The sequence below is a fragment of the Lampetra planeri genome, chromosome 50 (assembly GCF_965212315.1).
Source record: "Lampetra planeri chromosome 50, kcLamPlan1.2.h2, whole genome shotgun sequence".
Lineage (NCBI taxonomy): Eukaryota > Metazoa > Chordata > Hyperoartia > Petromyzontiformes > Petromyzontidae > Lampetra > Lampetra planeri.
In genome coordinates this window covers 707,952-848,046 of record NC_136156.1, presented here as the reverse complement: position 1 = coordinate 848,046, position 140,095 = coordinate 707,952, and the positions used below count along the sequence as shown (strand labels likewise).

General features: G+C 46.1%; 6 protein-coding genes and 1 long non-coding RNA gene across 11 annotated transcripts; 4 read left to right on the top strand and 3 right to left on the bottom strand.

Moving 5' to 3' along the window:
• Positions 1-20,117: 20,117 nt before the first annotated feature.
• CDC5L (cell division cycle 5 like) lies at positions 20,118-39,596 on the bottom strand. Its single transcript, XM_078616428.1, has 16 exons — positions 39,426-39,596; positions 38,117-38,220; positions 37,418-37,579; positions 36,714-36,841; positions 35,480-35,579; positions 34,134-34,352; positions 33,591-33,735; positions 32,957-33,145; positions 32,113-32,261; positions 31,049-31,247; positions 29,883-30,047; positions 28,829-28,909; positions 27,796-28,032; positions 26,833-27,030; positions 23,869-24,081; positions 20,118-21,197 (listed from the first exon to the last, which is right to left on the bottom strand). The coding sequence occupies exons 1-16, from the start codon at positions 39,468-39,470 to the stop codon at positions 21,072-21,074; spliced, it is 2,460 nt and encodes an 819-aa protein (XP_078472554.1). The 5' UTR covers positions 39,471-39,596; the 3' UTR covers positions 20,118-21,071.
• A 192-nt stretch (positions 39,597-39,788) lies between these two features.
• On the top strand, positions 39,789-50,063 carry DONSON (DNA replication fork stabilization factor DONSON). The gene is made up of 10 exons (XM_078616333.1): positions 39,789-40,930; positions 41,209-41,277; positions 41,676-41,861; positions 43,202-43,380; positions 43,917-44,095; positions 45,311-45,383; positions 45,784-45,891; positions 46,716-46,914; positions 47,359-47,580; positions 48,449-50,063. Exons 1-10 carry the CDS (start codon positions 40,472-40,474, stop codon positions 48,584-48,586), a joined length of 1,812 nt encoding a protein of 603 aa, XP_078472459.1. The 5' UTR covers positions 39,789-40,471; the 3' UTR covers positions 48,587-50,063.
• Positions 50,064-51,406: 1,343 nt separating this feature from the next.
• LOC144734216 (uncharacterized) lies at positions 51,407-74,837 on the bottom strand. Of its 3 annotated transcripts, XM_078616330.1 has the most exons (12): positions 74,686-74,837; positions 74,122-74,231; positions 69,298-73,011; positions 67,835-68,172; positions 66,723-66,887; positions 64,493-64,684; positions 63,749-63,862; positions 63,428-63,544; positions 56,548-56,695; positions 55,943-56,011; positions 55,459-55,574; positions 51,407-54,149 (listed from the first exon to the last, which is right to left on the bottom strand). In XM_078616330.1, exons 1-12 carry the CDS (start codon positions 74,757-74,759, stop codon positions 54,021-54,023), a joined length of 5,286 nt encoding a protein of 1,761 aa, XP_078472456.1. In that variant the 5' UTR covers positions 74,760-74,837; the 3' UTR covers positions 51,407-54,020. The 3 variants fall into 3 exon arrangements, with proteins under 3 accessions (XP_078472456.1, XP_078472458.1, XP_078472457.1); XM_078616332.1 differs by lacking the exons at positions 51,407-54,149; positions 55,459-55,574; positions 55,943-56,011 and adding an exon at positions 58,271-58,440 and having other exon boundaries at positions 56,572-56,695; XM_078616331.1 differs by lacking the exons at positions 51,407-54,149; positions 55,459-55,574; positions 55,943-56,011 and having other exon boundaries at positions 56,644-58,440.
• Positions 74,838-80,906: 6,069 nt separating this feature from the next.
• Positions 80,907-83,248, top strand: LOC144734101 (uncharacterized). The gene is made up of 2 exons (XR_013588476.1): positions 80,907-81,254; positions 83,133-83,248. It is a non-coding gene; the product is annotated as an uncharacterized LOC144734101 (long non-coding RNA).
• A 4,379-nt stretch (positions 83,249-87,627) lies between these two features.
• LOC144734173 (uncharacterized) lies at positions 87,628-100,863 on the top strand. 2 transcript variants are annotated; one of them, XM_078616248.1, is made up of 3 exons: positions 87,628-87,764; positions 91,655-93,904; positions 94,994-100,863. In XM_078616248.1, the coding sequence occupies exons 2-3, from the start codon at positions 93,457-93,459 to the stop codon at positions 95,584-95,586; spliced, it is 1,041 nt and encodes a 346-aa protein (XP_078472374.1). In that variant the 5' UTR covers positions 87,628-87,764; positions 91,655-93,456; the 3' UTR covers positions 95,587-100,863. The 2 variants fall into 2 exon arrangements, with proteins under 2 accessions (XP_078472374.1, XP_078472375.1); XM_078616249.1 differs by lacking the exon at positions 87,628-87,764 and adding an exon at positions 91,308-91,501.
• Positions 100,864-105,578: 4,715 nt separating this feature from the next.
• On the bottom strand, positions 105,579-111,923 carry GET1 (guided entry of tail-anchored proteins factor 1). The gene is made up of 5 exons (XM_078616448.1): positions 111,597-111,923; positions 109,063-109,228; positions 106,997-107,064; positions 106,655-106,769; positions 105,579-106,008 (listed from the first exon to the last, which is right to left on the bottom strand). Exons 1-5 carry the CDS (start codon positions 111,879-111,881, stop codon positions 105,935-105,937), a joined length of 708 nt encoding a protein of 235 aa, XP_078472574.1. The 5' UTR covers positions 111,882-111,923; the 3' UTR covers positions 105,579-105,934.
• A 314-nt stretch (positions 111,924-112,237) lies between these two features.
• On the top strand, positions 112,238-116,954 carry LOC144734215 (non-histone chromosomal protein HMG-17-like). Of its 2 annotated transcripts, none has more exons than XM_078616329.1 (6): positions 112,238-112,529; positions 114,639-114,683; positions 114,796-114,825; positions 115,056-115,109; positions 115,281-115,371; positions 116,018-116,954. In XM_078616329.1, exons 1-6 carry the CDS (start codon positions 112,512-112,514, stop codon positions 116,029-116,031), a joined length of 252 nt encoding a protein of 83 aa, XP_078472455.1. In that variant the 5' UTR covers positions 112,238-112,511; the 3' UTR covers positions 116,032-116,954. The 2 variants fall into 2 exon arrangements, with proteins under 2 accessions (XP_078472455.1, XP_078472454.1); XM_078616328.1 differs by having other exon boundaries at positions 115,281-115,418.
• The last annotated feature ends 23,141 nt before the right edge of the window (positions 116,955-140,095 follow it).

Below are 140,095 nucleotides of genomic sequence, written 5' to 3'. Positions count from 1 at the left end.
GTGCCCCCCCCCCCCCCCTCTGAAGAGAAGTGAAGACCACTGCTCTGTATCGTTGTAAATCACAGATCACCGCTCTATACTGTGCCACTTGGCACTCTGCGCCACCCTTGCAAATGGGAAGCTCCATCCCAAAGGGAATGGATTATGCAGGTAAATTATAACTTTGTAGAGAAGAAAATGCCCCGGGGAAATGACGGGATTGTAAGGAGAATGAAAGCTTTGAGTGTGCGAACTGGGCGAGTGGCGAGCGCTCTGCCCAGACACCAGAACGAATGCGGCGGCGATGTCTGCTTCACAAGCGGGATTCCATTCCTCAGCTGGGTTGTGCGAGTGATTGAGAGACGCCGATTGTATCCGCCTACCCCGCGACGTAGCTCACACACTGCGCCCTGGGCCCGAGCTGAACGGGAAAGGGCTGGCACAGCAGCGGAAGTAAAAATAGAACGTTATAATTTTCATTCGAACTGTACAAATATTTGCGTCTCTCCCCCCCCCCCCCCCAATGTTACCCTCATTGTGCTATCAGAGTCGTGTTAACCGAGCAGTGTTGTAGGATGGTCCATTGAAGTGGATACCCCAGAAGTACCTCTGAGATCTCTTCAAGTGACTTTTTGTCGAAACTGGGGGCAGGAGGGGACGCTGGTTGCTATGTACAATCATAGTTGAGTCACCATTGGAACCTCATTTGCCAGTAAAAAATATGATAATTGTTTTTTTACCCTTTTATCTGGCAACAAAACTGACACATTTTTTACAAGGAGTCATGTTTGCATAGACAACAATACCTGCAGTCATAATGCAAACAAAAAACATAACTCTGATAATGTATGCACTGTCCTTGAAGTTGATTGGTCCACACCCGAGACAGCTTTCCTTAGAGCCTAGTCTCACATGGTGTTGGACCAGATGACGCCAAAAGGCGCAGTTGTCAGTTGTGTTGCCAGATAAAAGGGCAAAAAACCAATTATCACAATTGAGTCATTTGTGGGAAAGTTTCTAACGTGGCAAATATAGACCTTGGCATTGGCACACAATGGCCAGCTCTTGCAAATGACATATTTAGCAACCACTGTGAAAGCAGACTTACGGTTCTTCATACACAAACCGCGGCAATAAACTAAAACTAAACTTGTTTTAATGTTGCCAGGTAAGGTACACTGAGCTATGTAGCTCTTTTTAAGAAGCGGCCTTGCAAAAAATGATAGCTCAACGAAGTGGCTTACCATCATGTGGACATCGATAGCAGGCAAATACTCCAAACCGGAGGATCTGGAGAAACATCCACGCGACCACGGGGAGAACACGCAAACTCCAAATAAACAGGCGTCAGGATCGGGCGCGAACACCACGACCTCCTGTATACCAGGCGAGGTAGTTAACATCTCCTAGCCACCACAGTCAGATCAGAAATCGGATTCTAACCGTCAACCTCTGCAACACATCTCGAGCGCGTCCTGGCTGGGTCACGTGGCCGCTCACGAGTGGCGTGGGGCCACCTTTGTCTCTCCAGCGCTGAAGTGTCATTCAAGGCCGAGTCAACCTAGGGGAAGCCCAGAACAAGTTTCAAAACCCCTTGCCACCGATGTCAGCTGTGGGGTTAATGCCCCACACATCCACTTGCACACACGCTCACTGGCACAGTAAGTGCACTTAGTCGTGTAATGTTTAAATTAAATGCCTCCTTTCTGTAATGTTTTAGTATTAAGCATGAAATATGACATGGCCAATGAAACTGGAGCACAAGCTCAATGCGAGGTAAGAAGACATTTGGACAAATTAGTCTCGTTTTCTAAACTAACCCATCTGTCACTTTTAATAACCAGGCGTAAAAGTCTATAAAGAACACATTTTTTAAAAATAATTTCCAAAAAAATTCCTGTACAGTACTCTCCTGAAAATATACTGATACACGGTGAGACTTTCCTGGATAAATAACATGTTTTAATATTATATACTGTATAGTATTATTTACGTACAAATATAATATAGCCTCAACATGCCACGCATAATTGAAAGGTTGCAACTTTAATCCCTATTTAGAGGATGACAAGCCATCATAACTCATGTGGGATTATGGATAGACTTGTCCCCGCCATAGGAACGTGGAATTTCCACCACCGGCTCAGTGCTGTCAGTGCAGGGGGCTGCCTCCACCCCACTTCGCATCGGCGGCACTTCGAACTGACGAATAGATTTCATCGTTCAATCGAGAGACACTCTGGGATTATTTCTATTCCAAATGAAGAGGGTGGCGGGGCGGGGGATGACAAACTCCCACTTGGAATGCCCCTCGCAGGGCGCCACACACCTGCACGCCCTGCAGCAAAGCGGGGGGGGGGGGGTGCCGCACGTGGCCACGATTAGCAACGGATCGTCCCGTTTCTAGTAGAGGAGCTTCCGCTTCTCAGTCACCCCAAGTATGGATTAGTTCAGTCAAGTCTTATAATACCCACCTTTGTCACGGAATGGGTTTTTTTTTTATCACAGTTGCTGGGAACAGGGCCAACAATGCCCCCGCCCGCCCGCCCGCCCGCCCCCGCCCCCCCAGAAAAAAAAACAGAAGCGGTCAGAAACAAACAGCACTCTGAAATGTACTTTTTTGAATCAAAGAAAAGCCACGCGAAGTCGAAATACTATTTTTAAAGAGGGTCCTGCATTGGATCTTTTTTTTCTTCACAAAATCAATGATGAGTGTGTATACACAATCAATAATGAGTGTGTGTACACAATCAATGATGAGTGTGTGTACACGTGGGGGGAAACTGGAGCGCCAGAAGAACCTCACGTGCTGGCGTGTAGTAGATACGAGTTAAAACGCGAGTTAGACGCGAGCCAGAAGCGAGTTAGATGTGAGTTAGACGCGAGTTAGACACGAGTTTATTGCATTGAGCAAGGTCGTAAGAACTTGGGGAAATAAACGATGGGAGGGAGTTCCAAAGTGGAGCAAGCGGGAGGGAAGAAGTCGGGGATAGGTGTTGACCTGCGTACAGCGTGGTGAGTGGGTGGGTGGATGAGTGGGTGGGTGAGTGAGTGAGTGGGTGAGTGGATGGGTGAGTGGGTGGGTGAGTGGGTGGGTGATTGAGTGGGTGAGTGGGTGAGTGGGTGGGTGAGTGGGTGGGTGAGTGGATGGGTGAGTGGGTGGGTGGGTGAGTGGGTGTGTGAGTGGGTGTGTGAGTGGGTGGGTGGGTGAGTGAGTGGGTGAGTGGGTGGGTGAGTGTGTTGTTGTGACTTGCAGTGTAGTGAGTGAGTGGGTGAGGAAGTGGGTGAGTGGGTGAGTGGGTGGGTGGGTCAGTGGGTTGGTGAGTGTGTGATTATGGGCTGCAGTGTGGTGGTGGCGGTGGTTGAAGGCAGTGTGCATGAGAAGAAACCGTCAGTGTCTGGTAGAACAAGTCCTCAATAACTGGGGAGGAATCAATGAGCGAGGTTCATGGGATAAGTAGCCATCAATTTATATAAATTATATTTGTCAATTGCTATGGCGTGACATGTGTGTGCTGTGTAGATCTACAGCAGATTCACCTGCACATGAATAATAAAACATGAACAAAATTGTGTCAATTCCAGAGTAATCAGAATAAACATCAGCGTGTGTTTATAAAGTACACATGACTACGGGATGACACAGAGCGCATTCACCGATGAACCGATTCATCATGAGAGCGTGTAAGCTAAGCAGGTGTTGAGCCTGGATAGCGATTGGATGAGCGACCCCCGTACACACGACAAGGGCGGCAGCGCTGGGTTATCAGCAGAGGGCGGCGCAGCTATAAATATATTGTTGTACGGTACTCTGCTCCAGCGTATGTTCTTCCTGCTTTCACTAACCTGTACTGACGAGCAAGGTGAAGTATGGTCGTTTTAATAACCCTCTCTAGCCCGCAGGGTGCGTCGGGCGGTGGAGCGGGGCAAGGCCCTCATCCAGCAGTGGATTGATAAGGGGCAGGGCAGGTGCTGTGTGCGCGTGCGCGCGCCGTGTGCGACATCTCAAATGGAGCCTAACACATCACGCTGCTTTCACGAGGACGGCCAGATCAGTTCTAACCCTTGACTCGCGACTCGACTTTTTAAAAGCATTTTGGCGGGGGTCATTCGGGGTTTGTTTAACAATCACACAGAGCACTCGTGCATCAGCCCCCCCCCCCCCCCCCCCCGTGACATCTTTCACAAAATCACAATGCGCGTGTGAGACAGCCACACAACGATAACCTATTTTTGTTTGACCAGGTAAGGCCCACCGAGCGAGACGGCCGTTTTTCACAAGTGACCTGGCCGCAAATGATAGCTCAACGAAGTGGCTTATCATGTAGAAATGCATATCAGCCAAATACTATGAACGCGTGATGTTGATTCTAAATGTGGAGGGGAAAATCGGAGGAATCGGAGAAACATCCACGCGACCACGGGGAGAGAGAGACGCAAACTCCAAATATACAGCAGCAGGCGTCGGGATCGAACCCACGGCCTCCTGTAGACCAGGCGAGGTAGTAAACATCTCGTAGCCACCGTGGCGCCCCAGTCATGCCCTCCACCACCACGAGGGTGTCAGCCTGAAGCGAACCCAATGGGCGAGCGAGCCTACTACTACTGTTGAAAAGTATTTCATATTGTAATCACCCCCGCCATAGGAACGTGGAATTTCCGCAACTGGCTCAGAACCACCAATTAACGTGACCATTGCGTCACCAGGCTGGTCTGAGTGTTTAGATGTTAAGAGTATGCAATGTCAGTATGTGGGTATCTATACAGACAAAAATACAAAGATCCCTCATAAAGCCTTGAACATGCAGACTAAGGGCAAGTGCTGTTAGCGAGTAGCACCGATGAAGGGCGGCACGGCGTACGAGAGGGTGGACAGCACCACTCCGCCTTTGTCTCCCCAGTGGTAACGTTTACACACCACACTAGGTACGCATTTGAGGCCGAGTCGACCTAGGGGGGCAGGACCGGTTCAGATAATAGTCACTGGTGTTGGTGTCCGTGAGTGGGTCTCGAACTCGAGTCGCCGAGTTTGTCGCCCATCGTGCTAACAGCGATACGATACAGAATACTCGCTACTTCACGTACGTGCCCTCCCACCGTCTCTCTGCTGTGCCTTGTGCCTTAAGAGAGCGCGGTACAGCCCGGGCACACATCAGAGAACTATGGACCAGTAACACAGAATCGTTTCCAGTTCGCGCTGGCGATCAGGGCCAATGCAAAATGCACAGTTTTCGTGAGATGTTTTTTTTCTATTGTTTTTGTATCGGGAATCAGTGTGATTCATTGGAAATACGGCAGAATTTCATTTAATAATTTATCTCAGAGGATGAGTTTGAAGTTTCAGCGAACTGCCCTTTTTTAAGCGGCACACAAGCCGCATCAGGAATAAAATATACACGTGTAAATCATTTGATGTCTTCTAAAATACTGACAAATGTTTCCATTAGCAAATTACATTCACTGACAGAAAATCATACAAGTCGACGTTCTTACATTGCGACACATTCGACTGTCAAAAAAATGCTCCCCACTCAAACGAGCTTAGCACAACACTGTGCCGGTGGCCCTAAGCTCGTGGTGGCAATTCCACGGTCTCATGGCAGGGCCCAGTTTGTACTATAAACACACTGAAACTTCCCAGCGAGGCTTTGTTTTGTTTCCATTCACTTCTCCTTTCGCGACCAACCTCCCATTGTCGGTGCCACAGCAGAATCTCAGAAGTGTTTTGCAGTTGCAAAAAGCGCTCTTATCAGGAGGCTCAGATTGCTGGGCAGGTGAGTGACAGGTGGACACAAGTGGACGACAGTTGATTAACATACTCTTAGGTTGTTTCGGTAAAGTCACGTAGGTAAAATAAATAATACAATTTTTGCCTCACTTGATACAGGAAATTTAGCTGTGACGGTCCCACCTGATGACGGAGACTTGTGTTGCCTCTGAAACGTCGTGATTTATTATTTTATTTCTATTATTTCTATTATGTTTATTATTCATTTTTTCCTGCGTGACTTTACCGAAAAAACCTAAGAGTATGAATCATTACAGTCACGAAAGCTTCAAATCTAGTTGAGTGACAGGTGGAAAGTCGCGCAGGTAGACTGGTGAGTTCATGGGCAATCAAGACTATTATTTTACTATTTTTTTTTCAGGTAAGGCCCATTGAGCTATGTAGCTCTTTTTCAGAAGCGTCCTGGTCCCAAATGATTGCTCAAAGTAGTGGCTTATCACGTCAAAGTGCACAGCAGCCAAATACTCTGCACGCTTCCTTCTAAATGTGGAAGGTAAAACCGGAGGACCCGGAGAAAAATCCACACGACCACGAGGAGAGCAACATGCAAACTCCCAATATACAGGCGCCCAGGTCAGGACCTCCTGCATACCAGGCGAGGTAGTTAACATTTACGACGCCGCCTCCAGCCGGGCAGTCAAGCAAGCGGGCAGGCGAACACACGGGGGAGGGGGGGGGCAAGGAGGCGGACTGGGCAAGATGCCCCGGGGCCTGGAGCCATCCGTTTCATTAGCGTGGCGGGCTAATATCATCTTTCGCCGGATCAATATTTGGTTGCGAGGGTTGCGAGAGCAAAGGGGAGCCAAGCGACTTGCCTATTAGGCCGGGCTGCCCGGGTCACCGGGGCTAATTGAATTAAGCCCCCCGCGGATCGATGGCGTTCCACCGAAGGCTCTCTCCGATTTACATACTCGGCGACAGATGCCCCCCCCACGCAGCCCCCCCCCCCCCCGACTTCCCTCCGTGGCGAACGCCCCCGCCATTACAGATGAGCGCGGTAATGTTTTACGCGGACCAACATGCGCAGCCCGTATCGGGCGATTTGTGCTGATTCAGCGCCGGCGGAGGATGAGGCTTTGTCAACTTGGTAAATGTCCCATTCAGCAATTTGAAGGGGGGGGGGGGCATCTCTCTTACACACAGACACACACAGACACACACACAGACACACACAGACACACAGACACACACAGACACACACACGTGCGTGGTCTGTGTGTGTGTGTACGGGGACACACACGCAGCTGTGCACACAAACACAATGTTGTTTTTAAATTGGCGTCCTAAGATCTCACCGAGTTCTACAATCCGTGCCCACTACCCGCTACGGTTGGTGCCGGAACTCTGACGAGAGAGAGAGAAGAGAGATAGATACAGAACCAAAAGTGAAAAGTGTGCAAAGAAGCGTGGAGATATGCACGCTTGGAATGCCACTGCGAGACAGGCAGAGGAGGAACACGCGGACGAGAAGGGCTGTGCTCCCAACCTCTCTGGACCCGGGCACCACTCAACAACTGCCCGCCGGCCACCACGCCACTGATAAAAACATGTTTGTTTGTTCAAAATTATAACGACTCTACATCACAGCAGAATCTACAATAGTTCCGCGGACCATTTCCCGGTATGCGGACCACAGGTTGGGAAGCACATGAGTGAGCGAACACACGGAGAGGTTCATTCGAGATGTGAATGAAAAGAAGCGGGCTGGAGCAGAATCAGAACACTTCGCTAGACGGGATGACGACCGATTGGGCAAACAAAACGAGACTAATGTGGCCGCAAAGGAATGGAGCATCCTCGAGAACGATGGCGATGCACACGGAGCAATGAGAGCGCTTCATGTCGCAGGCGCTGCGTGGACTGTGACATCGCAGGATTGTGAGGGTTCGGCGATTCGTAGAGGCCTTCATCCAGCAGTGGATTGAACACGGTCGATGATAAAAAGGCTTTTGTGGAATGAATGAAAGCATTTTCAGTCGTCAGCGTCCACTTATTGTATTACGTTCCGGAGGTAGGGCTATGACTTGAAGCAAGTTGACATTTTTTGGTTCTTTCGGTAAAGTCACGTAGAATGGAAATAATAAAATAATAAAAATAAAACATAATAAAATAATTCTCACGACGTTTCGGCCACAACGCAAGCAACCGTCCTCAGGTGGAGAACAGGTGTGTCGAGAAAGAACCAAGAAGATGAATCCCAAGAAGATGAATCCCTGCAGTCACGAAAGCTTTAAATCGAAATCAAGTTGACATTGTTGCTATTAATTCTCAAATCACGAAACACATTACTCGCGTAGTATTGCAAATACCGCAATACAATTGGCGCAGTAAATTAGACCGGCAACGTAGCACATTAATGGCAACTCTTTGGTGAACTACACTGGTGTAAAACACGTGGTCACGTGACACTCGGACACGATAGCACGCGAACAGTCCAAGGTGCACGTGGTGGTGGTGGGGGGGGGGATACCCAAACACGTCGTGGAGAGTGATTCATCATGAACGCACGATTAAATAAACAGTACGACGCGGACAGTGATGCGGCAGAGCGAACATTACAAATGCATTTGTATCAACAGTTTATGGGTTTCACAATTAATGACTCATTGGGCTGTTAAACAGTTCCCGGTAAACCGGTGACCATTTTCAGAATTAATTCCCAGGTTCCGAAAGTCAGGAACCTTTCAACGATTCCCGTGGATTCCAGTGATGAATGTACCGAATGAAATGCGCAGCCCGTTGCTCAAGACCGCGCTGGGAGATGGAATCGAACCAGCGACCTCTCGGTGGCAAGTCGAGTGGCAAGTTCAGTGAAAAGTCGAGTGGCAAGTCGAGTGGCAAGTCGAGTGGCAAGTCGAGTGGCAAGTCGAGTGGCAAGTCCAGTGGCAAGTTCATTGGCAAGTCGAGTGGCAAATCCAGTGGCAAGTCGAGTGGCAAGTTAAGTGGCAAGTTCAGTGCGTTAACCATCACTCCACGGGGGCAGCTTCCTTACAGGTTTCATTTTAAAGGAGTCCACATGATTATGCTGGATGGAGATCTCCGGACGAAATGTCGTGAACCATTTAAATGTTGTCAGGTGACTCTCCAACACACTTGCGTAGCTGAAGAAGAAATACATTTGGCACGTTTGACTCGCGTGATACTTTCATTCATTTCCTGTGTTGGGTGGAGGAGGGCTTACGACGTCTTTTTTGTATTGCACGACCCAAAAACACAATTATGAATGTAAAATGTTTGCTTGCCTTTCAGCATTCCAGGTTTAGGCTAATAAACCAAACACATTTACACTTTTGCCCGCGTGTCAACTTCATTTGATTGGCTTAGTCGGGTGGTGGAGGGTTACACAATTTGAATTATAGCTACAGGACGATCCAACCCAAAATAAACCAGCTATAAATCGTTATGTCGGTCACGCGAGCCTGTGTACACAATGAATGAGTGTGCATGCAACATCCATATAGAAGGAATTCCATAATCGTCATGTGTCCATCCCTTTTCATGATGTCCACAATGTTCAATGTAAAGGTGCACGCATTCCTCGTACGCGTGGAACTGCCTTCGTTTTGCCGACGACTTTCTGCGCTGGGATTCAAATCACATTAACAACGGACACGGTGACTGACTATATGTGCACGCGAACACGCAAAATATAATTTGCTAAAATAAAATATGTGTCTTTGAAAAAGTTAAAAAGTACGGCCCTTTGCTGATCCACTGCGAGATGAAGGCCTCCCCACGTGGTGCCAGTCATGGGGGTTTTCTTGACCATACTTCTCCACGCTGGTCAGTAAAGGTTGTCGAGGCGAGGGGTCCCAGCGTCCGTGAAGATATCACTCACCGCTTGTGTTGTTGCCGTGGCCTGGAGTTGAACTCGGGTCGCCGGCTTCGTAGCGCAGGGCGTGAACCAGTGCGCCACCGCTCCACGCAACATTTGTAAGGACGTCAGCCCGAGCTTTTACGTTGGTGTTATGCCCTGACCCATTGGTGAATGCATGGGGGCAATTCTCCCACCTTTGCACTCCAGGTTGCGACTGCCCCACTGAAGAAGTCCTCGTGAACGGGTTTCCTGCAGAGTCAGTTGCTCCAGTTCGTACATTCCTATCGTGGTGGGGGCGAGTCTCCTCTCCATAGGACCACCAGGGTTGACTTCCGCACAAAGTGGTACCAATTTTATCGACCCCTGATTGATGATGCCTTCCCGCCCACGCAGGATCTGAACTCGCAACCTTCCGATTGCGAGCCGCTCCCTCGACCACCGAGCCACCGCGTGACAAGCAGAGCGTGCAAGTTCGGGGTTGCCCCACGGCAGAGCGGCATGCCGACTGGGAGGGGAGCTGCCTCATTAGCAGGGCCGAGACCGCGGGGGGCTGCACTGAGCCAAGGCGCTTCCACGCGCGAATCGGCAGAGCCGCTTCCCCACCAGGGCCGATTTAGCGCGTGCGGGCCCTGCAGCGTATGTTATAAAGGGGCCCTAGATTTAAAAAAAAAGACAAATATTAAAACACATTTTTTCTTTTTTACTTGCGTAGTAAAGTAATTGTATTTTTTTATTTGCTATACGGCCAGATAATACGAAAAATCGATAACCTTAAACACCCAGTCGTTGGTAAAAGTTGAAGGCAGTATAGTACTATAGTAATAGAGCAAGTGCAGAATCACTGAATCGGAATTGATAGCTTGAAAGCATTTAGCGCGGGGCCCTTTAAAGTGCGGGGCACGTAACCAATTTAGTGACTACACATGTAGCGACTACACATGTAGCTGCTACATATGTACATATGTAGCAGCTACAAATGTAGCTTGTGCTACTCGGAGAATCCTGCACGCTGTTTGTGTTGCTGTGTTTGACACCTTCAATGTTTGCTTGCTTGCCACCAATATATTACCGTAGCCATTTAACGCGCACGTTTACATTGTTGCCAACGTATTGCATAACGGTTACGTAATTAACATGTGTGTATAATTATTGTCAATGCTGTATATGAAAGAATAATCATTATCTAGAACATATTACGTAAGGACGCATTATATAGGTTTCATTATCGACATATTGCTTCCACATGTTTGATTTTTGACAAAAACAGGCCTAGAGGGATAACACAAAGATCATGCCACAGCCTCTCCCAAGGTCATCCCCTTCGCTTTGCGTTCCGTGTTTATTTTGATCAACCTCTTGAGCAGAGCCTCGTCTGCTTGGTGTGCCCGTGCCATGATGCCCGAGTGTAATGGAGAGTTTTTATAAAACAGACACGAGGCATGAAATCGAAGTGGACATCGGCCGATTCGACTGCGAGATGCGACAGCAGGGCACCGCTGTCTGCTGTCTTCATGTCTCGCCCACGGGGCAAGCTGAAGAGTCTTTTTAAAAACCAGAGTCGCGCACTTTCGCTCAAGTCGCAGCTATGCCAATTTTACGGGTAAGAATCGTACGCGTGCGTGTCCATCACTGCGATTCTGCAGAAGAGGAGGGGGGGGGGAAGACCGAGAAACATCAAATCGATGCCGCACACCGTGTATGTTTATGTTAAACTCCGCGCAGTTCTCATTAATGTTGCACGCGTAGTATTACTTATTGCCGCTCACTTCCTTTGTTAGAAATTTGCAATTTTTTCGGAGCATTCATCTCCGAACCTAAGAATACGTATTCATTGCCAAGAGCGAATTCTCCGTAATGTCGCTTGTCACAGAAGCGACGTGTCTTTTTGCGGCAAATCAGTGTCATCTTTGATTAGGTTTTATCCTACGTCCGGGGGGGGGGGTAAAAAAAAATATTTTTAATCATAATAATTACTAAATTTCAAGTCACCGTAATGCAGCCGAGATTGAGTTGGGGCTGCCCCTCTCGGTTTTGGGACAGCGGATCGGGTGAGCCACCGAGCCTTGATGTACCCGATCGATGCTGCTGCCAGGCTTTATAAATCTGCGGGGTCCTGCTGCCCCCCCCCCCCAACCTTCCTCGTGCCTCGGGGCTGGCTGCAGCGTGGGCTGGAAAGCCATCAGTGGGGGGCGTGCATCCAAAGGGCTGACGGCTTGCCTAACGCACCCCATCCATCATGCGCGCCCGCTCGTAATAGGCGCTGTCTCCACGTGTCCGGTCCACCCGTCACTGGGCAATCCATCTTGCTCGCTCGGCTACGGCGGCGGCGGCAGCGGCGGAGCAACGGCAGGCTGGCGGGGCTGGCGGGGCTGGCGGGGCTGGCTGGTGCGGGTGGCATGGCGGGGTGGCTGTGGTTGACAAGGAAGGGATGAAGGCCGGCGATCTGACACGACCGTGGTGGGCGAGTTCCTTCGCGCTACTCCTTCACGCCGGCGTCAAGTCCGAGTCGTTGCTTGCAGAGACGTCCCGAGGGTGGCGGCTAATCGGGGCGACGGCCCCGGGCCCCGCGCTTTGGGGGGCAGCGCGCTTCGACCTCACGGTGGTGTCAGCTGTTTGAGTTTTAAGGCGGCAGGGGGGGGGGGGCACGCGGTGTGAGGTGCTCCGGGCCCTGAACCCCCCCCCCCTCCCCTCCTATGGATGGACTTGGTCGCTCTACATCGACATCAGGCACACCAAGAAGAGGAGGACAGGAGATCGTCAGGAGGAGATATTAACGTGCCGTGGTCCACGAGAATGAACACTCGAGGGTTTTTTTTGCTTGGTTGCCTCTCCCCAAAAGTTTAATTTCGTCATCATCATTATGATGATCATCATCGCCCATGATCAACCCACGACTGCCTGAAGCGCTTCCTGAAGCCATCACCAGATCTCACGCTCATGCGATGTAACAATCAACCCAGCGCCTGCACTGAGCGGATATTCTAGAAATTGTGACACTCGCAAAAGATCTCCCGTAAAAACAACGCGTCGATACTATCATTCATCGTCATGTCCTTGAGTAATCCTAATTTTACCTGATAAAATATTTGTAAATATAAATCAGGTGGCATTAAGCTGCTCCGTGCAATCTGAAATGTGCCACTCAATTCACTTTGACAAATACAATTTTAAAAAACTTGACTTGCCCATTACAATCTTACCTTTGCAATCCCACCATTACAGATATCTCATATGCGGTGCAGTCCTTACACTTCATTGGGTATGCAAAACACTCTTCTTAATAGGCAGAGGTGCAGCCCTGCAAATGCTTGCTCATGCCTCTGTTGGTAGAAGGACCTCCACTCGAGACAGCTCTAGATGGTATTTGCTTCTCTATTTCACAATTGCCAAATGTCTTGCAAGAGGTTGTGAATACCGACACACGACACCTCGCCACACGCGACCTGTCGATACAGACTCGCTGATGGTGCAGCCATTTCTACAGAGGTATGAAGCTCTTTGTCAAGTATGGGCGGGTCAGCAATTTACTGACTTGACTGCTGGATTGACAGAGCCTGCAGGAGGATTTAAGAAGCCTGCACCGTTGTTTCAGCTGCTGCGGCAAAGAGATGGAACCAGCGATCTCTGGATTGCAAATCCGGTGTGCTAACCGTTCCACCACGGCTTTCTTCGTGATCAACCCCACAACTTAATCTATGTTATAAACTCACCAAAAGCAAGTCACAATAATTGACAATGCCTAAGAATAACAATTACATCGAGAAATTCAGCCAACTGAAATATCAGTTTTACGTATAAATCAATCAGCAATTGGAAACTCTGTAGAAGTAGGATCGCTATTGCGTAGAATGTTTAAACGTTTCAAGGGCCCATTGTGTTTGCCAAAGCAAGTTCTGCCCACATGACACGGGTCACTTGGTCAGTGCAAGGTCGCGCGCTTTCCGACGCAACGCAGGTCCAAGTTCAATCCATTTGCTATTTCAACAAAATATATAACGGACAAGACGAAGCGGAAATGCTAACGCAGCTGTAGGGGGTTTTGCACTGGCGGTGGGCATTAGTGGTCATGGGCAGAGGGCTATGGTTTGGGATAGTGGTTTGGCTTCCGTGGTGGTCATGGCTCAGTGGCTTGGTGGTTTATAGAAGTCATGGCTTGGGGTCTGTGTGTCGCACACAATCTCTTGCACAGCGTGGTAATAATGAAATATATATATACGTCTGAATACCCCAGTGAGGTTAGCCTGGCCACACGCGAATCTCAAGGGGTGACAGACGACACGCTGATTGATGGCGTGCGGTGGATAATCAGCATGTCGGTGGCCGTGCGGGCTACCAGTGTGCGGCCTAATGACTCAATCAAGAACAATGGGCCAGGGTCACTCTGGTTTAGACTTTAATCAGAGAGCACTACTGCAGAGTGGAGGCCCCGCTGATAGATATATATAGATGTTTATAAACAAGCGCAAGGCGGAAAAAAATATGGCTTTTAACGATCACTCATTTAAAACGGATTCGCCCGGTTTTCAGCGAATAGATTATTCATTATGTTTTACGCAAATATATGAGTACTCGTCAATGTCATCATTATAAGTCGTGTGCAATCCACTGCTGGATGAAGGCCTCCCCAAGCCATTACCATCTTCTTCATGGTTCTTTCGGTAAAGTCACGTAGAAGGGAAGTAATAAAATAATAAAAATAAAACATAATAAAATAATTCTCACGACGTTTCGGCCACAACGCAAGCAGCCGTCCTCAGGTGAAGACCAGGTCTGTCGGGGAGACGCTGTGGCCGAAACGTCGTGAGAATTATTTTATTATGTTTTATTTTTATTATTTTATTACTTCCCTTCTACGTGACTTACCGAAAGAACCAAGAAGATGAATCCCTGCAGTCACGAAAGCTTTAAATAGAAACCATTACCATCTCTCACGGTTCTGCAAAGTATTTACAGCATCACCATCATACAAAAATAGATTAAATTCACTTATCCGTTTCTGACACCATTAGCCATTTTCTCCCCTCGACCCTCGACCACGCTCTGTCTGCTGCTGGATGAAGGCCTCCACGTGTCTTTGTTCGCCATCCTTCACGGCGTCGCTCGCTCGCGATTCCACGATCCATCTCGCGCCTGCACGCGAGCCGATGTCATCGCTCCATCTCTGTGCGGCACGACGTCCTCTCGCTAATCGGCCCTCTCATTTGGCTACCTCCGATTAGCACGGTTGGCTACGTACGGCGCGGAAGAAATTCAACATACATTGTGGTCCAGATGTCTTGTGACCCCATTTACTTATCTAAAACGTAACATTATTTTCAGACGCTGTCTCCCCGACAGACCTGGTCTTCACCTGAGGACGGCTGCTTGCGTTGTGGCCGAAACGTCGTGAGAATTATTTTATTATGTTTTATTTTATTATTTTATTATTTCCATTCTACGTGACTTTACCGAAAGAACCAAGAAGATTATTTTTAAAGCAAGGTTTATTTAAAACAGAAATGAATATGTAAATAGCAAGTTTTTTGGGTAAATTAATTGAGAGGGTCACAAAACATCTGGGCCACCCTGCACGTACCTACATCGCGTCACGGTGTCCAGCAACGGGCCCGATCCGTGCGTGTGCCGTGGCAGGTAGCCACGCACCCACTGAGAAGGGTAACCTTTAGGAAAGTTGTGAAATTGTTGTTTTTAATTATCAAGTTCAGCGTTTCAACATCGCCAGGGCCTGCTCGCCGCTGTCCTCGATTTTCCTTCAGCGTAATTTAATAATTTCAGCTGAAGCCAAGTCACTTAAGTAAACATTGTGACTGTGTTTATTGGACACCAATGAACTTTTTTCGTGTGTGTCGGGGACCTATTGTCAACGTGAATCGGTTCATACGGAACGCGTCAACACAATTACAGCAACGTCACGCGGGACGCTTCTTTGACACCTGCAAGGTCGCCACAGCCTGAAAGGTCGCCTCAATTAAAATAATTCATGTTTTGTTGAACTTCAGAATGTAATCGTCGTGTTCTATGTACGAGCGTGAAAGCTTCAAAACGGCTAATTCCAGCACTTAGTTTAGAAGCTGAATCAGTGCCGGACTAAGCTAGTGCGGGGCCTGTAGTATATGTTATAAAGGGCCCTCAAATAAAAAAAACACATAAATATTAAATCAAATTTTTTACTTACACAGTAAAGTAATTTTATTTTTTCATTTGCTATACAGCTAGATAATGCGACAAATCGCTAACCTTAAACACCCAGTCGTTCATAAAAGTTAAAGGCAGTGTAGTACTATAGTAATAGAGCAAGTGCAGAATCACTGAACCGGAATTGATAGCTTGAAAGCATTTAGCGCGGGGCCCTTGAAAGTGCGCGCCCGTAGCTACTACACGTGTAGTAGCTACTGCACGTGTAGCAGCTGCGGCACGTGTACCACCTACTGCACGTGTAGCAGCTACTCCACATGTAGTAGCTACTGCACATGTAGCTACTTGTGCTACTAGGATAATCCGGCACTGAGCTGAATGCTCAAATGCATAAATGCCGCCCTCTATGCATTAAATCATAACCAACCTGACACCATTTTTGGCATCGTTATCCTTGCAAGGCGCGACCGATTGTCCACATTCGAGCCCACTGCCCATTCATGGTCTCATCGCCTCTCGCGTCGCGAGGCTTCGAGTGTTGATTGTCATTGGCACTTGGACCCGTGATCAATTACAGCGTCTCATATCGCGACCCTCACGCGCCACGCTCCAGGCACGGGCGCATTAATTAATACTCCAATGACAATCAATTAATTCGATTGTTAATGTAATTAAGTTGATTGTCTCGATATCTATAGGCTATTACGACTAAACAATAAAATACAATGCAGGGTGGTCAAGATCTCTTGTGACCCGCAATCATATGAACCCTAAAACACATTTGCACTTACATATTAATTTCTGTTTTAAATAAACCTTACTTGAAAAATATTAAGTTTTAGAGAAGTTGGAGTCACAATACATCTGGACCACTCTGTACAGTACACCCTAAGCCACTGCTGGATGAAGGAGCATACTGGGTCATGGGTTATTGTTGTTGTTGTTGTTTACCATACTTCACCACGCTGGTCAATACGGGTTGGTGAAGGGGGGCGAGGGACGACGACCGATTCAGATTTCTTTCGCCGCTGATGTTAGCCGCTCTCGGGAATGGGATGTGAGTGCAGTGCCGCTAACCACTGCGCCACCACTCGACGACACCACAGAACAGTCCGTGGGTAGGCAGCCTTCTTCCTCCAACAGTGGATGAGCAAATTACTCTAAAAGTTAAATTGATATATCTCACACACGAGCGTGGTGAAGTATGGTCAAACGACCATACCCCCCCCCCACTCCACGGGCGACAAGGTGCAATGGGCGCAGACCTTCATCCAGCAGTGGTTTGACAAAGGGGGGCTGCGAATTACCAAACGCTATTTATACCCAGTGCCGTTCATCAATATTTGTCACAAGCTGCCGGCTAATGGGTGGCCCTAATGGAAAGCCGTGACACTTCGGGCAGGCTGACGTGACCGCGCCGTCATGCAATGCACGCAGACGCAATGGAGACCTGTCTGAGCTGGGCGAATTTTTGGGTTTGGTTTTTTTTACCCAAAGACCACAAAAGCCCAATCCGGCCACGGGGCCCCCACAATTAATAATCGATGATCGATTACGTGTTGTGTGGGAGTAGGGGAGGGTAGACAGGGCAAGGCTGAGCGGGGAACAGCACTCCTCCCGCCCAGACAGACAGTCGGAGACAGACAGGCAGGCATGCAGGCGAGCTCATCCCTAACTTAATACCCCAGCGAACGCGAAATATGAACCCCCTTCGCTTTAATTTAGACGAATGCGGGGTAATTGCCGAGCTGCTCCAAGCACAGGGCACGACTTGTCCATTGTGTTTTCGTATCCATCTGGCGCCAAACGAAAGCGTACCTAAGACGTGATACAGACTGCACGCTTACACGCCACAATTACAGGCAGGATATTGCTGTGCTGTGTTGCTGAGCTGGGAGGAATGCTGCTGACTACAGGCAGACCGGTCCTGATTGATGATGATGCTTATGATGATGAATCTGACGATGAGCGACTCATAAAGACACTGTGCTTTTCAATGATCGATCGTTAATACATGCACTACGTTCATGCTTTTCAATGATCGATCGTTAATAGGATACATGCAATACCTAATTTTATAACTTCATCATTTTAGTTGACAGCGCATTCAGGATGAACTGACCAAGAGCACCGATATGGTTTAATAATCCTATTCACGTGCACATGTACCGCATGAACATCAATCCACTGCTGGATGAGGGCTCCCCCACGCCTCGATGGTCAATCTCGTGCGGGTTGGAAAGCATTTATGTTGGAGCGTTGTACGGGAAACCAATGGATTTGTCTGCACCGCCCTTTGCTGATATAACGTAGCCCTGCACACGCATCTCACACCTGTTGTATTGTAGGGTGGTCGCCCATCCAAGCCCATCTCCATGGTCACGTCAGTAGCCCACGGGGTGCCTCCGCACGCCACGCGCGTGTGATGCGAGTTAGTCGACTATACTTCACCACGCCGGTCAGTGCGGGTTGAAGGCGGAGGGCATTGACGATGACGCAGGGGGCCGTGCAGCAATGGATTTTGCTGCAGTTGCCTCTGCCCACAAGGGAGCATCGCAGCAGCCGACGACACCTGTTATTCTTATACATGTACTACGGCGGATTTGTTTTATGGAATATTGGAAAGACGTGGCATTATTTGGCAAATAATTGCAGTGTACTTATTATGTGCACTTAAGTACACGCAGTACACATTAAACATCATCCTTTAAAAAATACATAGATAAGGTATAGATGCAGAACACCACCCAATTTGTTAACTCATTACCAATTAAATGTTGTCTTAATACAGAAAACCATCCATTTAATGATGTAACAACGCACTTTCGCGCTTTAAAATGGATTATTCGAATTAAATATTGATACGCGTTGCACGAACATGCATCGACACGCGCGTGCGGGCTCGTAATTCCCAACACTGGAGAGCGCACGTTACGGCAAATAACGTCCTTCCAACTTCATTGGACTTGAAGTACTGCGAAGAACATTACACTACGTACAAGTGTCCACAAATGCGCCAAGCTGGATTTTAATAGCAATTTAATAACGGCACCGGCAAACACGAATCACACGTCAGTGAAAGCAGCGCCAAAACAAATTGCCAAGCGCCACAAGGGCAAAGTCATATGCTGTACTTTATCCCGACTTCATATTAAAAGTTACACATTGTGATGCACGGTGAACAGCAATGCGTACGATTCAGCGGCGAGACCATGTCACGTGCCACGTTTGTACAAAGCGTCGCGGGTAACGGGATGCGTGAAAATGCATATTATCTAGCAGTGTGTTAATGTCCGTATGGGAGACGGAGTGCGCGTCTTTAATTCCCAGGGTGAACATGATTGCATGAACAGCTTGGGAATTTCTGCTTTTATAAATACCGCAGAATATTCGTGGACAATTTGCAGAATTTGCATGAGGATACATGCTTTCCTTTCGCACAGAAGCACAATCAGTGAGATGCATGCACATTACCAGCCGACGCAATGCAAACGCTGCCGTAAGCAGCGTGGTTAAGGTGGGAGCACGATTATTCAAATCAAATCAACAAATGCAATTATTTCATGAATGAAAAGCATTACATCCCCACGAACTCCATTGTAAAAAAAAAAATACTAACTGGCCCAAATATCACCTCTGTATGTACAGCCTGATTGCCAATCCAGTGCAGGGTGAGAGCTCCCCACGCGGCACAGGCGCTGTTTGACCATCCTCTACGACCCTGGTCGAGGTGAGCATAGACGTTGGAGTGCAGTACAACAGAGATGTTCCTGCACTGCCCTCTGCTGGCCACCGTTTAGCCCCGTAACAGCCCAGGCGTGTGACGCACGGCCATCCGTCCAAGCTCAAGACGAGCTCTTCGCTCTCGAGATCTGACGAGGGTGGGTGCATTCCCGATTTGGCCATATTTGACGCTCGTATTAAAACATCTCCGGTTTCTGGATACAAAATACAACTTAGCAGTTTTAAGAAAATGCTTCCACAAGCAAATGTAATGTGTGCTGGTCTCATAACGTTTGACAGATAGCCATTGCTACTTCTATAAATCCTGATGAAATGTTGCGAGTGGATCAGGGATATGTTGCTTGGGTGATACGGTCGTATGCACTGTGCCGCCTTCTCTGATCCATCCCATCACTGGCACACTCCCTAAACGCTCAGGTGGGATAGATGCACACTGGTAGGGCATGCTGTTCTATTTAAATAAAGCAATACAACTGTCAAAATGTACATTTCTGAAGCTACGTCAACGAAGTTGGTTATAATGAAAAACATAAGTTCACCATAATTGAAAATATACTGTACCATGACATTAAAAACAACCTTAGCCACTCCCAAAGTTAAAGGTTATCTTTGCTGAAATCATATTTCAGTATTTATTCTGAATACACATTGAAGTGAAGTCTTAAACATCGTTTTTAATGGATTTTCCAAAACTTACAAAAATATAAGCCTACTGCTGCCATTTTATTTAAAAACCACATCACACAAGTGACCACTGTTGGGACCGATGTTAGACGGGCCACAATTAAGATACAATTTTGGGAGAATTGTGCTTTTGCTATAAACTAACCCCCTCCAAAGCCACGTGAAATCTCCAACACTGGATAACACCCGATAAAGATACTTTTCAAATACTTTTTTACCCAAGGACACACACACACACTTAGTATGGGACGGTGTACTTTGACAAATGTGGACCTAACATCTGTGACTGCAATCGCTTCTTGCACTACCGTTGCAATGATTACTGTGTTCACCTTCATAGAAATTATTATATGACCACAACCCAAATAAAAACTGCCTACAATGCATGTATAAATTGGACCAGTGGAAATGTGTGAATATATCCATATTGGCACAAGCGAGGCTATTTTATTGTACAGTAATATGAAAGCCATGCCACTTCATTGCTAAATGTGAATTAGCTACTTTACAGTAAAAAAAAAGCCAAAATAAACAATAAAAACTTTTATTTCCCCCAACAATTTATATTGGCTCTGCTCATAATCACATAACTATGGAGTCTACATCAAAACTTTTACATATAAGCTACATGAAGAAGGGAAAAAACTGTTCTGCAAAGATTAAGTAAAAACGAAAAAGATGCACAGCCTATACAGGACTTGTTTACACAACATGCGAAGCTTCACAGGGAAACTTAATTCAATATTTGAACATGTTTAGATTGTATGAATATAATTACGGAAGCGTTAATGTTGTTTTAATGTTACCAGAGGGTTTTTGTGGTTGCGTTTTAAAGGCAGGAAATAGCCGAGCTGTTGTTAAACACGGATGCACGGGGAGTGGGAAAGTATTAGTGTGCGGGGTTGGGGTTAGAGGGTTGTGAGATTAATTATCATTTTCGTTTGTAGTCTCTTTGGACACCAGCGTCTCCTTCTCGAGCATGAGCTCTGCAAAACGGTTCTGCAGCTCCTTCTCACGCTCCACCTGTCTGCCGACATCCTCACGCAGCGCCTGCACCACCACCACACAACCACCCCAAACATCAACCGAGTTTATACAAGCAAACAACCTGCTTTGTGTAAACAGTTTGTTCAAGTTAACATGCCTCCTGGTACGAAACTATGCTAATCTGTGCACAAATGACCAGTTTAAGTAAAAAAAATAAACCGAATCAATCTGCTTACCAACTCTCAAAATAAGATGGTGCTTAGAACTGCTTTGTAGATTTGAGCCAGTTGGTGGTAATTCCACATCCCTATAGCCAACGGAATAACAATCTGTAGGGCCACTGCTGATTTCTCAGAGTGATGCCAGTTTGATCATCAACCCTGAGAGGTTGCAAGGCTGAGTCTTCTCTCGACCAGGAGTTCAACTCGCAACCTTCCAATCATGTATCGCCGACTCTAACCCCAGCGCCACCTAGCCAGCTACAAATACGCAGTGAATGAAAATACTTAAAACATATGCAAACTACTGCGGCCAACACACAATCATGCGACATGTTCCGTTACATCACGCTAAATATGCGCATGTGCCCACTAACAAATATAGTCCTAATTACGTAATAAGCGGACATTCCCAGCAACCACAATATGGCATTCAGTCCAACAAATGTCATTTGCCTTTGTAATGCTTTTGCAGTAAGACTACAGTATTTACATAATACCATTTATTTCAAGGTTTGTTGCTTCAGTTAACTTCAAAGCAATGTAGAGTTAATGAGAGCCAAGTCGCGTGTTTCTCTTCGTCCGTAAGTGAAGTGTGAATTGCTGCCCCTGTGTTGCTGGAACAATACCACATCAAGTGACCCCAAGTGCTGCACTAATGCGGGTTGAACATGTTTTCTTAACGGACCTGTCAATAAACGTGATGTCACGTAACCTTCCACATAAATCAATGACTGACATCACTGCTGTGGAAAACAGTCAAGTCAGTCACTACACTAACCAGGAGACTTGGTGAAAGAAGTGTGGCACGTGCTTGACTTTACGTAACAAAACACACGCAAGTGTTTTAGGCACATGTCAGACTGGTGTGCTTTACCAGCTGAATATATAAAGAAACATAATTCTTTCAAGCTTGCGTTGTACAGCAATACATTTCACTGGATTAAGTGTAAGGTTGCATGTTCTTGTCTAAAAATAAACAAAACAGAAGGTTCAGCCACCTGATCGAAGCAACCTTGGGCTAACCAAAATCCTGCCTTTCCAGTTTACAGACACTCTGTCCGCAGGTAAGAGCTTGCAATCTGAGACACGACTCAATAGCTCTGTCAAACTGCAAAAGTAAATATCTGGAATAAAATGGGGCTGCTACTTCATTAATCATCTCTACCATCTTGATCAAATTTCATATCGCAGATTGAGTCATTTATTGGCAGTGATTCAGAAACTAATAGTGCAGGCAACTATATCAGTTAGTGAACATATTTTAACCCCTTTCACCCCCGTGTGTGACCAAATGATCACATGTTTAGCACTTCTTTTTTTTTAAAGAAAACCCACGTGGTAATATTGAATCACAAATATGAATTTGCAATTTCCACAGTACCTAAACTAGTGTCAAATATGGTTCCACAAAGATGACAATACAATAATGGTATCAATTCATTTGGACTATGTAATAATCTGATTGTCATCATCAACCTTCCCATTGCTGGGTAAAAGTCTCCTCGCCACCTTGTTGCCATCCCCGTACTCTCCTGCGCTGCTACAATGAATGTTGCTCCTGCACAGGGGCTGGGTTCATTGCTCCATCTCTGTGGTGGTCGTCCTCTGGGACAACTTCCCTCCCCTTTGTCTACAATTCTATCACTTAGTCTTGTCAATCTATTACTCACGTGAACCCTCTTGGAGTATATCCTGCCCAATCCCACTTCTCATAATTGTCAACATTGTGTCTCTAATAATTTAGGCTTCTTCTCGGATCCATGTTTTCCTCTTTCTGTCCCTGAGTGTAACACCGAACATGCATCGCTCCATGAAAATTTGCCTACTTTCAGCATGTTCCATATTTATTGTCTGTGTCCATTATCCCGATCCATATTTGATAGCAGGCAATATGCCGATTAAAAACAAATTTCCCTTCGGGCACACTCATTTGTTGATTTGCATTAGATATATAAATTACACGTATTTACATTGATCCCAGAGATCAGAGAACCAACTATTTTACACGATAGAGACCAACCAACCACGTGAGATATCTGGATTTATAAAGTAGCATTGTTCTAACATCGACTACATACGTAACATCACTACAACAATAAGAATGCAGGAATTTAAAAAAACACAAATCAAAACAAGATTCAGGCAAGGAGATACATCCTCAGTAAGGGGCTATTCACATCAACAAGGGAAGTTACTTGCCAAACTATGGTTTAGAAAACACGAATGGAAAACAACTTAACAAAGAAGGCTGCAAATATGGGAAAAAGATAAAGATAAGAAAAACAATACCAGAAGAGGGGGCCACTCGAGGGTAAATGTATTTGTCGTTGTGTATTTGTCTGACAAAAATTACAGATTCCCAGTACAGCTACCTCAAAAGGAGGACAATCCTGAGAAACCGAGATGGGCGGAAAGCCCATATCCGTTTCCCCAGGTGGCATGCGCAAGCGACAGTATCTGTACGTGAATGAGGCAGCGCCGTTCGCTTGCTCGGTCTAGCCTGCGATCATCACCTCGAGGCGCCGGGGAATGGCAATGTCCTCGTGCTTCTTCAGCTCCTGGAAGGTGTGCAGCTCCAGGTGTGCCTGCTCCACCTGGTCCCACAGCTCTCCCAGCTGCTTGGTGAGCGCCATCGTGCGTGACTGGTAGCCACCCGTCAGGATCTTCAGCTTCTTTTCCAACTTTGCAGCTTTCTTCGCCTCTGCCGTCATCTGTGCGCGGTTTATCTACAGTGTAAAGGCAATAGAGAGAAAACAAACACGCCTTACTATCTCTGCAAAATAAACACTTCAAGTGCAGCCTTACTTGCTGCTCACATTCATTTAATGGCAGCACTAATCCTCCATTGATGATCTTAAGCTAAGCAAATAAGACACAAGCCAGTCCATCTAGCATGTTGCTGTTGACATCCGCCTCTCGTACCACAGGTATGAAAAGCTGTGTTGACTGCCAACCGAGATTTGAACTCTAAACCTTTCCAATTTTTTAGTCAACCGATATAACAAGTGTGCCAGCTGGCACACTACAATGCTATAGTCGGTGCTTTACAACATCTGATCAAGTCAGCAATTGTGAAACGCAGCATGTTTGAGATGCAGACTAAGCCACTGTCAGATGGTGCTGAAGCGAGTGAGGCTACGGATGCTGGGGTTGTGCTATGCGTAACCACATGTCACACTTGTCACAATTACAATCATAAGCATGTCCTACGACCCACAATCATTCATTTGTTTATGCGTGATCGCCAACTCCGGCATATGGCACTGTTGCCATTAAACACAACAACACTGAAAAGATGCACCGCCCTTAGATGAATATGCACACACATTAGGGTCCGCACAACACACAAGCTGATATTGACACATCACAAGAGGTACTCGTTTGAGGTCAAGTAAAATGAAGAAAAAGAGCGTTATAGTTCATCGAATTCCTCCAGTATAAATACATATTGTGATTATAACTCTGAAGTTCAGATAGGACTTTATACTAAACGTTAGTTGTAAATTATTGGCACAGTAGTGCTGAAATCTACACGACCATGCCCCAAAGAAACACAACTGGTACATTTCCATGCTGTTACGAGAATCGACAAATTCATACAACACTTTGTATGTATAATCCACTGTGGAATATACAATGGGAATTAGTATGGTTATATCATTACTGAAATATGCAAAGGCATGAGGATAAATAAACATGAACATTCCAATCATATTCTGGTTACACAATGGAATATTTTTTTCCGAAATGCCCATGACAAAATAGGGTAAAATATTTCCCCTCGGAAGGTTTTGATTTATAAAAAGAAGCATCTTCCCGACCACAATCAAAATTCTTTGCGCGTTTTACCCTGTGAACTAAGGGGTAGTTCTCTTTGAACGTTGTTTGTAGAAATTTCTAAGATGAAAAATATCTGAAATATTTCAAGTTCATCTGTGGGAGTGCTGGACATACCAAATATAATTTCTTGATAAAACCCAAACGTTTAATAAACATACGGTCGCAATTTCCTGAGATGACATTCAGTCCATGGCCAAACTGCTAATTTTCCAGGACGTAAAATGCACACTCTGAGAAAACATACGCATTCTAAATGATAAATCTCACAAGCAATGGATAACCAAGAAATGGGAAATTCCAACCACGGCCTTACACTTTACCACTATCCTTTTGAAAAAAGTATAATTCAAAACATGTTTGACTTTCCCACACTCATCTTGGCAGCATTAGTGTATTCATTTGAATAATGAAAATAGTAATTGCATTTAACCAAGATTATTACTTCTTTACATTATAAGCACATATTAAAAACTAATTCTCAAAAACATTAATATTAATTACGCGATTTCACAGAAACAAATGCAATACATTTTCATCATCTTCATCATGTAGTCTTTTCTATCGGCCATCTTCCCTGGTGATATATCCAGCACTGCCTTTTCTTGACAGCAGATAGTCACTGATATACATTTGATCCTTATGGCAGTACTCCGGGGTACCAAATAATACAAAATGGCCAAGGCAATTAAATACTTTATTTCTGGGACACTATTTTTTCCAGGGGTGTACTTAATTCCGCGACTGGGGTACCAATCAATCCAACATCAATGTCGAAACGCAGCGAGGACGATTGCGCTGAAACCCTGAACGCTCGTACGCACTGTAGTGGTGCATCGTGTACAGCTCGTCGAGACGAGTCGATTGCCGCATCGCCGACCATCAACAGACTAAACATGACTGCATCACGGACATTGTGCTAGAGCCGGGGTACTATGGTACCCCGGGGTGCCGTCATGAGGTTCAGTTGTTCTGTGATCCACGTGTTTCACTTTCTGTCTCTCAGCATAATTTCGAACATGCTTCTCTTCTTCGGGAATTTTTCAGATTTTGTTATATTCCTTTGTCAGTGTCCATGCATCTGACGTCATAGCTGTTAGTTTGCATTAACTAACTTACTTCTATTTTCATTGTTATCTACATTTCAATAACATAAATTATCTGCATTATTACTTTCAACTTAAAACACAAGACATTTAAAAGCTAAACTCATTGTTGGTCTCTGGGCATAAATTCACGAGTTCAAGTTCCATAAAAGGGACTTCTGACGGCAAAAAAAACATATCAGTGACTGCACTGCCCCCCAGTGGGGATGTTAACATTTTGTGGCACATCTTGAGTGCAAATTCCAAACATGCTCAGTTTTTTCCAGCAGCTGCGTCAAACTAGGCGTGGCTTTTAGGGGGCGGCTTCCGGCCTTCAGGAGCCAGGATGAGGCAGCCTCCATTTTTAACAGCGAGTGTTCGGCAAAAAAAAAAATCGGCCGATTATATTTCGTCAATTGCTAGATTTTATTGACTAATCGTCCCATCTCTAAGTTTAGGTGAGCAGCTACGCACAGCTGTTGTGCTGTGGGGACACCAGAAAGAAAGGGGGGGGGGGCTGTGAGCACTGTGGCGTTTTAGCCGTGCCGCTCTTACCTCCAACTTCTTCTCCAGGGACTCGATGCGGTCCTTCTTGCTGGCGAGGTTGGCACGTGTGTAGCGGCCCTGGGATGGCAGGTAGAGCACCTGGCTGTAGCACTCCTCCCACACCTGGTTGTAGGCCTCCAGAGAAAGGTCCCCGTGACCCATGCCCTGCTTCACCACCTCCATTTCCTGTGCCAGCAGCTCACGTGCCTGTGCAGAGAGGCGAGCGAGTTAAAAGGACTCCCTGTGCTGGGTGTTCATTTCAATGCATGTGACGATGAAGATGGCAATGATCATGATCCGCTCGTGCAGGGTCCTTCAACTAGTTTTGTCCGGCAGACCACGTAATAAAACTAGGAAGTACTGTGGGGCAAATTACATCATATGTTACATTTAAAGATGTTTGGTAAGTGGCCATTTTCTGCACAGGACAACCAGGGACTTCTCACAAAGTGAAATGAATTTGATCGACTATGGAGCTGGCCTCTGACCATAATTTGAACCTGCGTTCTAACTGCAGCTTCACCCAGACAGATGTAATAGTGACACAAACTAACTATGAATAACTCCGGATCTTTTTTCCTGAATTATCCAATTGTGGTATTGCGTCATGACATTAGAATAAGAATCCAGTTTCCACCGTGTCAGAAAATGGCCCGTGAAAGAGATATTGCACAGACTTGTGAACAATCCTTCAAGGGGCTTTTTTTATCACTTTCCCAAAAGAGATTGTGTGACAGTCAGATATTTATTAATTCTCGGAACTGGAATTTAGCAAAATGTGTTTTTTTCTGTGCAGTCATGGGGGACTGGGCTGAAATCATCAACTCGCTACACTTAAGAACCAGATTTAATGACCCCAGCTGCCCATATCCATACCAAGGATCTCAGCGGTACGAAGTTCTTCTGACCGTTGAGCTATCTGGTCAACGCCATGTAATAATATTCAAGCCTGAGATCATCAGCGACAGTTACCTTATGCAGGTCAGCTTCATCGATGGGCTCGTACTGATGCTGCTCCAGGAAGCTGACGTGCGCTGCGTTGTTGGCGCCACCCTTGCCCTTGTGTGCGACGCCATCGTCGGTAGGAGGGTGGTAGAGTCCGTCGTAGTGCATCATGAGGATCATCTCTTGCTTCACCATCTCCTCTGCCAGCTGCAGCTCGGTCAGCGGCGGGTCCACACCCACAGGCCGTAGGATCGTCTCATTGATCTGCTCCGTCGCACAAACACAAAACACGCGTGCATGGAATTTATTTGTAACCAGATGATAGTGCATTGAGAAAAAAAGTCTTATCAAGGAAAACAAACTCAGAAAGCATGCAAGGGAGTGAAATTTGGAAGACAAAACAACATTTAATGGGGCCTCTTCTACCTCCCAAGACACCTATAACACAATCCTTTGGGTTTAAAAAATATGCTAGCTCCTTTAACACCTGTCAAGCTATTGACTCAAAGCATCATTACATTTGGTATTTGAATCTTAGGTTTAACCTACAAATGTGCCTGAATAAGTGTTCAACCAGTTCTTATTACCGCTATGAAATATTGATAAGAAGCATGGGCAATGACAAATAACATTTAACCCAAGTTGAATGTTTGCTATGCTACATGCAGCAATGCATCCCGGGAATTACACTAATTGATAAAAAATGAAACACGTGAATCATGGAAAAAAAGTAAATTCAAAACATTATTTTGAACATTAAGGAAAGTAAGTGGGCTTGGGCAACACGCTAAAATAAAAGGATAATGGCCACTGGACAAGGCTGGTAATGAAATGGCAGCCAAAGCAGAGCACATGCCCGAGAAATTGACCATCACAGAGAAGGAATGACCAGATCAGCTTGTCGGCAGAAAGAGATGGATCATGTCATCTCAAGAGCATGAAGCGAAAGCAAAGAAAGATCATTCAAAAGTGGTTTGACCACGCCTGATTATAATGACTGCACATGACCACTTATTTTCTTCATTTAAATTAATTGATTGAACATAACCAACATTCTGACCTCGGTGGGACGTGGCAGGTCGCGCTGCACTGCCTGGTGCCGCCGCTTCAGCTCCCGCTCCCGCTCGGCATGCCGTACCGCCTGCACACACAACAACAAGCAACAACTCGACCGTCAACCGAGGAGTGATCACACCGCCAGTGGACTCGTGCACACAGGCGAGATATTGAGAAAGTTCAGAAAAGAAAACATGTGCATGCTGACAGCGATGACCTTTAAAAGAAACTGTGCACCTGAAATGTTTTAACCTGAGAAAAAACACTAGTCAACACGCCGGTGGTCTTTATCACAATGACTCAACAAACAAATCACATTTTAATAATTGCTCCTTACTAAAGAAGCAACTACAACACAACTCTTACCTTGTAGCTACATATCTAGGCTGCATATTCCAGGCTTTCTGCATGAGTTTTAGCTTTGGTGTTGAGAATATGAACAATTTGAGGTGAATTTCAGGTACAATCTGTTGGCATCACTGTGGTCATTGCAGTGTCTTTTGATATTTCACTGCAGTGATGGTAAGAGAGCAATTCCCAAAGTCGGTTTTTCTTTTTCTCCCATTAACAAGGTATCAAGTGCATGTCAAAAATCCAGCAAACAGAAACTGCTAGGGAGGCGCATTGTGACATGGCCTCTAGGTATATATCGACAATAATTGTTTTATTCTTCTGCATCATCCTTGAAGGCAGTAACTACTTGCCTTCAATGGGTCGACATAACAGCACTAAACAGAACTCGTGACAGGAACACGCTGGCCTGTCTCCCAGTGTCAAAATATGTTTATATTCACCTGGTGATGAGAATATTCAGCAACAACGCATTTGTTTTCCTTCAATGATGACCATACGTGCCCAAATAACATCAAACATGACAATGGTGATGACTACCCAAAGCCCAAAGCCTGACTATGACAAGACAAAACTAGTATGAATTAAGATAATTTGGTAATGCTATTAGAAACAAAAGTCCCCTTAAGATGACCAAATGGTAATTAAATATATGCATGCATACAAAGATTTACAATTTCACTGATTAATTAACTGGTGGCCCGCACCTGCTTGCGCGAGTCCACATCCGAGGCATCCTCCACGAAGCTCTCGGGCGCCTCATCGGGCTCCTGGTCGCCGTCCACGTTCTCGGGCAGCACGATCTCAAAGTCATTGCGCGGCGTGGGCAGCCCCTGCAGGCCCTTGCGCAGCTGCAGCTGCATCTCTCGCTCCTGCATTCGGCGCGGGGTACAAAGCGACGCAGCTGTGCTACACGGTAGGGATGGCAAAAGTGTTGCAGGGCTTGGGGGAGTGGCAGCTGACGGCAAAGGTGTTTCAGAATCACAATATTTTATTTTATTGGAGGAATCCTCTGAGCTATAAAGCTTTTTTCACAGAGGTGCAGTAACGACAGGTCAAAATAATTTAGTATGGCTGTTGCGGTATGATGGTACGACAACACGTCACGTGATATAAGATCCAAGGTAATCCTCTCGTTGAGTTTGCAAAATATAGTTATCATTGGTCATTTTATTCTTCTTGAAACATTTCATTTCCTCAAGAAATATTTCTTAAATAAATGCAACATTTAAAGTTGAAAATAAATAGCTAGTATTCATTAAAATAAGCACTTTCAAAAAAAAATTCCGGAGTAGTTGACGGCATGGCAATAACATGCCTCCATTATTTTCGTAGTTAAAATTATTGAATATGTTATTGTGTAACTGGCCGATTGTGCATTATAAGCTTTATAGATTGTAATAATTTGATTTATAGGTGTATTTTAAGTGAACTGCAGTTGAAGAACATTTACATACAACAAAGCCCAAAAGCAGTGCTTTCAAAATTCGAAATACAATTACAAATATGTGGGACACTGAAGCTCAATTGTCATATTGTGAACCTTGGTATCGTATATTTGTATGTCAAACTTTTTTCGCAACGTACGTAGCCAACCGTGCTAATCAGAGGTGCGGGACATCGAAGGTGAGACATCGTACCACATCGTGTGGTCCAGGGGTCAGTAACTAAAATAATAAGAGCCATTTTTTCTAATTTGGTGAAAAAAAAAATCTATATTTCAAGAGCCACAATTATGAGACGGTTGTCCTGAATACAAAACGTCATGAAGCAGTTCTTAGAGAGCCACCAAATGCGGCTCCGGTGCCGCACGTTGCCCACCCCCGATGTATTTAAAAATGACATGGCGGCAACCCTAGCGTGCACAGCATACCATCTGCTTGGCATAGCGCGGGTCGTCCACTTCCAGGCCAGCTGTCTCAGGGTTGATGCTGAGCTTGTCCCTCACGGGAGTGCGACCCGGGGTGAGGCCGGTGCCCACTGGGCCCGTCGCCCCCACCGGCCCCGCTGTCACCATCTTGGGGGTCAACCCACCCCTGGGAGTCAGCCCCTCTCCGCTTTGAGATGGAGTCCTGAAAATAGCAAAGTACGCAACCTCAACATATAAAATACTGTCAAAGGGAAGAAAACATTACTTGACCAATATGACACCAGAGATTCGAATGTATTTTGTCAAATTATCAATATTAATGAAATTATAACGGCCATGCCTAGAAAGCTCTACACAAATAACCTCCCTTGGGTCCCACTTAATACAGAAAAACTTCACAATGCTGATGAGACACTTGCTATGAAATCGTCAAGTAATAATGTAAACTGCTCCTCTCATGCAATGCAACTTGAGATGATCTGCAGCAGTCTAGCCAAGGGAAGTTGTCGTTTGACAGCACGAGGTGAACACACGACCAGCCTGCAAAGGGGGCATTAGCCTGGCAGTAGACAGCAGAGGTCGCAATCGGGTACCCGATACCCGTACCCTACCCGATACCCGGCTACCCGTACCCAGCCGGGTACGGGTACGGGTACCCGTTTGCGACCCTGGTGCGGCCGGGTACGGGTAGGCCGTGAGTCACTGGTGAGTAACCGTTTGTCACTCATTTCCCAACGTCTTGTCTCTTCTCACAATTCAAGTGCCTAGAATCAACCCACCCACGCCTGCAACATGGCTTCATCCCAGAGGTCGCAATCGGGTACCCAATACCCGTACCCTACCCGATACCCGGCCGGGTACGGGTAGCCGGGTATCGGGTAGGGTACGGGTACGGGTACCCGTTTGCGACCCTGGTGCGGCCTGGTACGGGTATGGGTAAGGAATCAAAACCCGTTTGCGACCTCTGGTAGACAGTGATGTTGTTATTTGGCTTTAACAATTAAACAATTACATACAGGACTGTCAAGGGAACCTATGTTTCTGAACCCCGTGTGGAGATGTAGCACCTGAAGGGCGTTCCAAGCACAGTGTTTGGCGTCTGGACGATCTGCCGCTGCGGGGTGACGCTGCTGAAGTCGCTCTCGTGCAGGGGTGTGTTCAGGCCGCCCTTGAGCGGGGTCTCTACATTCGTAAGCGCCATGATGTTTTGTGCCTCCTGCGCACAAAACATGGGGGAAGGGGAATTCGAAAAAAAAGTTCATGGAAGCATTTATGTTTAAACATAGCGTGAGGATGGTTTATTTAAAGAGGATAATTGCCGTAGATGCTTCCACGTGGCCGACATGGTTCTGTACAGGGTAACTATAATATTATTACAAATTGAGATAGTACAGCATAGAACAAAGCACAACAAATTACTCTATAAAAAGTCATGGAAAGTAAAGTTAAATTCAACATTAGATTTAACAAATACGAAAGTGGAAGCAAACAGGGGGCGGGGAAGATAGAAAACCAGGAGGGGATAGATGCAACAGTAAACGATCTCGAAGATAAAGGACTGAGAGAGAGTAAAGCAGCAATACTGGCGAAATAAAGAGAGCCATGTGGACATTGGTGTGAACCTATCATCACAAATGAGCTGACGTTAGGGACAGTTGATTATGATGATGAAACAACAAGCTAACTGGATGGAAGTGTTTTCATGTGTATTATAATAGAAGTGTTTTCATGTTTTTGTGACCCCACGAATGTGGTAACAGTGGTGCTTACAAATAATCAGACAGACCAGTAGATTAAACTTATTATTCTCAAAACCACGTAGAAAAATACACCACATCAATAAATTACCACTTGGAGAGTATGTATGCAGGTGGCGCTGTGCTTGTTGTTGTTTTAGGTGCGAGTGGGCACCTGCAGGATGCGGTCTTGTGCGGCGGGGGTGCGGGGCGTGCGTAGGCCGCCAGGGCTCGGCGTGACGCTGTAGTCGGACAGAAGAGCGCTGGACGCGGCGTTGTTGGTGCCGGACTCCTCGGCAGCCTGGCGCGCGAGCTCACTCGCCTGCCCGATCTTCACCACCTCTTCCAGCTCAGAGTCCGAGATCTGAGCAGCATTGCAATAGCAATAACCAGATCAAAAGACAATAACGTTATGATATCAGATAGTGACAATCGCATAGGTAACAAAGCAATGGTTAAAGAAGACATGGTGGGGAAAAACTGACCAAATAAACTAAAACTATTTTTTCTTTTTCCAGGTAAGGCCCACTGAGCTATGTAGCTCATTTTCAGAAGTGACCTGGCTACAAATAATAGTTCAACTTAGTGGCTTATCATGTGGACATTTATAGCAGCCAAATACTGTAAACGCACGATTCTAAATGTAAACGGAAAAACCGGGAGGACCAGGAGAAAAATACACGCGACGACGGGGAGAAAGACATGCAAATTCCAAATATACAGGTGTCGGGGTCGGATCTACGACCTCCTGTCTACCAGGTGAGGTAGTTAACATCTGGCCACTGCACACAAGCTCTGTGGCCACACACCTGGGGGGCTGGAAGGACGAGCTTGCTGCGCTTCTTGGTGAAGTCAGACACGCGGCAGGTCTGCAGGATAGCCGACGGAAGGTCCGACTCCTTCTTCTTTTTCAGACGCTGCTTGTCCTTGCGCCTCTCACGCTCCTCCTTGTCACTAGATAGAGGGATGTGCATCGGAATTCGGTACAAGTATATGAGGGTAATGTAATATTATTTTTATCGGTGGTCAAGGCTGCCCCCTCATGTCCAAAAGCATTTAATGCACAAAAACCTTTCACCTAGTATATGAAATTAAAACCAGCCTTTTGTAATAAACAAAAATAAACAATATTAAATCACAATTTCTAAATCCTCACTTTCAAAACCCGCTTAAGAAGGGCCATCTAGAGCTCCATCTAGTTGAGGCCCTTTTGCCAGCAGTAGCATGAGCAACCGATTATAGGGTTGCACCCTTACCATTATTATTATTTTACTTGCACAACCTCATTGTCTGATCGGTAGAATCATAGAACACTTGGGCTTAACCGTTTACATGCATATGCAGCAACCCACTTGCGCAGCTCTCCGTCCAGGTGCTGCTGCCGCAAGCGCTTGAAGTCTGGCTCGAGCATCTGGTAGTTTTCCTCGGACGTGTCGAAGAAACCTGGCGCCGGCTTCTTCTCGAACGGAATCTCAGCATTGTAGTCAACCCCGCGCTTCTTCTTGCGCTTCTTCTGAATATCGATCCCGGCAGCACGCAGCTCCCGCCTCTTCTGCAGCGCGGCGAGGCGCCTGTGGGCCACGCGCAGGGCGGGGCAAAGCAAAACTCATCGCATCAGCAAGAAACTTCACAAGCAATGTGCAAAAGACTAGGTTTATAACGATGCACCGATTTATGAATAAAAATCGGTGACTACATTCACAATACATGCATCAAACAGTGTGGGTAAAGAATCCATTAGTTTAATTTTAAACAAGTTAAATGCTGGATAACGTTTAGGCTCAACGAGCAAACAAAACTGTCAAGGTAAAGACAAAACTAAAAGTTAATATATTATTGAATCAAATTGCAACTGCCAATCTTGGCAACACATAAAATCGCACATCCGCTTAGCACGATTGGCTACGTATGGTGCGAAAGAAATTCAACATCCATACAAATCGTTTGAAGTGAACTGTGCCTTCTAAATATGCACCCATTAGTAATATTCTGTGGATGTTTGCATTTGACCCGAATTCAATAGCACACAAGTGGTAATGCAGTAAACGTCAAGCCTGAGAAGGGGGGGGGAGAGAGGAAAACTGTAACGTGACGTAGCACAACCTAACCAAGACGAAGCAACCAGCCAATCAGCCTCTAGCACGAGCCCATCACCGGCCCATTAATCATAGCCCCACCAATGGTACATGAGCATGCAAGTTTTTAGATTTTGTAATTTAATTGTTTATAGTACTACTCAATGATGTCAAATTCAGAGTGGCTATCCTATGAAGGCAGTTGCCCCCACAATAAAGATGTGTAACATTATACTACTGGACCACCAAACACATTTTAACGGTGAGAGAGTGACTTTTGATAGTGACTAGGGTTAGTTCAATAACCTCTGCTAAGTGCTCAATTGAAGTGCTGCATGTTAAGTGTAAGGAAAGTTAAGCCACCTCGAGGGTGTGTGCCTCAGATCATGCCACGTAACAACAAAAAACGCCATTTGCCACTAGTGGCTGGGACATCACCACGGCGCTTGTGCCAGGATATGTGCACTTCAAGGTCACGTTACGTGTCGAACGCTCGCTGGCTGGAGGTTACGGGACAGACCCAGGTGCCATGGGTTGACTGACAAAGATGAATGACAGATGCACCACCTGTGCCCCCTACTGCGGCAACTACTGCCACCATGTAAGAGCCGTCTCTCACAAACCTGGCCTCCTCAAGCTGCTTCTCTCGGGCCTTACGCTTTGCCTTCTTGCCCTGCGTGTTGGCAAGGCGGGCACGCGCTTCGGACAGCATCTCCAGCTCATCTGGTGGTGCACAAGAAAAACAACATTAGCAAATTCTTCAACTGTTATTGCACAAAATGTAGCAGGCTACCAACAGTACTTTTTGTCAAGGCTGGTTAATTTAAAGTCATCAGTGTCATGAGCCTCCCCCCCAAGGCATCGCCATTTCTCACGGTCCTGTGATGTAACACTCCACCAAGCACCTGCACAAGAGCTGATTGAATTGCTCCATCTTGACAATGGATGCCCTCTTGGGTGTCACTTGTTATTAGGCTCGACCACGACAATCATCCCTTCTAGCAACGTGTCCTGCCCAAGTGGACTCTTCTTATATATTTGAATAACTGCTTGAATAACTCAATGAACACTCCATTTAAAAATTCTAAAAGCTAAGCATAGAGCTCCTGTAATTCTAAGAAAAAAAACATTACTGCTTTTACTTTTTGGTTCTTTCGATAAAGTCACGTAGAAAGAAAGTAAATTAAATAATTATTTTCTTTCTCCATGACTTTACCAAAATAACCAAAAAGTTACTCCTGCAGTCACGAAAGCTCCAAATCTAGTTAATTACTGCTTTTGCATAAAATAGCTTTTGCAAACAATTACTTTCGTTATTGTTAAAAATATAGAAGATTACCTTTATTGAAGAACAGGGAATGGCCCATTGAGACCAGGAGTCTCTTTCATAAAAACTTCCATGTCCACAAACTTGAATAATAAAATCAAATGAATAGGTTTTAATGAACTAGGAGAAGACCCCGGGGCCGGCCCAGGATACGCTGGCGGGACGATGTCGCTCAGCTGGACTGGGAACGCCTGGGAATTCCCCAGGAAGCGCTAGAGTCTGTCGCCAGCGAAAGGGAGGTCTGGACCGCCCTACTCAAAAATGCTGCCGCCGCGACTCTCCCCAGGACAAGCAGATTCCGAAATAAACGAACGACTAAGCCTTACACCCATCTAAGTATCTGAACAATTTTGGCAGTCAACGAAACTCACTAAACTCAAGTCCCACACCTATATAACTATCATTCTTTTCAACATCCATGACTTTACCGGGCCTTTCATGAAAGGTCGTATATTAAGACTTCACCACATGCCAGTGAGGCACGTAGTTTTGCATTAAGCTATGGGTGGACAATGAGTTGTGTTCCTCACCTTCATCCATGTCCACTGGGTCAGGTCGTGCCGGTTTGGTCTCTGGATTTGGGTCAATCTCTCCAGGCTTCAGCTTACGAGGGTCATCTCCTTGCTCCTCCTCATTGTCTTTCTGTGCTGCCTTGTCCCTGTGCAGTTCACACACACACGCACAAAGAGAGAGATTTTTCCATGTAGCCTACAGATTGATTGAGCGGTGCTGTTAGTGAGCACCTATTAAGTCCGGCATGGCGCAGGAGAGGGTGGTGTGGCCAGTGCTGATATTTAGACTCCGCTAGGTACTCATTCAAGGCCTAGTGGAGGCCCAGGACCAGTTCTGATATTACTCGTCACAGATTATAACTAAGGCGAAAATCTCAGGTTTCCGGGTTTATATTCCTTATCACTACGCTAACAACAGCCGACATTTGCCACCAAGTGACATCACTAAACACTTATGCCAGGCTAGGTACAATTCGGGGCCACATGCCCTGTCAAAGGCTCACTGATAGGTCACGGGAAAGACTCAAGTGCGAAGGGTTAACTGATGACTGGTAGATTCACGATTTGTGATCCACACTGTGCTACAGTGGCGGCGCAGCGGCGGCACTACCACTAGGCCGCAAGTACACACGCATACACAAACATGCAGACAAGGTGATTGTGATGGTCACACAGAGGTTGGGGCAGTGCCTTCGAGGGCTGGCTCATGCTGCAATGCTTACAGGAGGTACTCGTAGTGCTCCAAGCACTGTGCAGCAGTCCGGCCCACGATGGGTGCGATGGTTCGCCACTGTGTCGGCATGAGCTTTGCCAAATGCAGGAGCTTCTCTTCCTCCTCTCTCGACCACTCTGTCTTCTTGATGCTGGGGTCCAGCCACTCGAACCTGCACGAGGAGCAAAGAGCCACACAAAGATCAGCATGTGAGAATGGTCAAACCGGTCTACGTGCTCAATTCAGATTATGATGTGTATTATTGTTGGGATGTATCAATGAATAGATTCAACTCAAATGTGTATTCTCACGATATATGCATCAATTCATTGTGTATCAACAGATACATTATGAATTATATTTGTTGTATACAATTGGTTCATTGAAACCCTGCAATCACTATATGTTCAACAGTGACACATACATAATCGATTTGTGGTTCAAATGATGAAAGTGATTTAAATGTGAATAGCAAAAAACACGGTGTGGAGAGGCCTTAGGCAGTAGACTGCCAAAGCGCTGCGAATTTCATTTTTTCACAAGCCTAATTTTAACAGCTCAACAAAGGTTCAGTAATGTTAAACATGCAGAAAGCGAGGTGTTAAGGTATCAGAAGGAAGGGATAAACAAGGATTATCCCTGGACTGCAACCACTGACAGTAAAAAAAGCCTTCTCAGTCCACAAACGGAATGAGAGAGGGCAACTCACCATCGTGCCTTGCACTGCTTGGCTGATTTTCGATGCAGCAGGGATGCAATTCGTGACCATTGGTTTTTCCCATATTTCATAACAGCCGCTTTGAGGATTTCATCCTACAACGGAATAACACAGCAATTTTGTTGATCATGGACAGCAGTGTTTATGTTACCATAAGTTAAGAAAATCAGCAGCAGTATGTAGTTTCGATACGGAAAGCCATATTCGTCAACAATAATCACAGAGGAAAACTATGTGCATTGTTCAAAGTCATTGCAGCACGAGTAAAGGGCAAAAACGTTACCTTGCTGGCTGCCACAACTTTATAGAGTGTGTGCCCCATAATTACATCCTCAGTTCTCAAAAACGTTGATACCCGATGTGAACTAAAGAAATTACCTAAGCTCGTGTGGGTACTTCAATGGTAGTCTGGCTGTCATGTTCTTAAGACAGAGAACAATTTATCAATCCACTGAACGATACGTTGGATTCCCCCAGTCGAAATAAAGATTCAGATTCTGTCTTGATGATCCAATTCATGACAATCGGGCTGGATATTAACTCACAACGTATTTAAGCATTTAAGCACTGCAGCTTCACCAAAGGAGCTGCAATGTCAACAAAATCTGCACAAATATAAAGCCCTTTCATCAAACCAATGCTGGATGAGGGCCGATCCACGCCGTGAGGATTATTTGACCGCACTTCACCACACTGATTATTGATCAACGTGGGGAGCATAGACATTGAAGCGTAGAACAGCACAGTACAGTACAACAATGTTACTGTGCTCTACTGCCCACCACGTAACACCATTGCCTAAAACAACTTGTTATATGCATGGCCGTCTCCAATCCACGAACTGACATTGTCAGAACAGATTATTACATAAATTTAGTTAAATGTATCCACAGTGCGTTTCTACTATGCTGTACGTAGCATTGTAAGTGTGCAATTAACTACAGAATTAGACAGCAGGAGATACAAGTTAAACGTGGGGCCACGCTTATCTCTGTTCACAGCCCTGATCCAGAGGCGGAAATTCCACGTTCCTATTCCAAGCACAAAACACACAACGCATCCTATCCAGCATCATTATTAGCCCCGATCAATCCATATTCAACATTAAGACCATCCATAGCGGTGGCCACATGACGACTGTTAATCAGTGCGAATAATATAACGAGAATGAGTTTAAACTATAATTAAAAACACGAAGTTTCATTTGTAAACGTGTTAACGCTACTGGCTGCGCGTTGGGACTAGTTGCTGCTTGCTAGGCCGCGGGGTAAAGAATGCGAATAAAAACATTAAAGTTTACCTCGGTGTTTCTCCAAACGCCACCTTTAATCATAATGCGAGGCATGGTTGCTGTTGTTTAACTCTGCACCCGTCGGGATGTGTAAGTTAATGAGTAAATGGGTGAAAAATCGCGATATGCAACTCGACGAGGCGACCACACGACCGCCACACGCACTGGGACACTCTGCAGGGGGCGTGATGGAAAGAGATAAAGTTAAACAAATAGCGTTTCAAAATTAGTAAACGCATTACAACGCGAAGTCTATCGCCATTAACACCTTACTACTAAAGCGAGTAATAAAAAAAATCCAACATTTAAAGTCGTTTTGTTACAAATTTAAATATCATCGTGCGTACGTCACGGGGTCAGAGGTCACGGAAATTACGCGGGAAAGCGGCGCTCGAGGTTCGACGATTTGGGTGCTCATCCTCTGCCTCTGCCTGTCTCGACCCGGTACCCTCTCTGCCGTCTCCTCTGGCTGTCGTCTCTGTACTGCCCACTCTACACCGTCTATTCTTGTTTCGTCTGCACCGTCGCCTTCTCCATAGCTCCCTCCTCTCTCTACCGACTCATTGTCAGCACCGTCTCGTCGGCATTGTCGGTGTCGCGTGTACTGCCTCTTCTTAATTGTCCGTCTCGTTTGTACTGTTGGTGACTTCTGTACGGTCACCCCGTGGCATCGGCTGCCTCGTTTGTAACTGGGTTTATGAAACGAGACACTTGGCCCTGTGATTTTCTTGTGTACTGTGCATACAATCCGTCTCGTGTGTGTACTGCATTTTCCTGTTCGCCGTCTCCTTCCGACTGCTTTCTGTGCTGCTGGTCTCGTTCTGGCACCATAAAGTCAACATTCGTGCCCTAATTGCAATTCGTGTGAACCAGAACTAATCTACTCTGGTCCCACGCGGCACGCGTCATGGACTTGACCTTCGTCTGATTGCTGAGCCGGACATCTGTAGACAGCAAAGAGCTTCATAGCTCATCGGATTCCTTCCGTCTAAAGAAAGATTCTGATCATCAACCTTCGTCTCATCGATACATTTGATCGCGCAGAGCGCAGAGCTATGGAAGAAAACGTCGCCTACTCCCCGAGCTTTAAGAGACCCCCCGGCACTCTGAAGTTGAAGAGGCGGCTGAGTGGAGTGGCCTCCAGACAGAGTCTCTCGTCCAGTGGCTCTCCAGCCTCGTCCTCCTCCTCGGTCCCCGCTTCATCACGCAGCCCGGCCGCTCCATCCGCCAAGAGGCGGAATCCCTTCGCCAGCCTCAACAACAACAACGCGCTCGGCCGTGGCTTGGAGCCGGCAAACAAGCGGGCGGCCCTGGCCGGTGATGGCGGTGGGGTCGCTGGGGACGAGGAGCTTCGTAAGGAGCCGAGTGGGGACGACACGGGGGCGACTCGTGGTGGGGACGAGCGCGCAGCTCCGCGTGGAACCCCTCCGTCGTCGAGGGCAGCTGGAGGAGAAAGGCTCTTGGACGTTCTGAAAGGGCTCAGCGCTGGACAGCAACAAAAGCAACAGCAGCAGGTTGACGTGGCATTGTTTGTGGAGAAGTGGGTGATGTGACGGGCACAAGAAGATATTGTTATTGTTGTTGTACATGTTCTGGTGATGGTCCTGCTGTTTGATGACTGCGCTTTCTAGATTAACAGATGTACATGGGAGTATTCAGTAAGTAAATGCCCTTTTAGGTTTTCTCTTTCAGAGAAGGTGATACATATTTTAGATGTCTTTGTGAGTATGACTGCTTCCGTGTACAAATGAGAGCATATTTCTGAATCAATCCTTGTGCTGTTTTATTTCAGAAGGCTGAGCCTGGAGATGGATCCCCACTGGAGCAAGGCGATGTAACATCACAAGTTGAACAGGACGAGGTACAGAAAATCAGTAATGAATTAGAAACGGTCTTTTCAAAACCGACTTTGTTAGGCAATGGATCTGCGTTAACATATGTAACCATAGATTACGCAAACGCCAATTCTCTCCAAATAAGGTTGAAAAGGTTGATGCATTAACGCCGTCCGTCTGAAATGCAGGAATTGGATTGGCAAATTGATTGAACGATTTCCCAAACCTTGGGATATAAAAAAAAAAGTGGTAAAAGTATTCTCCCTGGCAGCCAAGGAGCACGCTTCCTGATGTTGTGCTGTAATTAGGCTTGGCGCAACGTTGTCGTGTGGATTCTGTAAAACGTTACAGCCATCCATATCCATGGCTCTTTTTTTCTTCCTTTGTTAATTGTAAGTTGACGACGTGTCCTTTGTTCGAGCAGGCAGAGCAGACCCGTGGGTGCGAGTCGGGAGAGCGTTTACCACCGGACTGGAGCGTCAAGACGAGGATTCTGTTCACCTCGAGCCTGCCTTTCTCCTGGGTGGAGCACTTCAAGGCCATTGAAGAGGCCCAAGGCTTGGCTTTTCACCAGCCCAACCCGGCCGCCCAACTCCCACAACACATCGAGGTGACTGGTAATTGCGCACAGCTTGTCTGTAAAGGTATCATCGATCAGCGTGGCGCTGAGGTGGTTAGCGTAGTGCTATGATCCCAGTGACCTGAGTTCAATATTCAGCCACGGCGAGTGATATCTGAACCAGTCCCGAAGGCTCCACCCGCCAAGCCCGCACTGGCCAGCTTGGTGAAGTATGCTCAAACAACCTCATGACCGACACGACTTGTGGAGGCATCTATCCAGCTGTGGATTGACAAAGAGTGGAAACATTTAAAATAACCATCCATTATTAAAGTTTGAGACGTTTGAGCAAGGCCGATAAATCTGCACACGCACTTGGTAGAATGAATATTTTATCTCAAGAGTCTCATCCCTCTAAACCTCCACGTGTCTACCGGATTGTTGGAAACTGGCATTGTATCGAGGTTTGAGAGAGTCTCTGGTTTTTAAATGCTGATGGTATGTGGTGTTGAAGTTAACTCACGCTTTTTGGTTTTAACAAAGTTAAAAGGAATATGTTGCCGAAATGTAACCAGACATTTAAAACTCCTATCTATATAATTGGGATGTATCCATCCATCTGTGATGCTCTAGATATCCCAGAGGGTAAGTTGGAGGAAAAAGTGCCTCAAACCAAATAATTTTCTCTTTTAGAGGACATGCCCAGTAAAATGCACAGGCAGTGCTGATGCTCATGATAAATTGGATTAAACCATATTTGTAAGAATTGATTACTTACGTTTTATGCTAATGTTATGAAACGCATATGCCTATGTGCCTTGAGGCGTGTAATATCAAACATATGAGAGACCGCATCACCAGCAAGAGAAAGGGATGAGGTATGCAGAGGCAAGTCAGTGGAGGTTCTTGAGACATGGACTGCGATCTTTGAAGGTGATCCTGGATTGGATTGGAAAGCAGTGGAGTGATCGAAATATTGGGTACATGTTCACGTTTACAGGTGTTGGGGAGAAGTCTGGAATTTTGGATCAAATGCAGTGGGGTGATGAGTGGTTTAGGAGGTTATAGAGAACGGAGTTGCATTATATGAGCTGAGATGTGGCGAAGGCATGGATTAGTGTCTCATTGGCAGTGGGGGTCATGAAATGGCGGTCATGGAAGATGTTACGCAGATGGATGTAGGGACTCCTAAGGTGTTGAGATGCCTTACTTCTTTGTAGCTTTTCACAATTCCACAGTATAGTTCGCCATGCTGGCAGCTTCTTCAGGAACTGAAATAAAGAATTAAATTGTGTAAAAACTTGCAGCACGTGAAACAAAACCTAGGACATCAACCTGAAGTTACGCGGGAGAGTTGAAATGCCTCATCTTTCTTGTCTACCACAACGCAGGATCCAGCAAGGAGCAGCGCACTACGCAGCGCCTTCCTGCGCAGCACCACGCACTGGGTGTGGCCGTCCTTCCCTTGGCTGCCCACGTTCCCCAGGATGGGCAACGATCGTCACATGGCCGGGAAGAGCGCGCCTTGGGCCAGCGATACGGGATTGCAGTCCGTGTTGCTGTCCGAGTGGTGCGTGCGCCCTCAGTTACTTTGTCCTCTTTTGATCTCCGTACTCCGCACTGCTCCCCCATGTGTGTCCAACGGCATCCTTGTGCGGATATCTGTGTCGTGGTGCGGACAGACATACTAAAGTGTGTGTGTGGGGAGCAGTAGTGTAGCGATTAGCACGCAGCACTACGAATCCAGCCACCTGAGTTTGATTACCGCTCACAGCCAACACCAGTTACGATTATCTGAACCGGTCTTAGGCCTCCCATAGGTTAACTCCACCTCAAATGAGTGCTTGGTGCGGTGTGTAAACATCCCCATTGGGGAGACAAAGGCGGCTGGCCACGGTACTACCGTGCTGGCCTTCATTGTGCTCGTTGACAGCACTTGGCCCTACAGTCTGTTCAGGCTACACGGAGGATCTTTTCGGGTTGTGCCGTGTATTGCTCGACATCGTGCTGGACAACCCGCGGTGCAACTCAAAAACACATGAGAGAGTGTAAAGATAAGTTGTGGTGGCTTGCACCGCAGCGTCGTTGTTGTTTGTGTTGTTGCAGGTCCCGCAGCCTCAGCTCCCTGTACACGCAGCTGCGCTCTGGCCTCTGCCCGTTCTTCTACGTTTGCGCCGCACAATTCTCGGTGCTGTTCCGCGCCGCCGGGCTGGCAGGGAGCGACGTGGTCACCGCCGCCATGGCCCCCACCACCCGGGGCCTCCGCGAGGCCATGAAGAGAGAAGGTGCCGTCGCCGTTCCGTCACCGCTCCATCGTCCTCCTCATTCCAAAAGAGTCGTAGGCCGTTGCGTGCCGGGGTCTTAGTCCAAACACGTAGTAATCGTCACCCCCCGACTGGCAGAATTTACACTTGTAGGTCGGTGATGAGAGTCATCTTTTGCCACACAGAGACAGTTTCCACTGGGGAGGGCGGGGGGGGGTTCCTTTGAATATTTGAAATGAGATGTAATGCAAGGCGCTGTGAGATGCTCAGGCATTTAAGCAGGCTATGAATCCAAAGATTATGATTGTAGATTATTGTCACCGAAATGGTTCTTGTTATCACAATCCTCATCACCATTCTGGATGGGTCAGAGAGCTGGACTCTTGGTATTTGAGTACAAATAGAAATTCTGTACTAAGGTACGACAAGTGGTGCGGACATTTGGAAAGTAACTTGGCCGGTGAGTGCTGTCGTGGTGAAAAGGCAAAAAATGGTTAAACTAAATTAAACTTAGTTTTTATTTTATATAGCTCTCTTTCAGAGGCGACCTGGGGACAAATGATAGCTCAACACGCAAACTACAAATATACAGCAGCAGGCGTCAGGGTTGGGATTGAACCCACGACCCCCTGTATACCGGGCGAGGTAGTTAACATCTCGCCACTGTAGCACCCCGCGGTTGCACTGGGTAGGAAGTGTGCAGAGTGGAGGAGGGCCAACTACTGAGACAGGCATTGGAGTGGTTTACCTTGGTCCGGTCACCAAATAGGAGACCTAAGATCAGGCGGTGGGGTACTGTTGGGCCACATCATAGAGGTCGAGTGGCTGCTGTGTAGAAAGCGGTGGCGAGGTGTGGGGACATTGATAGCTTTGGTCATGATGACATCGTCATCATTGTCATGTCATACTTTAGCTGCCAGCCAAAAAGTTGAAAATGGGAGCATTTCAGATGTTTTATTTCTGTCCAGGCACATTGTTCTCTATGTGCAGTTGAAAAAATACATAACTGCTCGTTTCTACACTACCCGATGACTATCTCTAGCCCTAGTTTAGGTTCATAATCCATAAAGTAAACATCACTTTAAATAGAACAAAAAACTGTAGAAGGTAATTTAGTGAATAAATATGTTAACTGAAAGAGCTCTATCGGCTATCCACAAAGTTGCGATGATTATGACAATGCTCCCTTGAAGGTTCATCCATGTATCTGCGTTCCCTGCCTTGCGGTGTGTGCAGGGATTGAGTTCTGCATGCCACTGGTGGAGGAGATGCCAGAGAGATGGGGAGATGATGGCGAGGAAATTTGCAAGTGAGCTTGAACTAAGTTTTTGGAGCTGGTGAATTGCATTTGCATGTGTGGACCAACACGAGCAAGCATGTCATTCTAGTTTCCTTTTTGAAATGTAAATAAAAAATGACCGAAAACTGGCAGCACAGGGAGTTATTTCTGTGTCGGAGCACTGAGCCAACATTGCTGAGATCCTGGATGTCAAGTCTGGGTCTTACCAATCTGTCATTAAATGGGCTTCTGAAGCATAGTAGGTTAATGGTCTCAGCCTGGTCACCAATGATTTTAAAAAGGTCACTTGATTTGGCTGTGTTCCAGCTCTGCGAATTGAATATATTGGTTCCAATGAACACCCTTTGCAGTACATATAAGAGGGCCAAGCGATGTTGATGCTTATGAAGTGTGACCGTCACATGTCCAGGGAGGAGCAGAGCGAAGAGGACGAGCAGCTGATGGGAGGTGCCGAGTGGCTCAAGGAGATCGGCATCAACGAAAAATTTCCCAAGCTCGACCCGGCACAAATAAAGCTGTATCCTTGAGCTGTAGGCATCGCATGCCGCGGTGGTGTAATGGTTAGCACACTGGACTTTGAAATCCAGAGATCGCTGATTCAGTCTCAGTATAAATGGGTACACTTCAGTCAATCGACAGGTCATACGCAGTGAGATAAAGGGCAAATACTTTGACTTTTTCCAAGATCTTCTTGGTTCTTTCGGTAAAGTCACGTAGAAGGAAAATAATAAAAATAAAACAATAAAATAATTCTCACGACGTTTCAGCCACAACGCAAGCAGCCGTCTTCAGGTGGAGAACAAGTCTGTCGAGAAGACAGAGTCAGACTGTCTTCTCGCTGCTTGCGTTGTGGCCGAAACGTCGTGAGAATTATTTTATTATGTTTTATTTTTATTATTTTCCTTCTACGTGACTTTACCTAAAGAACCAAGAAGATGAATCCCTGCAGTCACGAAAGCTTTAAATCGAAATTTTTCCTAGATATCTGCTCAGTGTGGAAGTTAAGAGGCCAAAAATACCCTCTGGAAGGGCTCGAGAGCTTGTAAGGTAGTCTTCCTCTAGCAGTGGTGTAAGCAAACAAATGCAGTGCTGCACTTTGGACAATTAATTGGTGCCACAATTTTACAAGTAGAGGAATTGAGAGGGCGGTGGAATGGGGGCTGTTGATCGAGGTTGAGGCAATGCTGCGATAGTTTACGGTATGATATCACTAAACAAGGCTATGGTTTATGCCATTGGGCCGGATCTCTGAACACAGCTGTGTCGTGTGTCACCACCAAGCAGCTCGTCCTCACAGTTCCGCTGCTCTCTTTTGAGAACCCTTTACAAGCGGCGTCACAGGCAGCGCAGTGAGGGCATCGCCCGCCTGGATCACAAGGCCGAGTCTCTGGTGCTCGCACGCGGCCCCGATGCTTTTGGCCTCTTCAACTTCCTGCTGGGCAGCCGGGCGGTCGTGAACGGCTCGGGTGTCCAGACCGGGCTGCCCCCAACGCTGCTTGCACCTCTGCCCTTCCGCGGGGCAGCACTGCACACGCTCAGGGTCGGTACACGCATACACAACCATACACTAAAAACGCACATAGCCTAATTTACGTTCGTTTCACATCATCTGTGTTTTTGTTTTATCCGGGTGACCCCTCCTTTCTTGACTGTACATTTTCATTTCATAATGAGGAACAGCTTGTGGCTTTGTATGAGCGTCATTTCACAGTTCTCCCTCAATGTGCTTCTCTGAATACCGCCAATTCCGCATCTGTGGTCCCACCCACGTGCTCCATCCCCCACATTCTCTCCCATAGGCTCCCTACCAACCCTCCATTTCGGTTACCTACAGCCCTGTCTTTTCCATTGAAAGACACACACACACCACAAATTCAACCGTTTTATTGCACATGTATAGCTGCGGCCATCTAGCCGCAACAGGAGTGTCCGCGTTGGTTGGGCGAGTGCGCCAACGTGATTCACGCCGCCGTTCCGCCCACAGAGCCGGAGCGGTGTGGTGCGCACGCAGCACGGCACGGGCCTGCGCGAGCGCTACAGCCTGGAGCTGGCGGGGCCCATCCTCCCGCACTGCCTGCACGAGGTGTCCACGCTACTGGGGGCCGCTCAGGGCGGTGACTTCTGCGCCACCATATCGACGCACGAGCCCAGCGCCGCCTTTAACTCCGCTCTTGCGCAGCCATCGCCGTCGTCGGCTCCCAGCCAGGTGACCGCCCCACTCGGCCCCCAGACCGCCAAAGCGATCGCAAATCCCCCTCCGTGTAGCTCTCCGATGCGTTGTTGGCTTGTGCCGCACGTTGGTCGGCGTGATGTCTCATGTGTTGCGACACGTGCTGGAAACGTGCTGGAAACGTGCACCATTGTTTTGACTGCCGCGCCGGGAGTTCAAACCATTACACAATGGCAGTGTCCGCCACTGCATATACAGCATATAGATGTGCAGAGGACACCGAAAGGCGATCCTAATGAATAATTAAATGACAAGTCACTCACGGCTAGCGTACACACGAAACCATTTGAATTAGTCGTGGGAGTTTCCCATTGGTTGGCCACTTAGCTGGGTTGCCGAATGATTGGGTGCGCGAAGCGGCCAATTACTTTGATGGTCCGATCGGCCAGAGAGCATAGGATTGTCTTGTGGGATCGAAGGGAATGTGGGAAAAGTTTGAAAGTTCAACGGCCCGTGGAAGTTGCTACAATTAGGGGCGGTGGAAGATTAAAGGCAGAGGAGGAGAGCTTCAGCGTCGGTTAGCAAGCTCCCGATGCATGGTGGATGTATTGTTGGCTGTGGTGGACTACTTTACAGATCCATAATTGAGGTTTTTTTAATAATGATATCCATTGTAATTTATATGACTACATTAACCCCCCAACACACCGGTGTGCTGTACTAGTAACGAATTGGCACTTTCTCATTACGTGACAAACGTTACTCATTGGCTGTGTCGGGTTGTTGCGGGTTTAACGACACATTTATATTTACGTGATCTAACCCAAAATACCTCTTATGGATAATATTGGTTGAGACGGCGTACTTCACGGATGCATTCTAACCGGTGCGCCTTGCCTTGCAGGCTGGAGCAGAGTGCGACTTGTCGGGCTTCAATCTGCTGCCCGCCACCTGCTCCCAGCTGCAGGTTCCGCCCTGCCTGGGCAAGCGAGCTGTCCGGGAATTCAGTGCAGAACGTCACACCTACACGTGGAAGCTCTGAGCGCACCGCTGGCACCGGCGTTACAGATATATATATACCACGTGGGATGGTTACCTTCCCCATGGCTGCAATGCAGGCTGCTGTACAGGCTGAACAGCCCGACTGCAGGTAGCTGCCACGTAACACGGGGTGGCGGTGACATCGCGTCAGTGCTTTGCCAGGTGAAGCGCAGTTTAAGGCTACGTGCTGTGGCAAAGGCTCCGTGCTGTGGCAAAGGCTCAATGGAAAGATGTTACGGCACAGCCGCTGACGTTATGGGTTAACAGATTGGTGTAATTTATCACACCTCACGAGCACAACAATAAAATGACAACAGCTGCCTTTAGCCACGAGTGACGGTGATGTCACCACATCTCTTGCGCTGGCTACATGCAATTTGAGGCCACGTGAAGTGTCGAAGGCTCGCTGGAAGTTTACAGGAAAGACCCAGGAGTTAATGGTAAACTGAGTTAACAGGTCTCGCACAGACAACACACATAATAGTGTAGAAGTTCGAACAAATCTAACACTCGAGCATTGCTTTGAGAGAAATGCACAGAGTTTAAAACTACCTGCAGGGCTCACACATTATACATTGTAGTCCACACATGCCCCATTTGCACGACCACTGAGAAATTGGCTTGTCGCCACAGTGACGCTTCTGGGCCATTCCAGCACAGCATGGGTCTTGTTCCCGCTCACTCAAGAGCCGCGCGGATTCATGCACTCGTCCCCTCCTGCCCGAAGCAAGAGGGGATTTACATTTTGTTTTCACTTAGATTACTGTAAGCTTGGTGAGGTTTTACTATTCCAAGCTGAAAACCATTATGCCTATTTTTAACTCAGGTACGCCATTGAACGCTCATCCTATTACCCCGTCACTATTGTTTCCAAGGGTGGCACGGATCAAATTGTGCAACCTTGTTATGAGTAGGAACCGTCCAGCCCAGTTAGGGAACACGCGATGCGCTGGCTCCATGTGGGTCGATCCCACTTTGCCGGTCTGTGAACCAGCCTGGCTCTAGTCCCAGCGGTCATGGAAACGTGGCAACTTCGCAGTGGCCACGTGGCATTCTCCCCCTTCATGATTTGATGAATTGTTACAATTTGGTATCAATTATTTTGCCATTATGGTCCTCATAGGATCTCTCATAAACCAACGACATAAAACGTCTACAAATTTTATTGATTCTTAAACGCACGATGCCATGTGCGATACGTATCATGAGTGTAAGAACGATGAAATTACATGCCGCGTGTATACAATGCCAGTTATATAACTTATCATCTTGTACAAACATGTTCTTGCTGTTATCCAAGTGAGATGTGTGCGTATTTTTACAGTTGAATATTTGTCGGCCAAACCTATTTTAATTTTTTAAACTATTGGAAGTATTAAACTTTGATTATACTTTTTTACCGAGAAATGTTTGTAAAATTTATAAAAATATGGATTTTTTTTCCACATTAAATGGATCGAAAAGGAGAACTCTGAAAAGTATGTGAAGAATCATGGAGAGTATTAATGCTGAGAATTATCCAGAGGCACACTTGAGACAATCCACTTGAGCACCTCCGATGAGCACGGTTGGTGACGTAAGGTGCGTAACACGCTTCAGTCATCTTCTTGGTTCTTTCGGTAAAGTCACGTAGAAGGGAAATAAAAAATAAAACATAATAAAATACAATTCTCATGACGTTTCGGCCACAACGCAAGCAGCCGTCCTCAGGTGAAGAACAGGGCTGTCGGAAAGACAGCGTCTGAAAAAAAAACCTTCAGAGTATTTGGCTGCGATAGATATCCACGTGAGGTGCCACTCCGTTGAGCTGTAATTTGTGACCGGGTGGCATCTGACAAAGCGATGTAGCTCAGTCGGCCTTACCTGGTAAAATGTTGGGGAAAAAATTGGATAGTCAGGCCCACGCCATGCATGCCACGTGCCCTTGTTGTACAGCCAACGGGCCATTTAAAGGGGTGCACGTGCGTCCACACTTATCCTCGCCAACTGGAGCGCATCGACCGTGGCGAGTGGAGGGTTTAGCTGCAGACAGCAGCGCATGTATCTGCTTACCCAGCGCTAGGCCTTTTACAGGGTGGCTGACTGAGCTGCGGTTACTAAATAGCTGTGCCGGGTGGTGGCGGGTTTAACAACACATTTATATTTACACGATATTACCCAAAAAACCTATATTATGGATTTAGAACTCCTTTTTGTAATTAGTTTTCTGTCCTCCCCCACGCTTCCAATTAGCACGGTTGGCTACGAACTGAGAAAGATCAACATACATAAGTGCTCATCATCTCAACTACCCATCAATCAACACCTCCAACAATGAACCTCGCCGCCATCTCAAGTTCCCACCCCCCCCCCCCCTCTGGGATCGCGCTGCTGCTGTCACCATTCTAGGATCTCACCCAGATCCGGAAGAGCGCTCACGAACAGAGTGGAACAGCAAGGCGGACGCGTCCAGGATAAACACCTCATTCGAGACCCAAACATCACGCACCTCCTGGTCTGGCATTCCTCGAAGACACTGGTGGAACCATCGACCGCATCACAACATCAACAGGCCGATGCACACATCCTTAATGAATGGAAGATTAAAGACAAGCCACAGCAGTGCGGCTGTGGCGACGCAACCCAAACTGTGGATCATGCAGTCAACCCACTGTCGTCTGCGCTCCTCCAATGTAGGAGCAGCAAAACGACACAAACTCTCTCCTGAAGCCCTCTCACTGCTGGCAGACCTCAACATTGCCATTCAGCTCCTGAACAGATTGCCATAGAATATACTCTCAGATACCGTACATCCTGTACATTTAATACGATGAGTCTATGATTCTATGACAGTTGCAAGTTTTATTGTTTTTAATATTTACAGTTGTGTTCCATCAGTAAAAAGCAAGCAATACAAATAAATACAATTTCTGAAGCATAAGTTATGTTATACTTACGTCACAAACCGATCAGTCCAACAAGCTTATAAACATGAAAAGGTTTCCTCCATAACCCGTCACGAGAAATTGTGCCCGTTTAAAAATGTTGTTCAGGGATATTTAAAAATAACATTTAATTTGGGTTCAGACCTGACAGGCCATCAGAAGGAACCGAACACTGAACATCCAACGCAGAAGAGAAAGGTAAATGGTCACATTATGTCCTTGCATTGAGCATCCGTTAGACACCAGCGACAGTGAAGGTAAATTATCAGAAGGAAATGTTGACATTTTGACAATCTGATCCTTTTACAGTCTGCGGCTAGCTGGCACATTGTACGTCTCCAAAGCTGGATCTTTAAAGAAAATCGATGTAATCGCGACAAGAGGTACCCACGCCGTCGTGCAAAGGCACGAGGAGCATGCACTCAAGTGACTCGAATGTGGTGACACGGTCTGGCCTTGTTGCAGAGGTTTAAAGGTTCGAGTCCAGCAGGCCGCCCTCATTCATACTGCCAGCGTGTTCAGCACAACAAGCGCGCCATCTACTTAACAGTGGACGTCACAAAAAGAGATCACGTGACGTGATTTGCACGAATCGGCCATTACTTGCCGGCGCCACGCTCCACATTCGAAATATTTCCCACAAACGACTCGATTCAAATTTACGGGGCAATCCCCCCAATCACCCCCTCTCCCTACTGAGAAAACTTAGCAGGACCCCCCCCCCCCCTACAAAAAGCCATGAAACTCGGCGAGGCTTTTTGAAGTAAACAAAAATGTGTTTTTTCTCCGTGGCTTTACCGAAAGACCCAACGAATATAAACAAAGATGGTTGTCTGTCGGAGTTGATGACAGCCCCATTCACGAGTTCCTCCAATTAGCACGGTTGGCTCCGTACGGTGCGAACACAGTTCTACATACATCATTACGTGTTCAGGAGTCCTACGTCATTATTTGTGGCTTGTTTCTGGACTTATTACGTGGGTTCTTCATGTGACTGTGTAGCCCCATTCTGGATCCCGCAAATCGAGAATGGGACGACTCGACAGCCACATGGGGCGACAGTCAGCACCGGTGAGCGACGAGGGGCTCTTGCGATCCGCTCACTCTCAAAAAGCGTAATCATAAACATGACGTCAACATCAAGGCGGGTTCACACCGAGCGATCAGTCACAACCAAATCCGCTCTTGAATTCGTGAAACGTAATCCCTTTGTCCACGTCTGAGCGAGTAGTTGCGAAACAACTCCACATCTAATCTAGATTTGTACATCTGGCGCGTGGTGGCTCAAGTGTCCGGCAACGCCCTTTCCAGGATCGCTTCGTCGATCGCACAGGCCAGGACTGCGACAGACAATGGTGGTTTGCAAATGTGCAAGTTATGAAACACGCCGCTACCAAGTCGCTGAGCAGACCGATTTCACGAGTCCCGTCTTTGCTGTGAGCAAGCGGTTGCACGACTGTTTGCAACTGGTTTCAGACATCCGTCTATAAAACAATGCACTCGCATGCAAACAAGTTGCTCAACTCATCGCTTCGGTGTGGACCCACCGAAAGACGCGCGATTGCAACGTCTTGCTTCCTGTGCTACAGGCAGCCACCGTTATTACTTGCAGTACAGATCCTAAGTTGAATTTGTCGAGTTCAAGTGAAGTCCGACCTCCCCCTCCCCCCATGGCTCATTTGCTGCCAGTATCAAGGCAGGGGGACGCAAGGCTGAGTGTGAGCAAGTGCAGGCACGAATACTGGGCATCCAACGCATACCACGGAGTCAAACAACGCGTGTTACAACTTGACGAAACATTGTCGCTCTGCGAATTAACAAAGAAAGAGTCCAAGCAATCTCCTTACTCAACAAGAGTGCCGTGTGGTGCTCGTGTCCATTGCTGGAACCGAGCCAGTGGTGAAAATTCCACATTTTTAAGGTGGAAGCCGGTCTCTCCGTAGGCTAACCATTGTATTGTAAACTTCCCACAACGTGGTTACCACCCATTACCTCAAACCCACAAAAACATCGACAGACTTGAGCCGACTGGCACCCTCCCCTTTACGAAGGCTTCGATAAATCACCAACAATGTGGCAATGATTTTAGTAAATACAAAAACACTGAACACAACAATATTAACACCATGACGTTCTTTTTGTTTCCCCCCGCCCCCCCCCCCCCCCTCAAAAAACGAGGTTCACTTTCACAGTTTTCACCGTCATCATTCCCTGCTAGAACGGGGGTCGGCAACCTGCCGCATACGGCGGCTCTTCAAGGACCGCTTCGTGACGTCATTAATTAAGGACCACCACCGTCTCGCATTCACGTGCATTGCGGCTCTTGAAATAGCGTTTTTTTTTACCAAATTCGAAAAGAAATGGCTCTCCTTTGTTATTTTCGTTGCCGACCCCTGCGCTAGAATAACAAAACCGAGACGAGGGCTGAAGTAAAATGGCATCGACGGCGTGGGCAGCCCTCCCCGTGCGGGTGGTGGTGTACGCGTCGTGGTGCGCGTGGCCGTGAGGCGTCTAGCTCCCAGGCTTGTTTCGCGGGACGAGCCCCATGGATTGCAGCACCACGGTGGCCGCCATCGCTTTGGCGTGCTTTTTGTTGGGGCTCGCCGTGGTGGGCTGGTACTCGCAGCCGTTCACGATCACCTGTCAGGGATACACGCACGAACGCACTATTGTTTACACAACAAGAACCGACAAACGTGCACGCAACGTAACAAAGCGTCTCAGGGCGCAGAATTGCACAACGTGTGAAGGAATGGAGGGGTCAAGACGTATGTAGCAGTTTGGCTACGTACAGTGCGAGAGACGTTCGACATACATACGAAAGGTGGCAATTGAGCGAGCCCGAAAGCACGGCTGAAGAGGGTGGATGTGAGGAGAGAAATGACTGCAGAGAGAAGAGCGAGCGGAGTGGCTTGGTGAGGGAGTTCCTCAGTGAGGGAGTTCCTCAGCGAGGGAGCCTCGCGGCTAATAGAGCGGCCACCGATGGCGGGGCAGTGGATCTCGTGAGCGAGGTGACCAGGATCCATGGAGCAGCTTCAGTGTTATGGTCGCCTGGCCTCTGATTCTCATGCCTTCATAGTGCAGCATTTCTAATCTTTTACCTTTGAGCAGTCACAAAATCCAAGTGTCGCTATGGTCAACTGGAGCATTTTGACTGCTATACATTTCCACATAAGCCACTTCGCCGAGCTATCATTTGCGATCAGGTCGCTTCTGAGAAAGTGCCATATAGCCCAGTGAGCCTTCCCAGTGGCCCTGAGCCAGTGGTAAAACATTCTCCATCTCTATTGGGGAGTAGCCAGTTTAGCCAGAGCAGCTATTCACATCCCACACAGTGGTCAGTGGTACCCCTCTAATCTAGCACTTTGAGATCATGAGCCGAGTCAACCCACGACTTGAATTTAAACTCACGAACATAAAATTACAACCCGATCCCCCTTTGCCACCGGTAAATCCGAGACCGTGCCAGCGTGGGTCACGCGTGGTACTGGTGGGTTTCTACCGGAGCCAGAATCAAACCATGAAACACACAAATCTGGCTTGGGCAAGGGCCAGGGCCAGGGTGAATAACTTTCATCATACATGCGGCACGGCTCAGCCTCTGCAGTGGAAAAACGACTTATCTCCCCGTGAGCCGCGCCAGGCTGGTTCAGCATGGCCCCAGTGTGGCTCAGTTATACAACCCCCTCAGATGCAGATTCCTGAAGCAACAATTGAAAATAAACTCTCCAGTGCGCGACTGTAGTCATCCAGAACAGACCGAGCAACGTATAACGATGCAATGTCCGATCCACAAATACGGCGGTGACATCACGGCGACGCACTCCTTATCTGGCTTTACCACCGTAATGTGAAATTGGAGTTGTTGCTCTGCATCGACATCAGCCATACGAAAGAGAAAGATAGAAGGCCCTTGAAAATCAACGCCGAACCAAGATGCAAGGCGCACCTTGAAAAGGAAGTTTTTGCGGTGGTCGGGACCACTGTCGTTTACGACGATGAAGTCAGGTGCCATCCACTTGCGCTTCGTGCAGATCTCCATGAGGGCCGACACTGGGTGCTTGCCTACACACAGACACGCAGCAGTGACTAGGATGAATTGATAATAGAATATAACATTATGTATAGACAATTGATATTAGGGTAAAAACCATGATTATCTCAACAGGATGCAGCACCCATGCCTGGTGGTAACCACATCCTCACAATCATGCATACGAGACGTGCTTGAAAATCCCAATGTAATGAAACAATATTCAAATAAGTAATTTTCTGTTATTCTTAGTCTAAAAGTAAAAAAAAAACTCACAGCCCTAACTAGGCATTTTTGCAGAAAAGCAATCCATTTGCTTGTTTGATCTCTCTGTGTGCACGCGTTATTCATTATCTTTGCTTCTTGTGTCTCTGTGTGAAGTGTGATGGTCAGTGCAGACCAGACAAGTCTTTCATGATGGTCAGGGGCCCAGACTTCTTCTGAGCTTTCTCACCATCCGCCAGCAAGCCTGAAACACAAACAACTAAATCACCAACCCAACCACTGATTGCACAGTGACTTTTCGTGATTCATTTACTCTCATTTTACACCGCTCTACCTCCGCATATGTATTGTTTGTCCAATTATTATTCTTATAAAGTGTTGTGCATGTAGCAGGCGACTAAAGTGCTAAGATACAACACAGACAAGGAGACGTATGGGACACAGACATTTGATTTAAGCTGCAAGTACCCAAAGAGCTAAGAAGCTCCTCTACACAGGTATCCAGCCCAAGCTGCTCTGCCAACAGCAGATTCAAAAGTCTACACTGATGGCTTCATGAACTCACTCGACAAATACTGCCATCTCCCAACGGGACCTGCAGCTCAACACCCGTGCTGGAGTTTCACGAGTCGATGTGATCCACCACCCCTTGCCTCCAAGACGCTGGATCACAGGTACATGTCACCACTTGCTCTGCCTGCCTGCTTGATAACTCCCTTCCCTCTCCCAACCTCCAAGGGCCCTCCTCCCCTTTGGCACCGGACGCGCTATTGTCCTTGCCTCGGCGGTCAGTCTTGAAGTCCATTATGATGGGCTCCACGGGGCCGCTGCTGTTCTTGCCCAGGCCCTTGCCCTCGCTCCAGCCCATCTTCCTCATCAGCTGAGCTCCGATGCCACCGTTCACTGGCGCCGCCCTCAAGAACTGATCCTGCAAGGTCGGGGAGGTGGAGCGCGCGCACAACCCCGTGTCAGACGCCAGGGTCCGTGAAGGCGCGGCAGGGAAACGGGGCAAGGTGGGAGCCGGGGTCAATCCGTCCAGGGATCAAAAACGACCGGGCCTGCGAGTGAGCGCACTGCGGCCACGGGCCTGGGACTATGTTGCTCTCGGAGGCGCAATCGCTTTACGTCTTAAAACGCCGCCGCTCTGCGGCGACGCGTCAACAGCGCCGCCTTCGTATGCGAGCGCCGTCACGCTAACATTGGTTTCGCCGTCGACCGGCCACCTGCAAATTGGTAGCGGCCACCCTTCGGTGACTACGAGCGCCGCGTCGTGTCCTCCCGTGGCCATACCCCCTCGCCGGGGCCGCAGCGTGCCGCTCGCGAGTCGTGCGCCGGGGGAGGCGGTGGATTTCCGCGCTGGTCTGGCCGCTCTGGGTGCAGCTGTCGACTCAAATCGGCCACCGACACTGCTCGCTTCAAAGGGAAGCACGTGTGGGGCGTTGTGCGTTACGCGACTAACGCTTTGGAGGTATCGTCAGCGCGCGAATGGCATCGACACTTCCCCCGTGACACACACATGCTCGGGATTGAATGATGAATGCCACAAGACCCCACTGGTGTGCAGGGTGCTATAATTCCCGACATCCGAGCGGTCCAGGTATTACAGAGAAATTCTAATAGGGCACGAGATCACTTTCTTAATTTTGCTGTGCCTTTTCCATTAGGTGTGTTTTAGTGAAGATATAAGGTTAATGCCCAAGTGTGTTTGTGTGCCACATTAACAAAAAGTTTAGATGGAACTGCGATGTGTATCAAGCGCTATGCGCTCGGGAACGTTTCCCAAAACGATGCGACCCACAACTTGGATTCTACGACGATTAAAAACAGTGACGATCTGCTTGTGAAGGTGTGCAGCCAAGCGAGTGAATTCTCTCAATGTAGCCGGTTGGCTTCCTGCGACTCGTCACGTGTTTACATTAACAGCCACACTTAGCACACGTTCATGCGAGTGACGAGTAATTTTAGTGTAAATTGCACATTGCAGGCAACTTGTATGCAATCAATACACGTACACATGCATATCTGTGCACAGTCATTGAGAATGGAGGATGAAGGGGTTACAGGTTGTATGGCACCTTTTAACCAAATTGAGAGGATAGAACGTGTTGGGGGAAAAAAGGTCTATTTAAATGTACTCTGCTGAATAAACATTTGTAAATATGGCGGTGGTGCAAGGATGACTTTAAATGGCATGACAAGGCACCCTTATTGTTACTTTTATGTGGTTTCATATTTTCACCCCAAAATAAATCATGTGGTCCTCGATAATACAACTCCACTCGAAAATGCTGCAGTGTTTTATCCTCTTAAGTTCACAGCACTGGCAGGACTTGAAATAGGTGTCTTAAAACAAGTAGCAATCATGCGATATTAAAGCACAACTGTGGCACTCGAGTTAAGTCTTGTGAAGGCGATTTAAATTAACAATGAATGTGACAAATTCTCAAATTGTGGACATGTCAAACGCTCAGGAAGGAATTATAACACCCTACGTAAAAAACACCTGTGCCGATTGGCTGCTCCTGTGCCTCCGCCAATGACACATAGGCAAAGGTGGCCAATCAGGAGTCTCGATACAAACCGCCACCTCCCGCTGGGCCGGGCTCCTTCCCTCTGGGCTCCTCCGACTGGCTGGTGCGAGTGAGGCAGGCTGTCTGTCTCACTACGGTGCGTCTGTTTGCGCATCAACGGCAAAGATCACGGACAGCCAAGGAGGCCCACGACACCCGCGGCCCACGGAGCAGCACCGCTCGCGCTGTTTGAGTCCCAAGAGAACGAGGTCGGGGCGGCAGCAGCCCGCAATTAAATTAACAGTTAACAGTTATCGTGTAACTCTTCAGTTGTGGATGAATACTGCATTAACAATACACAGTGTTACGCTGAGCCAGATCGCCACACTTGCACTCAAAGAATCACGGTGCGGCATCTTTCCTGTAACGTCTTCGAACATACGCATTGGCTGTTTTTTTAATGGACTCCTGACGAGTCCAAACAAGTGTAGGGTGGAGTTAACGAGGCTCGTTAAACGCCACCCCTGCCTCGTTCTCTCATCAACACGCTGCCGAGTGGTGCGGCTCCCTGGCCCGCTCTGCCACACTTGAACTCATCCCAACCCAGCAGCTTCACACAGCCAGCAGGACCCACGGACACAAACTCCACGGCAAAGATATTTTGGGCTTCTATTTCCACTCCACAAAACCAATCACGCGACTATATTCTACGTCAAGAATGTACGGCTTGACCAAGATGTGTAGAATGTAATACCCGCTGCAAATTACTCCAAGTACATGGGCCCAGAACAAATATTCTCCTTTTGTGGTACCGCCTCAGATGATGGAAAACTTGAGTGGTACGAAACATCTCTAAATCACCATTAAATATGAATTCTGCAATAAACGTAGGTAAAGTATAATATTGGTAAATAATCACCTATGAATGTATGTATAGAGAAGTTCTTTCGCACCGTACGGAGCCAACCGTGCTAATCGGAGGAGTGGGGGAAGGACAAAAAACTAAAGACAAAAATAAGTTGGAAAGAAATTAGTTTTCAATCTAGATTTAAAAGTGCATAGCTCCGGTGGCTTCCGAACATCGGAAGGAAGAGCGTTCCAGGCAGCCGCAAGAGCGCATCTGAAAGCGCGCGATGCAATGGCCGTCTTTGTTCGTGGATAGCCAATATCCCACTGATGCAATGGACATGGACATACGGAAGAGAAAAAACAGGAAGACTCAGAACTAGACGGGGCGAAGTATTCGACGCTCGGCACACTGGTATCTAGGAGGAGACGGCAAATCATTGTGGGAGGTGGAGAGAACCCAGGTCGGTCGTGGCGATACAGCATCTGCCGCTCGTTGCCGAGGTTCGTGGTTCAAGGCCCACGGCCGCCATGGTTAATACCGCAGGTGCATTAACCGTAAAAACGTGCCGTCTATTTCGCAGTGGACGTTACAAATCCCACGGCGTTATTTTAAAAAGAGCTGGGCAGGTGTGCCGTCGTAATGGTCCCAGTTTGCCAAAATTAGTAACGTTGCCCATGCCGTGAAACTCCTGCGAGACTCCGTCTGTGAAACAGCGCCATTGTGATAACCCTGTGCTTTAAGAATGATGCAGAAATGCATAACACTACCTGGTGATTGAAGATGATATCTCATAACCCAAATTTTATTAGCCATATACAGAAACTCGTATCCATACAAATTTTCCACAACCTGCGGTACCGAATTCTAATCTGGACCATGGACTACGATGCCTATGAAGGTACTTCGTTTTGCCTACTTTGCTGAATGTTAAAGCTTTCCCATCACCGGAGCTCCAAATAACAGTGGGTTGAGTTGTGGGCGACTGCCAGCATGAATGAACATTGCTGGGAAAGGTTGACTGCAAGAATTGACCAGGAGACATCAGGGCAAGTTACACAACACCTAGATCCCCATAGCTGCACTGGGCTGCAGTGTAAAATCACAGGTGGAATTCACTGGACTGGAGTAGATGAATCAGGCTGTAGAGCATTGCCCAATCCGGTGCATTCCATTCCTGTTTTACAAAGCAACTACACAATGATCAACTTTTTGTGTGTCATGTAAATCGCCCTTATGAGAACTCTTGCTTTATTTTAGCAGAATAGCACAGAATTAATCAAGACGGAACTAGTATCATCTATGTGACCTGTAGGTAGAACGGCATTACTGTACTTGCGTGTCTACTTCTTAAATGTTCTGGTGATTGAAATATACATAGAGTGAAAAATCATATTTAAATCAATGTAGGGCAAACGCTAGAGCATAATACACATTTTTACATTTACCAATTCATTATATATATTGGGTTTTCCTTACGGCAATCGTAATGAGTTCTCATAAGTCCCTGGATCCACAGTAGAGGTTTGTGTGGGTGTTTGACAGGCCTTCCTGGTTGTCTGTCATCTTTGGTTCACGTAAATCCACACAGAGCAGGCGATGAATTAAAACTCGACTCTCGTGAGGACAAAACCGGCCGTGCTGTCAAATTGCGCTTGCTTTTCAAAGTAAACGGTTTGCTGATAGAAAACCATCAATTGGCAGATTTGTCCTGGCGACAACTTGATTTGTCTGGCTGAGTTGCGTGGTGTAGGGTGCACAGCTCCCGACATTGCGACCACACGACCTCACCCAAAAACCAATTATGAATCAGCCATGCTGGACTTTGCGCAAGCCCCATTGCTGTGCAGAGCGAGTTATTGCCATTAAAGTGAGCCACTCAAAAACACTGACCAGTCTGCGTCTGGCTAAGATAACGACATGTTCAAATTCATCCGGTATGTCTCATTGTTTATTAACATTATCTTTGGATTAATTCACCCCTTGCTCACACATCCATACACCTATACGTCTGCGTCACAGATCACGGGATGGCCGAGTCATTTATAATTAACTCAGCATCATAGGCCCATGTAAATTGAGATCCAGGTTTACATTTCAAAATGTATCCTGTGATACAACAGGCGGTGCCGTTAACAACTCTAACAGACACCTCGGTGATAAAGGTCCTCCCACAAGAATTTAATATCTACATTGATGTGAAGACTGCACCCAATCCATCCAATTGTCATGCTGTTCGTGAGCAACTCCTGCCCAAAAGCATTTGCCCCAAACATCCTTGAGAAGTATAAACAAATGTGGTACTTGCAGTGCTTGCAAGTACCCGTATCCATAACTGTACTGTATTTAGCTTTAATTGTTTCAACCCAATGTCTCTTGAGTTCCCACCTGGTTAAACAATACACTTGATTTCATCGTGTTCATTATAGCATAACATCTATGTGAATTTCTTATGTTATTTAAACGTTTCAAAGTAGCACTTGTTTTTATATATTTTTTAAAAGAAGCCTTCTAAAAATAACAAATAGAATGATACAATCTAAGTGTTAAAACTAATTAAGCAATTTACATGGGTCTATGCTACGAGATCATTATCCAAACATTAATTCATTAGCACCAATCGTCACATTCGATCATTGCTCACTTATCGAAAATCTTACTTTCATATTACTGCGGGCTAGTTTTATATATATAGATGTACGTATACACATATACACATATAAGCTGTCTATAGATAGTTCTACCCCTCTGAACATGGTCACACATTATTGTGTTCTCTGATAAGTGCCCAAACTTTCCCATCAAAGCAGCTGATATTTCACTTTGGAGACTTCCTCAGATCTTGACACTTAACAAATGTACCGCTCCTTAAAACTACATTAAGATGAGACTATGTATCCTGGCCTCTGGAGTTCTCACCTGGTTAAACAAAATAAACTTGAGCGTCTGCTCTTAGCCAATGGGCTACACCAGACGTTACACTCGCCAGAATCAACTTGAGGAGGGCAAAACCATGCTGTGTTTATTTAAAACGTCGATAACCATCGCCGTTATTTAGCCGTGCAAACCACTGAAATAGTGAGCGCATATTAACAGGAAAAGAATCCTCTAAGTCTGCAGACTATGGTCCACATCCACCACGTGCAGTTTGCAATGTAAATTTACAATTGTTATATTCAATGTAAATCTATTTTGCTATGTATTCCTAAATATACATATAAGCACAAACTGCGTTTATATGTATACTGATGTGTACAAAGGGTTTAATAATATTAAAGCCTTTTTTACGATCAACTGCTGGACAAAGGCCTCACACGTCTGTTTATGGGGGTTTGTTAGACCGTACCGAACCACGCTGGTCAGTGCAGGTTGGCGGAAGGTGCGGGAGCCAGACATTGGTGCTAGCAGTGGCCAGGAATAGAGCACCGGCCAATGGGATCAGAGCACAGCGTGCTAACCACTGCACCATGGCTGCCGCCCTACACAATTATTCACTTTTATCGGACAAATAAATTAATTGTAACTACTAAAGAATTTTCAGATACAGTGGCATTTTGGCACCAATTTCTGCTCTGGCTGACAAATTATTTAATAAGCCACCAAGGGGAATACGTTTTGGAATCAAGGCCAACTGCAAAAGCTGCAAGCCAACACCACATGCCAAAAAATATCTTCAGCTTCAAGCATTCTGATTTTCGGGGCATAATATGGTTTTGTGAAGTTAATGAAATTTTTATAAACGTATTTGATCACTCATGTGCTGTAATATACAATAAGCAGTCAAGTGGCAATGAAGCTGATCAGAAGGGAATGTTTCTATCAGTAGGAAACAGTGTGCTTTATAATTAACAAATTTCACACACAAACTACATCAGTGGAATGACTAATATCAACGTCACCTCCTACTGGCAGACTAATGCCCAATTGCAGGGCGGTGCTCTGTTCACACAGGAACAGCTGCAATTAGGGGGTTCCCCTAGGCTAAAATAAACCAGCCTATGAGAGCGTTTAATTTTGTTATAGGTGCCATCAAAATGCAAGGAGTATTGTTATTAGACCATTTGCTGAAACAGACGGTTTAATGGGAGCAGGTGGAACACTAATGCCCTAAAAAAAACAACACTGACTACTCATCTCCTCCCACTGCTTCAAGATCATTACCTTCCATTTACTCTGCACCGACCACTAAGCCCAAGGGGCACCCACGCCTTGTACCTGACCCTGGCTCTCCACCTGTGCAAGGGCAGGAAACGCGTTGCAGTGACAGCAGCGAAACGGAGCGACTCTCGCTGGGGCCCATTACCTTCTTGAGCCAGGCCTGTTGCCCCGTGTTGGCGAGCTCCTGGGGAGACAGAATCTGAACCCCCGTGGACCCTGTGAAGGTGCCAGGCTCTGTGCTGGCCTGAGCCCAAGACTCAATCTGCAAAAACAGCAAAACATGCAACGGTGGGTTTACATCCACACACATGTATATAAAAATACCTTTCAATTTTTGTTAAATTATATTTCTCAATGCACGTATGTATGTTGAACGGTCGCATGTAGCCGCTTTATACACTCGATCCGTATTGCGTTGGCATTGTACACTGCGCGCGTGGCGATGGAGCGCTGTAAATGTGCCCACCTGTCTCTGTGAGCGGGCTATGAGCAGCATCGCCTCCATGTCAGTTGGGTTCTGTGCCAGCCTCTGCACGGCGACGGCGCGTTTCGTGATGACAGCACCCAGGTCCACTATGTTCTACGGGACGAGTGTGGAGAGCACGCACGCACAAACCGGTCACAATGTCAAGACCCACATCCAAGTAATGTCTGGACGCGTTTTGACCGACTGGGTCTTCTCCAGGAAATATTGAGGTTCAGAGTGATGGTCTTAAATAAACTGGGAAATGTAAGTGCAATTGAGATGACAATAGTTAACCAGCAGCAGTCTGCAAAAGGTGGATATTGTATAAACTTTGTATAATTTACAGCCCTTCGTCAATCCACTGCTGCATGAGGGCCTCCCCACGTTGTGTGAGTCATGGTGGCTGTTTGACCATACTTCATCACGCTAGTCAGAGGAGTTGTCATCCGTGGTCACAAATCAAACTCAGATTGCCGGGTTCACAGCGGAGTACACTAACCACTACCACTACCGCTCCAATCGTGTTGTCAGATTAGGTGGAAATTACAATCTCACCAGACACTAATAAAGCCCACTAAATGGCCTCTCTAAAGCTTCCTCTCGAAGAGGACCGACTGCCAAGAGTGGCGCGTGAGCATATATAGCAGTTACAAGGCTGCACCTTCACCACCTTCACCGGTCTCGTCCACATGGCACAGGGGAGGAGGAACACACTGCGGGTTTCCCCAGACGGGATTGGCTCACCCCCACCACCGGCTTGGGGAAGACCTGGTTTTTGTCGTCCATCTCTTCGGTGCCGGTCTTCTCCACGGGCACCCACTGCCCGTACACGCTCTCCTGCTCCTTTTGCCGGTGCTGGTTGCCGGACGACACGGGGAACTCCTTGGAGAGTGTCGCCTGTGGCGGCTTCAGCTGCAGCGGCTTCACCATTAGGTTCTGCCGTGGAATGAGACGGCATGGGATATCCACGTGCGATAGGTCAGACCGTGCGTTTAGTCCATTCGTTCTCAACCTTTTTGAAATAAAAACTACTTTTAGTTTTATTTTAGCAGGTAAGGCCCAGAGCTGTATAGCTCTTTTTCAGAAGCGACCTGGCCACGATTCATAGCTCAACGAAGTGGCTTATCAAATGGAAATGTATAGAAGCCAAATACTCTAAAAGCATGTTTATAAATGTGGAGAAAAAAACTGGAGGAGCCGTAGAAAAATCCACATGACCAAGGAGAGAACACGCAAACTCGAAATAAATAGGCGTCAGTGTTGGGATCAAATCCACAAGCTCCTGTATAACCAGGCGAGGTAGTTAACATCTCACCACCGCGGTACCCCAATGGAATGCCCCCCCCAACCGCAAGTAAGTCCACTGGTCCCTGCATACTCCCTCCCCTCTGCCCAGATTAATAAGGATGCAGTACACAACGAGATCACCAGTCCACACCACAAGTTAACACAGTGTTCGAAAGGCATTTGCTTCATGTTGTGCTTTAGTGTGTTTCGTGTAAGGCGTTTGCTTCATGCTGTGTATTATTTTCTTGTGCGAGAATTGTTTTGTCGTAACGTGGTGCCAACGTTCTCCGTGCACATTCAAAATGTCTTCTGCACGGGATCCATGTTGCAGCCTGTGCCCCCTCGCCTATCGGGGTTGGGGGGGGAGGAGCCCATCCCACAGGTGGAGAACCACTGCTTTAGTCGGGATTAAATTTTTAAAATGCATTTCTATATTTGTTACCGTCAAATTAAGTCCCATTGTGCTACTGAAGTTAAGCTAAGATGTGAATGCGCCTTTGGATCCAAGAACCTGTGGTTAAACAATTGTGATGCTGATGTAGTACATAAGCTGAAAACATAAAAAAAGTGAACACATCCGTCAAAAACGCTGCTTTAAAGAGGAAAAATTATATAACAGGTAACATTTCAGGGCAATGGCCCTCCTTCATAGAAGGCATTGTTGTTGAAGAATGTGTTGAATCTGAGTGGTGTTAGTTTTCGTCCAGGATTGCCATTCTTAGTCTTCCAAGCCACCAGGACCACATGTTGCATTAAACAATTTTACTGAAAGCAGCTTTCTAGTAAAAGGACAGCTGCAGCGGCAAAATGACGAGTAATCGCCGAGGCAGGATAACGTGCACTTTGTTCTCATTGTGGGGTCAAATTTCACTCTGGCACAGCTGTTCATCACCATGAAACATAGCCATGCTACACTACAATACACCGACATTAATGAAGCATGAATTTCGGCCAGCTGTCCTTTTCAACAGTTGTACGTGACTGAACGTGCACTTATTTATTTACTCCCTCCCTCTATTTTTTCTGTACACGCGTGCAGTTAGGAACTGCACACACGCGCGCACACACGCACGCACGTGCCTCTGCCTGCGGGCATTACTCAACATGGTGGACAAATTGCGTCGTGCAAGTGATACCTTTCATTAAGCAGTCTCTGAAAGTCCTGGGCAGCACCGAAGCAAGTTTACAATGCCATGCGCATGTGCTAGGCATACATAAAAAATTACCCATTACACTGCCAAACAAGTTCTCAACAGCAAACCACGAAACCATCTCTCTGCTAGGAAGAAGGGCCATTTTGTGTGAAACTGTTGCGTGTTATATCATTTTTCCTGTGGAGGGCAGTGTTTTAGCCTCATGTGTTGATTTTGTGCTATTGGTGCCTGTGCACCACTGCCAACTCAGGATCATAATAATAAAATTAACAATAAAAACCAGCATCCACATTCGTTCTGCGAAACGCGCAGAAACAATTGTAAATATTTTCCGTGTAGCGTTGTTATTATCCATATTTTCAGCTTGCAAGCACCTTTTTATCTGATGAGTTTTCCATCGTTTACAGAAATTGTGAGAAATTATTGCAACTACCAAAGCCGCGATTAACGGCAAACCAGTAACCATCATGACATAAATCAATGTAAGAATAAACACCATCATTCGCAGGCTCGGTCAGCTGGGCGCCACTCACATTTAAGCTGAAAGCGATGGGCTTGGGCTCGTTCAGTTTAAAGGGGTGGTGTATGAACGGAGCCTTCTTCAATGCCTCCTCTACTCCTGCATCCTCGACATGCGATCGCACGGGTTTGTTCACAGGCCCATCGTCATCCTTGCTCTCAGTTATCTGCTTACAGAACTGACGGGACCAAGGAGCATAAACAAAGCGTTCTTGCAGAGGAACATGTTCACAAACCAGATACGCAACGAGAAACGTGGAACTCTTAAACTGCATGCTGCCCATGCTGGCCATCAAATTTGGTTACAAAATGACTCTGGGCTCTAAAATCAAGCGATATTTTCAATCATTTATACACATTTACTTTTGTAACATGAACAATAGTCGACGCAACTGAAAAACAGTTAAAGGTGCAGCCCGGCAATTACTTGCTTATGCCACTGCTGGTAAGAGGAGCTCTACTTGAGCACCCCTACAGCAGGTATTTGGCCTATGCTGGCCAAAGGTCTGTGAAGGGGAGGGAGTAGCTTACACCGGTGTTCCTCACTGCAAGGCCCGCGGGCCACTGGTGGCCATGGTGGCCTTTAAGTGCGGTCCCTGGCATGCAGCCCCCGACAACACACAAATGTAAAACACCCCCTCCCCCCCATCATCGTGCTGTTAAACCCAACGGTTTGATATGTTTGGCGGCCCTCACACTTTTGTCTCATGGGCAAAAGTGGCCCCTTCTGAAAATGAGTAAGGAAAAATGCACGACACTTTACCCCACTGAACGCAACCTGACCATCAATTATCTGTGGTGTACCAATTTATCCTGCTGAGTGGACAGAGGTGGGAGGAATATTGGAAATTTTCCCATTATGAAACAATAAGAAGAGGTTTTACCATTTCTGGCAATAAAACAGCTGTTAAGATGTTCAAACACCAAATAGAAACCTTTTGTAAGGAATCAAGTTCGCATTAACCACACGTGCTTGTGGTAAACATGCAAACAAACATGCTCTGATAATATATGCAATGTCTTTGAAACTGATTGAATCTTCCCATTGTTTAAACCACTGCGTCGGGAGATGTATGTGGCGACCTCCGGATCGCAAGTCCAGCGTGTTAACTACACGCACAAGCACCTGTGTGAAATTGTTGATGGCGGTCATCTTGAAGCCCTTGGTGGAAGCCGCCACATCCGCCTTGATGTTGTCCACCCCGGCAACGTCCGGCTGCCGCGCTGTCACTCCCGGCGTCGTCGTCATTCCAGCTGCCCCTGGCGCCGTTACCGAGGTTGTCGTGGTGACTGGAAACTGCGCCGCGGTCGTTGCCGCCACCGCCGCCGCGGCCGCCTGCTGCCGCTGCAGGATGAGCGGGAAGAGTGCAGCAGCCGGGCCAATGGAGTTCATCACGTTCACGCTCACCTTGGGGTTCACCACCGACGCGTTCGCCTTGGCGATCTCCAGCAGCTGAGCCTTGTCTACATGTTGGGGGACAAACAGGGGTTAATTTCTCAAGATTTTTCGGCATAACTGGTAGTAGACTGGAGTAGACACATATATGTGACTATACTGGTTGAAACAATAACAACTTGTAAGCCTATGTCCAGATTAGTAAGCCAGAAATTGGCTTTGTGTGTAATGAGTGCGACTCATTACATACAAAGTGCTTGCCACAAATGAATCACAATACCCTGCTTAACTCTTCAAGGAGCATAAACCACCAAGCAAACTCCGGTCATCCTTGCAGCAACTTTTGGCTAACCATCAAACAAAGAAGGTTACTGCATCGCGCACTTTCAGGTGCGCTTCTGCGGCCATCTGGAATGCTCTTCCTTCAAATATCAGGAAGCCACTGGAGCTATGCACTTTGAATTCTAAATTAAATCTAGATTGAAAACCAATTTCTATATAACTGCTTTTTGTGTTTCGTTTGTTGTCCATCCCCTGCACCTCTGATCAGCACGATTGGCTACATACAACATACGTACAATGATTTGCTGTGGACTGTTTACATAAAAATTTCGGCGTTTCGCTACTAGTAGGTCAATGGCCTAGTCTGTGTTTCCATAATTGCATGATGGGCCTTCTTTGAATTTCCACTTGCGGAGGTAGCGAGTGGATCTGCCGTGATACTTGGGGATTCGATTTATGGTAGATCACTGTTTTTGAGGGAGATTCATTCCCGGAGGTTCTTGAGTGGAATCTCACCTGCCTCGTCCGGTTTCTCTACCTTGCTCCCCATGCCTCATCAGCGTGCGACGACATCAGTGACGTCACACCATGGTTGAAGAAGTACATGTAGTTAACGATGAGCTATTTTTATGAATTTTGTCCAACCTTGTGATACGTTTTCTCAGTCATCTATAGAATTGGTCTCTAAAAGCAACACAACTTAATAATAACCTATTATTACATAAGGCCAACTTTCTGGAGTTATCATGACTCCTTGCCTCAAACAAATGGAAAGATAGACAGAGTTAATGCTTTAGCAATTTTAACATGAGTTGGGAAATGTCAAAATAAACTTCCCAGTGCAATTATGGTATAAGGCGATGTGCTACAGGAGACAGTAATGTAACGCACACCACAAACCTACACCTTACCTAACTCGGTCAGCTTCAGTGGAGATTTGTTATTTCTTCGTTTCCGGGAAGTTGAACGGGACCTCCGCCGCCTTTCGCGAGAGCCACTTCGACCAGCGACATTTGGCGACCTGGAGCGGCACTTGTTTTTGTCTTTGCGTGAGAAAGGGCTCAACTTGGATCTGCCTTCGGATACATTCCCGGCAGGTTTCTTTCTATCGGCAGAGTGGGATCTCGACTTCTTGAAATCTGCACGCGAAGCCTTCTTTTCCCCGTCTCGCGAGCGTGGCGGTGACGATGGCTTCGACTGGGCATCGCGGGAGCGAGATCTCTTTTTCCTCTCACGAGAGCGCGATCGTGATCTCTTCCTGCTTTCGTCATGAGAATGGGATGAGGACCTTTTACTTCTGTTGTCATGAGGAGAGGCTACCATTTTTCCTCTATCATCACGAGTTCTGGAGCAAGATTTTTTCCGTCTATTATCACGTGAAGATGACTTAATCCTCCGGTCTTCGCGGGAGGAAGATTTTTTCCTTCTTTCTTCATGACGCGAGCGACAAGTCTCATTACGAACATAGGAGGACGATGTCTTCCTTTGGTCATCAGATGAATGAGACCGGGATCTCCTTCTCTTGTCATGGGAACGAGATCTTCTTCCATCAGACAAAGACCTCTTCCGTCTGTTGTTTTCAGAACGTGAACGAGAGCTCCTCCTTCGATCATCACGGGAACGTGACCGAGACCTCTTTTTTCTATCACCAAAAGAACGCGAGCGAGATTTCTTCCTCCTATTATCACGGGACCGTGAACGAGACCTCTTTATTCTATCATCACAAGATCGTGAACGATATCTCCTCTTTCTTTTATCATCACGGGATTGTGAGCGAGACCTCCTCCGCCTCCTGTCACGGGAAAGTGAGCGAGATCTCCTCTTCTTTCTATCATCGTGAGACCGTGAGCGAGACTTTCTCTTCCTATCACCACGGGACCGCGAGCGAGATCTTTTACTTCTATCGTCTGAATGTGAGCGTGATTTCCTCTTCCGATTACGAGATTGTGAGCGAGACTTATTATTTCTGTCATCACGGGAATGTGAGCGGGATCTCCTCCGACTTTCATCGCGTGAATTCGAACGAGACTGCTTTCTAGCATCTTCACGAGAAAGGATTTTGTCAGTGCTTCTTGTTTTTTTTACTTCCATTCTATTTGGAGAAGCCTCTTTCTCATCGTTTGCTCGTGAATGTGGTTTCCTTTTAACCCCACACTCCGCACGTAATAGTTTCCTATTGCTACGTGAACGAGAACGGGTCCTTCTCCTGTCACTGTGAGAGGGAGAACAAGATTTTTGTTTTTGGTTTGACGTGCTTGGTGATGAACTTGCATCTCTCTCAGCTTGCCGTGGAGAACTTTTTTGGTGCTCAGGAGAATGAGACCGTTTTTTGTCCACATCCATCTTCAATGTAAAAAGTACATCTTTCACTTGCTCTTCTGAAACAGTTTTGTTTTCTTTAAGTTCAGAAGCATCCGTATTTGTCTCAGCAGTCACGTCTGTATTTGGAATTCGTTCACGTTCTGGACAGATGTCAGATCCTAAGAGCTTCTCCTTTGCGCCAATTTCTTCCTTCACTTTGGGCGTTTCAAGTTCATCAGTTAAAACGATCTCAAGAAACCCAATTTTTGTTTGTTCAGCAATTACTTCTTTCGTTTTTACATCTGAAGATTTTGCTGTCACACTTTCACTATTTGAGGTATGGTCAAAAGAATTACTTTTCTCTAAATGAACACTGTCTTCTGCTATTTTTGCCTTTGGTAATGTTGCAAGGATATTCTGAGTTGCACCTGCACCGCATAATGCTGACTCGGCATGCTCATGAAAGCACTCTGCTTGCTTCACGCTGATCGGAGAAAAAACGCTTCTGCTTTGCAGTGATTTGTCAAATTCTGTGTCTGATTCTAACTGCAAATAAACATCCAGAGATACTATTTTACTGCACTCATTATCAGCCTTGCTTGTGGAAGGCTCCGGTTCTGCAGAAGTATTTTGAACAGAACTAGACGAATCTTCCTTTGTAATATCATTCACTATTGTTACACTACTCAAAGGAATGTTGTTAATTTTAGACTCCTCTGTTACCACCACAATGGGCTCATTTACTGTTAAGCCGGGCAGAACCCCTCTCTTCTTTGCATGAGATGCAACTTCTTCGCCCAACCTTATTTTGGAAGACGATCGAGATCGACTACGCCTTTTGTCCAATTTCTTTTCATCCTCTGAAGATGACTTTCCTTTCGACTTCTTTCTCTTTTTTTTACTTTTGTGATGATGTTTCTGTTTGTGTTTTTTGTACTTCCTCTCTTTATGTTTTTTTGGTTTATTGTTGCTTTCATTGTCTGATGACAACTGCTGTCCATCACCGTCTCTCTGGGACATGTCACTTTCTTCGTTGCCTGAAACACACACAGTGCTTCTCGGTTTTTTTACTTCCATTCTATTTGGAGAAGCCTCTCTCTCATCGTTTGCTCGTGAATGGGGTTTCCTTTTAACCCCACACTCCGCACGTAATAGTTTCCTATTGCTACGTGAACGAGAACGGGTCCTTCTCCTGTCACTGTGACAGGGAGAGCAAGATTTTTGTTTTTGGTTTGACGTGCTTGGTGATGAACTTGCATCTCTCTTAGCTTGCCGTGGAGAACTTTTTTGGTGCTCAGGAGAACGAGACCGTTTTTTTTCCACATCCATCTTCAATTTAAAAAGTACATCTTTCACTTGCTCTTCTGAAACAGTTTTGTTTTCTTTAAGTTCAGAAGCATCTGTATTTCTCTCAGCAGTCACGTCTGTATTTGGAATTCGTTCACGTTCTGGACAGATGTCAGATCCTAAGAGCTTCTCCTTTGCGCCAATTGCTTCCTTCACTTTGGACGTTTCAAGTTCATCAGTTAAAACGGTCTCAAGAAACCCAATTTTTGTTTGTTCAGCAATTGCTTCTTTCGTTTTTACATCTGAAGATTTTGCTGTCACACTTTCACTATTTGAGGTATGGTCAACAGAATTACTTTTCTCTAAATGAAGACTGTCTTCTGCTATTTTTGCCTCTGGTAATGTTGCAAGGATATCCTGAGTTGCACCTGCACCGCATAATGCTGACTCAGCATGCTCATGAAAGCCCTCTGCTTGCTTCACGCTGATCGGAGAAAAAACGCTTCTGCTTTGCAGTGATTTGTCAAGTTCTGTGTCTGATTGTAACTGCAAAGAAACATCCAGAGATACTATTTTACTGCACTCATTATCAGCCTTGCTTGTGGAAGGCTCCGGTTCTGCAGAAGTATTTTGAACAGAACTAGACGAATCTTCCTTTGTAATATCATTCACTATTGTTACACTACTCAAAGGAATGTTGTTAATTTTAGACTCCTCTGTTACCATCACAATGGGCTCATCTACTGTTAAGCCGGGCAGAACCCCTCTCTCCTTCGCATGAGATGCAACTTCTTCACCCAACCTTATTTTGGAAGACGATCGAGATCGACTACGCCTTTTGTCCAATTTATCTTCATCCTCTGAAGATGACTTTCCATTCGACTTCTTTCTCTTTTTTTTACTTTTGTGACGATGTTTCTGTTTGTGCTTTTTGGACTTGCTCTTTTTATGTTGTTTTGGTTTATTGCTGCCTTCATTGTCTGATGACAACTGCTGTCCATCACCTTCTCTCTGGGACATGTCACTTTCTTCTTTGCCTGAAACACACACAATAAAAAATATACACAAATCGTTTTCAAACTCATCTCCAAAGCATGCAATGATGCTCTGTGAATTAGTACCATGCACTTTAAACCGTTGCTTCGTGTAATTAACAGATATCTCACAAAAAAAAGTAAACGTTTTTCTAAAACTTTTAGAGGGTACATACAATATATAGATAAATGAACGAGTATGTGTCCTTTACTCAATGCAAAATCATACAAAGCAATGCATTGGACTGCATGTAGGTCATACTATTGGTTAAATACACCTGTAGTGGATGAATCAGAACCAGTACACACCTGAAAGAGGAACTAGAATTTGATCAACATGAATCATCAACAGTGTTGTTATATAACGTTTACTTGACTGTAAATGTAACATGCGTGTGCGTTGAAATGCTCAATCGATTCATGCACAGGCAGCATATAACAATACAAAAATGTGAAAAGAGGCAAGGTGAGATACATTCTTGGAACTACACTAAGAGAAAGAAATAACATATGGATCAAGGAGCCAAATTAAATCCGAAAATTATTTACTGTTACACATACTGTCGTATGTAATTGGTCTTGGGTTGAACACATGGCTATAAGGGATACCAAATGCAGATTAGTGGAGGAATGGTGATTGTGCTGGGAGAACTTCATCAGTGGATAGACAATGGATGATGTTAATGATTAAGTTGTGGAAATGTGTAAACTAAACTAAATCTATTAACTTGTTTTTATTTTACCAGGTAAGGCCCACTGAGATATATAGCTCTTTTTCAGAAGCGACCCAGCCACAAATGATAGCTCAACTCAGTAGTTTATTACTACAGTCAAATACTCTCAAGGCATGTTTCTAAATGTGGAGGGGAAACCCGGAGTAGCATCCACGCGACCACGGGGAGAGAGGACATCAAATTACAAATATACAGGAGCCAGGGTTGGGATCGAAACCACGACCTCCTTTACACCAGGCGAGGAAGTTAACATCTCCCCACCGTGGCGCCCCAACGTGTAAGCACGTGAGAGGGAGCCAACTGGCTCTACATGTACACGACGCTGCTGATTGAGGAGGGGGTGCCACGGATGTGTAACTAACACAACCACTCAACTCACCTGTCACTTTCCTCGGAGAAGGGCGACTCACGCAGCACTGAGCAACCACGTTGTCGTCCACGCGTGACACGGCAACGTCCTGCGCACCTTCATCACCAGCCGCATGAGAACTGCAAAGAGGACACAATTACCTCTCAAAATTAAAATCTCAAGCCATGAAATATATTACATTTGTAAAGTCTGCAACCATAAGCAGGATGACATAATTTAGTAAACAAACACATGCAACGAGGAGACTGAGCAATGAAATACGCTAGAGTGGAGGTTCTATGCGCTTTGTTAGCTCGCAGGATCGTGCGAGATGGCACAAACGGCTTAGGGAGGCTTCCATCCAGCAGTGGAGTGGCCATACCTGATGCTGAAAGTCTACTGCAGCAAAACATTATAGACCGACTCCGCCCCCCCGTCACCCTGCAGGCTCCGCCGGACATGGCTCGCCTCTTCCGGCAGGGTAGCCTAGGCGAGACGGACGCTTGGCAGCGGCCTAACTGAAGTCGGCTTCGACAGCGATACAACTTTCGCGGTGAGCGCGGGAGATTCGCGTGGGCAAACAGCGCGGATCACCTTTGAGACTTCTCTTCCCGAATGTCCTTCATCTTCTGCGCGGCGAACGAGCGGAAGATTCCGTCCACATCCATCGCTGCGCGCCGATCAATCGACTCCACGAGCTGATCGTGGTGCTGCCTGGATCCGGTTACCAGAACCGGGTCCCCAAAGGATTCAAGAGGAACCGGATTCGGATGCTTTGCCCAGAGGCTTTAGAAGTCCGCGCGTCCGCGTCTCTTTGTGCCTCCTAAGTTAACAAATAAAAACAAAGTGTATTGTGATTTTTTTTATTTAAAGCTTTCGTGACTGCAGGGATTCATATTTTTGGTTCTTTCGGTAAAGTCACGTAGAAGGGAAATAAGAAAATATAAAATAATGATTTTATTATTTTTCTTCTACGTGACTTTACCGAAAGAACCAAGAATATAAAAGTGTATTGTGTTTACTCAGGTGAAACCCCCCCCCCAACCCCAAGAGACCAGGATTAGAGCCTCGCTTGCTAGTGACCCGAATCACCCAAAACGGCAGCAGCAAAACTAGCACAGTAAAGTTTACAATTAAGCAAATAGCAATCCTTGCAAAAGCAAGCGCTGCATCGCATGAGAAATGGAACATTTTACACAAACACAAATCAACGTTGAATTAAAGATTCCCTGTCGCGACGTCACAGCGTGCTCTGTGACGTAGCTGACTCTGTTCCCGGGCTCAGACCTCGTGAGCTCTGACGTCACAGCCAAGCTCTCGACGCATTGAAATCACCGCGTGCTCTCTGCACCGACGTCGTGAGCATCCTTATCTGTGTGATGATTGCAACTCACTACTCTACGGGACGTCTGGTAAAAAAAGCAACCAGCAAGCTGCAGCGTGTACTAAATACTCTGACACGTGTCGTGACGGGTACTGCAAGAGCCGACCGTGCTGGCTGAACTTCATTGCCCTCCGGTTGCCGAACATTGCAAGCTCGCGCTCGTTACACACAACGGACTTGCCACAAATGAACCACAGTGCCTTGTTGATCTCGTCAAGGGGCATCGTGAACCATCGTCACGAGAACTCCGCTCATCCTCGCAGCAGCAGCAGCGGCTTGTGGCTCAGCCATCGAACAAAGGCGGTGGTCACCGCATCTTCATCGCGCGCTTTCAGATGCGCTGCTGCGGCCGTCTGGAACGCTCTTCCTTCCGATATGAGAAAGCCACTGGAGCTATGCACTTTTAAATCGAGTTTGAAAACTAATTTCTTTAGAACTGCTTTGTTGTGTTTAGTTTGTTGGCTATCAACAACAAGGCAACTCCTATGACTAATTGGGAATGGGACGCAAGCGTAGGATTGATCACCCTGTCGCTGGCCGCCTTTGGGGAGGGTGTATAGTATGAAAGGCCGAAACACCCTAGGATCCAAAGGTTCACTACTGACGATGCGCTCCCCAAATTTCACCAGGCTCACTGTTCATGAACTCTTGGAAGTGCTTGCACAAAGGATAGTAACATCTCATCCTGTGTTCTTTGGAATCTTCCCCGCACCTCCAATTAGCACGGTTGGCTACGTACGGTGCGAAAGAAGTTCAACATACAGATGTCGAAAGCTAAGTCGAATTTTGAACCTGGGTTATTGTTTTGCTGGGCTAACCACCTTACCCCATAAGAAGTGATTGGCTGCTGCGAGGCTACGCTATCTATAAAGGCAGGGCGTCAGTATACAGTACATCTCGATATGGCTGTAGCTATACTGGCAGGAACCTCCTGGTTACACCAGCCCACAGGGGATTATTGTGTCCGTCCGTCGTGCAGGGAGGGGCTGGGTGGGGAGGGAGGGGCTGGGTGGGGAGGGGAGGGTGGGGAGGGGCTGGGTGGGGAGGGGAGGGGCTGGGTGGGGAGGGGCTGGGTGGGAAGGGTGGGGAGGGGCTGGGTGGGGAGGGTGGGGTTGGGTGGGGTGGGGCTGGTTGGGGAGGGGCTGGTCACCCCGTGGTACCCTTATAAAACTCAACGTTTAACCTACTCACGCCGGCTTGTGCCCACCCTCACAGTCGGGCATATTTGCGGAATACACCACGCCGCCATTGACCCTGGCCATTGACCGAGCAACCCAACGTTCCTACCAGCTCCCTCCGCAGAAATGTGTTTGGTAGCCACATGCTATTACCCAAAACATTCAGTGAGAAATTAATCCCTTGGCAAAAGGTAGTTCAGCAAAAACAACTGTTGTACTGTAGTTCTATGCTCCAATGTATTAGTGCTGGATACATTTAAAAATATGATTTGTAACTTTGATCCTTACCCATAAATCGATAGTTTAATTTCGATGTACAATTTTATTGAGAGACTATGTGTTGTCTTGGTGTGGTCGGGGACTGTTATAGCTAGTTTTACTGCCTTTCCGAAGCTTGGGAATTGATGTACAGTACTTATGAAATTTTAACTTATATGCTGTTTTATTTAAGGGGTGCCACTGTGGCGTTATGTTATCTTCCTTGCCTGGTATGCCGTCGTGGGTTCGATCCCGACATTGACACCTGTGTATTTGGTGTTTGCGCGTTCTCCTCGTGGTCGCGTGGATTTTTCTCCGGGTCCTCCGGTATTTTCCCTCCACATTTATAAATATGTGTTTAGAGTATTTGGTTGATATAAATTTCCACATTAGCCACTTCGTCGAGCTGTCATTTGTGAGCATAGTCGCTTCTGAAAAAGAAGATAATAGATCAGTCGGCTTAACCTGGTAAAATAAAATAGATTTTCTTACCCTTCCTATATGTACGTTGTACTCGTATCGTATTTTTGTACAAATGTAGTGACATAGAGCCGACTGCTGGCCAGCAGCAGCAACTGCAGGTGGACATTTAGCGCATACGCCGTTGAGCACATACACGGTGTGTGTACTGGCAGGGCGAAGGAACTGGGGCAAGGGTCACGGTAGACCTCATAGGGAGGCCCCTGGAACCCTCTGGTGGGTTCGAGAAGGGAGGCACGGTCAGGGCGGAGCCGGGCCACGCCGAGGAGAATAAAAGCAGCGGAGAGCGAGAGCTCCAGGCTGCCGGTTCTGGGTATGGACTTGTCTCGTCGTCGCTGTCGCCTGTGCCCGATCATTGCGGACAGTGGTTGGCTGTCTCGGTTGGCGCCGTCGGAGCAACGCGTTCAGGGTCGTGTCTGGGCCGGGCTGTAAGGCAGCGTGGTCGTGAGAAAGGAGGCCGGAGTTGATGGTGTGAACAAGATAATAAAGAGAGACGGTGCCTCCTGCAACTACCTCGTCTCCGACTGAGCGTGTGCGCGCACACCACACGCACACAGACGCCTCGAGGAAGGAGGACACTACACATGTGAAAAAGAGCTTCATAGCTCATCGGATTCCTCCAGTATGAATAAATAAATATTCTGAATCTAATATACAGTATATGCGCCCTGCCTTCAACCCTCACTGACCAGTGTGGTGAAGTATGGTCAAATTAACGCCGCCCCCCCACACAACCCACACTTGCTTGTGGGAAGGCCCTCATCCAGCAGTATCAGAATATTTATACTGGAGAAATCCGATGAGCTATAAAGCTCTTTTTTCACAAATGTCAGGGCAGGTCAGAACGTTACAACAACACACAATACAAAACACGATAGGAGTGCAAAGAATAGGAAAGGTAAACAAATCACTTACAAAAATATTTTTTACCAGGTAAGGCCCACTGAACTATATCGCTTCTTTTTCAGAAGCGACCTGGCCACAAATGATAGCTCAAAGAAGTGGCTTATCACGTGGAAATTTATAGCAGCAAAATAATCTAAATAATCTAGACGCATGTTTCTAAATGTGGAGGTTAAAAACCCGGAGGACCCGGAGAAAAAAAATCCAGGCGATCGTCCATGATACACAGTTCAGGTGTAAGGACGGGTTTCAACCCATGCACTTAACCTTAAACAATGCAAGTTCAATCCCGATGAAACTTGGAGAGCTGAATGGAGTTCAAAAGAACTCACAAACACCTTGTTGTGAAAGACTCAACGCAGAACATCCCTGGGTTTGTTTTTCCAAGAAGCACATGGTCACAATACTTTATACTGGTAGGAACCCACTGGTTCCACCAGCCCACAGGGGATTATTGTGTCCGTCCGTCGTGTAGGGAGGGGCTGGGTGGGGAGGGAGGGGCTGGGTGGGGAGGGTGGGGAGGGGCTGGGTGGGGAGGGTGGGGTGGGGCTGGGTGGGGAGGGGAGGGTGGGGAGGGGCTGGGTGGGGAGGGTGGGGAGGGGCTGGGTGGGGAGGATGGGGAGGGGCTGGGTGGGGAGGGTGGGGCTGGGTGGGGGGTGAGAGGGGTGGGGCTGGGTGGGGAGGGGCTGGTTACCCCGTGGTGCCCTTATAAAACTCAACGTTTAACCTACTCACGCCGGCTTGTGCCCGCCCTCACAGTCGGGGCATATTTGTGGAATACACCACGCCGCCGTTGACCTTGGCCATTGACCGAGCAACCCAACGTTCCTTACCAGCTCCCTCCACAGGAATGTGTTGGTTGTTACATCATATTTACCGGGCACTAGTCTATTTTGCCGAGTTAATTGCATCCCTAGCGTTTGGCATTGCTGCTGCATTGGGGTTGATAATTGGGTTTTTACCCTTCTATCTGGCAATAAAACTGACACCTTTTTACAAGGAGTCATGTTTGCATAGACCGCAATACCTGCAGTCATAATACAAACAAAAGACATAACTCTGATAATGTGCACTGTCCTTGAAGTTGATTGGTCCACACCCGAGACAGCTTTCCTTAGAGCCTAGTCTCACATGGGTTGGACCAGATGACGCCAAAAGGCGCACAACTCAAAGACAATGCACCATCAGAGTATGAGAGCTCGGGGCAAGCATCTACACTATGGGAACCTCATTTGTCAGTAAAAATATGATAATTGGTTTTTTACCCTTCTATCTGGCAACAAAACTGACACCTTTTTACAAGGAGTCATGTTTGCATAGACCGCAATACCTGCAGTCATAATACAAACAAAAGACATAACTCTGATAATGTGCACTGTCCTTGAAGTTGATTGGTCCACACCCGAGACAGCTTTCCTTAGAGCCTAGTCTCACATGGGTTGGACCAGATGACGCCAAAAGGCGCACAACTCAAAGACAATGCACCATCAGAGTAGGAGAGCTCGGGGAAAGCATCTACACCGCAATACCTGCAGTCATAAGGAAAGCTGTCTCGGGTGTGGACCAATCAACTTCAAGGACAGTGCACATTATCAGAGTTATGTCTTTTGTTTGTATTATAACTGCAGGTATTGCGGTCTATGCAAACATGACTCCTTGTAAAAAGGTGTCAGTTTTGTTGCCAGATAGAAGGGTAAAAACCCAATTATCATATTTTTACTGGCAAATGAGGTTCCCATAGTGCATTGGGGTTGTTGGCTTCATTTGTACTGTTGCTGCCTTGTTGTAGCTCCCCCCCCCCCCCGTGCATCCCCAGCCCTCTCAGCCCCGCCCACTTCTCCCCTCCCTTGCCCCTCCCCCCCTCTCATCTATATAACCTCTTACCACGGCATCTCTCTCCCACTTCAGAAAACATTTTATTGCTGTGGTTTTCCCACCTGATGATGATTGCTTGTGTTGCGATCGAAACGTCGTGATTTAATTTATTTAATACCCACGTGACTTTACCGAAAGAACCAAAGAGTAAGCACATGGTCCACCCTAAAACGCATCCACTGCACAAACCGTGACAACAGATGCGGATACCTGATGCACAAATGTAAAATGAAACTCTCCAGTATAATACAGGTTTTTGGGGGGTTAGATCGCGTAAATATAAATGTGTCGTTAAACCCGCCACCACCCGACACAGCCAATTAGTAAGGTTTGTTACCCGTACCCTACGCCGGGTACGGGTAGGGTACGGGTACGGCCGGGTACGGGTACCCGTTTGCAACCCTGGTGCGGCCGAGTACGGGTACGGGTAAGGAATCAAGCCCCGTTTGCGACCTCTGTGCTGTGGGCCCCCCTGGGTTTGGCCACTGAACGCGACTCCACAGTGCTTCTACACCAGCAAGAGCCGTACGTTGAGATGAAGCACTTAGGCGCAAATTTGCTACAACGGATAAGCATAGCGCTCCGATTTCCGCGCCACCGATTGGCCAACTGATCTCGCAGCGACCAATAGGCTGGCAGCACGGCGACCACTCCTGCGCGCCTCGTCCAATCGGAGAGGCGGACGACCGATGGCCGCGTAAGCGCGCTGGGAAATGTGACGGCGCCAGACTCTTTATTTAATGGCAACAGTGAGTGGCAAAGTTGGGACGCGAAGGAACGGGGATTGTGGTGACATTATTATTGTTGTTGTTGATTTATCTCACGGTTAAAAACTAAAAACGGCGTCCAGATTAAGGACATTTAAAGGGAATGAATTTCGCGCGAGCTCCGGCGGGCGATGCGAATTGTTTGGGAGCGAAAGAGCGGCCGCTGGTTACAATGTAACGGGAGGGTCATCGTCATGGCTACGAAGCCATCATTCATTGTTATGGATAACAACAATAACAACTTGCCACAGCAATAACTACAAAGGATTTCAAGTCTAACACAATTTAGCTGGCGGCTAGCGTGGAGACCGTTCAAAGGTGACTACTATGTGTTCGCTTTACTTTTGTTCAACTCCTTTGTATCCACCACCCTCTTGGCATTCGTCATTGTATTGTCCACCATTGTATAATCCACCATTGCATTATCCACCATTGCATTATCCACCATTGCATTATCCACCATTGCATCATCCACCATTGCATTGTCCACCATTGTATTATCCACCATTGCATTATCCACCATTGTATTATCCACCATTGTATTATCCACCATTGTATAATCCACCATTGCATTATCCACCATTGCATTATCCACCATTGTATTATCCACCATTGTATTATCCACCATTGTATAATCCACCATTGCATTATCCACCATTGCATTATCCACCATTGCATTATCCACCATTGCATTATCGACCATTGTATTATCCACCATTGCATTATCCACCATTGCATTGTCCACCATTGTATTATCCACCATTGTATAATCCACCATTGCATTATCCACCATTGCATTATCCACCATTGCATTATCGACCATTGTATTATCCACCATTGCATTATCCACCATTGCATTGTCCACCATTGTATTATCCACCATTGCATTATCCACCATTGTATTGTCCACCATTGTATTATCCACCATTGTATTGTCCACCACATATCTGCCACTCCATTATTCCATCATTCTCCACCGACTGCCGGATGCCGTGGTCCGTGTCAAGCTGAGCGCACTGCCACCCAGGGCAACGCTTCTTGACTTGCAAGCCGCAGCTGAGACGATGTTACTCAAATACCCTCCCCACCCCTCTTATTGACACCCGTGCGGTGGCTACCGTGGAAGAGTAGGCCAAATACACTCGAGGCCCTTCCACTTGTCAGTGGTGTGAGAGACTTTACCGAAAGAACCAAAGAGTATGGATTCCTACAGTCACGAACGCTTCAATCAAGATTGAAAATTCAAGGTTTCACCTTTACCACCATGTTATCTGCCATAATTATAACCCGTACCATTTACACGGAGGTCTTTGTACTCTCATCGTTTTGATGGCCGATGGATTTGACTGATCAACTGAGTGGCAGCCCCAAAGAAGAGAACAAACCCCCGAGGCGATGACCAACTATGATGGATGTGGAGGGATGAGATAGATTTTGTTGTAGCAGATGACGGAGGCTTAGACAGGTCTTCGTTCACCAATGGATAGATCATAGTACTGAAATGCCCCTAATGTGCATACATTATCAGAGTTATGTTTTGTTGCCAGATAGAAGGGTAGAAAATTTTTTTTATTTTTTTTACTAGCAAATGAGGTTCCAATGGTGTAAATCACTTCGTCTGTTTTATCCTCAAAAAATAAATATTGTAACTAAATTTTTACACACTTCCCAATGTGCTATCGACTGCAAACTTGGTATAGGTATGTCATACTGATGACAACACGATATTCTATCATAAAAAAATCCAAAACATATATTTTAAAACTTTTTACACGCTTTTATTTAACTTACTGTATCTGTTGTATCCAAAAATCTTGTATCTCAATTTCAATCGTATTCCCAATGTCGTATTGACTGCAAACTTCGTATAGCTATGTCATACTGATGACAATACTATATTCTATCATAAAAATAAAATATATTTTTAAACAATCTTTGTAACGGCTCTAATTGTCCACACTCAACTGACGTTGCCTGTAAATCACCACGATCCCTTACATCACGACAAGCCTCGGGGAGCCATGCCCAGGGGCGGGGGATGTGGAAGGAGGGGAGGGGCGATGGGGGAAGGGGGCATGGGTAGGGGCAGCTCGGACAGTACATTTCATTAAAGCGTGTTTTTTAAAAAAGTATTTGTAAATCTTTTTTGTCTGCAAATATAACTTGTGTGTTGCCTCCTCGCTTTGCCCACTCTAGGTTCATGGCCATGGCTGGGAGTGTGAGCGGAGCGTCCAGAGCGAAAGGGGCCTGGCAGGGCACCCCCCCATCGCAATCTGAGGAGTGCAGTCCGGGCACCTGGTCAGAACGCTGGTCTGGATCTCGAACACCCGATCGTTTGTCCGTCACACCCAGCCACTACAACGTCAGCACGCCCATCATTGTCCTCCCCAGACGTAAGAATAGTCTTCGTGTGGCTGATGTAGAACAACAACAACAACGATAATTTTACATTGAATGTCGTTTGTGAAGGATGTGCTGCTAGGGCCCTCGTCGTTTTGAGAAAGTGCTCTTACCAATGAAATTGAGTCAACCTGAAGCAACTATGACCAAATCAGCTGAAATTCACCCGATCTCATCAGATATCGTAAGCCAAGCAGGCTTGGAGCCTGGTTAGTGTTTTGATGGGCTACCACTATGCCCCATCAGGAGTTATTGGCTGCTGTGAGGCTACATTGTCTGTAAAAGCAGGGCGTCATCCAGGCCGGTGTCTGAGTCCTTTTTCAGGATGGGTCTGAGCCGGATAAATGTGTCAAGCAAGAGCAGCAGAGGTTATTGCTGTGATGATGCCTCCGTAAATGTGAATCAACAATTGAGTCGTTATATTTTGCATGGTCTGTTCTGGGTCACCACAGTTGAATGCCGGAGAGTTTAAAATTTTACATTCACGTATCAAGTTTCCGCGTCTGCTGTAGTCTGTGCAGATGCGGTTTAGGGTTGTGCCCATAAGCTTTGCAGAAGGTCGAAGCCAGGGATTTTCTGAGTCAGGTCTTTGACGAGGTATAGGAATTGTGTCGGTTATGCATGTCCACACTGGCAGCAGTCAAACTAAATCATGGCCAACCAGTAGTGCGTTTGCCTCTTGTCGCAGTGGTTCGCGGTCTGAGCCCAAAGGCTGTCCCGGTTAATACTTTGGGTGTATTAATCATAGATATAGGTGCTGCCTGCTTCACGGTGGACGTTAAAGATCCTGCGACATTCACAAAAAGAGTAGGCCATGTGTGCTGGCATCATGATCCAAATTGAGTACATTACTTGCTTAATTTGGACAAGCCACATAGCAACATTGCCCACTACTGGCAGACGGATACCTATTGCAGGCCAGTGCTGTCTTCACCATTTGCCACACAGGGACAGCTGCCACTGAGGGTCCCCCTTATCTAGACTGTCAAAGGGGACCTGGAGATGTATTGCAAGGAGGTGCACTATACATATTAAGTTATAAGGATGCATGTGTAAGCTTGGTCATGTCAGCTGTATTCAGGTAGGTACTAAGACAGTATTTGTCTCTTTAACCTGTTTTAACTTTTGCGGTTCAAAATGAGTAAATTAAGATATATTTCATGGACAGCGTTCTTCCACGGTGAGTTATGCATATGACACTGTCCCAAGTCTCCTTGATAGTAGAACATTAATAGACATCACTTCAATATTTTCTTGTTTTCTTCAAATTACAGGGGCACCATTGCCATATCATGTACTTTGTAAACTGAACATTGTGGTCCACGTCAATGTAAGGTAAAGGTGCAACATTCTGATTGCTTGGTCCGATCACTGCTGGCGGAAGGGCCTGCACTAGAGGGAGCTCTAGAGCACCCCTCTAGAGGGTATTTTGGCCGACTCTTCAAAGCTGGTGTGAGTACTTTATACTTCACCACATGTGGTCTATTCATAAACTAACTCCGGTGTGCCTATTTTTTTGCTGGGTGAACAGAGGCAGGGAGATTTAAGAAACTGACAACTATGTTTTCAACTGCTGCGCCAGGCGATTACAATTAAAATAAGACCTCGGTAAGTCTGCACAGTATGTGTCAAACAATCCCCCCACCACACCACACTGCTGCAGGTAAAAAGAAGGCGTTCACAGTTCTGCCGAACGCTACACCGGGACGATGGGGCCCCCCGCGCGCGGCACGCGTTCTGTATGGCGGCGGTGGCGGCATCAGGGACGCACGAAGACTGGAGCGGCGCGTGCATTCGGCGCGACTGCGAGCGTCGCGGGAGCTACGGGACGAGGCGGTGGCGCTGACGCGGCGCCTGGCCGAAGTTCGCCACGAGAACATCGCACTATGGGGAGCTCAGCGTCGCCACCAGCTCGCCATCAACGCCTTCGAGGTGAGGATGCGGCTATGGGCGACCGCTGTGGGGTGACTCGTGCGGGGTGAGCGCTGGGGGAGAGCGCTGCGCGGCGAGCGAGCTTTAAGCTGAAGTCGAATGGGTGGCCGAGTGGCCCAAAGTTCAGAGCGCTGAGCTGGCACTGCTGAGATTCTGGGTTCGAGTCCAGGTGGTCACCTGTGATGAAACCAGGTGTTAAAGTGTAGCGATGTGATGGTGTGTATGTATGTATGTTGAACTTCTTTCCCACCGTATGGAGCCAACCGTGCTAAAAGCAAATGACGAGAAAAAACCCATCACATTAAATTTGGTTGTGCACTTCATTTGGTTAAACTTCAGTTCTGAAAATGAAATTATCGGTTTGACTTTTGGGCGATTTCGAGTGCATAAACAACACAACCACAAAAAACCCTAACAAAGCCAAACTTTAATAAATGAACATCGCAGCACGGGGGCGCAAAACATCGTCCGATCACACGACCCCTTCTCGCTCGCCGTGCGCTGCAGGTGCCGGAGGGCGGCCTGGGTCACGCTCTGGACTCGCACGCGCGCGAGTCCCGGCGCCTGCGGGAGGCCACGCGGGTCGCTCGCGAGGCGGAGCGGGGCCACGCGCACGCCGCCGTGCGCGTCGAGGCGCTGGGGCGGCGCGCGTGCCTCGACCTCGAGGCGCTGGCGGCGCTCGCGTCTGACGGCACGCTGCCCGACGAGCCGCGCCTGCGGGCGGCGTTGCTCGACGTCGAGCGCAGGCTGCTGGGGACGCAGCCGCGCGTGCAGGTGAGATGCAGCCCCGCCCATCGGCGCGGGGCAGGGGTGTTGACACTGACGCGGCCATAGCTGTGCAGTTCCACCTGGGGTGTTCCCCCCACCCCATCACCTTTCAAATAGTTGACGCTCTCGTGCTTACTCCAACATACTTGTCAACAATACCGATCGAAGCAGTTAACTGCTGACTTTGAAGCCCCTTTACCACATTGTGATGGTGAGCACACTGGACATACGTTACAAAGGTCACCGGATTGATTCACTCTCTCGGTGCGGCAGATGAAACGAAGGGCCAGATTCGTAGCCCCCTCCCGCCACCCAAATGCCACCTCTGTCAATCCCGCAGCATAAACAGGTGCACCATTTATACTGCCGGATGAGGTGAATCGTTTGGCAGGTTGTATGTCATAGGGATAAGTGTGGATTCTCACATTTTTTCTCTGTGGAAGAGTAGACCAAATACCCTCCAGAGGGGCTCTCTAGAGCTCCCTCCAGTGGAGGCCCTTCCACCAGCAGTGGCGTGAGAAAGCAATTGTAGGGCTGCACCTTTACCTTGTACCACATACTGATTTTTTTAAGCTAATCCAACATTTTGGGGGGAACAAATGTTGACATGTTTTTCTTGCTAACTGGCATGCGTTAAAAAGCGGCAACCTACCACTTAGATCGCTATGGCTGGCAAGTGCGGCACACCACACCCCTGCTGTTTTGAAGAGTTGTTAGTCCCTTGCGAAAGCGGCGTCCTAAAGCCACCGGACCAGTTGTGTTTATGCTGAAGAATCCCGCTCGAGGAATTCTGCATCTAGAGAGCGTCAGATTTTTGGAATGCACAAACACGTTTTTCAAGTACAAACATATCTGCACCAGGTTGTAACGTAAAACGTATAATGTGGGATGCACGAAACGTCCTCGGAGTTATTAAATTGTCTGGCTTCCTCCACCGTAACAATGACACATGTCACACAAACATGGGCTGCTATGCTCACATCAGGCACAGTGTGTCCACATCCCCGAGTCTCCTTTTGCAAGGAGCCTCAGAGAGTGGCAGCTCTTGACCACTTCTTAGGTAAAGCCTGTAATAGGATGTAATCTGAAAGAAGTAGGCCACAATATAATAGAAAGACCAAATATTGGGCATCCCAAGAGTGAGATTGATTTGTAGTGACACAGGATCCAAGGTGTTTGTTTGAGCATTTTATTTTTAAATCACGGTTGCTAGGGACAGACACAAAATGCTAAGTGGCCACCAACAAATAGCACACGGTTGTAGGACCCAGGGGAAAGGAGAGGATGTGGGGGAAGAAGCAGAGAGAGAAGTGGTAGTTGAACGCAATTTCAACGAGACAAACCAGTCAGCCTGGTAGACCAAGTCCTCAACAGGTGGAGAAATCAGTGATTAAAGATCACGTAAACAAATAACCATTGTAGTAGCGATATATGATTGTGAGCAAGTGATTGGAGTGCTGAAAGGACAATCCAAAGTCGAGTGAGAATCACCAGTAATTCTATTGATGATGCATATTGTATAAGTTGCACTCGTTTGCCGGTGACATTTTCAACACGGCACGCAATTATCTCTTTGCATGTGAAATGCAGGAACTGCAGAAAAGTCTGGAGGTGAATGTCAGCAATTTCACACGGCAGTTTCGAGCAGAGCGGCACAGCCTGGCGGAGACACAAAGCCTTCGGAGGGCCCTGCAGGTCCAGGTCGACTGTCTGGCCCAGCAGCTGCGGGTAACATGATGGGTTCAGCCCTCGAAGACATTGCTGCCTACAGTGTGTTTACTTTATCGCTGTGAATGTCAGGTGCTGCCAATGCAGGAAATTAACATGAGCAGCGCTCGTGATGAGGGCCGTCGGCTAGCAATTAGGAAAGTTCACTTGGCCCATCATTCATTTGGGGTATCATAAAATGGTGAACCGTTTTGTGTTCAGGTGGCATTAGTGGTTTCCAGATTATTATTTCGCTTATTTATCCAGGACATTTACACTGAGTTTCAAGACTGTCTTCAAGAGGACCTTGCTCAGTGTATCACAATTGAGCCATTTGCAGCATTGGGATGTTTGGCCAATAGCAGTGACATCGCATGCTTGTAGCTTTTGGAGAGAACCGGAGAACGTGCAAGAAAGCCATGCAGAATAGTGGGAGAACACGCAAACGCCACGCAGGCACCCGAGTTGGGCCCTTCTTACTACGAGGCACAAGTATTAGCACTGTGCTACCTAATCCTAGCCATAGGAATGTGGACTTTCCACTCCTATCAACAGAGATGAATACTGCCCCACCCTCTCCTGAACAAGCAAATTCATAACATCTCTAAATGTACCTACCTCTTCTCTTCACGTTTCTCATCTCCGTCATGTTTATCTCACGTTCATCTCGCTGTCAATCTTGTCGTGAACATTCATTGCGTTGTCAATATACGCGTTTGTCTTTTTTTCATTGTTCAGTTTTGGCACGAGAAGCGTGTATATTAACAGATCAATCGAAGGCAAGGCAACTTAGTTGCCTCCGCATTCACGGGCTTATGCCGAACTACAGTTGCGATCGTTTACAACCGCACCCTTTGCACGTTGCTCCTTGTCAATAACACGCCCAGATCTGTCGTTCTAACCCCCCAGCTACATGACCTTTGGGAGCAACACCTGCACCTCACTCCAGTTCACAGTTTCTCTGCAATATCCAATTCGAGGCCCAGGACACAATCATAATCCCAAGTGTGCAGGACAAAAAAACTCGCTTATTTATGTAGCCCACTCTGCATTTTTTATGCTTTCCAACTAAGACTGAAAGTGTGTATGCATTAAGTCTGTATTTCTATGCCTTGGTCTATCCGTTTGTAACAGAGGGGGCGGGGAGGGGGGGCACGGCATGTTAATGCTCCTAAACATGATGCAATATGAAAACAAAGTTGCGTCGCTATTATGTTTAAGCCTATTTTGTTTGTTAGACAGGTAAATTAAAATGTAGATCTGTAGCGCGTGAGCACAGCAACAACAACAGAGAGACGAACACGTCCGTGTCGTAGAGAACGAGTACAGGGTCCTCAATGAATATTGGACAACTAACAAGCGAGGGATATAACGATCGTAAACGAAACTCACACGAGTCACAAATAGTGCAAGTGTTATGTAAACAGTGAGGTACAGGTGAATTTAAGAAAATCGAAAAACAGAGTGCAAACGTGGGAGCAGCAGGCGCCAGAGGAAGTTAACTACAGGTGTAAGCATGCCTTATGTTTTGGTTTATTAGGAAAGTTACGATGGGGAGTGAAGGGAGAGGACCATGCTGTAGATGAGCGGGCAAGGGTTTTCCAGAAACCTGGAGCAGCAACGCACAAATACTTTTTTGCCAAACAAAGTTTGAGCGACTGTAATTCATAATCGGACTAAGGAGGCACTTCTGAGATTACGGGAGGGAGTTATATGAACTTAATGGTCCTTTAGGTAATTGGACATTTTCTTTAAGAGGATCTTCATGATGAAGGCGTACCCTATAAGAAAGCCGACCAAAATGATCAAGGGTTGAACACACCCTCACGAGCAGAGCCACCATTGGAGCCCTGTGGTCTCATATTCTTGGTTCTTTCGGTAAAGTCACGTAGAAGGAAAATAATAAAATAATACAAATAAAACATAATAAAATAAAATTCTCACGACATTTCGGCCTCAACACAAGCAGTCGTCCTCAGGTGAAGAACAGAGCTGTGGTCTCCTCGCGACCTGTGGATGCCACGCTGCTGCCTGCACACCTGGTGTAAACACTCCCGTTAGCATCACTATAACAAAATAATGGCAATTATTCATCTTTAATATAGCACCCTGCGATGCACCGGGGCATCTCAGATAGCTTGACATCACATCTCATCGCAAACATTTAAAAGGGCAGCCCAATGTCAGCTGTCCCTGCGGGCACAATGTGACTCAGCACCTGGCCTGCCAGTCGGGTGCCGATGATTGCGATGTGTAATCCCAATTGAGTAATTTGTATGAAGCAACACACAAATACTTCTGTTACAATCGCTCATAAATAAACGCAAGTTGGAAAGCGTTCGAGAATCCGTACATATATAAATGATGGCAAATATTGGTCAATGTATGTTTCTTTAATGCTGCTTGGATAATGCGTGTACTGTATATATGAAGTTGATCTTTACGTGCAAACTTAGACGAAGTATGATTTGCAAAGGAGAACTGGGGTATATTTTGTGGTGCAAAATACCGCAGTGTAATTTGTTTAAACAAGAAAACAATGTGCCAATGTGTAGCAGATTCCATAACCAAAATACAAAGTTTGGAGCGAGAGAAAAAAACACATGCGTTAAAATGTTGCTATTCATTATTACATCAAGTATTCAAGGTATTTTACAAATGTAGACACCATAAAAAAACGTTACTCTATAAAGTATTTCTAAATAAATAATTGTGTCCAACTCTTTAAACAGCTGTGCGCAAATTGCTGAAATTTCTCTTCAGGAGCACACTGCGTAATACAGTATACACAGGGCCTTTCTGTAAAATATTAAATACACCACTGTCTGCTTCCGGCTTAATGACACTACGAAACTATATATTTTTTTCTTTTACCAGGTTAGGCGCACAGAGGCGACCTGGCTATCACAAATGATTGCCCAACGAAGTGGCTTGTCGTGCGGAAATTTCAAGCAGCCAAATAATCTAAGCGCACATTTATAAATCTGGAGGGAAAAACCGGAGGCCCTGGAGAAAAATCCACACAACCACGGGGAGAGCATGCCAACTCCAGATACACAGGCGTCAGGGTCGGGATCGAACCCACGAACTCCTGTATACCAGGCGAGGCATATAACATTTCGCAAAATTGTATGCTTTTGTTTATTATCATTTACAGCCCCTTGTCAAACCACTGTTGGCCGAAATCCTCCGCACACCATGTCAGTCATAGGGGTTGTTGACCATTCCTCACCTCGCTGATCGGTATCGGCGTGGCTAAGTCAAGATTGGTGGGGGGTTGGCCGACTGGCTTCAGACGCCATCGCCAATGGTGACAGCCATTGCCAATGGTGACAGCCATCGCCAAAAACAACCGCAGGAGCAGTGAGGTTCACGTTGCATTGCGCTGACTCCTGCACAACCGTTAGTCCAACCTGAACTTAAACACCTGGTAAGATGTTTCTGTATAAAAAAAACAGTGTGAAAGGCCACCCCAATGAGTCATTAGTAACACAATGGAACATTAACTAAATATTTTTTTATTTAATTAATAATTTTATTGACTAAATAATGAAGAATGTCTACGTTCTGGACTCTAAACTGGATTTTCTTGTTCCCGCTTTGTACAGTGCACTGTTTCTAGCAATATGCATTGTATCAAGGGCACTTCCACTTGCCCCGCACCCTAAAAAAATCCCTTCAAAACAATGGCGTGGTCCACAAAAGTCAAAGGACTGCTGTGAAAAACAACGTTGAGTGTTCTCCGATATTGGATGGAGGTGTGTTGTTTGGAAATCTGCTCGTGTTCCACCGACGATTGACACCATGCAGCTGTATTTGACTTCCACGAGCTTGATTTCTGTGTGCGTGGAGCGTTGGTGTGGCATCCCTTTTTTGTGTGTTTGTGCTCATCCTCTCTTTTTGTTTCCAAGGAAAAGGATCGGGAGCTGGACATCCAAAACATTTACGCGAATCGTTTTCTCAAGGGCTCGTCGAAGAAAGATGATGACTCAGGCAAGCAAAGCTCCTTTGAAGTTTACAGTGGACCAGTTGTATTCCTTGTTTGGCACATAACCCATAGTCAGATTACAATGCAAAGCATGACCACCTACTAAAGAGATTACTAACCTTAATAGACCTTTGAAGATGCTCATTTGCCAAGTGCTTTTTCTGTGGCTCGTGTTCTTGGCGAGCGAATATACGCGCTTGCAAATGTATCACCGAATTGAAATTGATCACCAGTGTCTTGAGAACACAAGTTCTACAGTGGGGCTCGTGTAAATGCGTGGCATGAGCCCTGAGTAAGATTGCAAGCGACGTTTTACAGTGAACGGTGTCTGGAATAAGACATCATCGTGTTGTGCAAAGAAGCATACGAACTGCCATTCAAGTGCACGTGTTACTAATTGCATTCACGATACATTATAGGCTTTGACGTGGGCTCCTATTTTCATACGAAGGATTGGGATTGTGGTTCCCACCTTTGGCGGCATGATTCCCAGTATGAGTGTAGCGACGTTAAGGGTGTCACCATGGTGGAAGCGCCAGGCACTCTGGGTGAACCCGGGAGGGCACGTGACTGGGTCAGGGTAGTGAGGGGGGCACGAGGAGGGCTTGAGGGACACGTGACGCTCCGTCGAGATCCTTCGGGAAAGGTCTCGAAGGGGGCATGGCCGAAGGCGGAGCGAGGCCACGCTCAGGAGCATAAAGGGGCAGTCCCCAGAGCGTTATCGGCTCGTCACAGGAATCAACCCTTGGTGCTGCGTCGTTTTCGGTCTTCGCTCAGCATCGTGGGTCAGGCAGCGTGTAGGCTGACTGACCCGTTCGTGTAGTTAACCCGCTACTCACTCACGTAGTTAACTGTAGCTATCGCTTAGCAGTAGAACCATTGTACGTTTAGTTAAGTTAGCCTATTGGGGAGTTATTAAATGAACGTGTTGCCTCCAGCTCCAGTGTGTGCCTCCGCACAACACACTACAATAGCATTGCGAGTTCAAATCCCGGTGTGCCCACTATAACCCTCTGGGGTTGGAAAAGTTCACATCACCAGTTGCTACGTCCACCGTACGCAGAAGAGAGGTGTGGCAGGCGTCGTGGGCAGTAGAGGGCCCTGCAGCAAAATGCATTGTTGTTCCGCACTCCGCCACATTTACCTCCCAGCACCGACCAGCCTGGTGAAATATGGCCAAGCAACCCTCGCGGATTTCAAGGCGCGGGGAGGATAGTGATTCAAAATGTGAATGACGAGAAAGACCCAACACAATAGAAACATTAGTCTGGTGCCGAAAACAGAGTTAACAACCACAAAGATGCGCATTGCCATGTGCAGAGGCTCTCAGCTTTGCACATTATGTGCAATCACCAGTGAAGAAGAAACTGGTGGTGCACTCATTTACTGTTGTGATGGCTTTTCTCTTCACTTATAGATTTGAATTATTGTTGCCGTTAGGCAAGCGAATGGGTCCTCATAGTGTAAAGGAACAAGCCCTCTCCATATGCGAGGCTCCGAGATGCAGATGGCATCGTGGACGTTGATGACTGCGATACTGTGAGTCCAAACAAGGATGAAGCTGGCGTACAGTGGCGTCTTTGTGTGGCTGCTGCCTGTCAACTTTCCACAATTTCTCAATCTATTAATGCTAGGCTCAGACAAAATGACCACATTTCAGTTCCTCATCCATCAGTGGATTAACAAAAGCTGTTGTCCTATGGAGATACTAGCTCTGCCACAAGAATGTGTAATTTCTACTCATGGCTGAAGGCTGCCAATAGAGCACCAAGCTGCCACGTTTGTTATGATCTGTGCGTGTTTTATTTCGTTTGCATTTTCTCCACAAATCAAGCAAATAAAGCAGTGCAAACAGACAGCTACCTGGAGAGAGAGTGGCTCGAGCAACTGCGCAGAGAGAGGGAGAGGAGAGAGCAAGAGGAGAGGGCGACACGCGAGTTGGAGGAGAGGCGCGAGAGGGAGGCGAGGGAGCGGGAGGAGAACGCGAGACGAGAGACGGAGAGGAGGGAGCGGGAGGAGAGAGCACGCAAGGAGAGGAGGGAGAGGCAGCGGAGAGAGAGGCTGGAGAGGGCGAGACTGGCTCTCCTGCGCGTCGAGAGGGAGAGGGACCTCGCCCTGCAGAGGCAGCGCGAACGGCACGAGGAGGAGCAGCAAGCGCTGAGGCTCATCAAAGGTGCCTCCATTATTACAAAGTAAAGCGTTCAGCTAGTTTTTATTTTATTTCACCAGGTAAGGCTCACTGAGCTGTATCGCTCTCTTTCATAAGCGACCTGGTCACAAATGCTCAACGAAGTGGCTTATGTGGAAATTTATAGCAGGCAATACTCTAAACAACCGTTTCAAAATGTGGAGGGGAAAAAACGGAGGACCCGGAGAAAATCCCACGCGACCACGAGGAGAACACGCAAACTCCAAATATACAGCAGCATGCGTCAGGGTAGCGATCGCAACCAACGACCTCCTGTAGACCAGGCGAGGTAATTGACATCGCGCCACTGCAGCAAATGCACATCGACTCTGTGTGAAATTGTTACAGGTATATTCGATGACATTTTCTAAACTTCCCATTTATTGTATTTACCATCTCGTGTATTTTTTAAAATATAATTTATTCTTAGTCAACTTGGTGTGGATGACATTCTACAACATGGAGCATGAACAGGGACATCGACAAAGATGGACCAAAAGCTGGAATTACACCGAGAGACAGAAAGCGAAATACATGGATCAGAGAACATGTGTGAGTTCGAGATGTAGTTTTCACGTAAGAAGCGTGGAACGGAGCATGACACCCCACCGTTAGGAGTGATGATGGACACTGGACAAGACTGGTGAGGGAATTGCAGCCAGAATAGCGATGACCATTGCTGCAACAAACACATTGCTGCGGAGGGAGCTGGTAGGAACGTTGGGTTGCTCGGTCAATGGCCAGGGTCAACGGCGGCGTGGTGTATTCCGCAAATATGGCCGACTGTGAGGGCAGGCACAAGCCGGCGTGAGTAGGTTAAACGTTGAGTTTTATAAGGGCACCACGGGGTGACCAACCCCTCCCCACCTAGCCCCACTCTTCCCACCCCCACCCAGCCCCACCCTCCCCTGCAGAAAACTGTAGCGACACGACCGCACCTGATGATAGCTGGCACCAAACTGTGCCACACGCCCCGCCATATGGCCTTGTAGGAGCCTCGATACCAATAAAGTTATTATTAAAGTGATTCTGAAAAGGGTTAATAAACTCTTACATTTGTATTTGTCTCTGCAGAACGAGCAAGACAAGAAGCTGAAAGGAGGGCGCAGGAATTGGCGGCCAAGATGGCGGAGTCGCTCAAGGTGCAGGACGGTCCACCAGCCACGTCGCAAAACGGCGACGCCCTCATGGACGACGGTGGCCCCAAGCAACGGCAGCGGCCCACCCAGGCGCGGCGCGTCTACCGCTTCACCGACCCCGTGGAGAACATGTACCGGGGCCGGCCGGCCTACGGGATGGGCGCCACCTCCGCCGCCACCCGGCCGCCCGGGGCACGCAACGCCAGCGGTGGCGGCGGCACGGACGCGGCTTCCGATGCAGCCGCGTCGAGACCGCTGATAAACAGAGCCGTCGAGGAGGCTAGAGTCAAGGCCGAGCTCGCCGAACTGATCTTGAGACCGGCCGGCGATAAATCATCGCGCTCCGGATTGGTCAACGGCGGCGTCGGAGGTTGCAGTGCGGCATCCCGTCCAGTGCGGGTGGAGGAGTGTGCGGCGCACGGCTGCAGCAGGAGGTGGCATAGGGTACGGCGTGACGCGGTTGCGAGTAACGGGTCGGCCATGCAGCCCAAGCTACCACCGCAGGACATCAACGAGGATCCGCGATGACGTTGCCCGTGCACTTGGACGTTAACTTTCATTGTTAGTTGTTCCGCAATGCCCTGACGGTTTGCACCGGGCATTGTTCGGGAATGTCCGACGTTTTTCTCCACATGTCGGGAGCTTCTTCAGGAACGGAACTATCAGAATGTGGAGTGAAGCATCGGACATCATGCCGAATAACACGTGGTAAAACCCGAAGATGCATTAGAGAGCTATGAAGCGCAAACTGTGAACTTTGAATGTTGAACAGTATTTCTCACACGTCGTTTTGATGGTTTCTGTTTTAAAACGGATTTTTTTTCTCGAGTAAATTTTTGTTCTCAATGGTAGTGCCAATCAGCGAGCAGGTTAAACTTGTATTTGTTTACTTGAGAGACGTCCAACACATACCCCAACGCTAGGTGTGAATGAATTGTGTTGACCCTGTAGTGGTGAGCTTGACCCCGAGCATCAACGCACACTGTTTGAACCAGGTGGTTTTTTTCTGTACTTTTATCAAGTACTACCCTCTCAGATAGGTAAAACCTAACAGTGTGCATGCATATTGTAACTTTTTTTATGCGGAATACAGGAAAAACAAATACGTGAACTTTCCTTGCAATGCATGTCCCATTAGAACACTTTGCAAGCAAATCAGCTTCGTTTTGACTCGTGTATGTACAAGATACACAAGTGTATCAAAGGTGCTGGTATTCTCTGATGTAAGAATTATTGATCATTTTATCTAAACCCGCAGGAAACGTGAAACATTCCATAAGCTTTGATCAAGGTAAATCTAGGTGTAAATTCAGTGGCTACCACATTCACGATTGCATTATTCATTTATTAATACAATTTCTGCATTGGCTTACCTTCGAGTCATCTGGTTCGATGTTGAAATTGGCGCACCATCAACACATGAACATTGACATAACAAAAGATGCTAATGCGTACATTATACAAGATCATCAACGAGGCTGGATTGCAGCTGTCGATCGCATTAATATAGATTCTCAGATTCTCACCACAGTATCACAAAATGGACAATCCAAACCTCAGTGCGCCAGCTCTTCCTTGTATATCCATATGGGTATTTATAATAATTTAAATGGATAATCCCTGAGCTGGAGCATCTCATTTGCAATGTTGGAATGCTGAATTTGGTGCATCATGTGTTGTAGATTGAGGTGGGAATGCAAGGGCTCAAGCGTAGCCATCGGACAAAGACGGTTTACCGCATCGCGCAGCGCTTTCAGATGCGCTTCTGCGGCCGTCTGGAACGCTCTACCGATATTAGGAAGCCACTGGAGCTATGCACTTTTAAATATATATTGAAAACTCTTTTAGAACTGATTGTTGTGTTTAGTGTGTTGTCCTTCCGCACCTCCGATTAGCACGGTTGGCTACGTACGGTGTATACAGAATCAGAAGGGTTGGCCTATTTATCCACGTCATTCTAACTACTGCTTACCGTGCACAGTGCCACAACATTTTATTGGATATTTATACTGAGAAAAATATATATTTTTTACATGTATACAAACCACCACTACATGTATTTTTGTAATGTCCGACTAAGTCTTTAAAAAAATGCAGAGAATAGGATACTGCCAGTACAAAACAAACTACAACGTTTAAGAAAAATATTCATAACTAAGTGGGGAATTCCATACTTCTCTTTATAAACCAAAACATAATGAGATATTTTACTAATTTATTGACACTGCAGTGTTAGAGACTGAACTGTTACAATACACGTGTGATTGGGCAAAGTAAAATGCACTAGGGTGCATCAATATTTAATTTTCTGTCAATTTTGCTCCCTGTTGACATGAGGCAGATGGCTTTTAGACACCGGCCTGCAGAGGTGCCGTGTCGATCCAAGCCACGTGCTTTCAATGTGCTAGGTTATACAATCGGGCTCAAAATGCGCTGTCGCCTTATTGTGAAGACTGGGTACTTCTAAAGTAAATATAGTTTGTACCACAAGTTTAATTCTACAAGGGTGCCTCACAAAGAAATCACACCGTCAGCTGCATAGCGGATGTTACAGATACAGTACCATGGCATTCGAAAGCGAGGAGGCCACGTGTGCCGGGTTCACAGTTCAAATCTGCCAGATTTTAAAATTTACCCACAAATTACTTAATTGGGTAAAACCAATATGGCAATATCGCCCCCTACTGGCAGACTATATCCATCTGTGAAACATATCACCTTCATAATAGCCCCCATGATATGGGAATGGCGTGATTACCAAGTGTACTAATTTGTCAATTTTCTTAAATTAGTTTCAATACCATGGGGAATGCTGTGGGAGTACTTTGAATTTTGTATTGTACTATCAGTTCAATCTTTAATCCATGGGAATTCGGAATAAACAACTAAGCAGCACTGTATTATAGGAGGATATGGCAGGAAAAGCCCTATTCAATTAAAGCATTGCATCATTCTAACGTTGAGTCGTGAAGTACGTAAAGGTCTTACAATTTGGTTCTTTTGGTAAAGTCACGTAGATAGGAAAAAAATAAAGTGTACTGGCAGTCTATAATGTAGACTGTAGCCAGGTAATTAACCTCGGTGAGCGTACTGGCAGTCTATCATGTAGACTGTAGCCAGGTTATTAACCTCGGTGAGCATACTGGCAGTCTATAATGTCGACTGTAGCCTGGTTCTTAACCTGAGTGAACGTACTGGCAGTCTATAATGTAGACTTATTCTTGGTTATTTCAGTAAAAATAACCACGACGTTTCGATCACAACACAAGCGGTCGTCATCAGGAAAAGGGGGGTTAGCCTCCAAAGGCAAACTGTTTATAAAGGTTTAGAGATGGGCGTAGCCCAAGTGTGTCAGCAGCATGGGCAGGGCAGCTGATGTTAATGTAGAGAAAACAACGACACCGGCAGTGGGTCTCCACCAATCAAAGGGCCGCCAGGCAATCATTGCACCTCGCTCCACACACCCACACTGCTGACGGTGGAGGTTGACAAGAAAACACAAATCAAGTAATGACCCAAAGTGATTGATGACAGCTTTCTAATGATTGCGGAGTTTATAACCATCTTCTCGGTTGAAATTGTGTCTGTGTTTGTAAAAAGGATGGCTTCATGAACGAATCTTTGTTGATAACCAGTAGGCTTGCAAAGTACCATCGTCTTAGAGAAATATATTTCGTGTGAGCCAGCCGGATTAAAATAATGATCAGCTACGGCAGAAGTATTGGTCCTACCATGTTTCAAATCTGCCTTATGTTCACGAACACGGTCCGAGACATGTCGCTTAGTTTCCCCAATGTAACTGCTGTCGCAGATACAGCTTAGTTTGTAGACGCCGGGATATTGTATGACAGGAATCTTGTCCTTCACAGATGGGATCGGATCACAAATTTCATGTACGCCCCTTTTCCTGATGACGACCGCTTGTGTTGTGATCGAAACGTCGTGGGGTTTTTTTACTGAAAGAACCAAGAATAAGTATACATTATAGACTGCCAATACGCTCACTCAGGTTAAGAACCAGGCTACAGTCTACATTATAGATTGCCAGTACACTCACCCAGCTTAGTAACCAGGCTAGTCTTTATTATAGACTGCCAGTACACTCACCGAGGTTAAACACCAGGCTACAGTCTACATTATAGGCTGCCAGTACACTCACCCAGCTTAATAACCATTGCTACAGTCTACATTATAGACTGCCAATACACTCACCCAGCTTAATAACCAGGCTACAGTCTACATTATAGACTGCCAGTACACTCACTCCGATAAAGAACCAGGCTACAGTCTACATTAGTGTTTTTTTTTCATTTTTTATTATTTTTATTCACTTTATTTTTGTTTTGTTTGTATCTACGTGACTTTACCGAAAGAACCAAGGACTATGAATCCCTGCAGTCACGAAAGTTTTAAGTCAAAATTTACGTAAAGGTCTACCAAGAGGCCTGTCTCATTGAATTCTCAAGTTGAGGTTTTTTTGTTGAACCAGGTGAGAACCCCAGAGACCAAGATGGTCTCATTTGCAAGAGTGACCTCACCTGGTTTAGACCTTACCATATCAATAAAAAACATCTATTTTTGTTCAAGGGCAGTACATACTGTCAAACACGTGTCATTCCATTTACGAATTTTACAAGAACTGAAAATGTTTGGTGTCATGTAACCATTCTGAAAAAAATGCAGTCTAATGGTTACACACAGTCACACAATTAACCAATACACTTTAACCCCAGTGTTTGAAAAACAATTTCCAAATCTGTGAACACTGTAAATGTTATCTCGCAAATTCTGCAATGAACACGTTTTGGCGCACGGACACAATGTTGAAAGGTACAGTGTACGCGACGTGGAAACGTGAACGCGTACAGGAAAACCACGTCTCGTTTGAGTGATTTAATCAGTTTTAGTTGGACACCTTCCTTAAACAAGCATTCTGTTGCTCGTGTTTACTAACCCGAGTCGCTCTGCGCCGATTGGCGCCCGTCAGCAATTCAAACGCAAACGACCCCGAGTGACCAATCGCATGCAAGGCCACCAAATGAAACGGACACTGACGCTCACACGCAAAGGGGAAGTGCGCTGGAACCACGCTTATTTAATTATACTCTTAGGTTTTTTCGGTAAAGTCACGTTGGTAAAAATAAGTAATAAAAATAATAGAAAAAAATATAGACATTTATTATTTAATTATCTGTGCCCATTTGAAAATGTGCACGGCAGTGGTTTCATTAAGAATGTGTAAATTGTGTTTGTGGGGGGGGGAGTGTCTTTCCGCTTGGTTTTTGGCCACGATTAAAACCAACGTGTTCGTGTGTTTCTTCTTATTCTCTGTGGTCGTTCCATTTGCTCGTGACTCGCGGCGCTGATAACGCCCCGCCCGCCCATCAAGGACCCTCACCATGGGATTGCCAATAACAACACCACCACCACCACGCGCATGCTGGTAGCGTGGCCCCCCCACATGCCCTCTTTGCTGCCGTCAACGGCAAAATGATGAAGGGCTTTGAGACCCACAGCCCCAACTATTGAGGCTGGGAAGCGAGCAACACAAACTCGTACAACTGGAGTCAGTTTTAAAAAAAAATGTATTATGTTTTATTTTAATTTTTATTTTATTATGTTTTATTTTATTATTTCCCTTCTACGTGACTTTACCGAAAGAACCAAGAAGATGGAGTCCGTTTCTATGTCGGTGGTAGATTTATTTTCTTCAGCTGTGTGTGGTTTTTTTTACTTAAAAAAATAAATGTTGGTGTGGTATTTATTTAGTACTGTACAGTATTAATAAAAACGAAATTAACTAAAGTTAGAACTTGTTTGAGGTTTTTTTTAAATTTAGACATAGCACTGATAATTGTTTTTTTACCCTTCTATCTGGCAACAAAACTGACACCTTTTTACAAGGAGTCATGTTTGCATAGACCGCAATACCTGCAGTCATAAATACAAACAAAAGACATATTTATGACTGCAGGTATTGCGGTCTATGCAAACATGACTCCTTGTAAAAAGGTGTCAGTTTTGTTGCCAGATAGAAGGGTAAAAAACCAATTATCATATTTTTACTGGCAAATGAGGTTCCCATAGTGTAGACATAGCACTGTTACAACTTCGACCTGCTAGGGTTATCAGACAAGCATTAATTGTAATTGAGTGTATACTCTTAGTAATATAATTGAGTGTGCCATGTTAACGATGACTACATTTAAAACGGAATGATCGAATCTGAAAAAAAATATTCCATCACCCTCTGCGCAGCTATTATCGTGTTAAAATGTTCGTCCATTTTTGTTCATCGACTACTGGTTAAAGGCTTCCCCATGCCACATCGGTCACTGGGGTTATTTGACCATATTTCACCATTATGGTCAATGTGGGTTGCTGATATAGGATAAGCAGCAAAGGACCAGTTGAGATCTCCACCAATTTTAGCCAAGTGCATAACGCAGTGGCGCTAACCACTGAAACATGCTGCATCCGCACCGACTGTAGAACAATCACGTACATTTTGACTTAACACTTTCGTGACTGCAGGAATTCATATTCTTGGTTGTTTCGGTAAAGTCACGTAGATAGAAAATAAAAGATCAAATGAAATCAAAAGTACAATTTTTGATTAAACATTTTATTTTTTATTTTCTATCTCCGTGACTTTACCAAAAGAACCAAGAATATGAACAATCACATGTTTATAAATACAGTGTACTGTTTGCAAACAGCCTAAATAGTGTGTTATCTCGGGCATCTCGTTATTGCACATAGCTACTACACGTGTTATAAGATATCAACGACAAGCCCTTGACCGATATATGCTGCTACACCCATGTGGTAATCAGAGATATGGGTCAGCGGAGTTAACTTAAGGACAGGCTGTTGTTGCCTCCGTGAGCAACATTGAATATCCAACCCCAGCAGTGTGTTCATTCACACAATTGTCCTCAGGCGATGAGGCACGTCCAATTGTATAGACTATATATACAGACAATAATTGACGTTTTGAAAGTGACTTTCACCCGGAGGTCACAAGGCACTGTCCACAACACACACCTGTGGAGGCTCACACCGATCAAATCTAACCCCACCCACGCCCACAAAAAAAAAACAATGGATTCAAGAAGTAAAAAAATCGTTCAAAATAAGTTGCGTCTTAAGGCGCGATTTGAAAAAAGCGAGGGGGGAGTCAGCAGAGCGAACGTCCAGTGGACGTGAATTCCACAGCCTGGGGGCCACACGAGAAAAGCCCTGATGGTCACCAACCCTCGTCGTAGAGAGATGTGACCACGGCATACACACACAACACACTGCAGGCTAGACTCGGAAGACCGAAGCACACTTGTTGGAACATGGGCGAAGGAGGTCCCCGTATATACGAGGGAGCAGCATCATTGAGGGCCTTGGAGCGGCAGCCAATTGAGATGCCAGCACAGGGTACCATGTCCAGCAGCAGGCGTGCTGCACGTCAGCATTCTGGCAGCCGCATCTTGCACGTGTTGTAGGCGACTTGACAGCGTATGGGGGGGTATGCCAGCAAGCCAGTGAGTTACAAGAGCCAACGAGAGAAAATAAATGCAGGAAGCAGCTTCTCAGTGTACGATAGTGAAAGGACGGGGGCGCAGCCTGGCTATGTTTCTCAAGATGATAAAAGGAATCCTTAGTGGTCTTGTTAATGTGCGCTTCAAAGGCTAATGAGGCATAAAGGACAACACCAAGACTGCAAACTGACTGAGCAGCACCAATATTGCGGGCATCGGTTGTCACAGACCGAACCAGCCTTTTCAAGTTGAAGTGGGACCCAACAAGCTTCACCTCCGTCGTATCAAAATTCAACTGAAGAAAATTGGATTGCATCCAAGCTTTGATATCAGCATATGCTTGAAGGGAAATTTTTATAACACGGACATATGCAAATGAGGTTGGAAGGTAAACCAATGCAGACTTTGATTTTATAAATAACTAGCGGGAAGTACCCAGCGTTGCCCGGGCCAATTTTTTTTTTCAAAACTACTCTTAAAAATCTAACAGCAGTGCGTACTGTGGTGGTACCTGCTATGATTACAGCAGTGCATACTGTGGTGGTACCTGCTATGATTACAGCAGTGCATACTGTGATGGTACCTGCTTTCACTGCAGCAGTGCATACTGTGGTGGTACCTGCTATGATTACAGCAGTGCATACTGACTGTGGTGGTACCTGCTATGATTACAGCAGTGCATACCGACTGGTGGTATCTGCTATCACTACAGTAGTACATGCTGACTATAGCAGTATTCATCGACTCTATAGCACAAAGTACTCACCTGACAGAATGGCGTGGTGAGGTCTAGTTCCGTATAGAGCCTCCGGCCTCGCCTAGATTGTCCAGCCGGCCGAGGTGGCACCTTTGTAGGTTGGGGCTGGGCTGCTACCCGTGACCCCCCCCCCCAAGCCACGATCTCCGCGGCCGCTCTGCAGAAATATCTACGACCTATAGTGGTAGCATATACCGACTGTATAGTAGTAACTGCACGCGTCGGGGTGGGGGGGACATCACACAGTGAAGAATTTACCTCAGCGTTTAGTGTATTTTTATAGAATTTTTTACGCGAAAGAAAATGTCCCCCTCACTCCCACCGAAGGCGTGCGACTTGGCATGGGCCGTCCCCGCCACCAAAGGCACGTGAGTTGGTATGGCCGTGCACGCGTCATAAATACATAAACAGAAAGCACACAAAAATCGCACTAAATCGCTAATTAAACGAATTTAAAGTTGACGGATGTGAAAAAGGAATAGCGCTTGCTCATCGCGGGGCTTACGGCGTGGTACCTGGGAATTTTCTTTTTACGTAAACCCCGTTGGAGAGCCAAATCCTTCGCAAGCGCGCGGACACGCAAACCCACACACAAACAAAAATTTAGACTTTTTTCTATAGAATATTGAGCATGGTCTCCAGGGACTTCACACGTCTATGCCAACATCGATCAAAAAGCTTCTTGTGAAGTGCTTCATGTCTCGTGTGAAAATCGTACAAAACTAGTGTCTTCAGAATAAGGTGAGTGGACATCATGTGTTCCATAATAAAGGTTTTTGGGTTAGATCGCATAAGTATAAATGTGTCATAACCCTCCACCACCCGACACAGACAATTAGTAAGGGATTTGTCACGTAACCAACAGCCAATTAGTTACTAATTCAGCCCACCAGTGTGTTGGAGAGTAAATCCACATTTACAATTTGAGTACCGTGACGTTTCGCAGGTAATTACGTCCAACATCATCGGGCGATTTGCCAGAATAGTGAAGCTACCCACCTGCTTCTGGTCTCAAATAGAGCAGTAGGACGACGTCATCACTGAACCTATCAGGTGCAGAAATCAGAGGCGAGGGAGAATTGATGAGTAATAATTTAATTAGTTTGTGTTTCCTATATTTGCAATGTAAGATATCTTCTTCCATGCGTTTGTCCCACTCGTGTGGGGTGTTCCGCGTCCTTGCCACCTTCTCCACACCGCCCCGTTCCACGCCATCTCTCCCTCCGCTCCTCGCGCCACTACGTCCGATCGCACCACATCGCCCCACCTCTTCTTCTGCCTTCCTCTTCATCTCATCTTACAATTACTCAATAATACGCTTATAGGCCGCACTAAGCCTGTAGCTGTCAGAGCGGTTCCAATTATTTGTATTTCTCTCAATTTCAATGGATTATCGAATTACATCACTTCAACGTTATCAAACAAATTGAGTGTCCTTGTTGGCAAGCATGTTCTGTAACTGCCGACAGTTGTGTTTTAGAGTATTTAATATTTATTTGGTGTTCTTTTAGTCTTACGCCAATGTTTACTTACCGTCTGTTCACTAATTTGACTGGTTTTCACACTCGATATCTAGCACTGCACAACAGACGGTTTGTAACATTAGCGTAAGACTAAAAGGAAACATACTAATTACATCACTAATTATATAATTACAATAACCCCCCCTTCTGCACCTGATGGGTTCAGTGATGACGTCGTCCTGCTGCTCTATTAAGACCGGATGCAGGTGGATGGCTTCACTATTCTGGAAATCACCCGATCATGCTGGATGTAACTACCAGCGAAACGTCGTACTCAAACTGTAAATGTTGTGGATTTACTCTCCAACACACCGGTGGGCTGAAGTAGTAACTAATTGGCGTTTTGTTGATGTGACAAATCCCTTACTAATTGGCTGTCGGGTTATGTGTTAAACTGATCATGTGTTCAGTGACATCGGCTCACCTCCAATTAGCAGGGTTGGCTACATTGCCCTCCTGAAGCTTCACATATTGCAGTGTGAAGAACAATGCTGGCTTAATATTAGCTGAGTATCCTGATGTTAGCCGTGGCTGGGAATGGAACTCGGGTCACTCAGTTTGTAGTTTAGTACACTAACCACGATGCTACCACTCATCCTTACAAATTAATAGTAACGGTTATAATTAACAGTGTGCGTACATTGGCACTTAACAGGACCTCTTAACATGTAATGAGTGGTAAATTATCACACTTTGATCATTCAAAAGGAGTCACCAAACATGTATTTTTTGACGCACATTTATTTTTGATGCAAAGATTTTGTTCACGGCTGATTACTCGCTTACATAATAAATAGTCCAACATGACCTGGGTATTATATATACATCGATCAAGGTCTGCACGTTTAAAAAAAACAAAGGGTAACAAAATCAAGTAAACAGCAATACTTAGTCGCAAAGAAGCGAGTCTGCCAGACGTGCGAGTCGCTGTTAAAGGTTTTACTGCGTCCGCCAAAAAAACTCCGTCGCACAATTAGAGCGACCCCCTGGAGGTAAGGCTGGGCAGGCGGAGCTGTGCCTCGAAGCGCCCTAAGTTGATATAGGAGAGTTTCAGTGATGCAGTCTCAGGTGAACGGCTGGAAGAGTAAGCCTGCAATCTTGTTGCAGACCAGCAGCCAGCACGTGATGCCTATGCCTCCTGCAAGTGGGGACGAAAGATGACAGTGTCAGCTGAACAGATGTCCTTCACTCCTTCAGTTTCACTCGCTGTACCTTTGTAAAATAAATTGAACACAAACAAATAAGTGTGCAAAGAAGTATGCAGATGCCTGCTTGGAATTGTATCGACAGACATGAAGAGCAACACGTGGATCAGGCAACATGCGCAGGGAAAACAAATATAAGAAAAGTGGGCTTGGACAGGACATGTTGTTAGCAGGCATGATGGTCAATGGACAAGAAAGTGACAGTGGCAGCCAAGGAATGAAACACATCCGAAAGGATATCCAAGGAGAAGATGGCGTGATGAAATCGGCCTGTGCGCAGGTGCCGGGTGGATTATTACATCACTGGATCGAGAGAGATGACGGCGATTTGGAGAGGCCTTCATCCCGCAATGGATTGACAATAGCTGATGATGAATTAACTGTCGAAATTATTAGGTCAGTGTGTGACTTTAACCTAAGATTCTGGGCACTGTGTTCATGGCAAGCACACTTACGACTCAGGCTGTGAAGGCAACCATGGCTTGTCAAGTTAACTCATACTATTGCTGGCGCACTTGAAGACATACACTCTGCAAACAGCAGTTATGATGCGTAACGGTTCACACAAGACGCTCTGACCTGGGACACCTGTGGGAAAAGCCACGAGCTTTTCTAGAGGTGAGACCCACTTGGATGGGAGCATTGCCACCGGTGTAGAGTAGTAGTTCCATATCAGAGTGATCATCACCACTGCCTGTCATTACCAAACACAACATGCACCGGTAATACTCAAAACATGGAACACGCATGAAGATGTTTACCAAGTCCCTCAGGAACCATGTAGACCACTGTATTACTTATTTATGCATGAATGAACTTAGATTAATGAACCTTTAACTCACTACGCAACATCACTCGTGTCGGGATGCAAAGCGAATTACACAATTTCGCATTAAAATAATGGTGTGACTGCACACTCACCTGCAGAGTGTAGAAGGAGATGTTTATAACCCACTTCATAGTTGTCAGCTGGGTTGTTCGTGCCTGAACTGTGAACACCAAAAACATAATGTTCAACGGTGGGCCGAAGGGGGTTCTCAATGTAAACCCCACATACAAATAATAAACGGGAATGAATGGATGTTCGCGTGTGTGGAGTGTGGGAACAACACTTAAGTGGTTCGTTCTCCTTTCACACTGCTCAAAAGCATTAATGTGGCAAATGGACAATATGCAATGCTGCTAAACACAAAGGCAACTCCATGAGGATGATTGTCCTGCACAAACGTAATTACTTATGCACTGTGCATAAAAGCAGAATAAACCCAAAAACAAATCCAACAACATAATTGTTTTTGGGTTAGGCCATGTGGTAGTTTTCGATCCAAGTTATTGAAAATAACCCTGCACAATCCGACAAGATTGTCACGTTGGCATGAAAGTATCACGTGACCTAAGCAAAAAAAGACACATGGACCATTGTATTCGATAAAAAAAATATACGTTTTAAGTTAAACCCAAATGCAGTTGCTATCAAACACCTCATCAACTTGAGTAACACTTGGTCTTAAGTGGACCTGGCTGATTCTCACAATTCCTAAAGTGGAATCGCGATTAAATAATCATCATTGAACACAATTTCTAATAAGATCGTGGGAATGGTGGATCTTGACCTCTCCTTTTTACGTCGATGTTTTCCTTTCCATGTTGATTTTATGCTAAAAAAACTTTTTCCCCCTCCGATTAAAAAAAATAGTCCCACTACAAACACCACGGAGAGTTGTATAATAGTGCAGATAGGTTAAAAGTGAATATACTGAAAAGTAGATTTAAGATTGCTGTTGGTTTAGCGTTGACCCTGGACTTCTCGCTTTTCTATTTTATTATTCGTTATTTTATTTGAGAATAAACATTGCTTTTTAATATTTACATTGCTCTTTTATGTGAATAGTTAACACGAAAAAAACATTGAACATCGGAAAAACATTAAGTTATCATTCCGATATTTTAGTGTACATTGATGTTTTCATGAAAAACGAGTGTTTGAAAAATACATTTTATTTCATTTTGATGTCACTCTTTAGGAATTGGCCATGCATTTTAATGGCAATTCCTGGACTACAATTTCAATGATCCTACTGGATGATTCTTAGGCGCCCAAGGAATCCCCATTCAGTTGGAGACACATATGAACCTGATGGCGGTACCCCGGCTCTCGCATAATGTGATGCAGTCATTTTTTGTCTGTTGATGGTCGGCGATTGCGGCAATCGACTCATCTCGTTGAGCTGTACACAATCAACTATGGTGCATACGAGCGTTCAGGGTTTCAGTGCAATCGTCCTCGCTGTGTTTCGACATCGTGGAGTAGCACTGATTTCGGATTGATTGCTACAACAGTCGCGGCGTTAAGTACACCCCTGGAAAAAATAGTGTCCCAGAAATAAAATATTTAATTGCCTCGGCCATTTTGTATTATTTGGTAGCCCGGGGAACCGCCATAAGGATCATATATCAACCATTTAAATGAATATGGTTATACACTGCGTGATTCCTCAGCTCTCAAAGAATGTCATTCATTTCAATGGCAATTCCTGTGTCTCCAAGCAAGGGCAATTATATTGAACATTTCCTTCCATGGCATATTCACCATTAGAACTCCATTCCAGTGAATGGACATTTTAACCTGGGAATAATCCAGAGGAATCGCAATCCCTGCAAGGAATTGTAATGGCATTATTGTAAAGGTAAATATGCAGCCCTGCAATTGCTTGCTGCTGGCATAATAGCCTTCATTAGATCGTGGAATTTGGATACAATTTTACAGGAATGGCCCAACACTAGTCTGAAGATATATGAATAAAGTCAAACATCGCATGTAAATGGTCCGATTGACAATATTTGATCATTAAAGTAGTATTATTTTTGTTGCTTTCATCTTAAAACGTCTCTAGCGCTAACTGGGGCGAGTTCCCTTTTTCCTGCGGCCTCCAATCTCACCGAGCCCCACGCTCGCTGCTGGCAGTGGTGTGAAAGACGGAACGCACGCGAGGTCTTCAGCTCATCGCTGGCTTTGTTGATGCGCCGCTCCAAGCGGGCGTAGCGCGCAAACTCGTCCATGACGCTGATGGTGGCAAGCTCCCGCCGCATCTTCCGCAGTTCCTCCCTCAGCTCCAGCTCCCGTCCGGAGTCCGGCTGTGTCAGCCGCACCACCTCCACCATTCACGCAAAAACATGGGAAGGGAACAAGTGCAATTGCTAAGATACACAATTGTCTGCCACTGCAGAGATCGTGGGTTTGAATCCAGGAAAGCTGCCTGTGCTTAAACTGGGTTCTCAAATTCAGCAAGTTGACAGTTCCAGCTTGGTCAGCAATAACTGCACAAAAAGTATATTCTGCACTTCATTTGGTTAAATTCCAGCTCTGAGAAATAAAATATTATATTTACTCAATGAACATTGCCCTCATGTGGCAGAGCGGGTGGAAAAGTGCTGCCCTGTACTGTGTGGACCAGGTAACTGGAAGGAATCTCAGAGGTTGCTCTGATGTATGCTTCTGTGGGCCATTCTCTAGCATGTGTGATCCAAATGGATACTTTGGTCTCATAACATGACACCAATAGCACAATTGGGATACAATTGAGGAACACCTACAAATGAACTGTTTGCACACCAGTTTATGGCAATGTTAATGCTCCTGGGGAGCATGTGTACTATGTTAACAAAAATACTGAGTCTCACCAACGTCCAGTGCTCAAAGCAACCTCTAAAGAACCACCGTTACACATCCACCAGGTTCATTTCACATTTTTGTATCAGCAAAATGATGAATTTAAGATTTTGAAGTGAACAGAAATCCATTGATTTTTTATTAAACGAATATACATACTTGCACATGATGTACTGTGTTTATGCATATGTACAAAGGGTATAACAATAATTAGTTTCAGTCCACTGCTGGATAAAGGCCTCCCTGCATTTTTTTTAATCAAGGGAGTTGAATGATGGTACTGCACCACACTGCTCGGTGTATGATGAAGGGGGAACACAGGGCCTGGAGAGATAATTAAACTATTTAAACTTTTAATCTTGATTTTAAGCTTTCGTGACTGCAGGAATCCATACTTATTGGTTCTTTCGGTAGTCACGTAGGTAGAAATAAAATAATACAAATCACGACGTTTCGATCGCAACACAAGCAATCTTAATCAGGTGGAACCACAGCAAGAAAATTCTGAAGTAGGTGAGAGCTGCCGTGGCAAGAGGTTATATAGGTATTTAAACTTTTTTTATTTGACTAGGTAAGGCCCACTGAGCTATATAGCTCATTTTCAGGAGACCTGGCCTCAAATGATAGCCCAATGAAGTGGCTTATCGTGTGGAAATTTATATCAGCCAAAAACTCGAAACGCATATTTATAAATATATCTCTTTCTGATCTCAGCTGCAGCCAATAATCAAATACAGGTCACTGGGTTCATGATGCAATGTGCTTACCACTGTGCCACTCTTCCACCCCATCAAAGGGTAAGAATACTATCTAATTCATAGTGCAATAATGTGTATACATTTTGGACAACCATGATTGAATCTTTCATTTAGATTCTCACATCGAAACCTCGTGGATGAGCTCATGAAGAAACTCATATTTTGTGAGTCTCTTCATATCCTGGGTGTTGACTCGGCCCATCATTCCTTTGGGGTAGATAAATAGGTACCATCTTGTTGGGAATTCAACAGTGGTTGTCTTTCAGATATGCAAGCCCCCACCATCCGCATGTGAGAGTTCCACAACAGGCGTAGGACTACAAACAGGAGATGAGCTTATTTAAGGACAGCACGAGCACATCTTAGTATGGTGTTGTTCTTAACAGTGGTGGGGTGGTTAGTGCACTGAAAGTTCTATATGGCTAAAGGACCACTGCTGACTTCCTGCAATGTATGCGTGTCAAACTTCTTTCGCACCGTATGTAGCCAACCTTGATACTCGGAGGTGCTGGGGAAGGAAAACTAAACACGTTACAAGGCCTGTGCAAGACCACATTGACGTCTCTCACACACCGGTGGATGTTTTATGCACGACACAGAACACTTTACGATAATCTTCTTAATTTCTACTGCTGGACGAGTGCCACCCTTGGTTGTTTTTGACCATACTTCACCACGACTACTCAACCTGAAGCACACTTTGTAAACACACACCCAGGCCGTGGTAACAGATGTCCGCCGACGTCCTTAAGCTCGGTGTTTGTACGAAAACAATAATTTAAAGTTTACGTTCAGGATATCTCCACCACGTCACTTCGTCAAATCTTCTACGTGACGACGTCATTGCACCACGAGTGACTTTAGACGCTTTCATGTCGTTATCCAAGCCTCAAACTTACGTCTCCAGACAGCTCGAACCACGCAACCGGAGCACCCCTCAGCACGGCGAGAGATAAACAATGTGTTGGGTTTCCCCCCTCTTAGATCAGTAGGGACGTGACATTGCGTTAGTGCGCAGTCTTAAGGTGCCCGTGGCGCGAACAAAAGGGGGACTTTTGTTTAAAGGAGAGACAACGACGACGGTCCCTCTCACCAGCAGCGCGAACGCGGGCAGCAGCAGCCTGCACAGGTTACACAGGAACACGACGAACAGCACCACCGCCCAGCCGCACGCGTGCTCCGCCATGGCCCTCGCCGCCTTCCACGCCTCAACACGACCACAACATGGGCGCCAATGGGGGCTCTGGATACCGTACAGCGCATAGGCACGCGGCGCGTCACGTTCGCTTCGCCCCCCCCCCCCATTCGCGCCAACAACCAATCGGTTGCGAGAACGGCGTTCGTCTCGAACCGACGCAAGCCAATTAGAAACGTGCATCTAAATGCAAAGGGACCGTCTGGCTTATGCGGTGTGAGAATTGCAATGGCGTTGTGGGTTATGGTTGCAACCATCGTTGAACCATTGCAGAGGGGGAGGGGGGTGGGTGCGGTCAAAGTTCTCCTTTTGAGGGCATGGGGATTTTTGGTCGTTCGTTTTTTTGTGCGCGATTTTAAAACGCGACGTTCCTTTAACAACAACAACTTGTTTTCCCACCTCAACGGAATTCAACTTGTTTTTGTGTAAAAGTCTTCGCTCGACAGAAGTGGGCGTGAGCGCGATGACGTCACTGCGCTCACGCCCACCCGGCCGCGTCCAATGGTTGTGGGGGCGGGGTCGCTCCAACAACTATGAGGGGAGGGAGGGGGGGTTGCGTGTGCACGGGGCGCGCGCGCCGCTCGCCGCTCATTGGCCAAATCGAATTCAAACCATCCAATGAGAGCAGACGCGAAGCCGGGAAAGGACGGTTGAGGATGTCGTTAGCATAAATTATGCAAATGAGGGCATCGTATTTGTATAGGGGAACTTGAGTTGTGCGCGCGCGCATTTGTGGCAGAGACGCAGCGCGCGAGGCGGTGCATTGCCGACTTGTGAGATACTACGACCACCACCACCACTACTACAGCAAACATGACCACCAAGAGAAAGGTGAGCCTCGCGCTTAATTATAACACGAGGGTTGTAAAAAAAATATATAAACGCTTTAATGCGCTTAGGTAGAGTTTTTTTTATTGTATTTTGTTAAAGAAGAAATAAGTGAGGTCGTGAGGTAAATTTTACGCGCGTGGGGGGGGGAGAGGAACGCGAATAAAATGGCGGTAATTGTTGAGTAAATATTTTTTTGTAATTCTAACATAAATTTCATTGCATTTTAAATAAAATTAACGGCGAGTTAAACTAACGTGCGTGCAAGTTAACTGTTTTTATAAATTAAAATGCTAATGAGCGAAGAAGAGGCGATAGTCGTCCGCCTCTCGTGGTCGTTGTCGTCTTCGTCTCCGACGCCCAACATTTTATGGCCGCGATTAAAATAAAATTAAATAACCATTAACCCGAACCAACGCTCGATTGCCATTTCCTTCTCCTCCCTTCCCCTTGACAAATAACAAAGTTTAAACTTCGTCGAGGGCTCCAGCGGCTTATAAAGCGGTTTCGTGATGTTTTTTTTCCACCTCCGTCGCGATGTCGCAACGCTCGATGGCGGCGGCTCCGCTCGCTCCTTCCCCCCCCACCACCTCTCGTAGCCGTGTGACGCACCACAGAATAAGCGGCACGCGTTTCGTTTTCTCCGCCTCTGCCGAAGCGTTTAGTCGATATTTCTCCGAGGTTTTGCGGTTTAGACGACGTTTTTGGCGCGGTTTTTCCGCCTCTTCCCGCGCTCCGCGCCGCGTTATTTTTGCGCGCCAAGAGGAGGCGGCGAACAATGGCGGACGCCGAGGGCCGCCTCGTCCGTCCCCCCCCCCACTAAACCACGACTCGAGCTGCTAATTTTATCTCTCGTAACGTTCACACGCAAAAAAAATTACGCAACTCGTTATTGTCAACTGCGCGTCGTGCTGCTGTAAGACGAAGACGAGGATTGGGGTTAAATGCGATGGTAAAATAATAATACGGACCCGCATTTGTTGTGGTTTGCTGCTGCACATCGCGCGTGGTGTTTACGCGCGAAAAGGCGAAATGCACATCAGCTAACCCGCCTTGTATGTTTAGTGTTTTAAAACAATGTGTTTAAGGGGTGGGAGGGCTCGGTTGTGATATAAAAAAATAAACCCGATAAAAGTGTTTTTATTAACTAATGTATTCAATTTAATCGGACCCCTTCACCGATATCACATCGTTTGCGGTTATTAAACATACGAAGTTTATAATTATAGAACTCGTTATCCCTCCCATCTCCCGCTAATTCAAATCGCTAAAGGCGGGAAACTCCAAAACGAGTGATGACGTCACCCCAACCGAAATTCGCGCCCAAAATTTGGGGGGGCAGCACATGGCAGCTACAACCACGAGGGGTGGTGGTGGTGGTAGCAGCTACAACCACAAACTGTGTGGTGGTCGTGGTAACAGCTACAACGTGGTGGTGGTGGTAGCAGCTACAACGAGGGGTGTGGTGGTGGTAGCAGCTACAACCACGAGGGGTGTGGTGGTAGTGGTTGTGGTGGCAGCCACGAGGGGTGGAATGGCGCCATTCCAACTTTTGCAGTCCCGAACGAATACCCGTGCACTTAAGAGCGCGCCTTTGAAACAGTTATGGACGTCGCTTGGCCGTTTTACTTTAAAAAATACCTATGGATGTATTTTTTTTTTACCGTCGGGGGGGGGCAGGGGATTTAGAAGTTCTTTCCTCGAAATAGTTGTTGGCTTTGTCAAATATTTCGGCTGTTGTGCACAAGAAGTTTGCGGTGTGTGTCCCCTCTGACCCCTGCGAGAGGAGGAGGCGGTGGGGGTTTTTGTTTTGAGAGAACCGGCTGGAACTGGAATTGTAACTCGCAAAGAAGAAGATGCAAAGCCCTCGCTATTTGGCCGCTGCCGTTTTTGAAGGTTATTGTTAATGACCCCCCATTGGGGGGTGGACAGGTGCCTTTATATATTCGCGGGGTTTTTAGTGCTGCTACGACGACTCTGCGTGTGCGCGCGCTTTTATGTTTTTGTATTTTTGGCGCGGAGTGGTGTTTGAGCGGGAGTCTGGTCACGTGAATGATTGCAGCTCTCGGGGCGGCGCTATCACCACTAATTGATTATTGCCTTGGCGTTCAGGGTGCTGGTGAGGGAGCTGGAGACGCAAAGAAGGCGAAGAGTGAGGTTTGTATTCTCAGTTTGTTTACACTTAACTTGAACACTTTTTTTTAATACATGTACTTAAACGTGATTAATTTTTGTATTTACATTTTTAATGTTTCTTTACTTTTTTCAGCCGCAGAGGAGGTCTGTCAGGCTTTCACAAGTAAGGCTTGAATGCATTCTCACAAGACATTTTAGATTGCTTATTTTAATTGCAAGTTTTATTAATTTATGTATTCTCACGGTTGCTTAGTATTTTTCGAGTTATGGGTAACTCGACGTGGTGTAACGTTAGCGTTGCCTCTCATCACAAGCCGTGCTTGGTGTTGGTCGCGAAATGGATGGTAGTCTTGTGGTGCATGCGTTGACGTGTGTATGGACTCTCCTCCACAGCGCCCCCAGGCACCAAAGCCCGAGCCCAAACCGAAGAAGGCTGCTGCCCCCAAGGTTAATAATGCTTTCTTTACTTTTTCCTGAACGTCCGTGCTGTTGTCATTTTATTTAATCTGTCATCATTTCACTTCATCCACTTTCGATGACATTTGTGCTTAGTCAAGTACTAAATTTAGCGTTACGTGGGCTTGACCAGGTGGTTGTGCGTTTCTTTCTTGCCCACAGAAGGAGAAGGCCCCTAAGAAGCCTGCGGAGGAGAAGGCTAAGGGGAAGAAGGGGAAGGGCAAGGCCGACGAGCAGCCCAAGCAGGATGCAGGCAAGGCTGCTTCTGCTGCTGCCGCTACGGCTGATAACGGAGAGGAGGTAACCCCCCCTCTCCACAGCTTGCTTCACTAATCACCTGCTCTCGCTTGCTCGCTGTCCTCTGCATCGACAGAAGAAATCTGAAGGCACTTGAACTAAATCCTCTTTACATTACTTTTGGATTCAGGAGATGTGACTTTATAGGTGCTGTGCGCCCGGCCCTTTGAAAAAGTGCAAAGGCAATTCTTCCCCCTGAAGAAGCTGCGATGCTGTTTATTTGAAGAGCAGCTGGGTGCCTTTTTTGAGTAAAAGTAAAACTCATTAGCTAGTTTTGATTAATCACAACTTTATTTACTGAAGGTATGGGGAGGGTGGCGCTGTAGATTTCTCTTGTCCGTGCAAATCATCTGCTTTTGTCGTGTCTCAATCTCGGCCGCATAGCGGCTTCCAGACCTTTCTATTCTATTTTTCCGACACATTAAATATCCATTGCATTTCATCAACATGCATTGAGAACTATCTTTTATACCATTTAACTATTCTATATCTAATCGATGCTGTTCAGATGTTGCACATGTGCAACACATCACTTAATGTTTTACAAACCGTTTTTACCATTCATTGTCTGAGACTTTGTGTGTGTGTGCGTGTGTTCACAGACAAAAGCCAGTGAGGCAGCAGCAAGCGACTCCAAGTGAAGCTCATTCTCAGCTCGTCCGCTTTAACTAGTCTGTGACATCCCCAGCTTCCTGTACAGTTGTCCTTTTTTTATTATTATTACAGATTTTAAACCCGCTTTTAGGCTTACCCACCTCATAGTTTGTTCCATTAGTTAAGGCTGCAACAGACCTGAGCATTCCTTGTGAGGAAGCCAGTTTATTACGCCCATCTCCAAGTAGAGTGTCCTCGGCCCAGTGTACATGACGCTATTTTTGGATCCCGCTTTGTATTAGGCCAGTTGGAATGCTCAGGAATGCTTATTATTCAGCCTTCTAAATGTGTTGTACAACAGTTTAGACAACACAGCAGTGGCAACATTCCCACCATGCAGTAGTATTAACCAGTAGTTTCTCATTATAAAGTACATTTTAAGATCGGTACACCAATTGGCATGACATCCTTTTTTAACTTTAATAACATTGTGTGTTTTTTGTAAAATTTAAATTTAGCAGTGGGGTGTTTTTAAAAAGAGGATTTTTTTCCTTCCCATTAAGGTGGTGTTGGGATGATAGCTTTATTTTTAGCTGCATTATTGGTCTTGTGTGGTTTAAACGGCAGCTTAGAAATATAATTTGCATAAATTGTGGTTTAAATGCATGTGTGCGCAAGGCAGTTGAGTCTAAAATGAAAGTTACAATTTTACATTTATACGGCTTGGTAATGAATGCATAATTTTACGTGAAATATGATGTAATTTTGTCATTGGAAATAAAATGTCTCTTGACAATGCATTCTTCTCTTAGTCAAATGCCATTCTGTTGTAATGTTAGTTTCAGTAACCTATCATCCCAACACTCAACATAGCTGTTAGAAATGCCTGGAAAATATTTACTGGATCCGTTACAATTATAAATAAAATGTGGATGTTTTCTCTAATGCATTGTTCTGTATTTTTGGTTTAACGAAGATTTTTTTCAGTACGCACACAGCAACTTATTAAAGTGCTTCGGGACATGCATGATATGCGGCGTTTCATTTGAACTTTACTTTATTTACATCTTGAAAGCGTGAGCAAACTACTTGGTGTATGGAAACAATTGTGATATGGTTATACTTATGTTACTTGAATTTCTATGAGTTCAGGTGTACAAAGCTACATTTTGGTTTCAGGAAACCAGGCTAAGCCACTTCAACATGATTGCATTTGGAGATGTCCTTTTTTTACCATTGCACATCTAGTAATTGTCACGTTTGATAACTTTCCATGCGTATTTTCGTTTTGCGACTTAATTTTTACTGGTTTGAATGTCAAATATTTGATTTAAAATCGCTTGTTTGTGGCCTAAAACAGGTCTGGAACTTCGGTTTCAAATTCGGTTTGTGGAATGGTGCTGTTGGTGTAAATGTATTTTGAGCTTTGCTACTACATTAACAAAAGTGCCATGGTTGATGTACTGTAGGTTACGTTGGCATTCTGATTTTATGGCAATCTAAAACGTCAAAATGTGGTAGTTGAGGTGGATAGTCAAAAGATCAATTGAACTTTAATCCAATACAGTAGATTCATCTCAACTCCGGTACTTGACTCTTGCCAGCAGTCTTTAATTCTCTGCAAATATATCCAATAAATAACCATCTTGACATTGCAGAATGCTTTACTGTGGTAGGTTCTGGAACTGGAGTTAAGATGTATTCACATGTTGCTTTGCCATGCACATGACAACTTGCTAAAATGGTGGCTGCATTTTTCTCACCAAGGATGAGTATAAAGTTCAAGTGACTCCACCTTGTGGAATGTGGCTGCAAGGACTTGAAGATGTAATGTGGTCAGGTAGTGTATGAAGCTTAATTTTAAATCATTTAAGCAGGTTAACGGTGCTGTAATCCAGCATTTAAAAAGTAATTGGGCCATAGTCCTATTTACTGAATTCTGGGAGGGTGAAACTTTTTCATTTTATACAAAATTATGCATGTAACGTGCAATTTAAGCACATGGAGAAAGTGCCAACATGTTACACTTGAATGAGTCAAGATACAATGTATTTTTAATTATACGATTGGCGATTTTGACAACGTTCTATACATTTAAGCATGTGTTGCTTGTTATTGGTTCATAACGAGGAAAGAGATTTTTGTCGATGGCAAAACCTTACAATATATCTGTTCTGCATCCCTGAACATTTTTACATTACTACCTGTTTGAAGTTAGCTACACAATGGTGCTGTTTTATAGGAACCATTACAATTGTGGCCTTTTTTGCTTTTAAAAATAGTAATGCAGCACTGGTGTTTAGTAGAACAACTTTTGTCTCAAGGTGGCAATGTCTTGCTTACTGTGGTTTAATTGTGTGCTCAATATTTACAATGTCCTGGTTTCAACGTGGCAATATCTATGTTGCAGTGGTGCATCTGGGGTGTCCAGGCTTTCACTCGTGCACGTGGGAGATAATTTGGTATGTTATGGTGAATTGCACTGCACAAATGTACATTTGTTGGTACTGATGTAACTGACATTTGTCTGCTTAAAAACCATCGGAAAATGTCGAGATATGAGTGAGAATCTGAAAAGGAGAGTGCCGAGGGAATGGATTCCTATGTTTCCCATCAAACAACCTCTGTGCATAAATTTGAGTGATAATTTACAGGCATCCCGCGATTTACGAACGTTCTGTTGATCAGGTTTTGCATTCATGTAGTTCACAAATTGTAAACCCTTCGATTACATCGAGATAGAACCGAGAGACTGCGTGACGGTATCAGAGGAACAGTAACGCCTCCACATCACCTTTCCATTTATTCCAACATGCAGATCTTTTGGTGAGTTTCTTGAAAAGTTAAGTATTTTGGTTATAAATCAATCATTTTAATGTAATATTCTTTTTTTGTAATATGAAAAATTATATAGGTGTAGTTTTTTAGGTTTGGATCGTCTAGCCAAAAACATCCATAGTTTTTTTCATTGCTAGGAAAAGCCATTCCAATTTAGTAAATTTCGTTTCACGCATGTATTTTTGTAGAATGCATGCCTTTCGTAAATCGAGGGATACCTGTACATTGAACTGAGTAATTGTGTCCACACTTTCAGTACAGTATTTGTAATTGTTAAGAGGGTAGTTTGAAATCACCTTATGATGAATAATTAAATTATTATGTTAATTGTTAGCTGCGGTCACATTACCTTGGTTCCTATTGTTTTAACCATTGTACGTGGCATCAGGGTTATTGCATATTCTAGGTTAAGCCAAATAATGTTTCTAGAGCACGTGGTCTTTAATTGTATGCAAAAATAAGTTGTTGGCTTCGTGCGACAAAATTATTAATACGTCAATGCTATATTCTGTGACCCAAGGCATGAAAGCAATTTGTGGAGAACCAGGGTTTCATGGTGGCAGGTGTAAGACCTCTACACTGTAGGACCCATACGCAAGCTGTCTACTGTTATTTCAACAGTCTGTCCATGTTTCATGAATGTCTAGCATGTATCTAAAAATACCCAGGAAGCAATGCAAGGCAACAATTTCAATCCGAAGTAAAATTCATTTATGAGCAAAGGGAATTTACTTGATTAAGTTCATACAAAAATCATGTGATCAGCATAATGTTAAAGTATCAACATTGACAATTACACGCAGTTTCGCATATAGCTACATTTAACATAATGTAAGCAAATATATTAAATGCATCTTATATAAAGTGATGTGGGAATGACCCCAAAAAGCAAACTGCACTATGGCTTCTCTGAACATTTAGCGAAGCACCCTATGTCAAATTAGAAGCTCAAATTGAACCAACTTCATTGCACCCTCCGAACCAACATAGTCTGTGCAAGTGAATAACAGCCCCCTGATGACCTGTTGTGTATAATGATAAAATATATTCTGCACTTGGATTACATTGCTATTCTTGCTGTGGTTGCTGAATTATTGCACACTGTTTTAGACTTGTTAATCTGCAGATTGGTAATCTGAAAAAGCATTTAACCTGGTAAGCCTGGTATTATATAATCCATTGTAATAAAGTAAAGATCTTAACAGTCACGCCTGAGAAGACCACACGATTCAGTGTAATTACCATTAAGAACGCAATTTAGTCGTGGATTGCCATGCTTTCAACACTGGCAGGTCATCAAGCAGCACAGGCTGATTCGATAAGTTCATTAATAGATAATTATAATTCATTAGTTTAGCTCTGATGTATTTTCTGGATGTAGAGCGTGCTGTCCACAATGTCTAACTGTGTGTTCAGCATGTTGTACAACGTGTTGCTCCACGTTTGCTGGGAGCTTTTTCAGAAACTGTCCTTAATAAAAGTTCGTACCTATAGGTTTTTACGGTTGTGCTATATAGTTCTCTGATGCATTTTCATACAGCTCTCTGATGCGTTTGTCTCTCAGATTGTTTACTTCACGTGCGAGGATTTCGATTCCTGAAGTAGCTCCCAGCATGTGGAGAGAAACGTCAGACATGCTGCAGAACATACCGTCCAGCTGAAAACACATTGTAGAACAATACAGCACAGCCGCAAACAATCTCAGTAATTGTTTCATGAGAGCCAATTGTTAATATGAAATGTTTGATCCAAAATATGTGCTTTCCTAGTTCTCAATGGGAGCCTTGTATATGCAGTATAGCTTTGCGGTGACATCCCATTATACCATATTCCTCCATTGGCTAGTAGCAGAATGCCTGCTGACTTTCTAAGAATCACATGAGGGTAGTTTGAATGTGTTCGATTCTACTGGAGTGGCAGCACAGGAGAATGTACCCTGCGCACACCACTGCCTATTTTTAGATAATGTTTAAATGCAGTGTGCATGCTTGGAGCTTCAGTATTTAGGGGGGCCGTGCTCTCTTGGAAATTCACGATTGTACAACTGTATACAGTGTAGAAGTGACTTTAAGCATAATTGGCTACCGATTTTCATAAGTCCTTTTTTGCAGCATTTTCCAAATGCAATTTATTGTGCTCCACAACACGGGTTTCCATATGAGTCGTTATGTACGTGTGCATTTGAATAGCATTTGAAAGTGTGGACAAAAAATGGTTCAGGAATATGCAGCGCATTGCATCACATGTTGTGTAATTGTGTTTCTGTTTAGCATTTTTTGTTCAAATGTTAATTTGAGTAAATAAGCGTTAAATGTGTGTTTATGTTGAACGTCTCACGTAGCCAACCATGCTAATTGGAGGTGCGGGATACATCTATAGGATGGAAAATGTATGTACATTAATGTTCCACTCAAGATCACGGCATTTGCATGTCCTTGTTTTCCGAATAAGTGCATTTAGGATGCTGCAAATTAGCATATGGTTTTGGAGTAAATGTTCGACGTCTGTTTGAAACTTGGTATAACAGAAAATGTGTAGAATTACTATTGCGTATCACTTAAACCTGTGATAGAGCAAGATAAATTGCAGACTGCATTACATATTGTCAACATGTTAGATTCCATTTTAACCCCGTGACTTATATGCTTGGAACAAAGTTTGACCCATCAGTTACATAGATTTGTCAGTTTCACAGTGCTATAATGCAGTGCCAATTGGAGTGCGGTTCTGGGTAACAAGCCGAACCATAGTTTAGCCTCTTGCTTTTAGTGGCCTCTTCAATTCCATTAGCAGCAACAACAACTTCTAGGACAAAGACAGCAGCGGAAAGTCAGACCGGCCCCCATTTTAAAACACAAACTGTAAGGAGCTCTCCGATTGGTAATGTTTACGTATTTTCCTGTCTACCCTCAACGCTGACACGATTGAACTGTGAAAGTGATTGGCTGCTGCACATGAGGAATTTATGCATATCTAATCAAAGAAATAGGATAAGGCGCTGCCGTGAAAGAGTTCATTGCAAGCATTTATTTTACTTAGATGTCACAGGGACATTGAGCAAGAGTACATGAGTGGTCGCAGATGCCCATCTTGCTGGTTCAACCCACAGTATTGCTCCACCATCCGTTTGATGAAATGTTCTGCACGCTTAGATATCCTTTGACGTTTCTCGCAAGAGGCGGCCACTGTCAGCCCAGTTACATATTCTTGGTTAATGATTCATCATCGGTAAGGGGGAGGGAACCCTAACAAAACAGGGCACTTGTGTACACATACTTTCTGCAGATACACTGAACTGCTCTGCAAGGAATTTATTAAAAAGGGAGTAACTTTAGCCGGAAATTGCGTATGAAACCTTTTTTTTATTTACAAGTACCCCCCCCCCCCCCCACATCATTAAATGCGGTTATCAATGTTACATTCAGTAATCAAATCGAATCTTTGAATTCAAATTTTAAAGTTTGAGTTGCAATGCTTCAGCATTGCATTAGTATATACACCATCTTTAGTGCTATAGAATTGGTGACGCGGTCGACATCGTAAACACGCGACACTTGTGAACCTGGTTGAATTACAGACTGCTGAGATCCCGGATTAATACTCCGCATCTCAGCAGTGCCAGCTCAGCGTTTCACCTCTGAGCCACCCGACCACATCCAACACTACACCCACGTTGTGAATTCTTAAACTCCCAAATTCCGAATTGCGGGATAGTTCAAATGAGCTGCGATCGGTTGGTGTGTGGACACGAGAGCCTTGTTTTTGTTACATTTTACAGAGGCTGAATAACGCATTCACATTGATAAGTCTTCTTTAAACCCTTGACGAGTTGCTTCATTGTGGTTTCACCTGGTTACAGTGTCGTGAATGAATGGGATTTTACTTGGAATTGTGCAACGTTTCACCTATATTCATTATTGTCAAACTCTCACCTGGATCTGTAATAATCCCTTTTGAGACCAGATGAGTGACTGGTCAACTGGAGTGGCATGTGCTTGGTTTTCATTACGTAGTTCAGCTATAGTATACATCAATGGAATGCCCTTTTATGCAGCCAGGTGAGAAACATTGTGAATCATTACCCAGCAGACGTGGGTACCTGTAGTTACATAATAACGTGTTTATTTTCCTTTAATATGTTATCTGCAGAGCCTAATAAAACGTTCCTACAGGCACGATCGACCATGCTTTGGTAAATCAGGTCTGTACTTACATAATCCCACAGCATGTCTTAAAGGCATCTCTTGACTGGAACACCTCATGTATATCTGTGTTTTATAGAATAAGACATTTTCAGGACTTCAAAGCATTATTGTTTTCTGACGGTTCCCAATCCGTGCCCGGTAGATTTTGAGCTTTATTAGGCACCGGGTGTCTGGGTAAATTATGAACTGAGGGATGGCAGTAGCACATGACAGCCTATTTATAGAAGTTATAATGCAATATTCAAAGCACTGGAGGACATCTCTGCAGGAATTAGCGAGCAGTTGTGAGAATTGAACCATTGTCATACAAACTGGCCCGAAGGCAAATGCTGTAACTGCTCAGCTATTCAGCTTTTGCCCACGTATTTGTATTGTGAAATAAAAAGCAATTGTCCCAAGAAACAAACGTTATCCTTTCCTGCTGCTGTAGTATGTGGCAAGCTATGATCGAGTTTAACGTTATTGCTGAAGCTGACCGGATCTTACTAATGTAATGCTTAACTGCATTTAGTCTTCCACCTTGCGACTGTTTCCACGTTTTCAATAGAACCACAAGCGTTAATTTCAACAGGCTGCTGAAGTCTTCTGTTACACAGTTTCTGCCAGTTCTAACTACCCATTGTTGATTTTTTTCGTAACGGAAAATCCAGCTTTTATACATTCTTTATTCACGTGATAATGTGTATCTATATTAAAAACCAGTTTATGTGTGCCGAGTAATTGACGTTTTGGAAAGCCGGACTGGTGAGCAGTAAAACCTGGAGGTGGGACGCTTACTTGGGAGGAATACTAAATTAACTTTTGGAATGTGGGCTGACTATTGCTTCGCTCTGGCAAAAACTGCGATTCCCGCCGACACTGCAGCACAGCGGCACGGTGTGCGTGTCTTTAGCCAGGTGAGCTGCTGTTGCTTTATAAATTGGACTCGCCTCCCAAAGGAAACGCGGAGATCGTGAGAATGAATAGTGAAAGAAAGTCTCCCAGATGCCGCTAGAGGTCATAGAGATACGTGAAACATATAAAGACTTAATATACGAATTTAATTACAAAATGTACCCGACTGATAATGAAATTCAGTCGCATATCCGACCGTAACATATCCAATTGCACACACCCAGTTCAGTATGGCGTGTGTGGTAGCATTTTCTATAGATGTGCACAAATTCGACCGTTTCACATACAGTAAATTAACACAATATAATATCGCGTACAATTTGCTTCTAAAGCACAGTGAAGCATTTTCTCATGTGTAACTCATTATTTCTAGGGTGTTCACATATCTGGCATTTCATGTTCACATACACGCCTATACAGTGTTCTCCAGCAAGTCGGATATGTGACGTACTGTGTTAATAATGCCATCTCATTAAATTATATGCGATCAGGTTGATATGTGTTAATGTCTCAAAATAACTGGCTTCACAATTCGTGACAAAGTTAGTTTAATTCCTAGAGGTTTGAAAAGAGTTTGTTTTATAAGATTCCAATTAACGATAACTTGAGCCTCATGACCTATGCTCACCTATTATTTTACCTCGACAAAGGGCAATCCTCCAAATAAATGAGTTCATATGCACGTGCGGTCTGTTGAAATCTCAAATGTTCTGTGCACTGCTGCTTGAAAATCTCGCAAAGTTGTTTGCATCCCTCAATCTCATGATGAACTTTGATCGCCATCGAACAAAGACTCACTGCATCGCGGTCTTTGAGATGCGCGTCTGCGTCTATCTGCAACGCTCTTGCTTCCAATATTAGGAAGTCACTGGAGCTATGCAATTTTAAATCATAGATTTAAAACATTTATTGGGAATTTATTGTGTTTAGTTTGTTGTCCTTCCCCTGCCCCTCATACGTACGGTGCGAAAGAAGTTCAACATACTTACGTACAACTTCTACACATGGGCTGATCTCATTGCTCCACTTCCGAGGTGGTTTCTTTATTTGGCCTGCCACTCGACTGGCGGTCCCCACCACCAGTCGTCATCTATAGAACATTTACTGTTCTTAACATGTCTTCAATTCGTGCCATCTGATGTGCGTTTTTCCGTCTCTCAGTTGAATTCAAATCGTGCACCTCTCCATGCTTCTCTGATCCATGTCGTAGGTAGTCACGTGCCCTGATTGAAAACTTTCTTATTTAGGTTATTCACTATTTCACTGTTGTCTTTTGTTATCACGTTCAGTGCTTTTTAAAAGAACTCCAATCTGATCTCGCGTGCCTCTTTATCTCAATATTAACGTATGCTTGGACCTCTCACCACCAGGAGACTTTAGCTTGGTATGCCAATCTCTAATAATTGAACACTAATAATAAAACTGATGACTGTGCTCATGCCTGTGCACACATGACCTCAGCGCTCCATAAAGGATGGGTACCTTTCACTTTTCAAATAAAAACTGAACATGCATCGCTCCAGGTGCACGTATGAATATGCAGCATTGCACCGTGCAAGGGTGACATAAAAATCAACTAAAAATACAGTTCCACGTCTATCTATGACTCCTGATTGCAACTTTAGGGCAGATATAATGCGTCAGTCCTCATGAAGCATCCAGGGTTAAGCGTTCCATGTCTACCACTCTTTTTGCATACCAGAATGGCATTAATGTGCAGGTCAGTCTGCAAAAGGTTCCAAAATAGTGTACCCACATAGATTGTGAAGGCATTCCATCACTCTCTTCTCTACTAATAATTGTAATTTGTGGTGTATCAACAGTGCTAATACAACCACCACCCATTTTTCTTATGTTTAAAATGATCTCACTCTTCACTATCTTACCACCCGGTAAAAAATAAAGCACAGGCATAGCGCTGTGCCATGCACTTGATGACCAGAGTCCAATTCCTGGCCATGGCTAACATCACTGTTAAGTGATTGAACAGCGTAAAGAAGCATGTCAACGTGGCATGGGGGGAGCCCTAATCCAGCAGGTGAATGACAATGGGCTGTACAATTAGTTAAAAACGAGTTACCTTTATTTTATTGTGGTTGACTCTCAACAGCTAAGCAATCAAAAACACTCACTTTGGGTACCTCACTGACTCATGTTCATTCAAGTACCCGCCCTGCTTGCACATGAATCAGAAACGACATCAATGAAATGCGCGCGTTGGTAGACATGGAAATCTTTAACGTGGATGAGGGGGGCATCGCGGTGGTGACCATAACTGGTGGGGGGGCCCTTCGCCTGGCTCGGCGTGGTTGGTGGTGGTTGGGGGGGGCCCTGCCCCTCGCCGCCCCGTCGCGCCCGTCGACAACTCACAGCAGCGCCCGAGCGGTCGCGGCCACAAGTAGGAGCGTGGCGGCGTGGCCGGGCGCCCCGAGGAGGGCCTCGGGGCGCGGGCCACGGCTCACGTCGTAGAGCTTCCCGTCCAGCTTCAGGCAGCTGGTGCTGCCCGCGCAGCACTCCTGGAAGCACTCGGGCTGGGAGGCGCACGACGCCACCTTGCCCTTGCAGCGAGAGCTGCAGCCGGCCGTGAACGAGATCTGCGAGTGTTCCATGTGGCTCACCAGCTGTGTGCGTGCGCGCGGGAGGGAGGGAGGGACACCGTTAGTTGCCGGTGCTGCGTGGCTGCATGTGAACGCTGAGCTTTATAACCTGAGAACGAAGGGGGTTGCCGCCAGGGTTACCACCTCTGAGGTGGAAAAACAATCAGTACAGGAAGGGGGGGGGGGGTAATACACGTAAAATGTGTTGTATTATTAGGCAGGATTTGTAATGTCCTGGGGTGACTTGTATGTATGTAAAACTTATTTCGCGCCGTATGTACCTAACCGTGCTAATTGGAGGTTTCCAAAGATAGCTTTGCCTGGAGTGTGACTGCTGGACTGGATATGACTGCTCACATCAGTTTGTTGACTGTTCCATCTCCAGCAGCGTGTGAGTAGCACTACTGCGTGGGATGTGTTTGTTGTTTGATTGCATCGTGCAATCTTCAGCACGATGTCTGACGTTTTGCTCCACGTTTTGGGAAGCTACCAGGGCTAAACGAGGATGTGGAGCGTAACGTCGGACATCATGCCGAACACAACACGGCTACGACCCATAGTCATGGGTTTTCTCGCCGTTTACAGATTTTAATTATGCGGCACAATGTGAAAACAGATCGGAAAGTGGGTGAAACACCACTGTACACACGTGTGTGTATGTTGAACTTCTTTTGCACTGTACATAGCCAACCGGGCTAATCAGAGGTGCGGGGGAAGGACAACAAGCTAAACACAACAAAGCAGTTCTAAATAAATTAGTTTTAAAATCTAGATTTAAATGTGCATAGCCCCAGTGGCTTTCTAATATCGGAAGGGAGAGCGTTCCAGACGGCCGCGGAAGCGCATCTGAAAGCGCGCGACGATGATGCGGTGACCGCCGCTTTTGTTCGATGGCTGAGCCAGAAGCCGCTGCTGCTGCGGGGGATGAGCGGAGGAGTTGGCGTGACGATGGTTCACGATGCTCCTTGAGAGAACTAACGGGTTGTTGCCTTGTGGATCGCATGGCGGAGCCGACATTTGGTTAATGGTTCATTAATGGCCCCGATACAAGCAAAATAGACCTTTGGTTACATCACCGGAGGGACAACAACAACCAACGCACGTTTTACAACGACGCTTGATTGCCTTGTGCGCACCGATACGTGCAACGTGAAAACATCGTGCATCTCGCTCACACACTCTCTAAACAAAAACAGAAATAAAACCGTTAGCCACCTGCCATTTGTGAGCCATTACTGCCTAAACCAACAATTGTTTATTTTTATCTTTAACATTCACAAGTGAAAGTCGTGAAATGGCGCCTGTGAAATGTCAAGCATACAAAATGTGGCCGTTGTACAATATCAAAGATACACGTCGGAGAGCTGCACTGTACAGAAACTCACGTGGTTTTTCTTTTTTTTCTTTCCACGGCATAATCGACGTGAAGTTTGCTTCCACCCACATGATATGTGGGTGGCAAATGAGTCAAAAAGGCAAGGGAAATTCCTGCTCATGAGCATTGTGGAGTTGCTCTTCTCCAGTTTAAACCCCTTCAGAGCCAGTGGTGGAAATTACAAATGTTTATGGCAGGAGCGAGCCTCTCCATCGGAGAGCTACCGTTGTCTTCGCCACAACGTGGTACCTATTTTCTCAACCTCGGAAGGACGATGGGCTCAGTCAACCCCCGCCGAATGTTTGAATTCACAAACTTCGGATTTCGAGCCACCCTATCGTACTGCTGAGTGATCTGGACAGATGGTGAATAAAATACATCAATATTTTCAGCGGTAGATTGGAAATCAGGGCACGTGTGTCTCTTGCAGTACGTGTTCGCATGCCGCCATGTGTAACGAGATTTCTGAACATTGCCTGCTACTGATTGAAATGAATTGAGCTGGCAATGCCTGCACCCCCCTCCGATGTGTTTGGTTAGAACGAATTGTTATGAGTTTACGGCATGATGTTTGTTGTTACCCGAATACTGAGATTGTTTTTGTAGAAATTATATTTAAAATTTGGATTTTAATATGTGATTTTGTTAAGTCAATATAAATCGTTACCTGCATCGTTATCAACCATTCTCAAGCCAGATGGCCACTGCCACTGCCACGATTGTCACTGATCAGCTTTGTTCCCGATTAGCAAGGTTAGGTACTTAGGGTGCGAAAGAAGATCAACATATATCATGCTGAAAGAATAAAACATGCTTTGTTTTGCAACACAAATCTTCCACCATTTAAATCATAAATATAGTCTAAAACAACATCAAATGCCACCGGTGCCAATTCTATCGCCAATTCTGGGCACACGAACAGTGTCTAACTGGTCCACGGGGGGATGCTGCTGTGGTGTCATGGGTGGAGGTCGCCAGTATTCGAGTCCAGGGTGCACTGATTGGGGCCAACCTGGAAACTGGCACGTCGGTTGAACTAATAGTGCGAGTTTCTTAAATCCACTCTCCTGTGTTCACTCAGCAGCGTAAATGGGCACACACATCGCAGTTAGCTGATCGGCAGGTCACGCGTGTCGGGATAGAGTGTGGGGACTCCTGGAGGGGGGGCGGCTGTTTTGAGCTCCCTCCAGTGGAGGCCCTTCTGCCAGCAGTGACATGAGCAAGTCATTGCGTTGCTGCACCTCTTGTGCTACATCATGACCCCATTCCGACAGAATGGACAGTTCTGTATCCTCTGCCAAGCGGTATCACGCGGACTGCACTGGGAAGCAGACATTGCCAATTTTGGGTGGCATCACCATCATCTTCAATCATCACGGCTCCATCTTTGCCCTAACAGGAGGCTTTGAGAGCGCAGAGGTGACTGATATATTTCGGCGATGTCCTGTATGTTGCACTTCTTTCACACCGTACGTAGCCGACCGTGCTAATCGGAGGTGCGGGGGAAGGACAACAAACTAAACACATTCCTGGGGAATGGCAGTCACGGTCTTAGTCTGTGGATTGCATTTAGTCATTATCTTCGTGTCGTTGACTAAAGCAGTCAAGAAATTAGTTCACTCTTAGTTATTAAATGTTGGTCTAAGGCATGTGCAATTTCGCCCCACAACACATATTCAGATCAGGCAATCAGCGAACTGAGTATATGTATTTTACGCATATATATTAGGGCTGTGCTCCCGATTTCTCGATTAATTGGAATAAAAATCAGGCCAAGACAACATTTTGGACGATCCCTAACCTTTGTTTCTTTCGGCTTGACCCGAACACAGGAAGTGATGTCACCAATTTACGCAAACACTTCCGCCATTTGCCTCATAATGATTTATTATCTTGAGCAAATGATGTAAATGATAAAAAAAAATCGGAGAAAGATGTGAAATTGTTGTTAAATATCGGAACTTTTTTATTCTAATTTATTCAGCCATGATACTACACAACCAATCACAAGTGTGTGCCTTCACCGATGCACCACTGCTGTCTCTAAATGATGGTAATACATTAAACTATAAAAAAACGATTAACTACTTTTTATTTCACCAGGTAAGGCCCACTGAGCTATATCACTCTTTTTCAGAAGTGACCTGGCCACAAAATGATAGCTCAACAAAGTGCCTTATCATATGGAAATGTATAGCAGCCAAATACTCGAAGCGCATGTTCATTATAAATGTGGAGGGAAAACTGAAGAACCCGGAGAAAAATCCATGCAACTACAAGGAGAGAGACACACACACACTAACTCCAAATATACAGCAGGCGTCAGTGTCGAACCCACGACCTCCTGTATACCAGGCGAGGTAGTTCACATCTCTCCAACGTGGTACCCCAATGATCTCATTCAGACACGCGGATTCCGTTCGTCTCATCTGCGTGGCGCTGCAATCTCTGGCAGGCAGTCGCAGCCATCGTAACGACGCTTGGCGATTGGAGTACACACCTCACAGTACAGCTGGCTTTTGTAGCAGCGCTGTGGAGCAGGTATGACCTTGATGAAGCAGTCAGCTCCGCTGCAGGTAAACATCTGGCAGACACGCTGCTCACAAAAAGACAAACGATCCCCCATGTAGCATTTTAACAGACTGTTGAGGTGAGTGCTGTTAGTGAGCAACCATGAAGGCCGGCACATTAAGGTGGGTGGGTCGCCTGTACCACGCCCGGCCGCATTTGTCTCCCCAATGCTGATGTTTGCACCCAGGACTGCTTCAGACATTCGTCACTGATGTTGGCCGTGAGTGGGAATCGAACGTGGGCCTCTCGGTTCAAAGCACAGCTTGGCAACCAAAATAACCAGATGAGCCATTGTTTTCGAATTCGGTAAAACTCAATATTTGAAGAGCCACAATGCGTGTGAATCCGAGACGGTGGTGGTCCTTAATAAATGGCGTCACGAAGCAGTCCCGAAAGATATTCTTAGGTTTTTTCGGTAAAGTCACGTAGGTAAAAAATTTAAATTAATAAAAGTAAAATAAAATAAAAATCACGACGTTTCGGAGGCAACACAAGCTTCCGCCAACGAAACGTCGTGATTTTTATTTTATTTTACTTTTATTAATTTTTATTTTTTACCTACGTGACTTTACCGAAAAAATCTAAGAATATGAATCCTTGCAGTCACGAAAGCTTCAAATCTAGTCCCGAAAGAGCCACCGCATGCGGCTCCGGAGCCGCGGGCTGCCCACGCTGCAGTCGGGGCGAGCCCCCTCTTCACCCTCTCTGACCCCTGAGCGTAACGTTGGTCGCACGAAAAGTCCAACTGACATTTTAATTTTCTCATCGAGAGAATTTAGCCAAACATGAGATCATCAGCTCACTGCACTCAATATAACTCGGTACAATCACAGACGTCGGTTGCCTGGATTCGAGCCCAGGATCTCACACGTGGCACAATCAACACGCACCATTTCCCTCGCAACACCATCCACAAAAGTGCTAAAAACAGCTGCGTGCAAACGGGTGTGGATTCAGTGTACTCACGTCGGACATCGGCTCGCTGGTGGTGGTGACTGCAGTCGTTGCTGAAGAACACAAAGTCATGTCAAGTGGTGAACAGTCGCAGAGCGAGCGATGTTGTCAAACGTTAGCCAACCACCCAAATCACCCGCAATGCTAGCAGCCTCGTCGCATCTCGCAAGCTAAGCAGTGAGACTGGAGACTGCTCGCATGTCTGATGAGTGAGTCACTGATATGCACAAGGGGGCTACGCTGTTGGCAACGGCATGATTTGCCGTCCTGTGCCGTGCTCTCCCGCCTCCCCGCTTTCACACCGACCCGCATTGTGAATTACGGTGACGAGTGGGTTGACAAAGGGGTTGTACATGTGTAACACACGTGAAATGTTAAGTGCGAGAGCAGAATCGACGCTGCCACCGGCCACGCGCCATCACTGCGGCCAGGGTGAGGTCAGAGCTGAGATCCCCCCACTTGTGTTCAAGGGACTAAACGGGGCTTGCTCCACTACACATCCAGGAGTTGATGGGGCCACACGCTCCACCGAGATCTCCGAGGTCCACCGAGCGTGCCCGACTCGGCGTGGCCGTGGTCCAGGCTCCCACCCTCCTCTGAGATCCCCACCGGGATTGTGTCCGCACGGCGCCCCAGGCTCTGGAGTTGCCTGCCCTCGGAGGTGAGGAACTCGCAGTCCCTGCAGACTGAAGTTCCAGGCCCACTGATCTACAGAGCTCTTTGTGCAGTAGCCGTAAATGATAGCTCAACAAAGCGGCTTATCGTGTGGAAATGTATAGCAGCAAAATAATCCAAATACTGTCATCTAAATGCACGTTTATAAATGCTGAGATGAAAATAAAAATTCTGATTTTGATGATCCCGCAAGAACGCACGGCGAGTCTCTTACTGGTGGCGGCTGCGCTGGTGGGCGGCGCCGGGAAGTTGAGACACAGGCTGCTGTTGCAGCACTCCACGATGCACCTGGACGCTGTGCCCGACGCGGTGCACCACGTGGCGTTGAAGTTGTTGGACACGCAGCCCGAGGTGTAGTTCACAGCAGTTCCCTCCGTCGAGCGCAAAAACTGCATTGGAATGAGGAGCGTAATGAGGAGGCGTCGATTTAAGACCGAGATGTCGTGGCCAAAGCAGACGATGTATGCGTGTTTAACTTTTTTCGCACCGTACGTATACAAAACAATGATAATCTGAGGTGCTGCGGATGGAGAACAAACTAATCACAAAAGTCAGTTCTAAAGAAATTAGTTTTCAATACGATGCCACCACCACCACTACCACCACGACCCATCGCCAACGTTGATTCCCCCCAGCCTCACCACCCCCGCCCGATCCCAGACGTCTCGTCACGGTCGGGCACGCTCCGCTCGACGCTGCGGGGTCATCGACGTCGTCAACGTCGTCGACTCAACCAGAGAAGGGCACTTTGTTCATAGCGTCCAACAAAGGCGGTCACCGCAACGCGCACTTTCAGATGCGCTTCTGCGGCCGTCTGGAACGCTCTTCCTTCTGATATTAGGAAGCCACTGGAGTTATGCTCTTTTAAATAATCAAGATTGAAGAACTAATATAATTTGAACTGCTTTTAGTGTTTACTTTGTAGTCCTTCGTCCTGCACCTCCGATTCTTGTTATTTGACTAATCGACTATTCGGTATTGTTTTTCGTTGTAATAATTATATTTGAAAAATGTATTTGAATTATTGGTTTAGAGTTAAGTCAATATAAATCATCGTTACCTGCATCCTTATCAACCATTCTCAAGCCAGGTGGACATTACCACTTTCACTATTGTCCCTGATTAGCTTTGTGTCCGATTAGCACGGCTGGGTACGTACGGTGGAAAATAAGTTCAGCATACGTGCATACAAATATTCACGCGGCTGATTTCGTTCACAAAATCAATGCTGGAGGTGACGATTGGGTTAGGAGGTGCGCGTTGGTTGCGTTCACTGCACTCACCCAGCACATGGGATTTGAACTCATGCACGTCTCGTTGTGTTGTAGAAACGTCTTGTTCTGGTAACAGTTCTCTCCAGCGCAGGACATCTTCTGGCAATAGAATCCAGCGCTTCCGTTTGAACCTGGAAGGCAAGCGCAGCACGTGTCGTGTTGAAGAGACGAAACCAAGGCGGGGTCACGTGCACCACGCTGTGCTCGCTTGTTTCAACAGCACTGGCCAGGAATCGAACCTCGGTGTTCTGAGCCAAGAGTCGACACGATCGCACACGGACACTGACGTGTCGGGGTTGTTGCGACATTGTATGCGGGTATCGTTGCTCGTTACACTTTCAAGCTCGTGTTATGTCCTGGCAAAATATTTCTGAAATAATCATGAACAATAATTAGAGTTCTGCTAAAATAAGTACGTAGTTTATTATCCATTTGTGCTTTGCTTGTTTTTTAGAGCAATTGGCAGCGTGGCATGTGACCGCGATATTTTTCAATGTTTCTTTGATGATTTGTTTATTCTCCGTGTCTATTACCGCAGGTGTCCGTTATTAAACGTTAAGGGGTTGGATACATTGGAATGATGGGAATGAAAATGACAGGCTAACGTTGAGTGAGCTGCAGTTGAACAACTATTTCAGCCATGTTAATGAGTACTGGGGGTAGAGCAAAAGCACAAATACTAGGCAAACACAATTTTGTTTGTCTAGTATTTAATTTAGAAAGTTATGGAACACTGACATGGCGATAATTGTCATCATCAAAATAAATATATTTTAACTACTAAACAATTTTTTTATTTTACCAAGTAAGGCCCACTGAGCAATATAACTCTTTTTCAGAAGCGACCTGGCCACAAATGATTGCTCAACGAAGTGGCTCATTATTTGAAAATGTGCCAGAGAAAAATTACCGAAAAGCTTGTTTCTAAGTGAGGTAAAAATCTACGCAGCCAAGTTTAGAGCACGCAAACACCAAACATACGGCAGGCGTCAGGGTTGGGGTTGAACCCAGGACCTCCTGTATACCAGGCGAGGTAGTCAACATCTCGCCACTGTATCATGAAAAACCATTTCGCAGCAACCCCTACTTAATACAAATGATTTGTTTTACACTGCGTGGGCAGTAATATACAAACACAACTAACATAAACTCCACACATTCATCAAAAAGGAAAACTATATATGTATATGTAATAAAGACTTGAAGCTTTCGTGACTGCAGGAATTCATATTTTTGGGTCTTTCGGTAAATTCACGTAAATAGGTTAAAAAATTTCGATTTAAAGCTTTCGTGACTGCAGCAGGGATTCATCTTCTTGGTTCTTTCGGTAAAATCACGTAGAAGGGAAGTAATAAAATAATAAAAATAAACACTATAAAATACAATAATTCTCACGACGTTTCGGACAGCTGTCTTTCCGACAGACCTGTTCTTCACATGAGGACGGCTGCGTGCGTTGTGGCCGAAAGGTCGTGAGAATTAAAATGTTTTATTATGTTTTATTTTTATTATTTCCCTTCTACGTGACTTTACCGAAAAAACGAAGAAGATATATCGATAATAGCAGACGTTTTGGGCAGTGGGCTCTCTGTGAGCAATAGGCAACGGTGAGAGGCACTGCCCGAAAACATCGCCTGTTGTTATTATTGTTGTTGTTTTTCTTGGTTCTTTCGGTAAAGTCACGTAGAAGGGAAGTAATAAAATAAAATAATAAAAATAAAACATACTTCCCTTCTACGTGACTTTACCGAAAGAACCAAGAAGATGAATCCCTGCAGTCACGAAAGCTTTAAATCGAAATTATTGTTGTTAATATATATTTTTTCAGGGCAAGCGCGTTCACAATGATTTCCCTGCGGTCGCGTGGATTCTTCTCCGGGTCCTCCAGTTTTTCCCTCCGTGTTTACAATCAGCACGCGCTTACACTATTTGGCTGCTGCTGCTGCTATAGATTGCCACGTGAATACCAACTTCTTTGAGCTTGTATTTGTAACCAGGTCGCTTCTAGAATAAGGGCTGTATAGCTCAGTGGGCCTTCCCTGGTAAAATAAAAAAAAACTGTCGTTGAGTTTAGCTGAGCAACACTGAACATTTTTCAAATGCATGTATTTCCCAGTACGGACAGCTAGAGGGCAATGCAGGCCAACGCAAACCGCTGTGTGCAAGTTCCGTTGGCCATTCAACGCTGCAATGGGACGCGCCGTCATCAGATTAGCGTTGACCTTGAGTAATCGTATTGATGATGCCAGGGATGATAATAGTTTTTTTACCCTTTTATCTGGCAACAAAACTGACACTTTTTTTTTACTAGGAGTCATGTTTGCATTGGCCACAATACCTTTTGGCGTCATTTGGTCCAACACCATGTGAGACTGGGCTCTAAGGAAAGCTGTCTCGGGTGTGGACCAATCAATTTCAAGGATAGTGCATACATGATCAGAGTTATGTTTTTTGTTTGCATTCCGACTGCAGGTATTGTGGTCAATGCAAACATGACTCCTTGTAAAAAAAAAGTGTCAGTTTTGTTGCCAGATAAAAGGGTAAGAACAATTATCATATCTTGCTACTGGCAAATGAGGTTCCAATGGTGATGCCAGGGATGTGTATGCAGGAGCACGAGTGCCTACACTTGACCACGAGGTTTACTGAGTCAGACTTCCCCCGTGCCGCTCTGTCATTGGGAACGAGCCCCAGAGAACCTGAAATCGGACACATCAATCCACTGCTGGATGAAGGCCTTCCCGCGCCTTGTCGGTCATGGCCCGTTTGACCATACTTCACCACGCCGGTCAGTGCGGGTTACTGAAGAGCGTCGCCAAGTTTTAAACGCTAAGAGTTTACACCAAAGACAGAAATGTTAATAATTTTAAATGTATCACACGTTTTGGGTCATTTAATTTATTTCACTGGACCTGCAAACCCAGAGGTGGCTGGTTCGGTCTCCGGGCACGGCAGCTGAACCACAGACCACTGCCTCCGTCCATCCAGCAGTGCACGGGTGGGTAGAGAGCAGTTGGTTGATTGGCAGGTCGTGGTGTGGTGGGACACAGTGAGGGGCTACTACCACCTCGTCCAGAACGTTCAAGTTCAAGTTCATTTATTAGGTATAGCCCTGTGAGCCATTCGGCTCTTGGATCGGGTGCAACCGCAACAAACAAAAAACAAAAACATGAACAAAAAAACATCTTAAAGTGAATATGTGACTGAGTGCAAACAGAAAATCCAAGAAAAGACAGCAAAATATTTCAGGAAAAACACCGTACACCAACGCTGTGTGCAAAAATCCCAGTGAGATGCAAGTCAAACAACAACAACAACCACAAGACGTCTGGCCAGCATGGAAGAGGAGACCAAACACCTCCCAGTGGGACCATCTCAAGCTCCCTCTGCAGGAGGCCCTTCCTCCAGCAGCGGCGTGAGTGGGCGATTGCAGCGCTGCGCCTTTAGCCCTCACAGCTGTGTCTCATCCACACTGCGGTCAACCACCACGCTGCAGGTCAAAACGCCTCTCTGTCTGTCTTTTAGCAATTTGAGAGCAAGCGACGACGGGAACCTTGAGCAGACACCGCGGAGAGGTTGGATCGAGAGTGGAGGCGGCCACAAGGGAGGGAACGCCGCGGATCAACCCCCCGTGGCACGGCCGCCGTCGGCCTCCCCGAAAATAAAACAAATCGGCACTCGTTCCATCGAGCGCCGCAGAAGGAAGACGATTGACTGCGTCGGAGAGCAACACGAGCAATAACCTCGCAGGGCCACCGACGCCGTGGCATTTCAAACGAGAAAGCATGAATTAATTAAATAACAAAATTAAATGAATACATTCACGAAGCGATGAATGTACGCGTGTGTATGTCTAACTTATTTCTCACCGTACGTGGCCGACCGTGCAAATCGGAGGTGCGGGGGGTGAAGGACAACAAACGACAAATCACTGTCAGTCGTGGCACCCACCGCCTGCAGATCCAGAGACGGTGTTCGCGCCGGGAGCCACAGGCGCCGTCACGGCGGTGGCGGCGGTGGTGGCGGTGGTGGCGTTCGTGGCGGCGGCGGTGGCGGTGGTGGCGTTCGTGGCGGCGGCGACGGCGGCGGTGGCGTTGGTGGCGGTGGTGACGGTGGTGGCGTTCGTGGCGACGGTGGCGGCGGTGGTGGCGTTGGTGGTGGTCGTGGTTGCGTTCCCGCCGGAGCCAGCGATGGTCGAGGCCGTGTTGGGGGCCAGGCTGCTGGGAGTGGTCATTGGGGTTCCCCCGGCCACTGAGGACCAGCTGCTTACAATCGTGGTCCAGGGGGTGTCCGTGACTTCCACCGCCGTTGTTTGATTTGAGGTACAGCTCACCCTGCCCATCATGATGGGCGCTGCGGGGGGCGGGTGGGGGGGGGGGGTGCGACACGTTTAGAGCGTCGGGTCGGTAACCCACATTACAATAAGTGACATTTTTTTCGAATTCGGTAAAAACAAAACTCAATATTTCAAGAGCTGCCGTGCACGTGAATACGAGACGATGGTCCCTTACAAAAACCGTCACGAAGCGGCTCTTAGGGGTTTCCGCACGCGGCTCCGGAGCCGCAGGCTGTCGACCCTGGGCGAGGAGGAGCACCGCGTGTGGCGCACAGCCGGCCCGACTCGCCGCACAGCGGCACCGCAAGAGCACTTGTGGACATCATCTCCAAGTGTTTCATCATCATCATCTTCTTTACAACGCAGATTCGAAGTTGAGTCGGAGGTCCTCCGAGAGGCAACCCAGGTTGTGCACCAGGGATGTGCTCTTGATTTTTGGATTAATCCGCAAAAACCCGAAGGAAAAAATTGGGCCCAGATGTCAAATGTGCGATCGTTATGTGATCGTACGACACGACGTGGCACACGGATGACGTAATTTTTGTTTGCACGAAGACATTCGATAACTAAATAACGTCAACGGATCCGAAACATTCGTCAAAAGATAAAACATTATAACACAAAATCCCAAATTTGTAATAAAAAACTCGTCCCAATAGTACACGTGTACAATTGGGCGTGAACGTTCCAGTTGATTCGCTGTAGGCAGATGTAAAGCGATGTTCCTGAACGAGGCATATCGATACAATGTTCACCCAGAAATTTAACTGGGTACACCGCCAATCAGTCGACCGGTATGCCACGTGTGTGGTGGGGTAAAGTGTGGGTACTAACACCTCTTCCAAGACATGCATGGGGAAGAGCAGGCCAACATACGCAGGGGCACAACGACCTATTGCAGTGGGGGACTGTGTAAGATCCGACTGTGGACTCCCACTGCTTTCTCCAGACTCACTTTTGCTGAAATAGCTCAGGATGTTTGAAATCCGTAAATAATAATATAAATAACATGTAGGCTGTACCATCTATAATATTTTAGTTGCAGCGTGTATTGGGTTTAGAGAAAGACAGTCTTCACCAGTGACAATATTATTCGTAAAAATATGTAAAGGTATAATACTCACGATCAGGTTATCGTGCGTCTTGCTTTCATGTCAGTTAGCAAACAACCTCGCTTGTGTTCAGTAACAAACACCAGCAGTAGCGCTACGAGATTTGACGCGAGGTATTTAACGCGGCTATATTTTACATCATGTATTTTAGGCTATGTATTTTTGGGAAACATTATTTTCCATTTGTAACAATGTTTTTTTGTTGCCATTTATCGTTAATTGTTGGAAATAAAAAAAATCTTCATTTGTTTATCTGTTGATTCGTGGCCCCCTCGTGACCGACCGGGCCCCTGTGCATCGCAGAACGCTGCCACTGACCCCCAACCAGAATTGTAGTGGCGACCCTTCCACCAGCAGTGGCGTGAATGAAGCAATTGCAGGGCTGCGCCTTGACATTTTTGTAAAGCCGTGCACCCACTAATCAACCAAGGTACAATTACGCCTCCCTAATCTTACGACTCTGAGCTTAAATGCAACTTGTGTTATATTACAAGCGGCAGACGAACTATAATTCACGTCTCTACAGACTGCGGGTGAGTGGAGACTGCTCGGATGACGCTCGTGCGAGCCTCTTGAATTCCAAATGCAAAGACCAAAAAAAGACAAAGATCCCCCGTATAGCCTGAACCGATTGTTAGGGTAAGTGCTGTTAGCGAGTAGCACCTATCACCTATAAAGGCCGGCAAGGCACACGAGGGGGTGGGTGGCCAGCACCATGCCCGGCCGCTTTTTCTCTCCCTAGTGTCGATGTTAACTGCACACCGCACCAGGTACTCATTTTAGGCTGAGTCGACCTAGAGGAGGCCCAGGACCGGTTCAGATAATTGTCACCGGTGTTGGCAGTGAGCGGGAATCGAACTCGGGTCACCTGGTTCGTAACGCAGCGCGCTAATCCTCCACCACCTTCCACACACGCACACACGCATCGGTCTCCACGTATTCTCTTTGCCATTTTATTTCAATGGACAAATACCCAAACAAAGCGTGCGACACCCAGAATGCTGCGGGAAGGAACGAGGAAAGAAATTCGAGTGCACAACGCAAAAGCGGTTGAAGCTGCCAGGATTAAAACAAAAAAGGCACATTCACACAGGAGAGAGAGAAAGAGAGCGAAAAGGGGAAGATGATGGCCGTACATCTTACAATAGTCGTGCCCCGCAGTGCAAGATGGAGCCATTGCTCGTGATGTATGCAGGTTGAACTTATTTCGCACCCTACGGAGGCAACCGTGCCAACAGATACATGATAAAAAGGT

What these genes read in the sequence shown, in the direction of transcription:
- CDC5L (XM_078616428.1), bottom strand. Translation starts at nt 39,470, where the DNA reads ATGCCTCGCATTATGATTAAAGGTGGCGTTTGGAGAAACACCGAG. An exon ending in AAGCAGCTTGAGGAGGCCAG is followed by an intron (nt 34,353 to 35,479) that starts GTTTGTGAGAGA and finishes CGTGGCCCACAG; the next exon opens with GCGCCTCGCCGCGCTGCAGA. An exon ending in CTGGACGGAGAGCTGCGCAA is followed by an intron (nt 33,736 to 34,133) that starts GTGGGTTGCTGC and finishes CCCTCTATCTAG; the next exon opens with TGACAAGGAGGAGCGTGAGA.
- DONSON (XM_078616333.1), top strand. Translation starts at nt 40,472, where the DNA reads ATGGAAGAAAACGTCGCCTACTCCCCGAGCTTTAAGAGACCCCCCGGC. An exon ending in CACAAGTTGAACAGGACGAG is followed by an intron (nt 41,278 to 41,675) that starts GTACAGAAAATC and finishes TTGTTCGAGCAG; the next exon opens with GCAGAGCAGACCCGTGGGTG. An exon ending in GATGGCGAGGAAATTTGCAA is followed by an intron (nt 45,384 to 45,783) that starts GTGAGCTTGAAC and finishes TCACATGTCCAG; the next exon opens with GGAGGAGCAGAGCGAAGAGG.
- LOC144734216 (XM_078616330.1), bottom strand. Translation starts at nt 74,759, where the DNA reads ATGGATGTGGACGGAATCTTCCGCTCGTTCGCCGCGCAGAAGATGAAG. An exon ending in ACTGAAGCTGACCGAGTTAG is followed by an intron (nt 68,173 to 69,297) that starts GTAAGGTGTAGG and finishes CCCAACATGTAG; the next exon opens with ACAAGGCTCAGCTGCTGGAG. An exon ending in AACAGGCCTGGCTCAAGAAG is followed by an intron (nt 56,696 to 63,427) that starts GTAATGGGCCCC and finishes CCGACCTTGCAG; the next exon opens with GATCAGTTCTTGAGGGCGGC.
- LOC144734173 (XM_078616248.1), top strand. Translation starts at nt 93,457, where the DNA reads ATGTGTAATTTCTACTCATGGCTGAAGGCTGCCAATAGAGCACCAAGC. An exon ending in AGCGCTGAGGCTCATCAAAG is followed by an intron (nt 93,905 to 94,993) that starts GTGCCTCCATTA and finishes TTGTCTCTGCAG; the next exon opens with AACGAGCAAGACAAGAAGCT.
- GET1 (XM_078616448.1), bottom strand. Translation starts at nt 111,881, where the DNA reads ATGCACGTTTCTAATTGGCTTGCGTCGGTTCGAGACGAACGCCGTTCT. An exon ending in CGATGAGCTGAAGACCTCGC is followed by an intron (nt 107,065 to 109,062) that starts GTGCGTTCCGTC and finishes TGGTGTTCACAG; the next exon opens with TTCAGGCACGAACAACCCAG. An exon ending in TCTCCTTCTACACTCTGCAG is followed by an intron (nt 106,770 to 106,996) that starts GTGAGTGTGCAG and finishes TGGTAATGACAG; the next exon opens with GCAGTGGTGATGATCACTCT.
- LOC144734215 (XM_078616328.1), top strand. An exon ending in CAAAGAAGGCGAAGAGTGAG is followed by an intron (nt 114,684 to 114,795) that starts GTTTGTATTCTC and finishes TACTTTTTTCAG; the next exon opens with CCGCAGAGGAGGTCTGTCAG. An exon ending in AGAAGGCTGCTGCCCCCAAG is followed by an intron (nt 115,110 to 115,280) that starts GTTAATAATGCT and finishes TCTTGCCCACAG; the next exon opens with AAGGAGAAGGCCCCTAAGAA.